Raw genomic sequence first — 139,512 nt, forward strand, 5'->3', positions numbered from 1 at the left:
TGCTCCCTAATGGGGCAGTTCGATGATGTCACTCATTCTGTGGCTGTGTGTGAACTTCCCGCCCGTTCAAGCCAGTGTGGACACCGGGGCTGGGCTCGGCCCACACCTGGCCCCTCAGACGCTGAGGGCAGCCCTCTCGGGAGGCCTCTGGACGGGGTCCAGACCCAGAGGCAGGCTCCCGGGAGCTCTGTGATCAGAGCAGACCCAGGAGGAGAAAGGGCCCGGGGGGGGGCCCAGGGCGCAGTCTCACCATCCTGGACAGGCCAACACCGCCGTCCGGGGTGCAGTTGGGGCACCTGGTGCGGACCCGGCCCAGGTCAGGGCGAGACCAGCAGGCCCTCCCCCTCCAGGGTGGCCAGAAGCCCCCGGCGTGGCTGACTTCCAGACCGACAGGAAAACCCCATCAGCACAAAGGCAAACTGAATGGGGATGTATTTTTAAACACTCATGTTTTGTTTGTTTCTCCTCTCACGTTTGGCTTTGAGTTTCTCTTTTCCACAATTCTAACACCATTGTTCGTGCATCCCCGGCACCTGCGGCCGCGAAGTTTTCGAGAACAATCACGTGGGGAAGTAATTTCACAGTCACAGAGTCTCGGGAAGGCCAGCTGGCAGCAGGGACAGAACAGAGCAAGGCTTAAAAATTACTCGAAAGGGGAAGAAAACCCTTGAAAGTTTCAGGCCCACCTTTCTGCCCCAGAAAGAAAACATCTATGTGCAGCGGTTTCGTCTGAAGCCCGTGCCCCGTCCCGAGAGCTCCCTCCTCCGCTCCACCTTGCGTGCCAACGTTGACTCAGAAAGCTTTCGCCTCAACCTCTAGAAGCAGAAACAAAACAAGTCCCCCCTCCCCGCCACATCCTCCAAGTATACATGAGGGATAAAATTACATTTGTACAAAAATAGATTTTTTTCTACCTTTCCCGATGCTTTAGACATCTCTTTTCTCTGTATGTATTTGTCATCCTCTCTAAGTGTGAGCTACGCATCCCGGCTAAGGCATTCTAAGGACTGGGAACGGCTAAACCTGTTTGCTCCAAAGCATCTTAAAATAGATGCATCTCCTTGCCACGAGATATCCATTCGAACCCGGATTTCACCAAAGGAGGGGTCCTTACGTACTTGCTTACATGAAGCAAATCTGTAGGAAAACGGGGGGTTGGGGGGGAGGAAAGTCTTGATTAAAAATAAACAGAAAACGCTGGTAACTGGTACGTGTGTGTGGATGGCAAGCAGGTCTGTGCACACAGGGTCTCTGTACAGCATGTACGTTGTACACCACACACCTGCGTGGGCAGGGACCGAATTCCGTGATGGGGACGACATCAGCTGATTACCCACTGGCTGCACGTTCCAGCCGGTGGAGGAAGCTCGGCATGGTCTCCGGCACTGGCCACCGGCCTGCCAGCCCGAATCCTTCCGGAACACGGCGAGTGTGGCGCCGTCTTCTCTCCCCCCCCTCCCCCCCCCGGGGGACGAGAGGGCCAGGGGCTGACCCGGGAGTCATCTGGGCGGACGTCCCCGGGCAGGCCAGCTTCCAAGGAGACGCCTGACGGGGGACGAGCCGGAGTCTGGCTTTGCCAACACCTTCCAAACCCGGGGCGTGGTCGTCTTCACTCCTCGGCCTCGGGAGGCCCATATGATGTCCGAGCAGGGAGGGGACGTGCACAGGATGGCTAACGAGCTGACGTTAGTGCTATCTTTAGAAAATTAAAGATTGTCCCACCAAAATAATAATAATAATAATAATTACAAAAAATCACCTTAGTTGAACCAGATTGGTAATACTACTGAAGGTCTGGTTAAATAAAAATCCTACCTCTCTACTGAGCAATGAGCCGTTTCCCCACCATCATCTTTCAAACAGCACTGCATGACAACATCGACGACAGCGGACCGAGGAGAAGATGAAAGGGCAGCCCCCAAGAGCCCGAGACGCTGCCGTGCCAGCGGGGCCACGGAAGGCTGAGTGGCGAGGGGCCAGGGAGTTTCCAGCTTTGGGAGGGGGTGGCCTGGGGACCTCGGTGCTTTACGGGCAGCCAGCCCACGAGGCCGGCCCCCAGCAAAGCGCCCCATCCTGGGTTTTTCCCACCGGAGCCACCACGTTCCCGAGGGGTCCAGGGCAGCGGGAGGGGGCTGGGCGTGGACAGGGTGCATCTGGCTGCAGAAGGCACCAGGGTGGCGGGCCGCGGGGTGGTCCACGTTCCCAGGGGGAGGGGGTCCCAGAGGGAGGCCCCTGAGGGTGCCGGCGTCCCTCTGCCTGACACAAGCGTGCCCCAAAGGCTGCCAAGACTTGCAGGCAGAGTCTGGGAAGAGGGACAACTAGGCAGGCGTGGGCTCGCCCCATCTCTGCCTCAGATGGTGGACGGGGCTGGGGGTGCCCGTGTGGCAGGGGACGCCTCGCCTGGGCCACCACGTTAAGGGCAGGCTGGGGTGCCAGAGAAAGGACGTGTCTGTGGAAGCTTCCACATCTTCTGTCCGGGTGCCTCACGCTTAGCTCGGGCCAAACCCCGGAGGGCGAAGAATGGACCCCCTCCTCCCTAGAGGCCTGGAGGCCGGCATCTCCCCTTCCAGCCCCAGGGGCACCCTTGCAGCACCCGGGGGAACAGACTCGGGGGGAGGGCATCCACAGCCCCCATGCCCACCCCCGCTCTGGGGCCTCTCTGGTGGGGAGCGGCGGGAAGAAGACAGGCACCGCAGAGCATCCCCTTCACGGGCTGAGAAGACAGGACTCTCCTCCCCAACCCCTACGCCCGGCCCCCCAGCCCCCCGGGCCGGTTCAGGCCCCCCCGACTGACAAACGCTGGGTCCATGGAGTGCGAGGCGCGCAAATGGAAAGTACTCGGACCAAGGGGAGGACATTACAGTGCAAAAGAGGCCAGTTCAACCTGAGAGGCCCTGACCCCGCCCCCGCCCCAGGGGCAGAGGGCCTGCCTGCCTGGGTTGGGTGAAAGGTTCAGGGGTGGGTGCAGGGCTGGGTGGGGTGCCCTCAACCAGAGCAGGTGTTGATGGAGCTCCCACAAAGGGCCCCATCAGCCAGCCAAGACAACAGCCGGGCTGGCTGTCCCCGAGGGGCATCCAGCCCCGGCCCAAGGGTGCTGGCACTCAACGTTTCCTGACCCCAAGAGTCCTCTGGACAGAACAGCCAGCGAAGGGGCCTCTCTACCCAGAGCGTTCCAGAATGGACCATCTGCCCCCTGCCCCGAGCCATGCGCCCACAAGTCCCTCCTTCAACGTGCACAGCTGCCCAAGGACCCTCTGGGGAAAGTGACTCTCCTCTCCTCCCGTCCCTGTGGGCCTCCTTGGTGATGACCTCTGCCCTTGAGAGGTCAGCAGAGCCCAGGTCGGCATGGCCCTCCAGTGCTTCCAGGAGGGCCAGAGACCATGCTAGCCCCGGGGCTAGGACTGGGGACTGGGGTCAGCCTTGGCCCTGGGCACAGACTGCAAGATTTGGGGGTGGGGTGGGGGTTGGTTACCCAGGACTGGACAGGACCATGTGGGACAAGAAGCTGAAACCAGGACGATGCAAAGAGAGAAATGAGGTGGGGTGGGGTGGGCAGGTGACTCCAGTCCCTGCAGCCTTGAGGTGGCCCCAAAACCCTGCACAGAGGTCAGCTTCTGTTCTGACTGGCTCGGGGACAAAGTTGAAAGTCATCTTTGGAAACAGGGGTTGCTCACCCTTCATTCTGAGGGGAGACAAGGCTGCTTGCCCCAGAGCCCCTCCCGTCTTCCCAGGGGGCAGGTGGAGTCTTTTGCAATGAAATGCCAACCCCCCCCCCACCTGTCCCCTCCTCCCGATTGTGGGTGAGGCCGGGCTGGCAGGTTGCCAGCACACACAGGAGGCAGAGGGATCCCTGCAAACAGAGGACCTCGCGACAACAAAACAGTGACGGAACAAAGCCACCCTCTGACCGCTGTAGCTCCGGGGGCGGGGGCCTGAGACCCCGTGAGCCGCCCGGGCTCCCCCGGGGCTCACACCAGTTCCTGCCACTCCGGCTGCCACACCAGCATGGCCACTGCCCGGTCCAGTCGAGTAGTACTGAAAATAACGAGGGTGGCAGCACATCTCAGGCTTAGCAGTGACAGGCCACGCCCCCAGGTCCAAACATCCAGGCAGAGGAGGGGCGGGGCAGGCTCGGCTGAGAAGAGCTGCTGGCAGCCGGGCGGAGCGGCCGGACCAGCGGGTGCGAAGAAACGGCCACGGGCCTAAGTCATTTGGTGCGGGGCTTCCAGCATCTCCATGAGGAAGGTGTCGATGGGCGTGTCCCCGATGAGTTTGAAGAAGAAGAGGTGTTCCAGGCACTTGAGGCCGATGGAGCGCAGGGCCGGCAGACGAAGCAGCAGCTTTGCAAACCTGCGGGACAGGAGCCACGTGAGGGGCGGGCGGGCCGTCCCCTCCCACCCTCCGTCCTGGCGCCCGGCGGCCCCCTGGGGAAGGGACCAGGCTCACAGCCCCATCCCCCTGAGGCTGTCACGGCAGGAGACCCCCAGGGTGGAGATCCAGGATGACGGTCCAGTGGCGAGACAGTGGCCGGGCTGGGGCAGGCTGAACAGGGTTTCGTGGGGAAGCTACGACACGTGAGCTTTCTCCAGTGCAAGAGGGAGCCACGGTAGGATTTTAAGCAGGAAGAAGGGCTCCGAGAAGAGATCTGAGTACCAGCAATGCCCCTGGCTGCAGGGGCGCCAAAGGTGGAGCCGCTCCTGAGCTGGGAGCAGGTCTGAGCACCAACAAGCCCTTCTCAGCAAGGACCAGCCTCCAGGGGGCCCCATGCCAGCGTCCAGCTTCCCCAGAAAGAGCTCGGCCAGAGGCACCTGATGCCCAGACAGGGCGGGTGGGAGAGAAGGCGGCTCCTCGGGCCGTGCCCACCCCCTGGAGAGTTTCTGGGGAGGACGCTGGGTGGGGGAGGAACACAGGAAGACTTTGGGAGCCTCTTGGAAAAGGGACACCAGGCTCCGTGGCCCGGCTGCCAAGGACAGTTGCCGTGGGGGGGTGACGGGGCCACGTGCCCCTCCAGTGACATCCACATCTGTCCCCCATGCCGTCCCCATCCCACGTGCTGCCTGGTCTCTCCACATGCCCCTCCAGGGGCCCCAGGGCCTCATTAATTATTAACAGTGTCTGTATTTCAGGGGGAAAAGCCCCGTGCTTGGCTGCAACACTACCCGCGTTTTAAAGGCAGAAACGCAGCTTAGAGGCTGGAACAGGGCCAGAGAACGAGCTGTTTTCTGCTGAGCTGGCGAGATGGGCTAGGGCGGGAAGCCAGGAAAAACAGGCGGGCCTGCCACCCCTCCTCTCATCCTCCTCCGGGAAGTTTCACTCTAAACCAAACCAGATGAGGCTGTGAGCAAGACAGTTAACCCTGTGTGGCCCGTGCGTGCCAGTCGGCGGGGCGGCCAGCGGGACAGGGAGGGGGTAGAATCAGGACAACAGACTTGGAGTGCTGTGAAGCCACTGATGCTTCCCCTTCCCCTGGACACCCACGGCACGCCCGGCACTGTGGACCCAGAAAGGAGACAATTCCAGCCCTTCCGGGGCCCACAGTCGGCCAGGAGAGACGGGCAGGTCTGCAGACCACGGCCATCTACTCTGCACACGCTTATAAACCACGTACTATGTGCTGGCGTCCTTCCCTGCTAGGGGTGAGCACGCCAGGCCCCTACCTCTAGCGGTTCCCTTTGGCAGGCGGAGGAAAGCACTGACTTCGTTCACGTGCTTTACAGCGACAAGCACCTACTGTGTGCCCGCGCTGGGCCCATCTTTTTGGTGGAGCTACAAGGAAGCGTGAGAGCGTGCCCGCTGAGGCCGGGAGAGCGCCTCAATCCCCCACTGCCCTGGGCGAAGGCAGGGTGTCGCCTTCTAATTCACAAGAGTGTCTGAAGGGCTGGTGGTGGGGTCCTGCCCTGGGCAGGGGGTCTGCAAAGAGACCCCGAGGTCCGTCCAGGCAGAGGCTGGGCCGAGGCTCACCTTCCTGGCTGCTCGGGGTACTTGTGTTTGCAGTACGCCTCCAGGGACGCGTAGACCTTCTCGCGAAGCGCCTCCACCTCGGCCGGGTTTGAGAGCCCCTTGGAGTCTGTGAGGGAGCAGGGGCCGCGGGTAAGAGCCCTGCCCGGGGAACCTGCCCCAGGGACCGAGAGCCCCGACTCAGACGAGGCTGCTCGAGCCCTGGCCCTGCCGCTTGCTTGCTGGCCACTTGACCTTGGGCCAGTCCCCTGACCTCCTGCCATTCAGCCCCATCTGTACAGTGGGATGGGCCTGCCCCCGGGGGCGGCTCCTGGTTACCAGGGCAACCGGGTGGACTCCAGAGGCCTCTGCTGCGTTGGGTCTCAGCCCCTTGGAGCCAGATGAAGGCTCCAAACCCTCTTGTACCTGAAAGAGCCAGACCCACGCTATGGGGGGCCCTGAAGCCATCCTGAGCCCTGGGACCCTGGCGGCAGGGGCCCAGTCTGGAAGGCTCTGCCTGTGGACGGAGATACCCGGGACCAGGGTCGCCCAAACCCCCAGGGCCCAGGGGTGAGGCTTAGAAGCACGGGCCGCCCCGGCTCATCTTCGTGAGCCGTCACAGGCCTCTCTCTGAGGCACCGAGAGCCCCCCGGCCGGGCAAAGCTTTGCTAATAAGCCCCCTGTGCTTTTTTTATCTCCTGAAGTTACCCAGCAAGCTGACAGTGGACGAGCCTCTCTCTCTCTCTCTCTCCCCACTGCCCCCGGACAGCAGCCACCACTGGGCATCTGGATTTGGGCTCACACAGCCCTGAGTCTGGCCCCAGCCAGGTCAGGCATGGTCCGTCCTAGTGGCTCAGAGGGCAGAGGTTAGAGCCTCCCTGCTGCTGGTCTGAAGCTGACGCAGCCTCCGGGGGCTCAGCCACGGAACAGGACTGCTGTCGGTTGGCCCGTGAGCCCCAGACCAGGGGGTCCCACACCGGCCCTGCCCTGGCTGGCTGATGTCCCAGTAGGAGCACTGCGGTCCAGTGTGAATGCCCTGGTGGCTCGGGGTCCTGGGCACCTTGGGAACATGCCAGGCTCCGCTGCAACTGGGCTCCCCCAGGCCCTGGGGCTCTGCCAGCTCTGGACATCTCCCTTCTGTCCCCAGCAACCCCACGCCTGGGCCCCAACAGGTGAACCAGAGCCAGGAGCCAAGCCACGCACGACTTCAATGGGGATCCCGCCAGGCAGGGCCGAGACACGTGGCTCAGCCTCCCATGCCGGCAGGGTCACGGGCTCGAGCACAAAGCTGGGGAACACACGTCCCTGGCAACGGGCTGTCCCCCACGAGCGGACTCCATCTCCACCCCAGCCCGGCCCTCAGCACTGGAGCCGGTGGAGGGCAAGGAGTCAGGGCCCGTGACCCCTAGGGCCGTCCCATCCTCCCACCGCCTGGTCAGCTCCCTGCACCTCCCCCTAGAAGCCCTCAGCAGCCCCAAGCCTGTCCCCGGTGTCCCCGTCCACCCCCCAAAACATCCGGGCTCCAGAACTCCGGCAGCAGAAGCGCGCGAAGAGGCCGTCTCCTCTGGAGCCCAGGATGCCGGTGCGAGTGGGGCCTCGCTTTGGACACAGCGCCCAAAGGCCCGGCCAGAGGCCTCACGGAACCGCAGAGGATGAGCTCGGCTGCGCAAGCCTTGCCCGACCTTCACGAGGGCCTTGGGAAGAAGGTGGCATGGCTGTGCCCCCATCGTAAGAGAGACACCGAGGCTCGGAGAAGGGGCAGGTCGCCGACGCTGCAGCGCCCGTGAGCAGTGGGGCTGGGCTGAGAGCCCGGGGACTCTAGTCCCCCAGGCGGGCTGACACCCAGGCCTGGACAGCAGGTGAAACGGCAGGAAGGCAGTACCGGGGTTGAAGAGGACGATGGCGCGCAGGCAGCCCAGCTCCGTCTTGTCCATCTGCATGTCCCGCATCTTGGACACCAGCTCCGTCAGCACCCTGCGGGGGAAGCAGGCAAATGCCGACGTCCCAAGTCAGACCACGACCCTCACAGGACCCGCCAGGAACCCCAAAGCGCTCGGGAGGCCCGCTGTGGGCCTGGAGGGCAGCTGAGAAGAGCCAGGAGACCGGGGGAGCTGCCCAGCCTGTCCCACCCCGCCCCGGGGGCGCCATGCCTCTTCCTCGAGAAGGTCTGCGAATGGGATTTTATCCTGGGGGGCCAGAGACTAAAGAGGAACCTCGTGACAGCCGGGGCGAGCCAAGGCCCCGCACGTCCAGGGCAAAGCCCACTGCCACACGTCCCCACGGGGATGCAGACCAGACACGGCGGCCTGAGCACCGCATTCCTGCCGCTCCCCGGAGTCCGCCCGCAGGAAGGCATTTCCCCAGCTCCTGGGCTTCCTGGCTCCTTCCTTGCAGCCGGAGCAGGTTCCGTCCCACTTCCCGACACCAGCCACTTATTACATTCCCATCACCGTCACCTCTCTAGCAGCTGGAACCACAGAACTGTCAGCTGGGTGCGTGACTGGGGCTGCACTTCTAAACATGCCCCCAGAGGGACGTGCTCTCCAAAGAAGCCGTCTGTGGGCAATAAACCCCGTGCTCCACGGCCCCTTTTGGTGGCACTTCTGTACACGAGCTCGTTAAAGGCCCTGAAACGTCCTGTGGCAAAGACACATCCCTACACTGTCTAAACACCAGTGCTTGCCCACAGTACGTGGTGCCCCTCTGTTCTCCCTGAGCTGTCCCACGGGGCAGCAGGGCTCCCACATTTATCCCCGGGGGGCTACAGGAGGGGCTTCTGCTGCTCCCCTCTAACTTCAAGGCTCCTGTACTCGGGGGCTCGCCTGGGACCCCTCCCACCACCATCCCCACCCCCCACGCCCTGCCACCCGCTCCTTCCCACTCACCACTCCTGTACCACGCCCCCCACACCCGAGGGACCCTAGGACGCCCCTCCCCAGCCCTTCCCACTCTGGCTGGCTGAGCTGACACCCAGGTCCCCAGGTCCCCAGGTCCTCCGGGCTCTTAGGCAAGGCCCAGAGACAGGAATGAGTAGCTCCTGTCCGCCCTGCCTGGTGTAGCACAGGTGGGCCATGATTCTGGAGGCACTTGAACGGAGCCCCCCGCCCACCACCCAGCACTGGCCCCCTGGCTGCGTGCCGAGGGGCAGAGAGCGGTGTCTCCACCGGGGACACGCCAGAAGCAGCGCTGAGATGCAGCCGGGCACCCGGGGACAGGGTGCGCGCGGGCTCACAGGCGCTGCGATGCTTTTAGTCTCAGCTCGTAAGAGTCTCCGCCGCACCCGACGTGACAGCGCCACGGAACAGCATCTACGGCACAGTCTCCCTTTGCATTAAAAATAGGGCAGCTTTCCTTCCCACGGGCAGGACTTGAAAACATACTTGGAGAAGAGTAAACCAGAAACGTCAGCTGCGGCTGTCGGGTGTCCCCGGAGGGATTTTAACCTCAGTCCTTGCACATCTCTGTATCTCCACAAGTATAACCCTCGTGAACAGGACAAAGGCCAAGCAGGTCAGGGCCGTGGGCTGGGCTGGGCCCCCACCTGTCAAAGATGGCGCCCACCCCCGCGCTGTGGGCGCTATTGCGGTGGACATGCAGCCCGGTGGCCAGGAGGATGCCGTCCTTCACGGCTATGGAGCGGTGGGAGAAGGAGGCGATGAGCAGCTCGTTCCAGCCTGCGGCGGGGAGAACACACGGTCACTGCTGTCTCCAGACCCCCGGGCCGCCCTGCCCCCGACCCCCGTTGGACCCCCCCAGAGGCAGCTCTCACCCTCCCAAGCCACGGTTCCCAAAGTGGGCTCCATGAAACCCCGAGCCCACGACCGTTCCACAGAAAGGAAGTTCCCAAGCATGGACGTTTGGGGGATGCCTCTACAGTGCGTGCAGTAAAGGCCCTGAGAAGTCCTGCACAGAGCATGTCCTGTAGCGTAGTTTAACCCAGGCTCCCCAACTAGGGTGCCAGGGAAGTCTCTCTCTGCAAGTGCCAGACACTTGTGCCACGGAGCACAAGGGAGCTCCCAGGACCCCCTCCAGGCGGCCCCGGAGCAGCTGCCGCCAGTCTGGCCCCCCACGGCAAACTCCCAGAGACTGACATTTTGTGGATGCCACAAAACAGTAAATTATTGAGCTGAAACAAGGTGTGTTTAGAGCCAAAGGCCAACTCGCCGCTCTGTCTACGTGAGGCCCTGGCGCACCCAGAGTAGGTGCAAGGGCTACAAAGAGGGATGGAAACGATTCTGTGAGCAAGTGTTTCAATGACCCTATGAACCGAACAGCATGAATCATCCCACAAGACTGTCACTAGTGACCGTCACAGCCACCACTCCTGAGTGCCCTGAAGGTTCTGGGCTGGTGGCTGCCAGTATCACAAGGATCATCCCATTGAATCCGGATTCAACCCTACAAAGCAAGTATTGGCCCCGTTTATTATACAGAGGAAAATTGAGGCCCGGGGAGAGGAAGGGGCTGCCTGGTCAGTGAATCAGAATGCCCTCCAACCCCTGGCCCCAGACTTTCCCAATCCCTACGGGTCTGACGGCTCTGGGTGTTGGGTTTTGTGCCCCGGAGTGAAAACTCCTTTGGGCACGGGCTCTCCCCGCCCCCAGGTTCAGCGCGAGGGACACCCCGCTGGCCAAACACCAGGGCCGAGGACCAGAGCTCTGCGAGGGGCCAGACCAGCCCCCCAGCGCCTGCCCTACCTGCCCCTCTGCGATCACTCTGCCTCTCTCCCTCCCATCCCCCACTGAGGCCCGCCCAGCCCCTTCCTACCTCTGACCCTGCTGCCACCTGTCCTCCTGCCCCAAGAGTGGGCCCAGTAGGCGCTGGGCTGGCCCGATGCTCCCGTGGCCCCCAGCACAGGCCCGGAGCACGCAGGTCAGCAGGGGAACACCGCAGGGCCCAGTGCGCATGTATGGACCGGTGGGGCGGGGCTCCCGCCCAGCACCTCCCAGCTGGCCTGTCCCTACTGTCTCTCTGGCAGGAGCTTTGCGCCAAGGACCCCAGTGTCCCAGCAGAAACCGGCTTCCACGCGGCAAGGCCGTCATGCCCACTTTCCAGATGAGAGAACGGCCTGGAGGGCGGGCGGCTGCCTCGTCGGGACTCCAAAGCTGCCGCTCCCATCCCCCGCCCCGCCCGCCCCCGGGCCCCAGGATCTCCCTCACCACCTGTTCGGCCGTGGGGTGTGTTCTGAGCACCGAGCGAGCTGTTTTTGCACCAGCTTCGCGCATCGCAAGCCCAGCCTGGGAAAGGGGCTGCGGCCTGAGTCGGGGGAGAAGGCAGAACACACAGACCCCCAAGGGCAGCCCTTGCTGGACATGCTCACCCCTCCCTCTCCACAGGTCCCCCAGACGGCCCGTCACCCCTCTGAAGGCCACCAGGAGAGACCCCAAACTGAATCCTTCCTTATGAGGGAGGGGAGGAAAACCCAGGCTGCGGTGGGCAGTGCTGGAGCAGAAGCCCCGGCCCGTGCCCCCTTCCCCTGCGGCCCCACACAGCAGCAGGAAGGCCGCGTCCCACCCGCGGGGCCCCAGAGCCCCCGCCCCTCTCCTGTCCACGCCTGCCCAGCCCCCGCCAGGCCCGGCCACTCACCTGCCCGCAGCAGGATGACCTGGTCGTCCAGGGGCAGCTCGGAGAAGTGCGGGATCCGCTTGGCCCACTCCACCAGGGTGAAGAGCTGTTTGTCAGCCGCTTGGCAGATGTTGGTGACAGGGTCATTGGGCTGGGGGAAGGGGCGCCGCGGTGAGCACCGAGCAGAGAACGCGGCCCCAGACCAGGCCCCGCCACACGCCTTACCCGGCAGCGGCGGCTCAGTAACGCCCCCAGTGACACCCACGTCCTATACCCCAGAACCTGCTAATGTGCCACCTTACCCGACAAAGGGAACTCTGCAGATGCGGCCGAGTTAAGGGTTTTGAGATGGGAGGTTACCCTGGAAGAAGTGGGTGGGCCCAGTGCCATCACGAGGGTCCCTACTGGAGGGGGGAGGAGGTCAGAGCAGAGAGAAGGCGTGAGGACGGAGGCCGAGGTCGAGGAGGGAAGACGCTGCCGGCCCCGAAGCCGGAGGAAGGGCCGGGAGCAGAGGAACGCGGGCAGCTCCGGAGCGGGGACAGGCCGGGCAGCAGCTTCTCCCCGAGAAGGGCCAGCCCTGCCGATGCCCTGACTTGGCCCAGGGACACTGAGCTCAGACGTCTGACCTCAAGAAGCATAAGATACTAAACTCTGTGCTGTCTTAGGCATTTGATGTGCGGTCACTTGTCCTAGCAGCCACAGGGAGGACACCGTGCTACGACCCACTCAGTCCCCACCGCAGCCCCGGGGGCTGGGGCCGGGTGACCCCGTGTCACAGGCCGGACTAAGGGGTGGCACACAGAGAGGGTACATCAGAGGCCCCTCCAGAAAGCTCTAGCCAGGAGGGGACGCCCCGGTCATTCTCAGAGACGAGGAAACCTGGGCGGTCTCAGTGGTACCCTGCTGCTCCCGGCTCCAGCCTGTGGGGCTCGGGTGGAGAACCCTCTGGGCCCGGAGACGGGGGGACCGAGGCCCGTGCACGGGATGTGGAAACCCCTCATTCCAGAAACCATGACGGTCAGGCAGCCACACGGGGGAGGCCCCCTCGGAAGAGCTTCCCCTGACAGAAACCATCCGCCCTCCAGTGACGTAGCCTAAACAACCCAGCCCCGTGAAGGGCCTGCTGAGGGCTCTCGTGGGAGGCCCGGTGACAAACCGGCACCGAGGCCACCAGGGTGGACAGAGCCAGGCGTGCAGAAAGGGGACCTGGGACCCCGGGAGAGGCGGCAGCCGGGGAGCGTGGCCAGTTGGTCCGCGGACCTCAGGGGGAAGGGGCAGACAGGCACCAGCCGCTGGGCGCCCCCGCCTCCACCTGCTCTGCAACAAACCTCCCAGGAGCGTCAGCCAGAAGTCCACACACTCGCTGGGCCCCGGACACCACGTGCCCAGGATACCCTGCGGGCATCGCCCACCCCATCACGTCTGATGGACAGCGGTAGCCACGGGCACTCACACGAGCGAAGAAACACCCAGCAGCTAGCGTGCCAGAGGCCGGGGCCAGGTTCTCGCCGGAGCCACTGCGGCCAGGCTGCACTCCCCGGGGACCGTGCTCCTTGCCCTTCCACGCCACAGGGCAGCCCCTCGAGGTGAGAGCGCAAGCCTGATGGTGGGGGGCATGGGGGAGCCATGCAGGGGGAAGCGGGGGGCGTGGGGAAGACCCGAGGAGAGCCCCAGGGGTCGGGCCTTCTCCCTGGGCACCGGCCAACAGCCCCCTCCGAGCCCTCAAGGGGCCCAAAGCAGGCCCGGGGCACAGGCCGTCACCCTGAGCCACTCCCGGGCAGGCCGGGGCCTTGTAGGTGAGCACAGTCACGCCTAGAGCTGGGGGCGACGTCTGCCTGCACAGTGGGTGCAGGACTAGGCCTGGGGGGCTGCCCTGGGGGAGGGGCCTCCAGCTCTGCCCTGCTCCGTCCCGCAGGGTGGTCTCCAGCGAGTACTTGACTTCTCCGAGCCTGGATTCCCGCTCAGAGACAAAACAGGCCTCGTTCAGCGGCAGTTTCTGGAGCTCCAGCCCGTGCCTGAGAGGACGGGACCTTCCCTGTCCTAGGAGGTGACAGCGGGATCCCCAGGCAGAGGCCCGAGGCTGCCGCAGGGCAGAGAGTTGTCGCCGGTGTCGAGAGAAGGGGCCTAACGAGCCGTCCCCAGAGGGGGGGACCCAGGCCAGCCCAGCGCAAGCTGCAACACGAGGGCAGACCCTCTGCCCGGCCGGCCCGCCTGCCTGTCCCCTAGATCCCCCTCCGCCTGCTCTGAATTCGTGGAGAGAGAAGACGGCAGATTTGTTTTCTTCCCAATAACGTCCTTACTTGACAAAATTAAAAGCTGGCAGCCCAGGACTTCTCTTTCGGGGTTTCGACTCAGTCGTGAAGCCCTCCCCACCCCGCACTGGGACCGGAGACGGGGCGTGGGGTCGGGCCGGACCACAGACCAGACGGACTGCTGAGTATCGCAGCCGACGGGAGTCATTCTACGAGAGGCCGAGAGGCGGCACGCCCAGGAGAGGGCCCGCCTTCCCTGGCACGCAGCCGAAGCGGGCGTCTCAGAGGGGCCGTGGTCCTGGGGCATCACAGTGCGGGGCAGCAGGGCGGCCTGCGACCCCCCACAGATGAGACGGGACCCTCACACTCGGAGATGGGGGTGGGGGCCACGTGAGAGCACCTACGGGCAGGGCAGGGTCCTGTGGAACAGCCTGATGGCAAGGATGGAGAATTAACCCACCGCACACGCTGCGGCGTGGCCCCCACGTGCTAGGGGCCGTGAAGAGTAACATCAGGGGCTCTGAGCCCACAGGACAGGGGCACCAGTGGGGTCAAGAGAGAAAGGGGCTCCGCGAGGAAGTGACACCTCTCTGAGGCTGAAGCCCGAGGAGGAACAGAGGGAGCGGCACACGCAAAGGCCCCGGGGTTGGGGATAGGGAGCTGGGCAGGTGTGTCCGGTGCCGTCCGGGCCACCGTGAGCCAGGGAGACCTCAGGGCAGGCCACAGGGCTGTGATCCCACCCTGACCACACACGGGAGACATAGACGTAGTCTGGACCTAACGCTGCCCGCAAACCTGGGGCAGACAAAGAACCCCTGAAACCCGGCTGGACGATGGGCCAGAGACAACACGAAGCTTGAAGGTTACCATCAAGTCCTGGGCTTTGAGAAGAACAACCAAAACCCCACCCACCCGACTGGGGACATTACAGAGGGGGTCTCCCTCCCAGGAGCGCGCCGGGGCCACAGTCCCCAGAGCAGGGCGGGTGTGCACTCACCGAGCTGGGGTTCAGCCCCACGTTTGCCTCCACGTACGTCTCGGTCTTGGGTTCGACGGCCAGCTCGGCCTCCAGGATCTTCTCCACCGGCATGTCCTCGTTGGCGCTGCTCGTGGACTCCACCTCGTTCTCAGCCCGGTCCTTGCCCCGCTGCCGTTCCTCCTGAACAGCTGAGGCACGGGGAGGCTTCCAGTCAGCCCGCAGCTCCCGCGGCAGCCCCTCCGCCGCCAGGGCCCGAGCAGCGCGCCCACAAGCTGGCCGGGGCCGGGGAGCAGGATGCTGCTGAGAGCCGGCCAGACTGCGGCCCCCTTCTCTGCCCCAAGCCTGGCCTCCTGGAGGCTGTGCGCTCTGAGAACAGAACACGCTGCCTCTCATTAATTCATTCACCCAGGACCCGCCCAGGGCCAGGGCAGATGGGACCCAGCTCTCAGGACACTGACAGTTCAACAGGGATCTCAACGTGGAGTGAGAAGGGCTTTGATGGGCTACGGACTGAGGCAAAGCCAGGAAGGCTTCCCGGAAAAAGTGACAATGAAATTGAAGGAACGGGAAAAATAGGGAGAGCAATTCAGGCAGGAGAGGTAGCGCGTGTCAAGGTCTAGAACCGGAGCACAAATGCTGCTGATGAAAGGGCCTCTCACGTCAGCGAGGGAGCAGAACGAGGGGTGCAACGGTGGGGAGCGTGGCCGAAACAGGGTCCAATGTGCCCCAGGAAAAGGATGGGGTGAGACGCAGATCTCTGAGAGTCCCTTTCTGCTGCGGGGAGGAGAGGGGCTGGAGGAGAGCACAAGCCGGGTCAAACCCAGGCTTGAGACGGGACAGCCCGGGCCGGCCGGGCAGGTGCGGGGGTCCAGCACGAGGGTAGAACCTGAGCAGACGCTGCAGTCGGGGCAGCCTAGTTTCTGGGAACCCAGGGAGAGAAGCTGATGGGAAGAGGCGGAGAGGGAACGGTTCATTCCAACACATCCCCGCGGAGACCCAGGTGGGAGGGAAGGCCGAGGGGACCAGGCACCCCACGGCTGGGCGTTCACAGACCCTCGACTTCACAGCCCGTGCAGCTCCAGCCGCCCTTTCCCAAGACGGGCCGAGACCTCCCCGAGGTCACCCAGCAGGCCCAAGGCGACGCTGAACCAGAGCCAGGCTGTGGACCCCACCCAGAGCCCCGCAAAGACACAAGAAGGCTCCCGGGGGCTTCTGCAGCGCCCTCTGCTGACCCTCACACCCCCACTTCCTCTGCTGGGGACACCAAGAGCCCTGGACCCAGGGAAAGGAGGCCTGGCGGGGTGGGAGAGGCTGCCCACACAGCACCAGCACGGGGGAGCCCCTGGGCGTATTGGGCCTGTGCCTCCCCAGGGACGCGCCAGATGCCACTAAGCGAGGGCCGCGGCACCAGGACGGGGCCCACCACCGCCGCCGGCCGCCCTCCCTTGGTCCTGCTCTGCTGAGCCAGAGCAGATGTCCAGACGTCCCCCGACACTCCCAGGGCGCCCACGGCCTCCTCAGGACCAGCTCCTCAGCCCCCACCCCACACAAGGCTTCCTGGGGCCCCTGGAGACCCCAAGGCAGAGCAGGAGCTTATGCGAGGCGACTTCCCGAGGGCTGCAGTGAAACTTCTCACACACTCCCAGCCCCACCGAGGGGAAGGCCCTGCACGCAGCCCCCAGCATGGAGCCTTCCGGAAGCCGGGAGGGTGCGGCCCCTCGGGGGACTACCCACGTGCCATCACCCCTCTGGGCCTCAGTCGAGGCTTACCGTCCCCTGCAGGAAGTCTGGACCGGGCAAAACACAGTGCCCTGTTCCCGCAGACGCCGCTGTCACGGGACTGCCCCCCACCCCGCGTACCTCCAGACCCACCTGCCTTGCCCAGCTCCGGGGCCCGAGCTCAGGGCTGCCTCACCCCGGGCCCTCTCACCCTTGGCCTCGGGTGGGTCTTGTAAACGCAGGGAACCAGCAGGAGGGAGGAGGGGGTCCGTGGCTCTGGTGCCCGCCCTGCCCGGCCACGGTTCTCAGCGGCCACTTCCTCCTCAGGCCACAGCTCTAGGGGCTCTGCCGGCCCACCCCCGCTCCGTCCTCCAAGCCTGGGGGTGTGAGGGCTCCCCTCTCTTGCTCCCTGGGGGTCCCCCGGGCCCGTGCGATTCTTGGAACACCGCCCACAGCTCTGCAATAGTCCACGTGGACCCCTCTCCAACACGCCGGCCCCGCCAACGACCATTCAGACCCTCTCCGGGCCGCGGGGCTCCCTGAGGGCCGGCCCTGCATCCTTCCCGCATCCACAAATGGCTATTTATGGATGGCCCCTGCCAGGGGCTGCGCTCTCCGAGACGCAAACGCTGACTCGAGTGAGAGATTTTCCATCCGTGTGGCGAGACTCGGGACAGAGGGCTGGCCCATGCTTCAGATCCACCAGCTGGGCCCTGGAGCCAGGCGGGAGTCAGAGCTTTTGCAAGCCTGGTGTTTCTGGAAAGTCTGACAGCCGGTGGGGCTGGGTGGGGAGCTCAAGCTGGCCGGCCTGGCTCTGGCCCCTTCCGACACAGCGGATGCTGGGCTGGAGCAGGGCACCTCCTCGTGTCGCCGTCTGCTACGAGGGGATGGGATCACAGACCAGAAGAGTGGACCCGGTGGGTGGCAGCCACACAGGCTGATCTGGACCAGCATCCGGAGTGATGGGGACCCTGGCAGGCCGGTGTCCCTGAGACCCTGAGGGTGGGGGTCCCCAGGGTCTGTCCTCCGAACAGAACCCTAAATCCTCAGAGCTGGGACACAGCTGAGAGGCACGTTTGAGCAGGTGGGGAAACAGGCCCAGAGCACCAAAGGGGTGCGGCTGAGCCCTCAGGAGAACAGGCGGCTTAAAGCTACAGGCTCTGGAATCAGACGCTGCTCTGCCCCAGCTGCTGTGTGGCCCCGGGCGAGTCCCTAGCCTCTCAGTGCCCCAGCTTCCCCGGCCACAGAGTGACGAGGTCGGCACCGGCCTCCAGGCTGGATCCGCAGGAGGCACCCTCGGGACACTTGCGGCTTCGTTCCCGCGCATGGCCCCCATGATGCGGCCCAGTTAAGGGGCTCTCCTCCCCTTCCAGACGGGACAGGGTGGCAGGTGGGGGTCCCTCAGCACTTGCCTCCTACGTGGGGGCGTCCGGAATTAATTAGCGAGCGCTCTGTGAAGCGCTCTGAAGCCATGAAGGGCTGGGCCGCTCTGAGCAGCATCGTTACAAATGTTATTGTTTTATTTAAACACGGGGGGTGGGGGGGGCAGGGGGAGGGGCTGGGGATTCATGCTTTGCCAGCTCGACCACCTCTTAGACGTGGCTGTGTTTGACTTATGTCCGCTGGCGCCGGGAAGCCTCGGGTGGGAGGCGTCGGCCAAGACAGGGCCTCGTTATCCTCCCAGCCCCGAGCCACGGGCAGAGGGGCCGGCACGGGGAGGGGACGCTGCCGGGAGGGCAGAGGAGGCCGGGCCCCCATGCCGGGGATCCCCAGGGAAGCCCCCGGGGCCGACCCTCCCCCAGCAGCCGAGCACACGCCTGGGAGGGACACTCAACGCCCAGCATAAGCGGGGTCCCCGGCGTCAGGAGACAGCTGGTGCCGGACGTCCCGGGGAGCAGCAGCCCACAGCCAGGGTGGGACCCCCGCCCCGTGACCTGCACAGTGCCCACTGCCGCCCTCCGGCTCCTGGGGCCGGGCAGGAAGCCGCGAGGTGGGAGGGGTGTCTGGGCGGGGTGGGGGTGGGGGGACCACAGGCCTGCCACCTCCTTTGCTTTGGCACCGCCGGCGGCTGGGCCCTTCCTCCATCCCCTGTATGGCCCCCGGGGCAGGCAGGGCTGCACTTCTCCAAGGGCTCTGGCCCGGCTGCCTCTTCTCAAGGCCGGCGGGGCATGTCCCTGTCAGAGGTCCCAGGGCTAGTTATGTCCCTCGAGCTCGGAGGACACATCCCTCCTTCCCTCAGGGGGCTCAACCCAGGACAAGCCGCCTGCACACAAGAATGATCACGTGCGACATACACGGGCACGCACACGGCTTCACACACACGCACACACGCTGCGGCCCCCACTCTCTGACCCCCCCAGCCGCCAGGCGCGGGGCTGGCACCCGCCACGTTCCCCCCAACAGGCCCTTCGGGGAGCCTGCCGACACCCCCATGCACCGCGTGGAAACTGAGGCTCGGAGAGTCAAGGCCACGCGCCCCACCTGCACAGGGAGGCGGGGGAACCAGCGCGGGCCTCTCCGCAGCCGCTGCGGGGCCACGCACGCGTCAGGCACTGCCGTTTCCACACCCCAGTCCCTCGGAGGCAGAGGACGGGGTGCAGGAAGGAAATGGGGAGAGGCCTTCCTCAGAGAGGAAGAAGGAAGCAGAGGCGGGGCAGCGGGTGACCCTCCAGCCTGCTGCTGTCAGGTCTCCCCCGTTCAGACGGGAGCACAGCCAGGCCCCCGAGCCCCGCAGCTGCACGCCCAGGGGACAGGCCCGGGCTCAGCCTGGGGAGGGCCGGCCCGCGGGGCAACTCCCACCTGGGCCCCACCAACCCCGGAATGCTGCGGAACGAGCCCCCAGGGGCTGCGTGTGTGCGCACGCCCCTGTCGTTGCCCGACACGAGACGCCGTGGGCCTGCCGCGTCCCTCCTTACCGGCGCGGGGGCAGGGTGCCCGTCGGCCCTCCCTGCGGTCGGCCGGTCCAGGGGCCAGCCCCAAGCCTGTGCCCCACCTGCCCCAGGGGTGTGATCACAAGCCTCTCCCAGGCGTCGTGCGGCACCGAGGCCGGTCAGCATGGCCGCCCGTGTGGGGCTGGCACCTAGGAGGGCTCAGGCCGGCCCTGGGGGCGGACAAGCCACATCCTGTGTGCTCCCGGCCAAGGCTGGGGTGGCACTCCAGGCCCCCGTCCCCCTGGGCCCCACTGTGCCCCAACTCGTGCTGCCACCAGCCCTGCCACCGCCAGGGAGCCCTCCTGGCGGGGGTCGCCCGAGGACAGCAGAGAGGAAGGAGGCTGCCTCAGGTCCAAGCCCCCTGCAGGGCCGGCACTGAGGCTGCGCCGGGTCCACCCGTCACTCCTCCCGAGAGTGAGGCAGTGGGCCGGGCCCCGCAGGCGACGGGAAGCACGACGACGGGCACTGCCACCCACGCCAGGACAGAGCCTCCTCCCGTGGCCCCAGGGCTCGCGGGCCGCAGGGCGGCCGGCGGCGGTGAGGAGAGTTTTATGTTGTGTTGGGAACAGGAGAGGGCGGTGTAGGAGGGTCCTGACCGCCTGCTTGTGACTTATAAATCCAGCAAGAGGCAAGGGGGTGGGGGTGGGGGGTCCTGATGGGATCAGGTATTTATCTGATGGCCCATAAATCAGGTGTGCCTCTGGATCGCGCCCAGCGCTCCAGATTTATGCACCAGACGAGAGATGGGCGGCGCGGCTCCGGCCCAGGCAGACGCGAGCAGCCCGGCCCCGCCAGTGTGGCCCTGAGACCTCCGCGAGCGCCCCTCCCCCCCACGCACCCCGTTTCTCTACCCGGGAGGTGCGGGAACAGCGTCACAGCACCACGGCTGAGAGTGTGTGCGACAAGGACAGGGCCCCCAAAGAGGCTCCGCACACGGCAGGCGCTCCTAACAGCCCCCGGTGAGCACAGGGTAGGGGTCAGACCCGGTGCCTCCCCAGCCCCGAGCCTGCAGCTCCACTGGGACAGGAGAGGGGTGTCATCCACTCTCCCCCAGGCCTTGGGGGAACAGGCAGCTGGGGTCTGCCCAAGGCTCATAGGTGGACAGGCTGAGGGGGCCTTCGGAGGGGGTCAGCGTTTCCGGGAAAGCCCTGGGGACCCGTGGACGGTCACTCTCTGGGGCCCCACAGTGCACCACATCCACTGAGTTTCTCGGCCTCGGCGTGCGCTGACCCCGGCAGCTGGGCACGGGGTCTGCCAAACACCCTTCCACTCTTCTGGCGTCAGCTGGACATCTGCCCACCCAAGCCTTGCCCGATGTCCACGGCTGGGCCAGGGGCCCACTCTGGGCTCCCACAGTGCCCTGGGCTTCCCCTAAGGCAGCACTGATCACACCTGGGGGGCCCTGCCTGGCTGTCCGACGGTCACTGTGAATGGACGGGTGCCCATGGCTTGCTGCTGTGTGCCCAGCGCCCGGCGTGGTACCAGGCACCAGGGGTGGCCAGCTCAGCAAGCGAGTGACCTCACTCTATACTGTGGTGCCCACAAGGGAGCCCCGAGCCGCAGCTGCATGTCAGGGCCCCACCTCCCCTCGGCACACTGGCACCTGCCCTCTGGCCAGGCTCCACATCTGGATGCAGTCTGATCTGCTGCCCACCACACGCTTGCCCCCTGCCCAAGTTTCCATCCTTCAGGAACCACGCTGCGCTCACCACCTCCAGGAAGTCCACCCTGACTACAAAGGGTGGCCAGAGGAACCGGGGCTGGGCACAGGCCTCCCCCAGCCAGGCACGTGCTTCCTCTGCCCTCTTGCTGGTCTAAAGGAATAGATCTGCACTGGAAGCCAGAGGCCCAGGCTCCAGCCCGACATGTGACCTTGGACAAGCCCTGGACCCTCTGGGCCTCAGCTTCTCCACCCACACAAAGAAGGGTGGGCCAAGGTCTCCATGGAACACGTACCCTGATCAGGAAGGCCCGGAGCCCAGGCCGGCCCCTCGCTCATGCTGAAGCCCAGGAGGCACCCCGCCCCTCACCAGCGGCTACCACCGAGCCCCAGCACATCACTGCACAGGCAGCCTCGCGGCCTCAAGGAGCAAATCCCGCGGGACCGCATGGCCCAGCTGAGGTTTCGGTTTCTCAGCAAGAACAAGTGGGGCTGAAGAGATAAACAAGTGAAAGGAGATGAAAACTGCAGTCCCCACGAGAGAACAGTCCTGGGTGGTGAGACGCCAGCCCAAGACCCTGACAGGAGCCGGTGGGAAGAAGGTGGAAAAACACAAGCCACGCGTGGACCATGGGAACAGCCGCAGCGGAGAAGGGATCCCAGACAGCGCCTCCTAAACCCACGAGGCCCCAGGCACGAGACACTCAAGCAGAGACGCAGACCAAAACTGCGAGAAGCCACCCAGAATACAGGAGCCACCAAACCTGCGCTGGACGGCAAAGGGCTACGAGGAGCCACCCTGGGCTCGGGCCCAGGTCTGGCTGGACAACTTGACAATCTCAGCGACCTCAGGGAAGCGGCCTTCCCTGCTACACGCCCCCACCCGCCCCTAATAAACGTCACAACCCAAGGCCGAGAGACCCGCAGCCCGAGTCCCTCTGCTGGGAGGACGTGGGGTCGCAAGGTACCCCGGCCAGATCTGTAGGAGGAAGCACAGCCCAGGGCCAGCTGGCATCCAGCAGGCTTGGGAATGTCCCGATGGTCTCTGGAGTTCCCTGCCCCACCCCCGACCCGGGTCTCCTCGACCAGCCCCTACTGAGCAGCAGGAACAAGGCTCCAGGACCCACACGCACGCCTCCCCGGGCTCACTCATTCAGCGCCCGCATCTCCCACCCCCAGCCTTGGCTCCCGCTGCTTCTGCCTCTGCCTCTCCCAGAGCCCAGGCACTCGGCCGGGCTCACTATGACCTTGAAGAGGCTCTGATCAATGTCTGTGCCCAGCGGGGCTGGGAGCCGCCAGCAGGCAGGACCGAGAGTGTCTCTTCCGTAATCCCAGAGCCTAGCACACGGCAGGTACCCAGGAAAGAGCCGGTAAGTGAGCTCACAGCCTCCGAAGATGTGCTGCCAACAGAGCAGCAGCCGCCGCCTCTGGAGGGAGTGAGCACCCCGTCATCAGAGGTATGCAAAGGAGGTCCGCGCAACCGCCAAGTCCAGAGCCACACCCTGTGCTCCGAGAAGGGAGAGGGCCAGCACCACCTACCTTCGCGTTTCATGCCCATGGCCAGGCACTTCTGGTAGCGGCAGTACTGGCACCGGTTCCGCTGCCGCTTGTCAATCAGGCAGTCTTTGTTGTCCCGGCAGGTGTAGGTCAGGTCCTTGCGCACCGTCCGCTTGAAGAAGCCCTTGCAGCCCTCGCAGCTGTACACCCCATAGTGCTTGCCTGCAGGTGGGGCGGCCGTGAGCAGCCTGCGGCCAACTGGCAGAAGGGGCTCGTCCCGCTGGAGTAAGGGAGCCAGCCTGGGAGCGCAGCAGGGCTGCATCCCGGCCCCGCCCAAGACCTGGACCCCGGCGTCCTCGCCGGCTCCGCGTCTGAGATGGCGGCCCGAGGAGGTCGGCCGTCCTGCCCCCGGGGCTGCCGGGCTCGGGAGTGGGACGTGAAGGGCCCTTCACCCGGGGCACAGCCCTGCTGCCCCCATGCCATCGTCACCACCACAGCTGCCTCGTCTCTGGAAGCCTCAAAGCCACGCTGCCGCTTACCATCTCCCGGACGTGGAAACACTAGAAGGTCCCGGGTGAGCGGCTCGGAGCTCCGAGCAGCCCCCTGTTGGCCGGGGGCCCTGCCGTCCCCACTGCGCCCTCGGCGGCTTACCTGAGGAGCGGTCCCCGCAGATAGCACAGATGTGCTTGGTGAAGGACGCCATGTTCCCTGAGGGGTGGGCCGGGACTTTGAGGACGCCGTTGAGGCCCAGCGGGGGCTTGATGTCCTCGCTGCTGCTGACGGGGTTCATGGGCGAGTTGAGCTGAGGGGGGGGAAGCCAGGGTCAGCCCTGGCAGGCTGCTGCTAGGCACCTGCTGCTGGGCCAGGAAGGTGCTACCACACACCCCCTTTACTGAGAGAGAAACTGAGGCTCGGAGAGGGGCCTTGCCCACCCCAAGCCACGCGGAGCGCAGGCGGGATGCCGGGCACTGCTTACTCAGCCAGGCCGGAGGAGGCCGTCCTGCCCTCAGGGCCCGACCCTCCCGCAGGACCCCAGGCTCGAAGGAGGACCCGCAATGCCCCTGCTCACACCCTCTGCCCCTCGCCCACCTAAATAAGAACTGCCTGCCATTCCTGGGCGCTCCCCCGACAGGACAGCGAGAGCGCTGGGACCCTCTGGTGAGGCAGGCGCTTTGGGGACTCCCAACCCATAGATGGGCACCGAAGCCTGGTCCCAGCAAGGAGGGAGGAGATCCAGGTTCCACCAGCAGGCCACACTGCCCCGGCCTCGGCAGGCAGGGTAGGGGTCTTGGATCGTGTGACCCAAGGAGAGAGGGAGGAGACAACATCCCTTACACACACACACACACACACACACACACACACACACACCCCTCCATCCCTCCCGCCATCCTGACACTGCTCCAGGAAGAAGGGTGGGAAACTCACCAGTCACCCTGGCAACAGCTGCTGCGGCTGCAATGACACAGCAGTTTTGGTTCCGCTGCGCCCACCCCAGCTCTCCCATCAGCGCCAAGGGCCCCGAGGTGCTTCCCGCCGCATCCTGCGCGCCACCCGGTCCCCACAGGCGCCAGGACGCCAGCTGGGCGGCCCCCCAGCACCCCGACTTCTGCAAACCCCTGACAAAGGCGGAAGTCAGGTCCTACGATGTCTCTGGATGGACAGCAGCTGCCACGCTGCCCCCTGGTAGCCCCAGGCTGGGCCCCTCCTGCACAAGGGAAGCTCACCCCCTTCCTTCCCCGTGGCCCCCAACCCCCTACTCCCATCCCCCTTTCTCACGGGACGGGAAGAGCCAGGTGCTCAAAGCACAAACCATCCCAAAGGCTGTTTCACACCAGCCCCAGCGCCGGCAGGGATTCTTCCAGCCCTGGACAGGTCTAGATTCTCCTGCTCAGGTGGGCTGTGGTTCTGTCAGGTCACGTAACCCCACGGGACTCGCGGGGGGCTGCAAGGAGGCCGGGAGGCCAGCCCCGGCCACCTGGGGCTGTCAAGATGCAGGAGGTGGGGCGAGAGGGCGTCCAGAGGACCCCACTGCACCCAAGAACACGTACCCCACACCTCCAACCGCCCCCGCAGGACCTGCAGGGTTCAGGAGCATCTCCCAGATGAGCCTCAACTAAGCAGGGGCGCCGACTGTTTGCTAAGGGCCACTATGCACGGCACCTGTCACGTGGAAAGCCCCTAGTGAGCAGGGAGAGCTGCCCTCCCCTTTCCAGAGTGGACACAGAGGTTCAGGGAGGTCAGGGGACCTGCAGAGAGCCCGTGGGTGCTAAGTGGCCGAGCAGGTGTGAGCTCAGGCCCCCGGGAGCCACAAGCGCTGAGGGACTCCCCGCATACTGCAGAAGGGACAACCGGGGCCCCAGGGGACGGGCCGGCCCAGAGCCGCTCGGTGATCCCATCCACCAGACCATCCACTGAGCATCCAGCCAGGCGCCCGAGGCCCCGAGGAGCACGCCCTGCCCAGCCTGCAGAGCTCGCCCACGGCCGTAGGCGGGACGGCCACAGCTCATCGTGGGATTCTGCCTCCTCTATTCCCTGTGTGACTGTAGGGAAATTATCTAATCGCTCTGGGCCTGACGCTCCTTGCGTAAAAACTGGAGAAAACTGAGTGCCTCCATCCCAGGGCTGCCATTGGGATAACGGAGCGATTCACGGGCAGCGCCAACAGCAGAGCTCATGAAGCCAGCCTGGGACGCAGCAGCCTCTGCATTAGCACTCGGGCTTCCGGGGGCCGCCGCTAGGCCAGCTGGGCCACGGACAATGGAAGGCGGCGTCCCAGGCAGAGGGTCCCCCCACCAACCCCGGAGCAGACGTCTGGAGGTGGGGAAACCAAAGGACTGTTGGGAAAAGGGCAGGAAATCCGTGCGGCCGGGAGTGGAGGTTCAGCAGGGGCCAGGGGCAGGCCTTGAGGGGCCACTGGGCGCGTGGGAGCAGCGGGCGCAGGCTGGAGGCTGGCACGAGGCCTCTTTCGGGCTGCGGGAGCCCGGCCGCGACTCCACGCGGCTCTGGATCCGCTAGGCGGCACCGAGGAGAGGAGCTCGGGCGTTTCCTCTTTCTGTGGTTGCTCAAACCATGCCGGGTGGGTAGGGGCCACCTGATCTCTCTCCCAGGCCCCCACGTGCCTGGTGGCGGGCTGATGGGCGCACTGCCCACCCACGGTACTTCCAAGCGCCTCCCCTAAGGAAACAAGCAGGCCGCAGCACCAGGGAAGCAGCTGCAGGCAGGATGGATGGAGCCGTCAGTCACGGTCAGTGTCGTGGCCAAGCTGGCTCCCAGGCCACACGCTGAGGGCATCCCTGCCCTCCCGGGCTCAGGCTTCCTTCCCGTGGGCACAGCAGTCAGCCCAGAGGCCCTGGGGAGCCCTAGGAGACCGTGCACGTGTGTGAAGATGTAGGCTGGTTGTAGCCCCATCCTCACCCTGGGCCTGGGGCCTCCACTTCCCTTCTCTGCCTCAACTGGTGGGTCCTGGCACGGCCGCCATGGCAAGGCTGAGGGGGACAGGGGTCGCCCTTCTCCCTCCCTAGCCCCAAGCTGGTGGGACTTGGACTGGTTCACAGCCCCCAGGACAGAGGCGCGGGGTGCCTTGTTCTGCCAGACACGCACACCTACCCACCGTGGGCTCCAAGCCCCCCCCCCCCGCACCTATGGGGGATGGCTCCCCTCCTGCACTCCGTCCCGTGTCCTAGGAGACCCGGGGCACCAACAGCCCCTTCTGGAGGCCAAAGACTCCCTGGCGTGCCCAGAATGGGGGTCCCATCCCATTTCCCCTTTCATATCCTTGGCAGGTATCTCAGTTCCCGCAGAGCCTACAGGACTTACTGAAATAACCACCCGGCTCCATCAGGGCCCCCCAGGCCTCCTCGCCGCCCCTCTCTTCCACGCCCACCGTGCCCTTCCTTCCCGGCCCATCACCTACGGTCAGGACAGGGTGGCAGGCCCTTGGCCCCGCTGGCCTCCGTCTGCCCATCAAGGCAGGTGGCGAACGCCATGAAGCACACGTGGCCTGCTGGACGCCCAGTCACAGAGGCCTCCCAGCCGTGGTGCCCACAGCGAGGACAGGCAGGGACCACGCAGGCCCTGCTCCAGGGAGGCTCGCCAGGCTGGTGAGGCCAGGAGACTGAGGCGCCCACACGTGCCAGGCCCTGTGGGCGGGCTCCGGGATGTGGTGGGGAATGCTCCCTGGGCTGATGGAGCCCCCGAACCCGGGCAGAGAGGCGGGGCAACCTGGCAACGGTACCTAAGGTCCGGCCTGGCCCTGCCCAGACCCACCCCCGCGCCGTTTCCATTTCCCTGCAGGGTGGGGTCGAGGAGGAGGCCCTCCCTGACAGCAGAAGTCAGAAAGCCTCACTGGTTCCAGCCCTGTGACTTTGCGGTTGTGGTTTTGAGGCAGGGTGTGGGGGCATGTCCCCCTCGAGCTCCACCCACACTTCCATGAATCTGGGGAACCCCAGGTTTCCAAGACAAACTGCTGAAGCCTAGAAGCTGAACTCAGGGCCCAGGGAAGGAGTTATGGGGGCAGGGGTGGAGGCAGGGGTCGGGGGGACTGAGGTCGCGCACGGGGCTCAGACCACGGCTAAGCGAACTGCGGCCTGCTCGACCTATGGAGGAACAGGCGGACGGCTGACCAGAAGGGCAGCCGTGAACGTCTGGGACACATGGGGTTTGTTCCCCACCCTCACCCCCTCCTAAGCTCCACTCCCGCCCTCACCCCCTCATCAGCCTCACGGGACCTGCGGCCCCTCGCTCACAAGCAACCTGCATTCAACAAGCACCCACCGTGTGCCAGGAACCTGGCTGTGTGCAAAGAACAACAGAGAACAGGTGGACGTGGCCCCAAACCGCCACTCGCCAGCACCGCCCACCCTTGCCCCCAGACGGGCTACCAGTGCCAGGGGGCACCGGCTCCCTCAAGGTTTGGGGGGCATCACTGCCACCCTCGGGCCCTGCCCCCGCACAGCCCTTGCTCCAGACTCCACAACCAGGCTCCTGCCGAACGCGTGTCCGCGGGGCGTGCAGGGCAGGCACCGGGCCCGGGGGCCAGCAAGGAGCCTCACGGGGCCCTCCCCGGGAGCCAGCAGGTGCCGCCTCTGTCCTGGTTCCCAGGGGACAGGGTGCAGGCCCAGCCCTCGTGTGCCCTCCCGTCGAGCAGCATCGTCAGGGTGTGGCGGCCATACGCTCACAAGAGCACGGCCGGGCCCAGGAAGGCAGCCAAGACCCCCGTGCCAACACCTCCGGCCTTCTGCCTGCTTCTGGTGACAGGTGACATGAGGGGCCACCTGAGGCCCGAGCTCCTCCGCACCCGTCCTCCAGGCACAAAGGGGCTAATGAGGTGGCCCCGGAAGAGCCAGCAAGACGCTCCACCCAGACCAGCTCTGGACAGGCCCAGCCGATGGAGCGGGGGAGGGCTGTCCTGCAGGCGGCGTGGCTCCGTGGACAGCGCGGAGCCCACGGGACACGCTGACACGACTAGCTGTGCAGCTCTGGGCCGTGGAGCCTGCACCCGAGTCCCTCTCTGGCCGCTGTCCTGCAACCCCGTGGAAACAGCTCCCAGAGCTTCCCCCACGGAGCCCTCCTCTAAGGGGGCCTCCCTCTACGGGGATGAGAGCTGGACCCAGACTTGAACGACGCTCAGAGCAAAGGGGGTCCCACCAATGTCCAAAAGGACAGTTTGAGCCCCAGAAAGAGGGAAGACCCCTGGGATTCAGCAGATCTCCCAGGCATCCAGTGAGAAATCCACCAGGAAACCCCCAGAGCCAGGAGAGGAGATGCCTAGCAGGGGTCCTGGGCACTCAGGACAGCTCTGCAGGGGTTCAGACGAGAAGCGCCCAGGGGAGGGTGGACCAGGCCTCGGGGGTCCCCAACGGCAAGAACTGGCTGAGTCAGGCCCACCAGGTGCCAGCAGCTTCCTGATCTGGACCCAACCCCGAAAGCCAGGCTGTTCAGAGGAGCGTCTGGGCAAACACGACCACAGAGACCACCAAGCCCGGCAGATGAGCCTCGGGCCTGGCACCCCCGAGGAGGCAGCGTCTGCCCGAGCCTGGGGGTCGGGGCAGGGAGCACCGAGACACCCCGTGTGGGGAAGGGTCCGGGCCTGGGCACAAGAAGGGCAGGCCAGGGGACGACGGGGCTCCAGGTAGGCGGCTTCAGCCTGAGGACCTAGGAGTCCCCACCCTACAGAGCTCCGAGTCCTAGGGGCAGGTCGCCCCCGCACTGGAGGGGGCCTCGCTGGGACAGAGGGCCGGCGAGGAAGCTTGGTCACTGACCCCCGAGGGCCACGGGCGCAGGAGTCGGCCAGACCTGAGCTCAAACCCAGGCGAAGGCTGCCTCTCTGACACTGTTTCCAGAGAGGAAAGGTAGAAGCGACAGCACCTGCCTCCCAGGGTCCACAGGACTATGCGGGTAAAGCCAGGCCCCGCCCCTCTGGTCCAGGCCCCGCCCCCGCACTTACCTGGGGGCTGCCGGTGCCGAAGCCCAGGGTGGGTGTGGTGGGCACGGACATGGAGTGGGGGCCCATGGGGGAGCTGATGACCGAGAAGGGCGGGCCCATGCCGTTGATGGGGGAGCTCAGGGTGCTGATGGGCGAGTGCAGCTGTCCCGGGGAGCCGAGCGAGGAGCCGATGCCGGGCCCCAGGGAGGGGTGCAGCGAGGGGGCGGCCATGGAGCCGCGCCCCGTGGGGGAGTTGAGGGAAGAGGAGTTCACCTGCGTGGAGAAGTCTGTAAGACAAGAAGCCACAGGAGGCCAGTCAGGAATCCACACCTGAGGGATATAGCCTGGCCCGCTACCCCTCAGGCCACAGCTACCACACCAGGCCGTGGAAGGGCAAGGGACCCCCACTGCAATCCTACGGCTCCCCAGCAACACGAGGCCAGGCCAGCCGTGCCCAGAGCTCCCCTCCAAGGCACCGGCCCCACCTGGCCCAACTTTAAGGTTCAGGCTGGGCCCCAGGCAGATGCAGGAAAAGCAGGCTGACAGCTGCTCAGATGCCTATCTGGGCAGGGAGGCCAGATGGCTGCCCCTGGAACCCTCAGCACCCCAGGCCTGTCCACCTGGAATGCCTGGTGGCCGGGAGTTGCCAGCCCCTCTGCCCATCTACTCCGGGGGTCAAGGTGAAAGTCTGGGGGTAATAAAAATAATGAAGGCTGACATTTTCAGAACACCCACTATGTAGCAGAAACGGTGCATGTCCTCAGTGGAGATGAACGCACGGAGTTAGGAGGTACACGGCGGTCCTATTATCCCATTTTACAGATGGGGAATTGAGGCCCTGTGTTTTTACGGCTGCCCACGGCAGGGCAGGCCCAGCATACAGCCTGGGCCTGCTCAGGTACCCCAGCGGCGGTGGCCAAGACAACAGGCCCCCAGGCCCCTCTACCTCATGGGGCCCCGAAGAATACAGCTTCCTGTGTGCCCAGGCCTGGTGGTGTGCAGCCTGAGGCAGGGGAGCTCCCAGGCAGGCCTGGTGGAGGGGGCCCAGGTGTGCACCAAGCCTGCAGACGGGCAACCCACAGAGGCTGCGGCAGTGAGAGGCCAGGACCTCCCACACACCAGCCTTTCGTGCCAGAGATTTCAAAGCCCCACCAGGCATTAATTGGGCCTCCCCTCCCTACCCTGAGGGCTCAACAAGAAGCTTCCCCAGGAAGGAGGCTCTCCGGGTGAATCCACTGCCCTGGGGCCTGAGCAGACCGTGGGGAACTCAGAGAGGCCCAAACAAGGCAGCAGGAGTCAGAGCTGCAGGCCACAGCTAGTCCAGTCCGGCCTCTGGCAGGGTGTCCTGAGCAAGCCACGCCCCCTCAGTGGGCCTCAGCCTTCCCATCCGCAAAATGGTCTCTCGGGCCCTTCCCGCCAGGCCTGCAGTGATCACACATGCTTCTGAGAAGTCGAGTGGGCCACGGGTGTGATCGGGCGGCCCCCGTCCACATACCCCCAAGTCGGGGGACGTGCCCTGCTTGCACCACCCAATAGCCACAGGAGAACTTCGCCTGCCTGAACCTCGGAGCGGCCGTGCCCCAAGCGGTCCCTGAGCGCCAGGCTTGTTTGTCTGTGCATCGCCCCCGAGTCCTCTCACCCACTTTGGTCACCGGTGCAAACTGAGTCTCGGGGACAGGCTGCAGGACACCGCTACCAACAGTCAGGGCCGGGTAGACCCGACTCAGGCCAGAGCTGAGCTTCCTCCAGGGCCTTGTGGACTTGTCCATGGAGGTGCTGGGTGGCGGCCAGCCCGTGGGGTGGGATGGTCCCCGCAGGAACATGGGAGGCTCTGCCAACCCTGGGGACCCCCTTCTCTGGGAGCACTTACCCATTTCCATCCTGTAACCCCCAGCCTGCTGGGTACCTCCTCCCTTGCCTGCCCTCTGAGGGAGGAGGGGCACGGGAAGGGGGCCTGGAATTCCCTGCCAGGGAGTGGGGGCCTGCCTGCCACTGCACCAGCAGAAGAGCCTCATCTGATCCGTCTGAAACCGTTGCCATTCACAGAACTGGAAATAAACCATTTCACTGAACTTGAAAATAAGAGCTTAAAATTCCAGAACCAGATGGCGGCACCTATTGGCAGAGATGGGTACTGCAAGCCAGCCCTATTAGTCATTAAGCTCCCTGCACCCACAAGGTCTGGCTGCACATCCTTGACCTCACTGAATGCTTGCGACCCTGTCCACCCACCTGGGACAGACAAGGAAACGGGCACAGGGAAGATGCAAAAGTTACCCAGGCACACGCCCCAAAACCTGCAGCTGCCCCTAGGCCGAGCAGCCACGGTTCTTTCTACCAGGCCCCTGGGACAACTGGAATGCCCATTTCACCTGGCCCTTGACCACCCCTGCATGAGGAACCCTGAGCCAGCTGGTCCCTGTCCAAGCCCACCCTGCAGGATGCAGGCTAGCGCTGGCCCCTCCCCTTTACTCAGTCCCGAGAAGCACACCTCCGACTTCAGGCGGGGAGGGCAAGGGAAGCAAGATGGACATTACTACATCCATTTTGCAGACACCTCCACCAGAGAGCACGGGGGGCAACTGCTGGGGCTCTCGATCGGACAGGGGTCCCAACCCCAGCAGCGCATCCAGAAGCCTGAGGGCCTGGCCACCCTAGGGAAGCAGCCCACTCTTCTCCCGAGCCTCTGGGAACGAGATGGGGGTCTGGGGCCAAGAGGGAGACAGCACTCCGGGATTCTCACAGCTTCCTCACCTCCACCCACTGCCCGGAAATCTTGGGGGGACTGGGGGGCTCTGAATGGGAGAAGAGGACAGGGTGGGGGACTTCTCGGGGGCTGCTCTCCTTAAGGGGCAGAGTGCAGCCGGGAGCGCCATGGGGCCTAGAGCCTGTCGGGGCCTCTGCTGCGGGCCGGCCACACCTGCGGGGTGTGGGGAGCCGGGCTTCCCGTTCACACAGCTGCAGAAGAGGCTCCCCAGGTCCACGCTGGGCCTATGGGGCCTGAGCTGCTTGATTATTTGTTTGTTTGTTGCTCCCTGGCAGGAAGGGGTGGGAGAGGCAAGAGAAAGCTTTGGCCGGAAGGGAGGAGGGAGGGAAGTGGCTCCTTAGACCGACAGCTACCAGGCTGCACCCCAAAGCTTCTGCAGCCCCTCAATTCTGGGAACCGTGAGGAGGGCAACAACGAGATGGAGGGAAACTGGGCAAGACAGGAGGAGCCGGGTACAGGGGGGCGGGGGGCCTCCGGTAAAAAGGGGGGGGCCAGGGGAAGGGGCACCAGCCTCCAGCCTCTGCGTGTGGCCCGTCTCCCAAATGCAAAGGTCGTGGCACGGTTCCTGAGCCCAGCCCCCATCCTCTGAGCCCCAGGGTCACGTGTACAGCAACTGCTCCAAACCAGGGACTGTGAGCCCCTGGGAGGGGCCACCCCGGCCAAGACCCACCTCAGCGACCCCCACTCTGGGCCCTTCCTGTTGACACAGAACATCCACAGCAGACACCTTCCCGGAGCCTGGGTGACAATGGGCAGCGGGTATTTTCTGGAGCCCTCTGGAGTCCGGCCAGAAAGGCGAACGTTAGGAGGAAAAGGGAAAAATGCCTAAACACCCCCTGCTCGCAGAGAGGCCCCGCCCTGCCCTCCACGTGCACGCAGGCTCTGCCTTTTCCGGGCCACTATCTGTCCCCACCCACTGATAAACAGTAGATGCGATAAGGCGCTATTCTTGAAGTCATACTTTGGACTCGCAGGGGACTTGTCACCAGCGGTCACCACATGCTTATCTGATCCTGGGCTGCAGGACACCAGGCTCAGGCCCAGACCCCACCCTGGGAGCTGCTGACACCCAGCTCTCCCCACCCAAGGGGGCGCACGGGGCCTTGGAGGGAGGGGCAAAACCCAACTGCCGAATCCTCCCCCCCCCACCGCCGCCCAAGAACCCGGGCCTCCCCAGGCCTGAACCCAGCACCTCACACTGCTTTACACCCTCCATGCCCCTGGGGACCAGCAGTAATCCGTGAGACTCAGGACTCCAGGGAAGGAGACCATGGCCCGGGAGCTCACAGGGACCTCCAACAAGAGACAGGCCCCCGTCCAGGCAGGAGGACATCCCAGCAGCCCCAACACAGGCAAAGGGACTTCAAAGAGCTAGCAGATTCAGTTCAGGAAGGCTTGCGTGGAAGAGGTGATGGACAGATCTCTCCCTTGGCACGAAAAGCGTTTCTGGCCAACTGACTCTAAAATGCAAATACCTGGAGGCCAGATAGGGAAGCCACGGAGCAGAGATGGAATGCCCTGGAATGCTCGGTGCCCAGAGCAGGAGAGCAGTAAACCCCTGGGCCCCCAGAGTATATGGGTGTGAAAAGTTACATTCAGCGAAGTTAAAATAAAGAATGTTCTCACGGTAACTGACGAGGGCACAGGCTGCTCCTTGAGGTAGTGAGTTCCCCGTCGCAGCTGTATGCAAGCAGAAACTACAGCCACCACTCAGGAGTGGCCAACCAGGTGGGCCCTGAGGGCCCTCGGAGAGAGGGAAGGGACATTCCCCGCCCCCCCACCCCCCGCCAACAGTCCTTAACTGCACGGGCTCCCTCCAGAATGCCCACCAGGACCCTCCTGCCCCCCGCCCCACCCCGGAACCCCCAGCAGGAAGCGGGGGAACCCCCACCAACTCCTTTCTGGTCTCTGCCAGACAGCCTGGGAAGGCGGGGGAGGTGGCAGGAAATACCAACCCCGCTGAGGCTGCCCGGCTGGGGCGGGGGTGAGCCCCTGGATCTGCAGCCCCTCTTCGGGAGCCCGGGAACCCCCGACTCTCAGAAAGGGGAGCTCAGGGCTCCTCCGCGGCCCTTCTGAACCTACAGGGCCGATCAGGGCAGGGTCCGGGCGGGCCACAGACCGGGGTCGAGAGCCCAGCCAAGCAGGAAGCCCAGCAGAGGGAGGGGAGGGACAGGCAGTCCAACCGAAGGAGCACGGGAAGGAGTTCCGTGGGGCTGGAGTGAGCGGGGACTTCAGAAGGGGCCCGTGCAGGACAGCACGGAGGTGGGAGAGGGGGCCAGGAGGGGAGAGGGGCACAAAGGGGGGAGGGGAGCCCCGAGGGTGCCAGCTCCCTACCCTGACAAGAACGAGCACAAATCCGCTCCCCCCCCCCACCGCCCCGAACCAAAACCCCACCACAGGGGTGCTGGAGGGCCCTCGGGAGCTTCCTGGGACGCCCGCCTCCAGACTCCACCTTCCGGAAGGACTGCTTCCCCTGCCGCCCAGGGGAGGGAGAAGTGGCAGCCCGCTGGGGACTGTGGTGGGACCGTGGCGGTCGGGGTTTGGGGGAGGCTCGGGGTGGTTGGTGCAGGGGAGGGTGGGGCAGGAGGCGTCCACAGGCTCCATGGGGTGAGGGGCCTTCAGGAACTGCGGCGGCAGGGGGTGGGGGACAGACGTGCCCCCGACAGGGCTGTGCCAGCCCTGGTGGGGAAATGCCCACCACTCAGGTTCCCCTTCTGTAAAATGGGTACGCTGACAGCAAAAGCTGCTGTGACAACCCACAGGATGGACCCCAGGAGCCCTTGCAGGGTAGGGCTCCAGCGCAGGCCATGTGCCTGCAGAGGGTGGACCTACCACCTCCAACCCCAGGGGGCGTGGCCAGCTCACTGCCTCTGGCCCAGTGTCAGTTTACAGCTCAGGTGGCCTAGCCTGAAATTTCAGCTCCTCTGGGGTCACCCTGCCCTTTCCCCAACGAATGCCCCCAGCCCCAAATCTCAGCCCCCGCTGAGGAGGACACAGGTCAGCTCAGCCCTTACACACGATCAGGAGAAACTCCCGCCTGCCTCCGCCTCTCCCCCAAGAGCCTGGGGCCTCAGAACAGGGTCAGATAGGGAGCCCACCGGGCAGGCAGCCTCAGGGGCCCCTACAGGAGGGACCCAGGCCCAGCAATCCGTCGGCCTGCAGGGACCATTACTCAGGTCCCAGCTCCACACCAGAGCCCAGGGTGGTGCAGACCTGCCCAGACCCCAGGGGAGAGAGGAGGAGGGGCAGGGTGAACCAAGGCATGCACCTCCTTCACCCCACCCCCCACCGCTCACAGACGCCCACTGGTCACCCGACAGGGGCTCCACCCCCTCCCCAGGCCGCATGGACAGCAGCAGCTGGCCTCTCCCAAGTACTGCTTCCTGGCACCGCCCTACCCAGCCCTCCGTGACACAGGCGGGGAGGCCCGAGGGGAAGGGGGTTAGGAGGGGGCAGGCAGAGTGGACGCCGAGGAACAGGCAGGACACTGCTGGGTGAGGGACAGCCACCACATCTCCAGCAACCTCAGGGCTGCTCAGGAGCCCAGAGTGACCGGGGGCTGCAGGCCCGGTGGACAGAGGCTCCAGCCACCATCATCACCACCTGAGGGACCCCTTGCCCTGCTCCCTGCACAGACAAAAGGCTGAAGCCCTAAGAGGTGGATGGTGACACTGAATGGCCTTTGCCACAGGTGACAAACGGATGATGTTTCGGGCTCTGATGGCCGTCCTGAGCCGGCCAGGGCTGGTGAGGGGCGGAAGGAGGAACGGGCAGTGGCGGCAGCCACCCTCACCCAGCACACTCGTACAGCCTGGGGGCACCGTGACCGGGCCGCTGTCAGGGAAGTGGGGAGCACAGTCGGGAGGAAAGGGGGGGCCAGGAGGGGCTCCGTGTGACCAGCCAGCCAGTGCCTGGGCCTGAAAGGTCCAGGAGAGAGCTGAGGGGTAATGGTGCCAACGCACTGGGCGCTAGGGCCAGGGTCTTGGCAGGAGGCTGCCCCCCCACGCCCACCCTCCAGAAGCTCACGGTCCAAGAGGGCTGCGGCCACAGCCCTCACACGAGGCCCAGCTCGACGGTCAACCAACGTGTCTCCACCGCTTGCCCCCGATTCCTGTGGTGGGCGCTACCACCACCCACCGGGCCAGTGGCACTCGGGCAGATGTCCGAGGGGGGTGATGCCTGGCGGTACCCTAGGCGTTGAGCAGCACCTGGGGTAGCACCGCTCCAACCACCACGGTCCAGAGGAGGGGTCTGAGTCCCAGAGCCGCGTCCACTCCCCTCCAACCACCACGGTCCAGAGGAGGGGTCTGAGTCCCAGAGCCGCGTCCACTCCCCTCCAACCACCACGGTCCAGAGGAGGGGTCTGAGTCCCAGAGCCGCGTCCACTCCCCTCCAACCACCACGGTCCAGAGGAGGGGTCTGAGTCCCAGAGCCGCGTCCACTCCCCTCCAACCACCACGGTCCAGAGGAGGGGTCTGAGTCCCAGAGCCGCGTCCACTCCCCTCCAACCACCACGGTCCAGAGGAGGGGTCTGAGTCCCAGAGCCGCGTCCACTCCCTAACTGTCCGCAGCTTACGGAAGCACGCTCGGGGAGAGGGGCTTGGGGGGTGCAGGGAACACCCTGGCCGGACCCCCAGGAGGTTGGGGCCGGACTCCTCCGGCCCAGCTCCCTGGCTGCGGCACGCGCCTGGTGCTACAGGAAGAAGCCGCTCACAGCTTCAGGGTGACGGGGACCGGGGCCTGCTGCTGGGACACCTCCCTCCTGGCTCCATCCTGCACCCTACACAAATGCCCCAAAGGCTGGCTCAGGAAAGGTCAACTCCCCACCTTCCCCGCCCCCTTCCCCATGACTGTAGGGCCTCCTGGACCTCGGGGCACGGCCGGTTTTTCAGGAGAAGCCAGGTGGCCACAGGCAGAGCCAGTCCCTGGCAGTCCTGTCCCCAGAGGCCTTGGGAGGCCTGGGGGTTGGGGGGGGTGTTCACGGTCAGGACTGGCAATGACAGCTGTGCCAACGTGACTCTGAGGCCCAACCCAGCGCCGGGCTGCCACTCGGGTACTGTTCCTCCACCCAACCAGCAGGGGGACCACCCCAGGGTGCAGGCCACAGAGCCACCCCCTGGGGCCCCCAAACACGAGGCCGGTCATTTGAGGAGAACTCCAAGGCGTCTGACTTTAAGGGGAGGTTTCCCCACTCTCCCCGCCCCAGAGGCGGCTGTGGGCCAAGCATTCACTAGCCTCACTGACTGGACCACCACCCAACCCAGGGTCCCAGAGGTGCGAAAGGCCAGCCCAGCTGGCACCAAGGAAGGAGTCGGGAGAACACGGTTGACAGGCAGTGCCCGGCTCAGCCCCATCCAGCAACACTCCCTCCAGCTGGTTCCAGAAAGGAGCCCCCCCCCGCCGCCAACCACAGGAGGGCTGCCGGGTGGAGGCAGCACAGGGCCACCCGCCCAGAAAGATGCCAAGGGACAGAGAGAGAGTCCCCAGAGCTGGTTTCCAACCCCGTGGCCAGAGGCCCTCGGCAGGCCAGCCTGCACCCCTGCAGGGCCGTCCCCTCCCCCGGGCATGGCAGGCAGACGACCCCGATCCACCGCCGGACCACTGGGCCATGCCTCCTATTCAGTGGCCTAACACGGGCTGCCCGGGGGAGAGGCTGGGGAGGGGTAGCAGCCGACCCCCAGGCCTGCTGGAATCCCCAGGGGGGAAGCACAGGCACAGAAAGGGGGGAGGGACAAGAAGGACGGGGCCACAGGGCAGCTGGGGAGCCAGCGGCAAGTGAACCTGTGTGTGATGCCGCGAGCACCGCGGCCTCTGCAAAATGGAGATCCCCAAACCCACGGCCTGCTGGCGGCCCCGTGGCTTGGGAACCCCCCCACCCCCCGCCCTGACCCCGCAGTGAAATCGGAGCCTCCAGAACACAGAGCTAGAGTCTAACAAGCAGCTCCTGTGTGGCTGCCCCGAGCCAGCGTTGATCACAGGGGCTCCGAAAAGCCTGGGGACGTGGGCATGGCTCCATCCCACCTGCAGAGGAGGAAGGGGCTCAGGGAGGGAGGGGCACTCCCCAAGCCAGAGCCGGAGTCAGCGGCCGGGGACCAGGACCCAGCTCTCCACCCTGATACTCCCAACACACTTCACTCTCACACAGAGCCCCCGCAGCCAGCCTGGGTGGCCGGCAGAGCTCCAGGCCGGACCCGGTGCCAGCAGGCACGCCCACCGTGGGGTCGAAGGGCACGGGGAGCTGGGAGCACGCTCACCTCTCCGGGGCCGGGCAGGGGCTCCCGGGTGCCGCAGCCTCCTGTCCAGGCAGCACCCCTGAACCGTCCCCAGCACCTCCAGGGCGCCGGCCCAGATGGCGGGTGGGGGGGCGCGGAGAGGGGGGGAAATTCCTGATGAAACCCCGCCTGCTCGACGGCAGCCTGGGTGGTGGGGGGCCCCGAGCCCGTGGGCTGGCTGAGGCAGTTTCTCTTCAACAGGAAAAGAGTGACGCTTGTTTCATTTTGAGCCGCGTCGCTCCGGCTGGCTCAGGGGCCCGCGGCCCGGCTCTGTCGTGGAACGCCTGTGCTTTCCACCCCCACTACAGCTGTTTTTCTCTCTAACTTTCTCGCAGCCCCTGCCGGCGTCGGGAACATGTTTGCAGACACTCAGGCCCAAGTTCGCCGGTGTCCCATCCACCTGTGCTGGAGTCGGGGGCCTCCGTGCCAGGTGGCCAACCTGTCCCAGTAGTGTGGAGCGGTCTGGGCCCGGCGTGGGCTGGGCTCTCCCGGGGCGTCCCCAATCCTCCCACTGCCCTCCGAGCATCGCCACTTCTCGGATGTGGGCACGGATGCTTGGCACCTCCAGCGTGTGGTAGCCCAGGACCCTGGAGGGCAGAGCGCCAGCCCAGCTCCCGAGCGGCTCACGCACGGCAGGCTCTCGGAGACCCCCGCTGCTGCGTGCCGAGAGCCCGGCCCCTCAGCGTCCTGCCCTGAGCAGAGGCTGACCCACACCGCGCTGGCTCAGCCAGGTCGCCAGGCTGGTGCCGTCGTGGGCGGAGGCACAGATGGCAGGGGCTCTGCAGACAGCAGACAGGACCTCACCCATGAGACAGACCAAGAACGGGACATCCGCCTGCTGGAGCGGGGCTTCCCCATCTCGGCCGCAGGAGGGGCACCTCCCACTCGGACCAGCACAGCAGCCCCAATCCCACCACTCCCGCAGCAGGGCCTGCAGCCTAGCCGGCTCTGCCCTGCTCTGGAGAGGCCCCCTCCTTCAAAGGGCAGCCTCCGGGGGCGGGGCGGGGCGGGGGGACCGGCCTCTGAACCCCCTTGGGCCATGTCGCCACTGTGCGGGTTCAGCTGGGGGCCCACGGGGCTGGCAGGATTGGTTCCCAAGCTGAGATGCGACTCTGCCACCCCTTGAGGACCTGCTGTGTGACGGGGTCTACCCTTCACCCCCGCCCCCAGGCCCCCAGCAAGTGCAGGGACAGGAGAGTGGGTTCGACTCTGCACCAGGAAACGGAGGCCCAGGAGGCCCTAGAACCTCCACCCCCGTCCTCACGAAGCACTGAACCGCGTCCCCAGATCTCCGACCTAAGGCCTCATTCCTGACACACCTTGCCGGGGCGGAGCGGCCAGGAGGCTGAGAACCTTCTCATCCCACGACAGGCGCTTTTCAGGGGCTGCTGCGGCAGCAGAGGGGACAAGCCAGCTGACCCCGCAGACGCGAGGGTGGACGTGTGACAGGCAGCATCCGTGCCCCATGACCCCCTGCCCTGAGAACCCAGATGGGGCCTCAGCAAGCACCCATGGCACCATCCAGCCCGGCCACCCAGCCCACAGGGCCTCCAGGCAGGAGGGGGATGGACAGACTGACAGTTGGAAAGTCTCTCCCTGGGCCCGGATGACCGTGACCTCCGTCCGCACAGCACCACCCCCCGGGAGTGACCCACCAGCCCCTTCGTACAGACGAGAGCCTCAAGCGGCCAAGCTCAGACCTGGCTGTGGCCAGGACACGGCCACTGGCTCTGCGTGCCCTTCCCATGGCCGCCTCCTGCACTGGTCACTTGGCAGTATGGCTACTGTCCACTCAGTCACCACCAGCACCTTCCATGGCTCCCCACCACAGGCCCCAAACTCCAAAGCCCGCCCCCCACCTGGTTCCGGCCACCTGGGGCCAGGGCCTCTGCCCTTGCACCGCCGCCTCAGTGCCCCTTCCAGGCCCTCTCGGCTTCACCAATGACCACAAGCAACCCCCGGGGGGGCCGAGGTCAGGGTCAATGCGGGGAGGGAATCTGGGAAAGTATGTTTCCACTGCCGGCTCCTGCCCTTGGGAATATATCTGCCGACAGCTTCCAGCAACTGTGAACCACGTGCGGTTTTGAACACAGGATGGGGGCTGGGGGCTGCCCACCGCGCGACCAGCCAGGTGACCGACATGCGCTCCCAGCGGCAGGGCCGTGTTGAGGGGCCCCAGTGACCAGACCTGTGCCCAGGGGTGCTGGAGCTTGGTGAGGCCCAGCTTGGAGGGATGGGGCAACACCAAGGCCTAGGGGGACACACCAGGCAGGCAGCAACCTCCAGCTCTCACGGCTGCCGGAGGGAGGGGGGTGCCCCTCAGCACGTGACAAGGAGAAGCGGGGACCCAGAACCATGCCTTCCAAAGCTCCAAACCCACCCCGATTCCCCAAACCCGCACGCCGTCCACAGAGCTGCCTGGGAAGCAGGGCTCAGTCCCTCCTGGGAACATACAGCCCGCTGGGACGTCTGGGGAGCCCTTAGCACCTGGCCCCGCGAGTGATCAGCTGTCGCCTACATCGTCAGAGAGAGGACAGTAAAGTACCACCTCGCTCTGTCAGAGGCCTTGAGTGCAACACCCACGCCTACCCAGACCCAGGAGGGCTGCAGGTCCAGGCACGGGAAGACCCCAGGTACTAAGAAAGCCAAATGCACGCGAAACAGCAACTCCAGAAACTAAAAGACTTCCCGCGTTTGGCTCAAGGAGACGCCCTTGCTCAGAGCCTACTGACTCTATGTTACCCGCTACGCTAACAGGCCTCCTTGGATGATTTCCCAGAGAAGGACGACTGGAAAAAGCGAAAAGTGGTAGCAAGAGATGCTATAGGTGGGAGACAATGGGAAAAAAAAAAATCAACCCGCCATCTATCAGCCAAGTAGGTGCATGTTCCACGCAGAGAAACCCAAAAATACCCTGCTCTCATTTCCTGTGTGTGGCCAGAATAACGGTCCCAATCCCCTGCAGGGAGATGGGCAGCATGCCCGGCAGGACACTCAGAACGCCCAGCCCAGCCGCCAAATGCCCACGATGACCCCTCGTCACACTCCCATGGGTTGCAACAACCAAAATGCGCCCCCCGTACACATACGCAGCTTCCAGCTGAGAACTCTGGAAAGAAGTCAACACGTTCCCCACTCTCCCTACGAGCACAGAGCCTGGCCTAACAGCCCGGGATGTTTTCTGTATGAACGTCATTTCAGATGATTTTAAATGTGCTGTCACATCAAGAGACGAACTGACCTGGAAAATTCTCTTTCCTGCGCTCAGTTTACAGACAAGGAAACCAAAACCAAGGGCTGAAGAGGCCCGTCCAGGGCCCCGTGTGTGGGGGTGCTCAGTCCTTGCCCTCGAGGAAGAGCTGCCGGAGGGGTGTGAACGCAGACCCCCACTCACGCCTCCGGAACAGGAAGGCACAGCCCCCGGTCCAAAACACGTGCCACAGAGCTCTTTGCTGCAGGAAGACGGGGCCTGTGAGAAACCTCGGGCTCAGAGACTCAGACCTGGAGTGAGCCTTCGCGGTCACTCAGGCAGGATGGGAGACACCGAGCCCAGGGCCGGCCCCAGGACACAAGCACACCCTGAGTGCCCGTCCCTGAAATCCTGACCGAGCAGAACGTGGGCAAGGCTTGTAAAGGGCAAGGTAGGGTGGGCAGCCCCCCAGTCAAGACGGCCCAGCGCCCCCGGCTGCAGTGTTCTCTCGTTTGGGGTCCCAACTCCAACACCAAGTGGTTCCCGGAGACGGCCCAGTGCAGCCTTGCCGGGCGTCCACACCTTCCGCACGGCGTCAGGAAGGCCAGGTCACGGCCCCCTCCAGGGAGATGCAGGCGAGGCACCGGAGACGTGGGGGGCTGAACGTTCACAAATCACAAAAGGCCTTTAAAACGCCTGGAAGAGCCGGGTAGTCCCGGCTCCCACCCCGGTTGCCACATCCTGCTGGAGGCCCTCCCCTGAACCTCCGCGTGGCCCTGGGAAAGTAACTTCACGTCTCTGGGCCTCGGCTTCCCCCAGAGCCTGGGCACAGGGGAACACGTCCTCCTAGGGGCGTCGGTGAAGGGTCAGTGAGTGACCCACACGAGCCCCGGCTCAGGGTGAGCATGAAGAAATGGAGCTCCTTGTAACCCAACGAAGGGAAGCGGCCCGTGAGCCGGGCCAGGAGGGGAATCAGGTGTCGGCCCCCCATCAGCACGATGGGGGAGACCGGGACCCGCTGGGATTCCAGCCTCTGGCCTCCCTGCAGGCCTCCTCCCTGACAAACCCCTCACCACAGGAGCCAGAGTCAAGACCCAGGGGCAAGCCGGGTCCAGGGCCATCTGTCCATCCCGGGCCGGCTCCGGGCAGCCCAAGCCCCGTGCGGCCTCATCGCAGGGTGCCTGTGGCTCCCAGAGCGGACGTTTCCCACACCAGACCCAGGAGGATGGTCCAGGTCCACCGCACCCTCCAACCAGACAAGTCCCCGCCATCCCCAGCCTCAGTTTCCTCATCTGAAAAGCCAGACCCCAAGAGGCCCTCCAGGGAGCCTCAAGGCAAGGAGAGGAAAAGAGCCAGCCCCTTTCCCTTCCCCACCCAAAAACCCGTTGGCCCAGACACCCAGGGCAGGCCAGAGCCCAGCAGCCCCGGTCTCGGGCCGGCGGCAAGAATCGGGACCCCGACCGGACGCGCCGAGCACAGCCGGGCACCTCACGTGCGCTGGGCAGCCGTGACCGGCCCTAGACAGGCACACTCTGCGCAGACACCCAGCACCGGCCCGGCTCTCCCCACCTGTCCCCCGCATCCCCCCGCCCCGGCGCGGTCCCCACGAGCACCGCACCCTACAGACGAGACACAGGCACCTCCCAGGCCATACCGCCCCCAGCGCCCCCCAAGCCCAGCCCTCACCTGCCGGCCACCTGAGGTCGCCCGCCCGCCAGGCCAGGCCACCTCCCGAAAGGCCAGAAGGTGCAGCCTCATGGCCAGGGCGGGCGAGAGGTCCCACCCCGGGGGCGGCCCCATCAGCCCCCGGCCCGCCGGCTCAGGGTCCCACGGCCTCTGGCGATGCCACACGGTAGACGAGCAAAGCAGCAGAAGCCGGCGAGGAAGGAGGCCCGGGAGGGCCAGCGTCTCCGCCAGGCAGCTGGGAGTCCACCGGAACCGCTGAGTTCCCCTTTCCCAGGGCCGCCCGGCCCACCACCCTCACCCAGACACCTGTGACCACAGGCGGCTCCCGCTGGCTGAAGCCAAGTGCTTCTCAGAGGAGAACAGGGACCCCAGCCTCGTCTCCTCCACCTGAGAGCAGTCCCGGCCCTCAGACGACGCGGTGCGTGGGACCCTCGCCCAGCCAGGGGCCCAGAAGAGGGAGAGGGCAAGGCCCAGACCGGAGTTCAAATCCACTCCTCCACTGCCAGCTGCGTGGCCGTGGGCAAGTCAGGAGACCTGGCCGAGCCCACTTCCCCAGCGGCAGGCTGGCGTGAGGGCGCGGGGATGGGGCACGACGGCTCCCCGACACGCTGCCAGCCGGCACACCCGGTCACGCTCATTCGCCCATATGTGCGGGCCTGGCGGGGGTGGGGGGTGGGCTGGAAGAAGCCCAAGCGGCACTCGTGGGGGCCACAGACCCCCGCCCACCCTCAGGTCCCCACCACGCCGCCCCCTGCTCCCTGACAGGAGCATCCTGTACCCTGACGCGCCAGCAGCGAAGGTCCCGCGGGAGGGACGACGGCGCAGGCCGAGCAGGGGAGAGGGGGCGGTGCAGCAGGGCCTTGACAGCCGCTGGGAGCCCCCCAGCCCGGGAAGCAGGGCCTGGACAGGACTAGACGAGCCCCGGGTGGGGGCTCGGCCTCAGAGCGGGTGTGCAGGAAGTACGGAAGGAAGGAAGGCTTCGTGGCCCCCGGCCACCCTCCAGCCACACAACGGGGTCATTCTCCCAGGGCACAGAATGCCTTTTGTAGCCCATCAGCCAGCAGCCCAGCCCAGGGCCGGCAGTGGAAGTGAGGGTGCGGGGGGCTATATCACACGGCCTTCAGCCCCGCTGCGCTCTGGCAGGCAAGCGGGGCATCCTCAGTCCCTGCCCCCCGGAGGCCTAAGGTCCAACCGACACTGTCCACATCAGGCTGCAGGGGCCGAGGCTGCCCGCACACGGCCTGCTCTGTGGCAGCTGGCGGCCAGGCCGGCCCCGGACAGAAGGCAGGCGGTGCCCTCACTTGAGCACATGGAAACCCTGCTGCCCACTCCAGGCCTGGCACTGGCCGTGGGGCAGGGTCGGGGCCCAGGCGGCCTCGCTCGTCCAGCAGGACTCCTACAGAAGGACCAGGGACTCCCGCCCACGCTGACCCGGCTGCCGGCCCAGCAGCAGCCCCCCTCCCCTGCCCCCCAGGCGTCTCCAGCGCACCCCACCATCATGCACCCATCCGCTCGCATGGCGCTCTCCACCTGAGACCCAACTTGCTGTGGGACCCGGGCAGGTCCCTTCCCTCCAGGGGGCCCACCCACCACCCACCCCGCCCTGACCAGAGAGGTCCACACTCACTGGAACCCACTAAAGTTTGGGGATCAAGGATGAAGAGGGAAATCCCCAGGGGTCACACTGCAGAGTGGCGGGTCCAGGACGCCCAGCTCCAGGGACGGAGATGGGACATCCTTTCCCATGTTATTTGTCTCAGGTTTCTGCCGTGTGCACGTGTGGTTTTCACGGTAATGACATAAACAGCCTCTGCGGAGGCCTGATTTTAGCAAGAGCCTGGCCAGACGGTCCCGAGGCTGCTGCCGCCCTCCTCCGTATTGGCCGGGATTCCTCATTCACTCCTCTTCACAGCTCCGGGCTCACTGCTTGCCTGGTTCAGGGCCCGGGACCACACCTGGCTAAGCTCACCCGATGGACGATGGACGGGGGCGTGGCGAGGGCCGGCCTGCAGCGAGGATCACAGCCCAGCCCCAGTCACAGAGGCAAGCCACGCCCACTCAGCTGTGGCTGGTGGTCTGCCGTGACCCCCAGCTCCTCCTCGGCTGGGGAGGTGCCTGTGAGGTCCTCTGGACCCTAGCCCCACTGACTCAGTTCACTTGCGCCCAACGAGCTCCACCACTTGAGCGCTACCGCACCGGGGCAGGAAAGGTGCTCAGCCCCACAGGTGGCAGGCGGGGTCTCCTCTCGAGTCAACAGAGACTTAATCCTGCCTCAGCAGCCAGTGCTGGGCCCAGGGCGCATCCTGGCCGGCAGCTGGCTCCCAGCCCACCACGCCCCCTCAGCCTCAGGCCCCCCGAACACCACCCCATGCCCGGATGGTGCCACCTCCTGTGCCGGTGCATCGCTGGCAGGAAGACCCAACCTCGGCGCCCTCAGAGAGAGTGCCGCTGACCAGGCGCTGGGCCTGTCCCACCAGCTGGGTGGCCTCAGGGGTGACGACGCAGCCTGGGCACGTGACCCACCTGTGTGGTGACAACTGGGGGCCCCCTCACAGGACTGGGTGCTCAGATGCCCCAAGCCCTGCCACCCAGCCTGGGTGTGCGTACACGAGCCACATCCACGTGGGCCCCGAGGCCCGCAAGTCTGCGCTGGGCACTGCCAGGTGCCTCCTGCCCCCCGGGGGTCTCACCAGCCAGGCCCTGCCCTGGGCTGGCCCAGCCAAAGGCGCTCAGACACTTAGCGAGCGCCCAGAACGCGCTAGGCGCTGAGCAGGGTCCCAAGCAGCAACCCGTGCTGCCTCCGGGTGGGCAGAAAAGGGGGGCCCGGGGGGGGCCCAGGGGGCTGAAGCATCTCACGCGCTCATCTCTTCCCGACCAGCGTTCAGCGACATCACGTCAGCGGCTTCAGGCTGGCCACGGCGGGAGTGTCTACCCCACAGAAAGTAGAGAAAAACCGCAGATCACACCCCCCGCCCCCCGAGCCACAGGGCTGCCCCCGTCCCACAGGGCTGCCCCCGTCCCAGCCCCAGCTTCCCCCCAGACGTAACAAGGGGGTCGGCGTGCGGCCTGAAAGGTCCCTCCCCTCGCCCCCAGCACCTCTCCATCCCAGAGACCTACTGTTCCTTCCAAGCACAGGGGCCCTGGTCCAGACCCCGCTTCTGGGCCTCCTGGACAGTCCAGCAACACCCAAGATGTTGGTCCAGGGGTTGCCCCTGGCAGACGGGCTCTGGGGCAGCCTGTCTCTCCCTCCAGCTGTCCTAGACCTGCCTCAGTGACTACCTCCTGGCCCCCAGGAGCGCCCCCACCAGGCCCCGCTGCGGCCCCCTGCCTTCCCCAGGCCTCACCCTCGCAGTCAAGGCACTGGAGGCTGGAGCCCAGGCCCTAGCCAGCAGCCCCGGAGCCCAGGCGAAAACAAAAACACACACACACACACACACACACACACACACACACACACACACACACACACACACCACCCAACCCTCAGCTTCCTTCCTCCCCAAGGCCGGCACGAGAGAACAGCAAGCAGGGGCCGGGGGGTGGGCGGAGGCACCAGCCCACATGGCTACGTTGAGCCCCCGGCGCTGCCCCCTGGCTCAGCCAGCGGCCCCCTCCCTCTCGTTCACATCCTGGTGGGGGGGGGGGCGGGGGGGGTGCTGGAGGGGCAGCACAGAGACCAAGGGCCACGCTGAGGCCACTGGGCCTGGGGCCGGGGGTGACGAGGGCTCCCTGGTAGGCGCACCAGGACTGCTTATGGCTCCACCTGCAGCCCCCTGCCCCCCACCAGGAGCACTTGATTCTTCCCGTTTTCCTACACCCAGGAGGCACCCACAGGGACGCCCAGGAAGTCAGGGGCTAGTCCGCCGTGAAGCCACCCCCTCAATGCCCTGAGCAGGGGCCCCACCCCTGCCGCTGACCGTTACACCTTGGAAAAACCCTGAATTCACCCAGGGGTCTCTATCGATCACTCCCACCAAGGCCAGCCCCACCTCCCTCTCTCAGAGGGGCCCTGGGGCCACCACGGCCAATCTGCCCCACAACGGTCTCGGTGCCCAGCCCAGCGTCCCCGGGAGGCTCCAGCTGGTGTGGCCATCAGCCCCTCTCAGCCCCAGCCCCGGCCCTCAGAGCAGCATGGTCATCCCCTCTGGGTCTTCCTGTCAGGGACACCTCCTCCAGGGAGCCCTCCTCACACCTGCTAGACAGAGTAGGAAGGTCTGGACAGAGCCCCAGCCCTGTAGATGCTAGCTCAGGTCCGAGCCCACCGCCCCAGAAGGCAGGTCTGCAGACAGGCCGGGTCCTCCTGGACACCAGCCCCAAGCCCGGGCTGGTCACCCCACCCCCGCCCCCAGGCATGCTGCCTCTTCAAAGCCTCTGCAACCTCTGCCCTGCTCCAGCCGCCCCGCCTCCCCCGGGACCTCAGTGCCCCAGCCCAGCCTGCAGGCCGCTCCCTCCCTGCAGCGGTGCCCACACCGGCCCTCAAGGGCAGGAGCCCTCCCGCTTTGCAGAAGCAGGAGCCGAGGCTCAGAGGGCACACAGGGCCCGGGTCACAGACCCGACCAGAGGCTCCGCCCGGCTCAGGCCCCGGCTCAGTCTGACTGCCCTGTGCGGTGGGCACCACGCCCCACAGCAGGGCCTCCACACGCCCACTGCCCTGGGGCTCTGCTGTCTCTGCCACAAGCGGGAGAGCGGGGTGCTGACCCTCAGGAGGAGGTGGGGCTGCTGCCGACCCTGGAACCCCTGCAGCTCTAAGCCCCCCGAACCCCGGGACTGGCGGCCCGGAAGCACCACAGAGGCCTGTACTCTGGCCTCTAACCCCCGAGACCCGGGGGGAGGGGTCTGCAGGCGTTCCGCGGGCCTCGGTGGCCAGCGTTATCCCCAGCCGGGCAGGAGGGCTGGGGTCTGGCCTGGAGGTGCCCTGGGACAGCGGCAGCTGCCCCTTCAAACTGAGCCCACTGCCATGCTTGCCCCCTGGACATCTAGGGACATCGACCCAGCCGACCCAGGGGCCTGGACTCCGTGCCCATCTGCCTCCCCACCTCCCCGTCCCCCTCCCCCGCAGCAGGTTCTCTGCCCACCTGGAAGGCAGGCACCTGGGCAGCGTCTGCCCCATGTGAGGCTTTGAGCTGGGCCGCAGGCAGGAGCCCCGCCCCCCGCTTCGCAGCCCAGGGAGGGGAGGCTGGGTCTCAGAGACCCCAACCCCAGATCTGGGCCTTGTCCCAGCTCCTCCAGGAGGCGCAGGCAGCCCCCGGCCCCCAGTCCCCCGGGCCAGGCCGGCAGCGTGCCCTGTCACGCCCGCCCACGGCCGGGCCCCCGCCGCCCCGGCTCCCAGGCTCCGTGTGACTCACAGGGCCGGCACGCCACCTCCGGCCCCTCCACAGGCGGCCGCCCTGAACACACACGCCACACTTGCCCAGACTTGATGCCGGCGGCCGGCGGGATGGGCCTGGGAACCCGGGAGGGTGCCGGCCAGGCACTGGGCCACCAAGGGGCCCTCAGGAGGGGCCCGGGTAGGTCACACTCAGGCGGGTGACCCAGGAACTGTAGCCCCTGCCGGGCTGGAGCCCGATCCCAAAGACCCCACAGGCCCCAGGGAGCGGTGCAGGGAAGGGCCTGGGAGCTGGGGCCCACACCCTCCTCGAGTCACCAGCCCAGAGGCCAGTGTGCCCACCGACCAGGGTGGGCGCTGAGGCCCCCAAACCCAGGCCCGGACCTCTGCCCTCCCCCTGTGAGGCTGAGCTTCACCCTAGGGGCCAGGTAGGCCAATGGGCCCTGGCACCCTACAGGCCACAGGCCTCTGGGTCTCAGGCTCTGGCCGGGGCCACACAGGGAAGCCCACCCCAGGGAGGGTCTCGGCCAGAGCGTTCAGGCCGGGCCCGAGGTCTCAGTCATCAATCAGGAGTGTCGTGTCACCTCCTGGAATCAGGGGGGCCGAGACGGGGTGACGGCCGGGAGGCTGAGGGCCTGCCAGCCGTCAGGGGAGCGTGGCAAACGCCTCTAAGAGGGCGGCCACACCGCAGCTATAAGGGCTGGAGCGGGCCTCCGACACAGAAGGGCCACCGCCCACCCACCATCCGGGGCGGGGCCCTCCTCAGGCTCCCCCGTTGTGCCGCCGCGGCCAGAGAGCAAGGGAGGCCCTGGCCCGGGAGTCCCCAGGAGCCCCCCGTGCTGGGCACCCGCCTTGAGGCAGTCTGTGCCCCCTTCAGTCCGCAGGCATGGACACCGCTCCCTCAGCAGCAGGAACCGGGAAGCCCAAAGGAAGTGGGGACAGACCCCCGGGGGCAGGGTGAACGGTGGCGGGGTCAGAAGGGGAAATAAAGGCCAAGGGCCCAGGAAGAGCACAGCAGGGACAAGGAGGTAGGACAGGGAACGGCAAACAGGTCCACTCCTGCTGCACGAGGCGGGAGCTGTGCCACTGGGCCAGCGACCGTCAGCGGCTACAGCTGCTATGACTGCTGGACGGACGTCAGCGGGGCCCACCCCCGCCGGAGGGAAGGCGAGGGGCGAGGGGCCCCACCGAGGCAGGGGCTGGCCTCTCTTCCGGGCACAGGATGGAGCAGGACAAGCCGACTCGAGGAAACGAAACAAAGTCACGGCCAAGGATGGCCTGGCTCCCCCCCTGCACTCGGTTCAAGGGGATTCACAAGGCAGCCGGGCGGGGCCCGGAGGGCCACCCGTGGGCAGGACGTCCACGGGATCCCGGAGGCAGATGGACACACGGTCAGGCTGCGGCACCTCTGGGGTCCAGAGCCCTCGGTGTGCGGGGGGAACCAGCCTCCCTCCACAAACCCGGCTCCAGGCTGCCCTCCGGAGCGGAGCAGGGCAAGCACGCGGGGGTCGGAGCGCCCCACCTCTGGCTGCAACGGAGCTCTCGACCGACGCTGGTGAACCACGTCTCAGCCAGCCGGGGAGACAGGGAGAGCTACACCTCACACCTGCCCCCGGGCACTGCCACGGTCTGGACGGGCATCAACAGCCCCACCCCCACCCCCGGGGACAGCTCCACGGGGACGGGGGGCCAGGGAAGCATCCTCGTTTCCCTGCAGGCCACCAGGAACGGGCCACCTCTTCTCCCTGCTCCACCCTCCAGAGACAGGAGTGTGTGGCCCCTCGGGGGACAAGAGTGAAACTGCTCGGGGGCTAGGACCTCGCCCCGGCCCAGGGACCTGCACACAACCATCACACGGCTTCCCTGCGTGGCCCCAGCCGATGGAGAGCACGCCTCTCTCCCCATGACGACGGCACCCGTCCCAGAATGCGCCCCTGAAGCAGGCCGGCGTGGCCTGGCACCCACGGTCCCCCTCTCCCCGGCCTCTTCCCGGAGCCCGCGCCCTCGGCCCCTCCCTGCCTTGCCCAGAAGGCTCGCGGCTGCCAGCTTCCTGCTGAGCTGCTTCTAATCCCCAAACGCAGTCAGTGGGAAACCTGCTCGGCACCCATGGCACCACCGTCCGCCGTGCAGCCCCCACCTGGGAGGGCAGGGTGTGGGGAGGGCCGTGGGCTTCGGCCCCCAGGGTGGCCGGGCGCCCACAGCCCCGCCCAGCACCCAGCCCCCAGCCACACAGGCACCTTCTCAGCACCTGCCACCTCCCCCGCCCGAGGGGACGGGACGGGTTCCCGGGACACGGGCTGGTCTGGGCAGCAGGGGTCCGTGACCCACGAAAACACACACACACACACACACACACACAGAGGACTAGAAAAAGGGAGAACTCAGACTCGCAGGTGAACACGATAAATCTCTGGAAGACAGGGGGGCTCCCCACTCCCCCAGATCCTGCACAGGCAGGCGATGGGGCGTGGGGACAGGGGCCGACACCCCACATCCCCCCGAGGCACATAACCCCCGGGCCTTCATCCGCCACCGGGCTCTGCGTGGTTAACAATAGGATGTGAAGCACCCAACCAGTGTGCAGGGCAACCCTGACACCCCTGGGCACAGCGCTGCCCCTGAACACATGCTCCCCCCCAGCCGTGGCAGCCCCGGGCCCGGCCTACAGAGGCCCAGCGACACACGTGGACGGGTTAACCGGCCACACACACGGTGAACTTGACGGTGAACTTGTCAAAGGCAGAGTCCTGCCTCCCGGGATGAAACAAAGAAACAGACGCACCCCCGGGCCAGGGCCGCGTGAAGAGCGGGTCCCGACAGCCCGTTCCCATGAAGTCTGAGGGGAGCAAAGTGAAAGAGGTGAGCCAGGGCTGACGGGGGCCAGCTCTCGCTCTGGGTGCCCTTGAACGTGGGCGATGCGTGCGTTTCACCGCGAGCACACTGTACCCCAGAGCCCAGGGCAAGCTCCAAACGGGGCCCGCCCCACGGCGGGGCTCGACGTGGGGAACCCTGCACCGCTCTGGGCCTCAACCCGACGGCCCTGGAGGGCGGGGACCCGGGCTACCCCCATTCTCACCTGCTCATTGCTCAGCGGGGTCACCAGGACAGGCCGCGACCCCTGCACTGGGGAACGGCCCACAGCGACAGCGGGAGGGTAGCCAGCTAGCCTACCAACAAACAACCCGACAGATGACCACCAGTGCCCGTGGAGAGCTGTGAGTGCCCACACCGCCTGGGGGCCCAAGGGAACAGGGGCGGGGCCCCCTGGGCCCACAGCTGGGAAGCAGCAAGCCTGGGGTTCTGTCCCCAACCAGGTCCCAGAGGCTGCGCAAAACTGGCCGGGTCCCTCCCCCAAGCGCCCCAAGGCCCACTGCTAAACGCCAGCCAGGCAGGGGCACTGCCAGCATTTCCTGAATGCCCAGTGCCCGGGAGCCCACACTGAGCACTTCAGAGTGTGTAGCTCATCCAGCTCTTTCAGAAATTCTACAAGCATCACTGTCTTTCTACAGAAGAAGTGAAGCTTGGAGACACAAAGTTCAACCTGCCCAAGGCCACCCAGCTGGGTCAGTGCAGGCGAGACAGGGGTCCAAGGCTGCCTGGGCACAAGGTGCGGGGCTGAGGGAGGTGAGCAGAGCGGGCCAGCAGGGGGACAGACAGCGGGCAATGGCGGGATCCTCCACGCCACAGGGCATGGAGACACCGAGACGGGTAGCACAGACGGCCGTGTGCACACACACACGCCCTGCTGGGGGCCCAGAAGCCCCTGAATCCCCCCACCTGGCAATGCCCTCAGGGGAGTTGGCAGTGCTCGAGGGTTGGGGGGCTGTGGCTGGCACAGGATTCTCCTGGGTGCTGGGTCCAGAGTCTCCAAGAAGCGGTTCTCTCCTCCACCGGCCATGGGAGGGCCTAACCCCCCACACCAAAGGCCTCCTTTTCCTCCACCAAAAGGAAGGGGGCGTCTCGCCTTGCCACTGGAGACCTCAGCTTTATAGACACTGAAAATCTGTATTTCATTTTTATTTAAAGCATAATAAACACCAAGATAGGCCGTTATCTGTCTACACGCGGAGGGAAAAGGCAGCCAGCAAGCTAACCTTGGGTGGGTGGGACTCAGTGGCTGGTTTTGACTTTCTTTGGTTTTGGTAACAGCGTTGCAGGGTGCTTGAGTTTTGTTTTCTCTTTTGGTGGGGGTGGGGGGGGGCAGGGGGAGGTAAAGGTTGCTTTACAGAATCTCAGCATTTCCCCCATCAGCCACGTGCACAAATTCTCCCACCAAAAGCGCTCTCCAGGCCAAACACGGATTTGATTTCCTCCGGAACCCCACCCGCCCCAGAGCCCTTCAAAGGTTCCCCCAGAGTGGGCTGGAAGGCGCCCTAAGAGGGCTGGGGGTCCCCCGCCCAGCCCCACACCTGCTCGTCGCCCCACCTGTGTTCTCGTCTATGAGACAGCTGACCAGCACCACTCGGGCCCGAGCTCTAATGTCAACCCATCCGAGCGGTCCCTGGGCTAACACTGAGATGAACTGGGGGTGACTCTGGGCCAGGGCCTGCCTGAAGCTTCTGCCAGCTACCTAGGACCAACCTGCCTCAGCATCCCAACCCCAGAGCTCCAGATTGGGCCGAGGCCCACCAGGAGACCCCTCAGCCTCCCCCCAAGAAGCTCACCCATCTCCCAGACCAGGACTGGGCCAGCTGAGTGCCCAGATGCCACTGTCATTCTGGAAGCAGGAAGGTCTCCTGGGCGCCCAGGCCAACGCAGGCCATGAGAGCCACCTCCCGCCCTCCTCCTCGCCAGACCTCGGCGCCCCTGGCCCTCCCCAATCTGAGCCTGCCCACTCTCCACCCACAGGCTTGGGAACCGAGTCATTTCCAGAAACACACCAGCTCTCTCACCTCTAGGTTTGGACAGGCTGCTTCCTGGGCCTGAAACTCCCCCTACACCTCTCCTGGCTCACTCCAACCCCGTTTAAACAACACCTCCTCCAGGAAGCCCTCCTGATTCTCCCAGCCAGGGCAGGGATGTCTTCTACTACATACCCTCAACAGGGCACTCACAACACCACAGGGTGTCCCCAGCCCACTAGTCTGAGACTGCCAAGGTCTGGGGCCTCCAAGGGTTGGAGCCACAACTGGTTCACCAGGCATCCCTGGGGCCTGGCCTGGGGCCTACACAGCAGGCACTGAATAAAGACCAAATGGACTGGGGATGAGAGGTGGGAAAGGGCCAATACAGGCTGCAGGATTCACCACAGTCCTTAAGAACCAGCTGAGCAAGCACCAAGTTCCAAGGAGGCCCTAAGGTGCTGACAAGCTGTGCAACCCCAAGAAGGCTGCACAACCCCTCTGAGCCTTTATCTCCTCTTCTACAAAGAGATGTCGCATAAGAAGAAAGCGGCCAGGAGGCAGCAGACGTGAACGAGTGACCACGAGGCTGGCCTGTCCTCATGCATCCCCACAGGTGGTGAACACAGGTGTCCCACAGCCCACAGATCTGGGTTCGAGTCCTGGCTGCTCAGCTCACAGCTCGGTGCGGGGCGGGGGGGGGGGGGGGGGCGCGGGCATCTGACCCAACCCCACTCGGTCTAAGCGTCCTCGTCCTCCGAAAGGGGACAGTGCCCTCGGCTTCGGCTCCCTTCACGTATCACGGAGCACCCCCTAGTGGGACGCCTACTCCCTCACTGCCCCCCACTGTGCTGGGGACAGGCAGATAGTCAAGGCCAGGCCCTGCCAGGGACAACCAGTCCAGAGCCAGAGGCCTTTTCCAGGAACCCAAAGGGCCCTGTCAGTCAGTGATGCAGCAGAAGGAAGGGTACTCTACCTTCCTGTCGGAGACTCCACTTGCCTCCCTCCAGCCATAACCTACAGTAGACTCCTACATCCCCGCAAACCACGCCCTGAGCTATCTGTGCACGGCTGGGGGATGGGACAGACCTGCATGCATGCCCACCATGAGGACAGTCACCCCAGCCAGAGGCCCAGGGAGGGCACCAGACTCACACAGGGGACCCCTGGCACCGGAGGCGCTGAGACCAGGGTCCAAGTCCAGCCCCACCTCCTCCTGACCAAGGACCACAGGAAGCAATGTCACCTCTCTGGGCGCCAACGTTCTCATCTGGAAAATGGGCGAATAAAATCTCCGGACACGGTTGTTTCAGGACGTAAATGGTGCAAGCTGAGCACGGTGCCTGGTGCACAGCAGGCAGGCAGCAACCACAGTTCCTGGGACACAGTAGGTACTCAGTAACCGAGAGCCACCTCGGGGGTCACCGCTCTTCCCGTTACTGTCACTCCCAGCCCCAGCGAAGGCGCTAAGTGTCACCGCCTGGAACCTGCGTGGTCCTCCCCACCAGACCACCGAAACTTCCACCTTACCAGCGCATGGGTCTCCCGACGCACCCTCTGTCCACAGGCCCCTGGCTCAGCGGCTGCCTCGCTGTGTGGCCCAAGCGCAGCCCCTCACCCTCTCTGAGCATCCACTTCCTCATCCATAAGAGGCTAGTCTCCAGGGCCCCTCCCCCGCCGACGGGCGCCGGGCAGACACCACGGTCAGGGGGAGGCCGGCCACAGGTTCCTAGAACCGCAGGCCCCACCCCGCAGGGGACCTGGCTGGGGTCTGCAGGAGCGCCGTGCTGGGAAGACGGTCCTGAGCCCCTCTCCTCTTCCTCTTAATCCAGAGAGCCAGATTCCAACCCTCAACCCGCTCCACACCCAAGCTGGCAGAGGTCTCTCAGGGATCAGAGAGGTTGCACAGCTCAGAATGGCAGGGCCAGGACCTGCCACTGGGGGAGGACTTTTCCATTACACCACCTCCTCCCAACTAGAGTGTGGCCTTCACTGGCCGCAGCCTAGACACCAGTTCCCTGCCTCCTGCTGTGTGCCCCCAGCAGGTCACTTGGCCTCTCTGAGCCCCAGTGTCCTCTCTGAACACTGAGCATAAGAACACCCACCCCAGGAGGTTGCAGGCAGGGCTCCACGAGCCCCGGAAGTCGAGGGCCTGGAGCACAGTGGATGATCAATGAACCTGCAGCCACCACGGTCACTGGCTGCCCACGCACAGGGCAGCCCCAGGCCCACTTCCCACCGCCTCCCCAAGGTGGGCTGTTCAGTAAAGGGCCCACACCCCCAGTCCAGGGCTGTCCACCGGAGGGCATGGGAGCCAGCACTCTTGGCCACCGCCCTCTGCCACCAGGCTGGTGTGTGTCCCCCCGCACCGGGCCAGCGGGACATCCTGGCCCGCCTCCTCCTCTCTCCGCCCCTCCCCTCCCTCCTGCCCAGGAGGCAGCATCGGCACAGACTCAGAGGCCTGGGTTCAAATCCTGCCCTCCACACCAAAGCCACCTGACTTCCGTAAAATGGGCAGGTCACAAGGATTACGTGGGCCCAGGGTAATGCCACCCTGCCCTGATGTCACGACCTCTGCCCCGCCCAGGTGGCGGTAGGGGAGGGGCGGTCTCTCCTCGTTTCCCCGGGGAGAAAACGGGGAACTGGGCACCCCAAGAGGGAGGCCCCGGCCAGGCCTGACACCCAGGCTCCTGACACGCGGTCCTGTGACAGCTGGCAGGATGTTGGGAAACGCATGGCACTTATTTCAACACCGCGGCCGCGTCAGCGACCAGTTTCGACACACAGCGGCGCCTGGGGAGGGCCGCGGCCCTCTCGTCCGCCTGCCTGGCCCGACCCAGATGCGGCCCTCGTCCTCAGGGGCGCACAAGACAGGCTGGGTCGTCTCGAAGGTGCAGAGGCCGGCCCCGCGGCCCCGGGCCACCACAGGCCTGCTCTGCCCCAAGCCTCCCGTGGCCCTGAGTTGGCCCAGCCCTCAGCGGACCCACCAGGGGCCAAGCTCGGGGAGATCACGTTCTAGAAAGAGAGAGCACCCCGGGGCCACTCCTCACCAGCCCCGGGAGGCACAGCCGAGTCAGGGAGGGTTCAGCCCGGCCCGCCCAGGCCTCACGGTCAGCGCACAGGTCCAGCCGAGCCAAGGGCCTGCACGCGGCCTGCATCCCTTGGCTGAATTTTAAGCAAAAACAAGAGGGGCCTGGGATGGCAGCTGCCACTCAAGGGCACCCCTGCTCCCCAAAAAATGGTCCCGCTGAGCCCCACCCACAGAAAGAAACTGAGGCCCAGTCAGGGCGAGGGACTCGCCCAAGGCCAAACCTGGAGGAGCGGGGGCAGCGGGGACCCAGCTCTGGCACCACACCTGGCTGCCCGCACTGGGCCAGGAGGACGGGAGGGTTTTAGTTGGGGTGGGGGGGTCTGAGTTTGAGTTGGGACAGGGTCCACCGTGGAGGTAAATCCCTCTCCGCGTGCCCTCTGCCGTACGTCCCTGGGAGGGAGGGGGCGTGCCCAGGGCCCCTCCAGCCGCTGACCCCCAGAGCCGGCCCAGGGCCCCCAGCGCCAGCCGCCCTCCCCCATCCCATCTTCAGCCCGGGGGGCTGAGGTTCCCGGCACAGCCGCCCTGGCCCCCGGCCCCCGAGAGACATCCAGGACCCGTCAGTGGAGGGGACGCTGCAGGGACCGCCACCTCCCACAGTGACTGCACCCCTCACCCAGCCACCCAGCCTGGCGGCCCCCCTGTCTCAGCAGCATCCTCTCTTAGGACGAGGGGCCCTGCCGTGGTCAGAGCTCCACTGGGTACACCGCCCACCAGGTCCTGCCGGGGCCGGCCCTCCCCAACCTGCAGACTTGCCACACCTGGGCCTCCACGCGCCCAGCACTCCTTCCCGGGTGCCCCCTGCCAGTGGCCAGCACAATGCCCAGCTGGCTCTCAGAGACAGCTCAGCGGTTACCAGGAAGGATGACGGGGCCACCACACCACGGTCTCTCTGAAATCCCGACAGGTTCGACACGGCCGGCGGCACCCAGAGAGACACAGAATTTCAAATGACTCTACCCCTTCCATCAGGTGGGGACCACACCAGGTGCTGCCCTAGACCTGGGCACGCAGCAGAGAACCCACGGGGGATGGAGTGCAAACCGGCACAGAAATAAGGCAGGTAATCAGGAGGCACCAGGTGGGGTCGCCCAGCCTGGACACAGTGGCAGGGCAAGGCCGGCAGGAGCAGGCCCCGAGGGAGGGGGCCCGGTGCTCCCAGCAGCGGGAGCCGCCAGCCAGAGGGGTCTCCTGCCGGGGGGAGGGCAGCCTGCCAGGGTCCAAACTCAGTCCCGAGGTCATCAAAACTCAGGCTCCCCCAGGGCCCACCGTGGATAGAAGTCACCCCACATGCCCTCTGAAGCCTCCGGAGACGCCCCCGACGGGCACAGACAGGTGGCTGTCCCCGCTGGCCCCACATCAGGAGACCAGGGGCCACACCTGGCTGCATCCCAGCATGTCAGGCAACAGGATCCCCTCCCCAGGTGCCCGGGAGCCCCAGCCCAGCACCCCGCTAGGTCTTCAGACCCAGCAGAGTCTGGAAGCCGGAGAGGGAAGAGGAGAGTGTTATCCATGGTGGGACGCAGCGCCTTGAACACCACGCTCGCCGCACGCGGAGACGCGTGTCTGTGCACGTACACGTGTGCGTGCGCGACTGAGTGTAAACAAGAGGGGTAAGGTCTCAGGCTAATGGGCCTTGCGCTGGGAGGAGGGGGCCTCGCCCCCGGCCCGCACCTCCTTTTCCACCTCTGAACCTCAAGGCTGCAGGGGACGGCAGGGCGGCTGTGCGACGGTGCCCGCCTGGCCGGAGAGGGAAAAGGACTTTCCGAGGTCACTTGGCCGAGAGGGACCCAGGCACCCCAGGCTGGACCTCAGAGCCAGGACCGTAACTCCCAAACCCGGTCAGCACCCGAGGGGCGAGGAGACCCTGGGCTGGGCTGGGGGTGTGGGGACCTCACAGGGACGGGGCGACAGGACCCCAGAGGCCCTCGTCCCTCACACCCACACACGCGTGTGCACCGCCCACGGAACGGAGCCCGATTTCACTCAAAAAGACAGCCAGCGCTCCGAACTCTCTGCCGTCTACCCCATCCAAGTACCGGGAGGTCCCCGAGGCAGGGGCCATCTGGCCCCGGGAGGGAAGCCCCAGGCCCTCGGGGCCGAACTCACCAGAGCCCTGGGATGGCCGGGGTGAGAGCTGCTCCCATCTTCCTGGAAGGGGCCTCACCTCCTCCTGGGAGCCTGGTCACGCCTCCGTCCAGCCCCCGACCGACCGTCTGCTGAGCCGGTGGGGGCACCGGGCACTGGGAGCCCGGACTGGACGGGGCCACATACCGGCGTGTCCTCCTTCACCGGGAAGAGGCCTCTGCAGGAACAGGGGCGCCTGGGGACAGGGCCCAGCGAGAGGTCTCAACTTAAGGCCTCTCCTCCACCTCCACCGCCCACCCCCATATCTTACACACGTGGTAAGCGGGGAAAGGAGCCTCCGTAACTGAAGGAGCGAGAACCAGGTGAGAAACGGGCTGGTGCTCCCCAGGCTGAGGGCCCGGGCCTCCTCCAACCCCGGACCCCGGGACTCAAGCCGAGGAAACTCCTGCCGCTGCCCCTCAGACGGTGGAAAGAGTCCCGGGAGACGGAGAAGACCCAGGCCTACGCCCGCTGCAGCTGAGCTCGGGCAGCCTGGGCCTGGAGCCCAGCGCTCATGCTGGCACCTCCACAGGGTGACCGAGCAGGGTTGTTTAATAACAAATTACAAAGAGCCGGCGGGGAGTGTCTTATCAGCAAGGATCTCCGGCAGGGCCGATCCCGTGGACTGATGTCAGGGAGCTCTGGGAATGACTGAGCTTAATTAGCAGTTCCTGTGCGATCAGCAAAAAGCACTGGCTGAGCCGGGGCCCGGGAACCAGCGTAGCCGCCAGAGCCGGGTCCCTGGGTGACGCCAGAACCAGAGGTGCCAACAGGTTGCCACGAGGCAGCACGGGCACTGCGGGCGCTAAGGCCATCTCTGCCCCTCAGTGGGCGCGTGGGCTCCCACAGGCCCACTGCACAGCTGGGCAAGTCGAGGCTCGGGAGACTGAACTCCAGGCAAACTCAAAGTCCAGGGCACACCTCGAAGGCCGGCCGAGAGAAGCCCACCACGCCCTCCCTGGCAGCCCGACAGCTTGGCAAAGGTTCACGTCCCGTCTATGAGCAGCTGGCTCCTTTACTGCTCTGTGCCACCTGCCACAGAGGCCCGAGACCACCACCCAGCCACCCCCTCCAGGGGCATGGAGGCAGGGGGCAGGCCTTGGTCCCAGGGCGCTGCATGGCCTTGAGCAAGGGATCCTCCGCTCCGGGCCTCAGTTCCCCACGTGTCCGTGGACGGCGTCTCCCGGCCCTTCAGACCCCAACACTGTTATTATCTCCAGGTGCAGCTTCTGGAAGCAAGAAGACCAGGCCAGGCTGGCCCGGCTCGGGACGAGGCCCAAGCCCACCGGTGGGGGACGCTTGATCCCCACCCTCCCACGCCAAGCCCTGCTGCGCTGGCCCCAGGCCGGCCTCACGCTGCCCGAGGATGCTCAGGGCTGGGGCAGCTGTGGCTGGTGCCGGGGAGGGGGCCGCTCCCTCGGACCTAGGAGCCCGCCGCAGCCGGGCGCTCTGTCATTGACACCAGAGGTAGTGAGTTCCAGAGGGGCCGGGGGAGCACGGGAGCAGCCCAGCCCTGCGCCCTGCTGAGGAAGCTGGAGCCGGCCGGAGATCACTGCGGATTCCTGAGCCCGTGCCAAGGCCCTGGGGCCCGGAGGGGCGGTGAGCCATGCAGCAGAGAGGAAGGCCCTCGCCCCCTCCCCATGCGTGCGGGGGCATGCGCAGGGGGCCACCCAGGCAGCTCCGACGCCGGAGAATCGCCCCCAGGACCGCAGTCCCTCCCTGGCCGCCTCCCCGCCGGGGCCTGGCGTCTCCCAGCCTCAGTCTTCCTGTGCGACCGGGCACAGCACGGCCCGCAAGGCCTGGCCTGAGAGATGCTGGCCAAGTGTCAACCCCACCCCCCAGAAAGGAAGGGGTGCAAGAAGCTGGCGCCAGACAAAAATCCTACAGTCTTAAGGCTCAGGCCAAGAGAGAGCCATGCTCCCAGGGGTAATTCGCCTGGCCCCCCGACCCCGACCCATCACCTCTGGGCTACCCACGGGCTCACACGGAGGGCCCAGCTTTATCAATGCTGCGCGTCTGTGTGTGTGCCTTTCCCCACCAGCCAAGCCCCCCAGCGTGGGACCCATGCCCCAAGTTGGGTCCTGATCCAGGCAAGATGAATGAACGGCGGGGTGAGTTCTGCCCAAAGCGTCTTCCCTTGCATCCATGGAGCGTGCCAACTGCCCCTCCCCAAGTCTGCCCAGCTCCTCGGAGCCACCCCCCACCCCCCGAGGCAGCCACCAAGGTCAGATGTAAAACCGGTCCATCCCAGGCCCACCGAGGGACAGCAGGGCCCCAGTCCCCGCACACAGCACAAGCCACTGGGCCCCCAGCGCCCCAAGCAAGGAAGAGCAGGGGGCCTGGCCACACACAGCACCAGGGCCTGCCACCCACGCCAAGGCCAGCGTGAGACCCAGAGATAGGCCAAAAACGCCCGGTCTCACACCACTACCGGGTGCAGCTGTGTGTCTCAGGGGCGGACACACCTGCCAAACCCCATTCGCAGGGGCAGGGTCGGCCCACACTCCAAGCGCACCCAGGGCCAGGACCCAGATGCCTCCTTGGTCACCCGCCCACCCCGGGGAAACAGCTGGTGGGGCAGAGGGGTTTCGGCCGGGCACCAGCAGGCCAGTGGCTGTGACCCTGAGTCTCCATCTCTTTGTCTGTAAAGCAGGAGTCCCCGAGAGGACCCTGAGAGATGGCACATGGGGTGGGGGGCTCTCCCGAGGCCCATGTGCAGCCAGCCACAATCGTCAGCAGCCCCTGGCCACGCACCCACCCCACCCCCACCAGGAGCTGTCAGCTCCCCACCTCCTCCCTTCCAGCACCCGGACCCCAGCTAGGCTGCCCACCCAAAACCTCACAGCCTTTACCACGAGACACGCCCCCACCAGATGCTGCGGGACTGCCCGCCCCCCACGGGGTGACCTCGGACGGGCACAACCCTCTCCAGCCTCAGTTTCCTCATCTGAGAGGGGAGGGGGCGGAAAGGAGAAAGGACCTGGAGATCCTCATGCAATGTTCAAAGGCCAGGGCCCACATCCCAGCTCGTGGACCTCCTGCCCTGCCGGGACACACGGGTTCCCACCTCACGGCTTCTGCACCCTGGTCTGGAAGGTCTGGGCAAGACGCCATGGACCTCGGAAACTCAGCTCAGCTCAAGACTTAGGGAGAAAGATCCATGACATCCCGCCGGTGGAAGAACCTAGAAAAGCAGGCTGGAGGAGGAGGGGGGCGGGGCAGAAGACCCGTCCGGGAGGGGGGTGCCCTAGCAGCCACGCCCACAGCGCAGGCTGCCGTCTTTCGGGGGGTGGGGGAGGTTGCCGTTCTTTTCTCTGGCTGTGAAGTTCAGTAAAGTCTCTTCCCCCCCAAACTGCTAAAGCAAGCGGAGGTGACAAAACATTCCTGCCTGAGGTTTCCGCAAAGGGCGCGACTGTGTTTACCCAAAACTCACGCCACCCGCGTCTGCCCGAAAGCCGGCGGCCTGGCCCTCCCACGCACATGCTGGCAGGTGGGCGCTTCCCCCGACGCGAGGAGGCCCAGCGGTCCCCCAGAACCCGGTGCTTTCACCGTCGGGAAGGTGCAGCGAGGGGCCGTCCTCCGAGGGCTGTGCTCAGGCGACGGCGGCTGCTGCCGTGCCAGCCGAGCGTGACCGTGCACTTAGTACCTGGCACGGCCCAGGACGCGGGCTCCTGGAGGTGTGCTCGCCGTGTCCCCTCTACACGACCCTCTCTGCCCACGTGCGCCGTCGGCGCCTGCCTAGAAACGCTGCCAGCAAGTCACAGAAACGGCGGAGACAGGCGCCCCTGCAGGGTGAGGGCCAAGGAGCACGCCAACAGGTCCCCAGCAGAGCTTTCTCCTTTCCGCTCCCTCCCCTCTCAGATGAGGTAACTGAGGCTGGAGAGGGTTATGCCCGCAGCATCTCGGGGCTCACCCCTGGCCCATTCGGGCTGGGCGCTTAGATGGGAAACCAGTAAGCCGTGAAATTAGCTGATCCTCTAAATGGACCCCCTTCCACCTCTCCCCTCCGGCAGGGAAGGGGGTGGGCAGACAAGGCCGGTGCCTCCTGGGCCCAAGGCTCGTCTCCCCAGGGGAGGGGACGCCGCCTCTGAGGCCGGCCCTGCTGCCACCAGGCTGTGCAGGAACAGGGAGCAGCGAGGCCTTGCTGCCCACACACCCACGGCCATCACTCACAGTACACCCATCACAAGACACGAAGACCCCCAGAAGGCTCCCTGCCACAGACAGAGCCCTGCAGGAAACGAGCGCCCAGCAGCCCCGGGAGGGTGACCATACCGTCCCAGACCTGTCAAAGGGAAGGGGGTGGGAGGCGGGGCGCCAGCTCTGCGGCCATCCCCGTCCTTCTCTGACTAAGGACAGCAAGCGTTCGCCCAGACCCGGCCTGGGAGCTGGGGAAGAACAGGATGGCTGCGTCGGAGGGCGCCTCGGGCCCGAGAAACATGGTGTGGGAGCCAGGCTCAGGCGGGGCGGGGTGGGGGGCGGGGAGGCAGGGCTTCTGGCGGAGGAGAAGACCCCTCCCCAACTCCTGCTTGGAGCCCCGACAGCCAGGCTTGGCCATCATCAAGAGCGTCCACCCCAGCCAGGAGCTGGCCACGAGAGACAAGTGGCTCAACACAGACTCTGAGGCTCACCCCTGGGGACCTCCGGTCTCTCCCGCTCGGGGAAACAACTCACGTGGCCCCAGGGCCCCCCACCCCAGGGAGAGAAGGCGGCCCGTCTCTGGGAGGCAGCTCTGCAACCTCGAATACCACTGTTTATTCTCTCAGAGCACCCGCGGTCGCGAGCGTTGCGCCGGGTGCTGGGTGCACAGTGGGGACACGGCCAGCTCCACTCCCGCCCTCTGGAAGCTCAGCCGGGCAAGGCTTGGGGAGACCCTGGACCAGCCACCAAAACACGCTGCCTGTGGCAGGAGGGAGAGACGTGGGGCTGCGGGAGCGTCCACGGGGACCACAGCGGGCGCGAGGGGTCCGGGAGACGCCCCGGCCCCGCACAGACCTCTGGCCCCCATACACGAGACGATCAGGAGCCACGGGGGGGCAGGTCGGGCAAGGAACACGCGGGGCCGGGGCGGGCGATAGCCCAGCGGCGATGGGGACGCTGAGGCACGAGCGGGGGTTGCCCCAAGCAGCAGGGACAAGCAGAGCCCACTTTCCAGAGCCACGTCCCTCCTGACCCCCTCGGGCAGTGGGACAACGTCCAGGAGAGGCAGTGCTGGCCAGGGGCGAGCTCGGGGCTGGGAGGGGGCCAGAGCTGGGGCACGTCGCCTGCACCTCCGTCACCTGCACCTTCTGGCCACGGCTGTCCCAGCCCCCCCTGGATGGACTCGGGCTGGAAAGAGCGAGAGGGACGGGGGGTGGGGGGCGTGGGTAGCAGGGGGTGATGCGAGGAGGGACCACGGGGCCCGAGGCGCCGGGACAGCTGGGCAGGTCCTGAAGTGGCCCACTGCACACAGTGGGTCGCAGGCCCGGATGGCGTCAGGGCCAGCGCGGGGACAGCCGCCCTGCCGCGAGGGAGGCCTCGGTCTCCCCACCCGTGACGTGAGCTCTCCAAGTTTCCTTCTGGCTCTGAGACCAGGTGCCAGGCCCAGAGAAAGCTCCAGTGTTAATTAGTTCACGAGCAAATTAGCAAATGGTCACCGCGTTACTCGGATGAGACAGATGTCAGGACGCATGGCAAAGTCAAGTCTGACACCGAAAGGCAGCTCGCTCCCATCAGATAAACTCCCAGCGGAGCCCGCAGAGGAGGCGCTGGCCTCACTGGGCTCAAAGGGAGCAGGGGGCGGAGCCAGGCACCGCGGGGGGGCACCTCACAAACCCTGCCAGGCCTCCTGGGTTCCCAGACCACCCGGAGGCGGCTCCCAGACCCCAGACCAGAGCAAAGATGGGGCTCAGCTGGGGCTCTCACAGCCCCGGGGGATGGGCCCCGGGCCCAGCCCAGGACCCAGCCCAGGACCCCTTCTCCCAGCCTGCCCAACAGCCCCATTCGGCGCCCGCCCAGCCTGCCCCCGCCTTGGTCCCCTGCGTCCACCATCCCCCAGGCGAAGTCCCAGGTCTCGGCCCAGCCCGGGGGCAGCCAGGGACCCCAGGCCTTGAATGGGGCTACTCCCTCCAGGACGCCCTGGCCAGAACTCCTCCCTGGGTGGTCCCGGATCCCGGGTTGCCCCCGGACAAGTCAGACCCTGGGACCGAAGCGGGGGCCCCTCTGCTGCTAAAGACCTTTCAACAGGCTTGGAAGCAGCGTCTGGACGAGGGGTGCCGGGCAGGGCGCGGCACCCACATCGTCCCCACCGCCTGTCCTCCAGACGAGGAGGCGGGCTCAGGGATGCCATCTCGAACCCGGCACTTCTGCAAGGCCACAGGGCACATCCGGCCTCACTGTCACAGCACGGTCCCGTGACCAGCACGGGTGGGAGCGGGGAAGGAACAGCTGCTTCCTGCCAGCTCGGCCCTAGCCCCGACCACACGGGAATCTGCAGCCCGTCACCGGCTCAGGCAGCAGCCGGACGCCGACCCCTCACCCCGCAGCCTGGGCAAGGCCACCGAGAGCAGCGCGTGACTCCCAGCCCGGGCCTGGGGACCCTGGGACCCCCCCCCACGCGCCCCCACCCCCCGGCCAGACAGTGAGAGCAGGGGCTTTAGGTAAGAGCCTGGGGGCTCCTGCCACCTCTGCCTCCTCGGGGGTTAAGTGGCCATGACAAAACCAGCCCGGATCACGGCTGAAGGACCGGAAGCGGCACTCGGCTCCGCCAGTCCCACCCCGGCTCAACCGCCTTGCCTGGCTCCTTGCCCCCTCTCCAGCCCGGGACCCCGGGAGGCCCCAGAACCTTCTGCCTGCCCTTGGTGGGGCGACAAGGAGCCTCAGTGCGTGAGCTCCTTCCCTTCACAGGCCAGGCCCACCAGAGCCCCCCGGGCTGCCCTGCCCAGCTAGACAGATGGCCTGAAGCAGCCCACGAGGGAAGTGGCCAGGAGGTGGGCCAGGGCACCAAGGGCTGTCACAGGACCTCCCAAACCACGGCTGTGTGTTTGGGGAGGGCGGGGGGTGGCCACAGTAGGGGCCGCCTGCCACCTGCCCCCGCCAGGGCCCCACCACGGCTGGTTCTGACCCCAGAGCCACAGGTACCTGCCCTCTCCTGGGATTCGGGCCACAAACGATTACTGGGTTTTTTATTACTTATTCAACAGAGTGAGTGACGGGTCCTTCTTAACCGATCTTCGGGAAAAATCAAGCCCAGGCCCACGGAGAGAGGGTGGGGGCCAGCCTCCTCCCCTGGGGTCCCACCCTCCCCAGCCCAGCACCCTCCAGACAGAGGCATACACAGTGTCCCCTGAGAGGGCGCAGAGCCCAGAGGAGAATGAGGACGACGATTTATGGAATTCATTTTCCACGGAGCTGGGGGGCTGGGGGCTGGGAGCTGGGCAGATGGGGGGCTGGGAGCTGGCGAGGCGCCGCAGGGCAGGAGCGCCAGAGAGCCAAGAGGGATGGAGAAGGAAAGGAAGTGAAGCCAGAAGAAAAAAGTGCCCGGGGAGGGGCAGCCTGGGGCAGCAGGCACCCCCCGCATGACTAACTAGCTGGTTACTGGCGAATAAGGAGCAGAGGTACCCTCCAAAACACGAGAGGCCCCAGGGCAGCCCCGACAAGGGAGCCCCATCAAAGCCGCCTGGGCTCTGCAGCCCTCCCAGGCTCTGTGTGGCCTCGGGCATCCACTGCTGGGCCTCAGTTTCCCCAGATGTTCCCTGAGACTGGTGGGTTTCAAATCCGGTTCTCAGGCACCCTCATTCAGGTGGGGCGGGGAAGTGGCCCAAAGGGAACACCTCACTCTCCTCGCCTGTCCCTACTGATAGCCTGGGAGACCCGACCCCCAAGGCCCCCCACTCTGCTGCAGACCCTGTTTCCTCCTGGGCCTCACGCCAACCTTCTCCTGCACCAGGAGGTGCTCAAACGCTCCCTGGACTGAACGGGCCCCTCTGCCTTGGAAAGGGGGAGGTGACACAAGGCTTAATGAAAATCCCCCCCAACATGGGGTATGAGCCTCTCGGCGATTCTAGCTTGGCCCACAAGGCTCCCCCGCACCCCTTCTTTCCTTCCGCTTTTCTAAGCTCTAGGGGATGCTGGGACACGCCCCCCCACCTTCCCTCCCTGAGCCCGCAGCAGTGAACTGTGAACTGCGGGGCTCCTGGCCCTCTGCCCTCACGCACAGCACGCTTTCACACACAGGCCAGGCTCAGACCTGCCGGCATTCCCAAGGCTGCCACCACCGCCTCGCGGAGACCCCAGCCCTGGCCCAGGCCTGCCCCAGAGCAGCTTGTGTCGGGCAGGGCCGAGCGGTCCTGCCCCATCCTGCTGACGACAGGGGCAGGGAGAGCCTGGGGGCAGCGCTGCTCTACTGAAACAGCACCAAAGGGAAGCCTGGAAACCCAGATTCCGGGAGAATTCTCGGGAACTGGGCCTTGTTAGCTTCCGCATACAACACGTCCAGGGTTCCCACAGGGTCAAGTCCAGACCCGGCACAGGCCCTCTGGGGCCAGCCCAGGCTCAGGCCTTGACTTCCCCGCAAGAACCCAGAAGTCCCCTTTCACCTCTGGGCCTTTGCAAATGCTGTTCGCCCATCCGTTCCGTTATCTAGACCTGCAGGTTGTTGCCTCTTCCAGGAAGCCTTCCCCCAAGCTCCACCCCAGCCCAGGTTGACGGAGGCCCTTTCACCCCGGACTACAGCTGCCCACGTCCTGCCCGTCGCCCCAACTAGACCCTGAGCCCTCGCCTTACCTCCCGCCTGGAAGTGGCCTCCTGCCCGGCTCACGGCTCATCAGGCCAGGACAGTCTCCAGGTGAGGACACCCAGCCTGGGCTGGGCAGAACTTGGCGGTCTGGGCTCTGACTGACCTGGGAAAGCAGTGACTGTCGGTTCCTTCCTTGGTCGGGGGCAGGGTGGCCAGCAGCAGCCCTCTCAGAAGTGGCACGCGGCCTCCCACGGGGACCCCTCTGAAGGACACAACCCTCGGGTGGGCAGGCGACCAGGGTCCGTCCACGAAAACGCACGCAGGGGTCGCACCTCACTCCCGCCGTGCGTCCCGAAGGATCCCCAGGCCACCCACGGCCCGTGCTCCCGCCGGCCTTCCCATGCTCCCGGGGCACCGTGGATAACTGCGGCCGCCCCCGGCCTCCTCCTCGGCCGTCGCTTCTCCCCGCTGCCCTCGGGCCTGCCACGAGCTGCCGCCACAGTCTCATCCCCTGGTAAGACAGGTCACAGGCTGCCAGGGCCACACTGGTCAACTTACAGAGAAAGCACGACTGACACCCCATTTTCCAGGAACGTGGGCTCCGCCCTGAGGGTGGCCCTGCTTATTTCTGAAACAGGCCCGCGTCCTGGGACGTTCTGGCTAACAGAAAGCCGACTGCTGCTTGGATGGAGCATTCCCTCCCTAAACGCCGCTCAGGACCGTGTCCACCACTGCATCCCCGGGCCTCAGGGGGCCTGGCGGGCGTGGGGTCGCCAGGGCCTCAGCGGCTCCCGCCCTCCCCTTGACCCAGCCGCCCCGGGCCTGGCACAACTCCTGTGGACAGACCCCCTCCTCCAACCCCACCCCCGGGCCCAGGAGGAAACCGAGGCGGGAAGGGCCTGATGTCACACAGCTGCAGGACAGGGGCTGAGGCGAGACCCAGCTCCGTGCAGGGCTCTCCCCGGCCCCGCAGAGCCCGCTTTTCCCCAGGACGGGGCCGGGGGAGCGGGGAGGAGGGTGCAGGCGTGTCCCGCAGCAGCCGACTCCGGCTGGTTTCCCCTCACGGGGAGCAGGTCCTCCACCAGGGACCAGATCCAAACCCGTCCAACTGCCCCGGACGACCCAGCGCCGGGCGACTATCCGCTCCAACGCGTTACGCAACCCGGCCCCCAGCGAGTGATTGCAACAGGCCGCTGGGCCGCAGATAAGCAGGCAGAGGTGCAGGGTGGGGGGGACTGGGGCGGATTTTTGCTTTGCTTTGTGTCTCGTTTCTGCTCCCCAGCCCGGCTCGGGCCCTGAGGCTGCTAGGTGGGGAAGGAGGCAGGTGAGGGGGCCCCGGGAGACACCCTCTATCAGGGTCCGGGCTGAGCAGGCCCCGGGCGAGGGGAGGCCTTTCCCGGCCGTGTGGGCACACGTGCCGCCGGCCGAGCTGTGACCCCCCCTCAGTAGGACCCTGATGAGAAAGTCCACCCTCCCCGTCTGAAGCCCAGAGGTGTCTGGTCCAAGAGTCACGAACAGGATCACCCCCGTGCGCCCGGCACGCAGGGCCGTCACTTGGGGGCAGGGAGGGCCCCACTCCCCCCCAGCCTCCTCTGTGCACAGGGTCCCCTCCCTCATCAGCAGGGCTGGGGGACGGGCTTGAAGAGGAGCCCGCCGTGGGGACCCTCGCGCCCTGTGGCCCGCCCACCCGCCAGGGATCTTTTCTCACGCCCAGATGGTGAGCCCAGCCCGAGGCCAGACCCGGGGACCCCAGACCCCGCCGCCATGTGCTCCGTCTTCCCAGCGTGAGCCAGGCCGTTCCCCCCCACCCTACAGAGATTCAGCGAGGCAGCACCTTATTCTCTCCATTTCAGTGATGAAGAAACCAAGGCTCGGAGTGCTTGAGTAACTTGTGGCCCCTGCTCCCCAGTGGGGGCACCCCCAAAAGCCTGGCGCTGTGCCGCCCACCCGGGGCCAGCCCCACAGGGCTGGGGCAGGGAAGCTGGGCGAGGGTGGGTCGGCCTCCCGAGAAGGCCCCTAGCCCGTCCCAGACCGCCTGGGGTGGCAGGGAAGGAGCAGAGGCCAGCAGGGTTCATGCTTCCCCGGCCACCAGGAAAAGGAGGCCTGGTCTGGGACAGCCTGAGCCTGGCTCCCACAGCGAGAGCTCTGGTGGGCCCCGCTCTGGCTCCCCGTGGGGACACAACCCTGCCTCCTCTCTTCGGAGGCATCCAGGTGCAGCAGCCATCCCAGACCTCGTCCCCCAAACCCGGCTGTGGTCAAACCACCCCCCCCAAGGGCTTATCTGACACCCTTAGGCTGACACCCTTATCTGACACCCTCACAGCCTCTGCTCCCCTGGGACCAGGGAGCCACAAAGCTTTCCAAAGAATGCAGACTCCAGGGCAGGGCAGAGCCAGGGCCCTGGGAGGAATTCCCCGCACAGCTGCAGGTTGCACAACGGGCCAGGTCTCTACCTGCCTCTGCAGTGTTGCAAGGACCCACCGCCCTTCAGGCTGGAGAACAGAGCGAGGGCAGAGGCCGGTGCTTCCCCCACCCTCAGGGGGGCGGGGTCCGGGCCTCCCAGACCTCGCAGCACTCAGCCCTGGCCACAGAGGACGCCTTGCAAACCTCTCTGCAGGTAGCCGCCACCCCATCCCTCCTCTCGGGCTCTGCTGGCCCCCGAACTCTGGGCCTGTGCCTCTCCCTTCCCACCCCACCCGAGAGGTGAGGCCCCAACAAGCGAAGATTAACCAAAACTGACAAGCAGTGATTCCCAAGGCTGTGGCTGAGCCACGAGCACCGTTCACCTTCCCAGCCTCCCGAGGGCAGATCAGGAAACTGAGACTGGGGCGGGGTGGGGGGAGGTGCCCGACATCTTCCTGACCCCAGATGACGGTCCGGCTGGTCTTCACCATCTGTCTTTCAGTTGCCAGGGCTCCCTGCCCCCTACAAGTCAGACTGGCCGCCTGGCCCAGCTGCGGAGCTCAGATGCCCAGACCGCCAGGCACCGCTCACCCTGACCCTGGGGACCCACAGCACAGAGCCTGGGACCTGGGCCTGCACTTCCCCAGGTGAGGATGGACTCCGGGGCAGAAAGAGGCAGAGGGGAGCCAGGCACAGGGAAGGGCTCCTGCCTGCAGGGAGGGGGTGGTCCGGCCCCAGCCCCACCCTGAACCCCAAAGGCCAACCTGGGCAGGAGAAAGGATGCACGGCCCTCCTGCAATCACGGGTCCCGGGCACTCCTGGAACAGACGCCCTGCTCACGCAGCTTCCTGAGAGCAGGGGAGCCAGTCTCTGGGGGGTCCCTCTGGCCCAAACACCCCACAACACTGAGGCAGGGTCCCCAACTACCAGTGGAGACTTGCTAGTGGCCTCAGTCCCTACATGCCCACGCCCATCGCCGGCCCTGGAAGGCCCACGGGCACTGGCAGGGAAGTCAGCGTGCAAAGGTCTGCGGGACGGGAGCCACGGATCAGAGACTCGGAATCATCACCTGGGAGTGAGGAGGGCCCGGGACATGGGGCCAGGTCTGACCCAGACCAACAACAGAGCTCCTTAAGATTTAAATCTCCTGGGAAGACACACACACACACACACACACACACACACACACACACACACACACACACACATGGAGTTACAGGAAGGATACTGGGGAGCACCTGGCCCAGATGATACCTGCACGTCAGTGTCACCCAGGGGCTGCTGAAAAGCCCCAGTGCCCAGGACCGGCCCCCAAGGCTGCTGATCTAATTGGTCCAGGGCGTGGCCTGGACACCGGCAGTTCTGAAGGCTCCCCTGCTTTCAAAGGAGGGCAAGGCAGGGAGGGTTCGGGTTAGGGTTAGGGCAGCCAGGGTGAGAAGCTCCGACCGGGTCACTGTGACAAATCCCTCAGGCCTTCTCCCGCCAGCCTGTTCAAGGAGGGGGGATGCAGGGTAACCGGCGGCGGCATCGGCGAACAATTCTGGAGGAGTGATGATGACCACGGACACGGCCTCGCCATTCAGCTCCTGGTGACAGAGCCCCATCCCAGTAGCCGCGGACGCCGGCAGGCCCAGGACGGCAACGGCGCGGCACACACCTCTCCTGCCCCTGGTCTCCCTGCTCGCCATCACTGCACCTCTCCGAGGCCCCAGAACTTCTCCCGCTGAGCCCCTGGCGGCCACGATCAGTCAGTCAGAGAGGCCTGCGGGCTGGGGCCTGCGGGCTGGGGCAGACCTGAGTCCCTGCTCCAGGGGCCTGGTGACCTCCGCTCCCCGAGACAGCACCTCTTGCTCTCCCAACCCCATTCCCTGCAGCACCTGTGGAACGCTGCCCCGAACTGCAGACACAGCTTTCTAAAAGCACCCTCAGCGTGGCTCGGAGATGTGTTTGGAGCCGTCCATGAGTCTTTCCAACATCACCAGGGAGACATCAGACATGCCAAGTCACAGATGGCTCGGCTCGCCAAACAGGTACACCTAGCCCTGGAAACAAACCACCTTCTAAAGGGACCGGAAGGCTTCAGGGAGGAATGGCCCCTTCCCTTCCCAAGGCCTGGTATCACTGCCCAGAGGGCACCTCAGCCCTCCTGCCCTGGGAAGGGGTTGGCGGGAGGGCAGGCGACCCGCTGGTCTGGAGTAGGAGGGCTGTATCCAGGCCACCACCTTCAGGAGGACCGGAAGGACACACTGGGGACACACAGGTTCCAAGAAGCTGACAGGGCATCACTTGGTAGAGTCTGAATTCTTTTGAACACAAGGGAAGGTTTGCTGAAACGGGGGAATGTCCAGGGCGGCCACGCGAAGGGAGACCAGCCTAACGCCCCGCGTGTACACACACGGCAGCCCGGGCCGCCAGATCCCCCTCCACTTCTGTCCACCAGGCCCAGGCCTCCCACACCCAGGGCTGTCAGAAATTCCACCTTCTGGGGACCTTCGTGAGTACAATTCCAGCAGCCTTTAAATCCGCCTAAGAAAATAAACATGCCCTCTCCCCAGCAGAGCCGGCTCAGGCCAGGGTCTGCCCTCGTCGCCTCGGGCCCCAGAATCCTGGCTGTGGGCCCACCCCTCCCCGCCACCAGTGCCAAAGGGGGATCCAACTCGGCAGACCCTGGAGGGCCCCGGCCAGTCCACTCACCCTCCCAGCCCACGCGCCCGGGGCCCAGCCCGACGGCACGGGGAGAACCCAGGGCGCGAACTGCCCTCTGCCTCCCCGGGTGCAACCAGTGCCCACGCTAGGAAGTGGGGGCCCCGTCCCCCAGGAGACAAGGAAGATGGGGGAGACCGCGCTGAGACCCGCTGCCCTGGGCCGGGGAAGATGAGCAGATGGGGCCGACGTGCCCAAGGCGCTGCAGCCCACGCAGCTCCCCCCGACCCCCGGGATGCGCAAATGGAGCGGGCACCTCGCTCTCCCAGAGGACCGTGCCCCTCTCTGCGCCCCATACAACGTGCAGGGGACGCTGAGGACCGACATGGAGCCACTCCCCGTGCTGGCCCCTCACTCGGCCCCTCAGTCGACCCCACGACACCCGCACCCTGACTCTGTTTCGCGGGGGAGACTGCCGCCGAGTCAGGAGGTAGCTGCAGGACGTGGCTGGGGCACACGGCCCCCAGCGCCCGCCGGCAGCCGGGGATCAGCGCCGGCCCCGCCAAAGGAAAACAAGGGAGGCCCAGCAGAGGGTGGCTGGAGGCTGGGTGGTCCAGACACTTAGCCTCGCACGGTCTGCTCTGGGCGCGCGGCCACCTCTGCCCGCTGCTGGGCAGAGGCGAGGTGGGGAGGGGCCGGGCGGTGCTGCCAAGCCCTGGGCCGCCCGTCTGTGGGCCCGGAGCGGGACCCCTGCGCCCTCCCTGGTGCCCGAGACGCACCCGCGGGCCCTGATGCACCCCAGGTGGGCCCTGGCGAGAGGCCACCAGGCCTGGCTGGATCCCCCAGCCCAACCCCGCTGGGGTGTCCAACCCTCCCGTCAGGAGTGGCAGGGTCCATCCACGTCTAGGCTGCCCCACGGCCCGGGAGGCCTGGGGGCGGCTCACCTGCCCCCCGCCTCGCCATGTTCCCATCACACACCTGGGCAGGCCCAAAGCGCACTGCAGCCCTGGGACCAGGCCCTCGATCCCTCGGCCCTCAAGCCCAGAACACTGTCCCCTGGCTGCACCCAAGCCCCTCACACATCACTCCTGGGACCCTCCTGCGGGGCCATCAGGGCTCCAACTCCCCACAAATCAGGCCTCCTGACCAACAGGAAGCCAGACCTCAGCCCCCCAGGCTCTCGCCGTCCTGACACACGTGTACACCTGCACACTTACACATGGGCACACAGAGACCAGAATCCACCCCCCCCACCCCGCCACATACAGACCAGAACGACGCCACCAACACACGCCAGCCACACACAGCCCGCCCCCAAGAGGCCGGGCCCACAGCCTCTGCGTGGCCGCCACAGACCTCCCCGAGGCCCCCGCGCACCCACTCTCACAGACCCCACCGGGCGCTGTTCACCTCTCATTTGATGCTTAAAAATTCATTCACGGCTCCAGATTGGCTATTACACCTCGGCTTTCATTAAAGAGGGCCGCAGAACGGCATTTTAAACAGCAGTGTCATTTTCTAATTGACAAGGCTCCATCATCAAAAAAAAAAATACTCAGACGGGTCTGAAACGGAGCCGGCGCCCCTCCTCCACCCTCTCGGAGCTAGGCGACGAAGGTTCAGCTTCAATTTTTAATCCGCTGATGAAATATTCACAGGCCAGGGAGGGGATCACGTTTCCCAAGAGTAGGATCCCTGGCCTCTCCAGGGGCTCCCCGAGCTGGGAGGACACCGAGTTTGGGGTGATGAGGTGAAGGCGGGGGCTGGACACCTGCCCGCCCCGCAGCCAGCACCCTGTCGCCGCCTGGGTCCACAGGCTCTCCCCACCCCTGCGCCCTGCCCCGGGTGCATCACAGACTCCACTGCTGGGGGGTTGGGGGCCTCCGGGGGGTGACTCCTTGGAGGGGGACACAGGGGCCCAAGGTCACCAGCAATGTCCCCCCAGGCCTCCTGGTCCCAGCCCTGCCACGTCTGGACCTCCAGTGCCAGTCCAACCTGCTCCAGGAGAACCAGCTCTGTCCCCAGCACTGTCGTTTCCTAAGCGAAACGTCAGAGGCCCAGCCCCCGACGCCAGCATTTCCTCATGCACCTCAAGGCTGCAAACGCTTCTCGTGATGGTTAAGTCGGCTGCCCCCCGCCTCCCCGTTTTACAGGCGGGGATACTAAAGCGGAGTGGAGAGGCCCTGGCCGCCCTCCCAGGGCGTCTGCCCACCCTCACCGAGGAGCGCAGGAACGGCCAGGTGAGAGAGGCGTGTGACACTCGGCCTCCGGCGGTGGCAGCACAGCCCCTGCCCCCTCACGGAGCACACAGTACAGATGAAGAGGCAGAGCCGGCGAGAGGGGCCCCAGGACGCAGCTCCCCGGAATGCGTCCCCGCGTGCAGCGGGGTGGGCGAGGACCCCGGCCCACCTCCTTCCCGCCTGCCTCCGAACAGAGGGTGAAAACATTCCAGATGAGCAGCCCCCTGGGTGGGAGGGGTGGTGAACCAGGCCGCCATGCCCGGCCGGGCACCGAGGGCAAGGTCCTTCAATTTCCTGTGCAGGCCACACGGTGAGCACGGCCAGAAGACACATCCGTGGGCCTGGCATCATCCATCCTGGGCAGTTGGCCGGCGGCCCGCGGTGCCCTCCGCAGGGGAAGACCCTGGACGGAAACTACGGGCCTCTGAGGAGGATGACCCCGCCACAGGCAGCCCCGCGGAACCCCCAGCTGCTGACCCGCCACCGTGGGCCTCTTCAGCACCAGCTGCGAGACCAGGATGGCCAGCCTCCTCTACAGATGCGGGAACTGAGGCTCAGAGGAGCCGGGGGTCTCTAACGCCAGTGGTGTGCTTGGCCCTCCACCCTGCAGTGCCAGCGCCCCCAGCGCTCTAGAAGGCCCATCCCCCCCACCTCCCCCTCCCTCCCCAACCCCTGCAGCACCGTGGCAGCTTCCACGCATCCTGCCCAGCGAGCCTGACACTGACCAGCTGCCCAGCCGGCCTGGACAGGTCGTTTAATCAAAGCCTGCGATCAGCACAGCCTCTCCTGAGATCACTGGGCAGATGCACCCGCCCAGCCATCTGGCGCAGCCACTCTTTCTGACCCTGGACCCGCGCGTACCCCAGACAGAGGCGTGAGTCCAGGGCCCGGGGAAGGGGGCCCAGCAGTGCAGGAGGGGGACAGTGTTACGGGCAGAACGCTGGTGTGTGCTGTCAGCCAGCCGCCAGCTGTGTCCCTGCCCGACCCCCCGAGCCAGCCGCACTGCCCGCCTCTGAGCAGCCGTCCTGGGTGGGCACGGCCCAGGAGCTCGGCCCTGGGGGACCATGTGCAGAGCTGTGATCGTTGGGTTTACACCCTAGATACACACTCAAAGCGAATATAGCCAAATTCTCAGACACGGAGATACAGACAGCCTCAGGGGGGACCGAAGACCCAAACAGCCCAGCCCACCCGCGCTCACCTAGACTCTGGTCCCCGTCCCCTAATGCTCCCTGCACATAATGAGCCCCAGGGACCGAGAGGCCTCGGGCCCCAGCCCACCCCCTGTGGCCACCACCCCCCCCCCCCCCGACCAGCTGCAGCAGCCGGACACCAAGAGACACGGCCCGCTCGGTCCCACAGACCCTGAGACATCAAACCTCATGTGGGCATCGGGCCACCCGTGGCCCCCAGGTCAGGTCCCAGCCCACCAGCACACAGCCCACCAGAGGAAGCTGCTTCTCCCTCACCCCTTCCCTAGCCAGGCTCCTCAACCCCGACACACCAGCCCCCAACTTCAGAGCCCCCCCCCGGGCAGACAGGCCAGTCCCTGTCTGCTCTCTCCTGCCCCATCAGGGATGCCCCCCACTCCCCACTCACCAAGCCCACCAAGCCCTCCACCCCGGCCGGGTCACCCCCTGCCCAGAGCTGCCCAAGCAGGCATCCGGGCAGGGCACCACAGGTGGGGGCAGGCAGCAGCCCCAGGCCCGGCCAACCCCCTCTCCCGGGAGAGCCTCCATGCGGGCCCTCCTGGGCTGGGGCAGCACTCAGGGGACCCCCATCCCCACCACGAGTCCAGGGGCAGTGCAGGTCCCTGCCTGGTGGCAGCGCGACACCAAACATCACCCACCACCTCAGCACAGGCACTCCCTTCACTGCCTGCGACACAACTGGGTCTCTGACACGCCTGCCCCTCCCCGGAGCCTCTCTGCCCACTGGCGCTACACCGCAGCTCCCACTGGTGCTGGGCGGAGCTGGAGTCCGGGGCGCCCCTGGAGGCCGGGGGGCCGGCGTTTGGGCACCAAGTTCAGAATTCTACTCTCACTCGGGGGCTGTGAGCCCCCCACCCAGGTCCCAGCTGCCCCCCGCCCCAGCATCCAGCATCCCTGGGAGGCATCCTGGTGGGACTGGACACCTGACAGCGGATGGACCCCAGGACAGGGCGAGGGTCTGGATGTGCAGGAGCGGCCCATCTCAGGAAGACAGGTGAGCACCGGGGTCAGGGGGTGTCCCACCGACAAGAAGGGATCAACAGTCCCCGATATCAGCACGGGCTCCCCAGCCATGACCAACGCGGACCTGCAGCAGGGCGCTCCCACGACCGCCCTGAGCTCAGAGAGCACCCTCACTCCCACGGGGAGCTCACTGCCGAGCGCCCACCCCTCCACGGATGCTGTGCTCCCCGCACCAGCAGACGCCGCTCTGACTGCCCTACCGCCTGTTCCCACCCTCAAGCCCCTGCTGATGCTGACCGAATGCTGTACCGAGAACATTCCACGCTCTGACCACAGGCCCCAGATTCCCAAGTCTCTCTCCCAAGACCGGACGTCAGCGTCCCCGGCTCTTCCAATCTCCACGCGGCCCTGTGTGGCCTCACTGAGCACTCGGGACTCCGGCCTCTTCCCCCGCCAAGCCCCCCACAAACAGCACCACCTCTCACCAAACCTCGCGGGCACCCCAATTCCCAGAGCCCCCAGCCCTGGCCTGCTGGGTGTGGCTTTAACTGCAGCCCAGACCCACCCACTTCCCCATCCCCACAGCCGCCACCTCCTCAGGGACTGAGGACCCCACCCCTGCCCCTGGGCCTGGTCTCACCAGCAGCCAGGGCTCCCCTCCCCTGTGGGACAGGCCCAGAGCCCCACTGGAGCCCACGTGGCTCTGCCTCTCCCGGCACTACCCCTGTCCCCCCTGACCACCATCCAACACCAGCCTCTGCGCTGACCTGCCCAGGTCAGGCTCACTCCCACCTCAGGGCCTTTGCACATGCTGCCCCGGCGGCTGCGAAAGCTCTTCCTTCCCGTCTCTGCCTGGCTGCCCCTTCTCGTCCTACAGCCTCACCTCACGCGTCATCCAAAGTACCCAGGACTCGGCCATTATCACCGCAGGCCCCGTGCTCCTCTGGACGTGGGGGTGTGGAGGTCAGAGGCGAGCCCGGCTCTGAGCAGCGAGGCCACAGAAGGCTCCTCCAGGGCCCTCCGGCTCAGCGGACGCACCGACACTGTGACGGCCACCCCCCGCCCCCCAGCTCCCCTCCATCCGGGCGGAGGGCGTGCTGTCTGCCCCTGGGACGATGGAGGCACCAGCCTCTGCTGGGGGGCGCAGACAAATGCAGGCTGACCACCCTGAGCCCGCAGTTAATCTTGGTCAACAGCGTGGCAGGGGGCGGGGTGTCCTCCACCCAGTGATTTGCATTTTTATTAAATCACACAGAAAACTTAGACACATTATTGCCTCCCTCAGCCTTTAACTCCTTCTCTGCCCTGCACCGCACACAGCCACTCCGCGGTCTGTCCCAGGGCGACACCCAGGCTCCCGCCCCACCGGCACCTGCCTGTCGCCCGGCCAGCGCCGGCCCCTGACCCTCCCCACAGCCAGCCAGGGCTGCTCTTCACTGTACAGGGCCCTCCCCCCCAGCACAGGGCCCTCCCCCCCAGCACAGGACCCTCCCCACCAGCACAGGACCCTCCCCACCAGCACAGGACCCTCCCCACCCCAGCACAGGGCCCTCCCCACCAGCACAAGACCCTCCCCACCAGTACAGGGCCCTCCCTCGCCAGCACAGGGCCCTCCACCCCCAGCACAGGGCCCTCCCCGCAGCACAGGACCCTACCCACCCCAGTACAGGGCCCTCCCCCGCCAGCACAGGGCCCTCCGCCCCCAGCACAGGGCCCTCCCCGCAGCACAGGACCCTACCCACCCCAGTACAGGGCCCTCCCCCCCCAGCACAGAGCCCTCCCCACCAGTACAGGGCCCTCCCCCCCCAGCACAGGGCCCTCCCCCCCCAGCACAGGGCCCTCCCCCCCAGCACAGGGCCCTACCCCCCCCAGCACAGGGCCCTCCCCCCCCAGCACAGGACCCTCCCCCCCCAGCACAGGGCCCTCCCCCCCAGCACAGGACCCTCCCCCCCCAGCACAGGGCCCTCCCCCCCCAGCACAGGGCCCTCCCCCCCCAGCACAGGACCCTACCCCCCCAGCACAGGACCCTACACCCCCCAGCACAGGGCCCTCCCCCCCCAGCACAGAGCCCTCCCCACCAGTACAGGGCCCTCCCCCCCCAGCACAGGGCCCTCCCCCCCAGCACAGGACCCTACCCCCCCCAGCACAGGGCCCTCCCCCCCCAGCACAGGGCCCTCCCCCCCCAGCACAGGGCCCTCCCCCCCCAGCACAGGACCCTCCCCCCCCAGCACAGGGCCCTCCCCCCCCAGCACAGGGCCCTCTCCCCCCAGCACAGGGCCCTCCCCCATAGCCAAGGTCCTCTCCCCCCAGCACAGGGCCCTCCCCCCCCAGCACAGGGCCCTCTCCCCCAGCACAGGGCCCTCCCCCCCCAGCACAGGGCCCTCTCCCCCAGCACAGGGCCCTCCCCCAGCACAGGGCCCTCCCCCCCCAGCACAGGGCCCTCTCCCCCAGCACAGGGCCCTCCCCCCCCAGCACAGGGCCCTCTCCCCCAGCACAGGGCCCTCCCCCAGCACAGGGCCCTCTCCCCCAGCACAGGGCCCTCCCCCCCAGCACAGGGCCCTCTCCCCCAGCACAGGGCCCTCCCCCAGCACAGGGCCCTCTCCCCCCAGCACAGGGCCCTCCCCCCCCAGCACAGGGCCCTCCCCCCCCAGCACAGGGCCCCCCCCCCCCAGCACAGGGCCCTCTCCCCCAGCACAGGGCCCTCTCCCCCAGCACAGGGCCCTCCCCCCCAGCACAGGGCCCTCTCCCCCAGCACAGGGCCCTCCCCCCCAGCACAGGGCCCTTCCCCCCCAGCACAGGGCCCTCTCCCCAGCACAGGGCCCTCCCCCCCCAGCACAGGGCCCTTCTCCCCCAGCACAGGGCCCTCTCCCCCAGCACAGGGCCCTCCCCCCCAGCACAGGGCCCTCTCCCCCAGCACAGGGCCCTCCCCCCCAGCACAGGGCCCTTCCCCCCCAGCACAGGGCCCTCTCCCCAGCACAGGGCCCTCCCCCCCCAGCACAGGGCCCTTCTCCCCCAGCACAGGGCCCTCCCCCCCCAGCACAGGGCCCTCCCCCCCAGCACAGGGCCCTCTCCCCCAGCACAGGGCCCTCCCCCATAGCCAAGGTCCTCTCCCAGGGCCCAGCTCTGGCCAGTGTAGCCAAGAGGCAGTGCCTCCCCCACCTCCCACAGCGGCCTTGAGTCAGGCAAAGCACCTCCCCCTCGGACCTGTTTTCCCCCCTGTGACATGGGGTCTCGCAGGCCCAGCTATGACCCCACCCTGACACCGTCCCAATGGGGAGGCCCCGAGACCTCCCACCACCCCAGGCTCCGCAAGCCTGCGGGGAGGCGGCAGGGGGCGGGGCAGCGGCAGTGGGGGCTCGTCCCTGGGCAGCCCAGCCCTGCCCCCAGCCGCCTTCTTCCTTCACCCCCTCCCCGCGCTGAAGGCCTGGGGAGGGGGCGCCAGGAGTTGGGCAGGTCCCACAGCCCCTGGGAACCCCGAAGCCCCAGCGCGCATGTCCCCGTCAGGGGACAGACAGGAGCCCTGCCAGCTAATCGCTTGCAGGATGCACAGGGCCTCAGGAGGAAAGAACAGGCTCGGGTGGCCAAGGGTGACAGTGGGCGGAACCAAGGCCACGGCAGCCCGGGGGTCCACGGGGGCGACACCCACGCGAGACCAGAAGGAGCAACAGTGGCTGCAGGGCGACCCGGGGAAGGGCACTCCGAGGCAGGAACAGCATGTGCAAAGGCTGTGAGCAGGGGAAGGGCTGGGAACATTCTAGCAACAGGAAGCAGATCGGTACAGCTGGTCCCCCGGGGGGAAGAAATGAGAGACAGGCCCGGGGCTGGGACTTCACCCCAAGGACCACGGCAGCGTGGGAGGGGCATAAAGACCACAGCGTGATGAGGGTCAAGTGCTTCAGAACGAGTGAGCAAAAAAGCACCTCCAGGAGACGCTGTGTGGCCCGACGCCATCACATCACTCTGGGTGTCACCCCCACGTGCCCCACCCCGACAAGCCGCCGCCCCCTACTGGCAACACGGTCCTTACAGGGCAGGTGGGAAAAAGACACCATCAGACGCACAAGGCACGGGGTCGTGGGTGTGGGGGAGGCCCTCCTAAGGGGGGCATCAAGGAGGGCTTCCCATAGGAAGGGGCGTCTGAGCACAGCCCGCCAAGCAGGTGCGGCACCACTGCCACCATCGCACCACGCAGTGCGCTCATCTGTGCCAGGAGTTGACCCAGATTTAGTCATGAATGAACCTGGCCGAGAGTCGAGTCTCTAATTACTTTTCACTTCCCCTCATCATGCATTATGCATTGACAGCCAGCGAGCAGGGAGAGGGGACAGGAGGTAAAGCACACAGCACAATTAATTTCAGCTCCAATTGTTCTCTCCCGCCTCGCCCGCCCGCCCTCCCCGCTGCGGGGGGAGAGCCTTTCCTAGCTGATGTTTCACAAATACCTTAAGGGGTCAAGCAGGCGACCGCCGGGGGTGGGGGGACACCAGAGCTGTTATCAGACGCTGGCACATCAGAGCAACAGAGACGCATCCCCACCAGACCCAAGCCCGTGGCCCTGGCCGCTGCCTGCGGGAGGCCACTGAGGCAGGGACAATGGCTTCTCGACCCCCAGGAGCCAACCCCCCTGGCTGGCCAGCTCCATTCTGGCCCCGGGCCATGGCTGGAAGGGCCCTGAGCCTACCAGGTGCCCCACCGCTGACGGCCCAGGGGACACGAAAATCCCATCTCCAGATTTGGCCCAAACTTTCAACATCCTTCCCAGCAGCCCCATTCCTTGGGCGGAACCTCAGGTTGCGCAAACATCAGCTCTGGGACCCCAGCGGGAGTAGGTACCCCCACCTGACAGGTAAGGAGACCGAGGCCTCTGCCCAAGGCCCTGTCAAGACTGGGCGCTCACCCGCTGGGGCGCATCCACTTCCATCTTCCAGGCAAAGAGGAACCACCAAATGCTCTACCGAGGCGGAGAGCCCTCCTGTTCAAGCAGCCTAGGCAACAGGCCCCGTGAATGGCAGACCCCGACTCTCCACACGGCCCAGAGCCCCAGGAGGCAGGCCCACCCTCCGTGGCTGGCATCGCTCCCCCGCTCGCCCCAACGCCACATCCACTGTCTGACCACGGGGCCAGCGCTGACGCTGACGAGGGCTCGAAGCCCACATCCGTCACCCCCTGCAGGGCGACGGGACAGCGGGCACTGTGGCTGTGGGGTGGAGAGGACCTAACCCCAGGGGAGCGTCCAGGAGGAGGCCTAATATATGCAGACACCTGGCAGAGCAGGAAGCTGGAGGGTGAAGGGGCAGCATGGCAGGACCCAGAGGAGGGAGCAGGCGTAGCTCCTGAGGACAAAGGGGCGCAGGGAGGGCAGAGGAGAGCAGGGCTAGGCGGCAGTGAGAACTTCATCCCGCGGGCACTGGGGAGCCACAGAGGGTGGTGCACCGGGGAAAGGGCAGTCCAGCAGGGCAGGGAGGTAGGCCAGGAGCCACGGCAGCAGTGGGCCCCGGAGCCCAAAGCTGGCTCCAGCCCCAACCCAATCTCCTGCCGGGAAGCCGGGCAGGAACCTAGGGCTCGACTTCCCACCTTCACAAAAGAAATCTGGGCCATGGGTGCCCCGGGTCGGGGCTTCTGTCGAGAGATCCGGTCTCCCCCGCCCTACAGCTGCTGAGTCAGAAGCCCGGGGCGGCGGCGGGGGTGGGGGAGACCCAAATCACACCCCCTTCCAGCAGCGCAGGCAGGCAGCTGAGCACGCTGGCGCCCAGCTCCCCCCACCCCCGGGCCAGACCGGAGCTCAGACGGCCAGCTCCCGGGCCCTCCCGGCCCCAGCACCCCCTCGCCGGGACGTAAGCCACAGCATCCTCACTTGTCAGCACCGGAAGGGACCCACTTGGGGCCGGGGACACGGAGGCCTGGGGCAGGACAGGGTGGACTCGTCCACGCTTGGCCAGATCCCCTCCTGGGGCACGGAGCAGGGACCCTCAGAAGGCAGGGACGTCGGGCGCAGGCCTGGGGACTGTTTCAAGGTGGGGTGGCCCTGGAAGCAGGCTGCTGGGACAAAGAATCGGAGCAGCGGCAGGGCGGGCCCGCCAGGCAGAGGGAACAGCAGGCGCGAAGGCTCAGAGGTGGGGGACACAGACGGCGCGGCCCAGCAGGGACCTCTCGGGGGCTCTGCTCCGCCAGTGGGGCCCCAGAGGGAGAAGACTGCCAGGTCTTCGAGGAGAGCTGACAGGCCCGAGCACCCCACTCTGGTGGGGCCACGAGGGCCGGCAATGGGCCCGTGAGTGTTGCAGGCAGGAGGGCAGAAGGGCAAGAGGGAGCCGGGGACGTCACGTCTGCTGACCGAGCCCCCGCCCGCACCCAGCTTTGGGGAGGAAACGCTCTTTCCCACAGTTTCGAAAGATCCTCTTTGCTTGAAGAAGCAAACCCGGAATCACACCGTTCCACGGCTTGGGGCCGTGCTCGCTGGGGCTGGGGCACTGGTCCCCCGAGCCCGCCCACCAGAGAGCCACCCACCCGAACACACTTCCCTGCCCAGGACATTAAGCAGGGAAAGGCCAGTGGGGACTGGACAAGGGGCTTAACCCCCCAAGTCCGCGTCAAGGCTGCACCTGGCAACGGCTCTCGCTTCCTGGCCCTGGGAGATCCCTGGGCCCCAGAAGGTTCTGGAACCAGCGGTCCCTGAAACCGCCCCTCCCAGGGAAACACTTCCTCCCAGGGGAGAACTCCCGCATCTCCCCCCATGGCCCAGCCCATCACTGGGTGCCGCAGAGCACTGAGGGGCAGCCCTTCACAGGCCCCCCAGCACCAGAGCAAGAAACTCCTCTCCCCGGCCTGCAGCTGCGACACTGAGGGTCAGGGAGGCCCCCAGCCACCGCTCTTCCCTGCTCCCCGGCGAGAACTAAAGTTCCGACCCTCCTGAAGTTCACCCTCACGACCACCCTAGGAGTAAGTGTCATCACCCCACTCCACAGATGACAAAGTCCAGGCTCAGAGAATGAGATGCTGCCCCAGGTCACACAGCTGCAAAGGGCTGAGCCGGGACCCGAACCTGGCACGTGAGTCCTCCCCCCGCAGCACGCCAGGGCCACCCAGCCCACACGTGGCTTCCCAGGCTCACAGAAGGAACCCCTCACCAGAGCACTGACAAGGCAGCCCCACCAGCCAGATGGCCCTCTGCCCGTGCCACCTCCCCAGGGCGGGGCAGGTAGAAATCCCATAATCTCTAGGGCCTCTCCAGGGAGGAAGTGCCCCCCCACCCCCGCCTGGGCCACGGGATTCGGTTTTCTGTCCTCTAATCAAGAGATTCCCCACAACCCTGGCAGCCACACGTGCACGCACCCCCAGACACCTCCAGGATCAGCCCAGCCACAGCACTCACGCCAGGAGGAGAGGCCACCTCGGCACAGGGCAACAGCCACGGCCGGGTCCGGCTGGGCCAGCCAGGGCGGGAAGGGCCAGGAGAGGGGCCGGACTGGCTCCTCCCTCAGCGCCCTCCACCGGCCCCTCAAGTCAGAATCCCAGACCTACCAGGTCCGTCTGGGCACTGCTGGGGCTGCCCATGCCAGCCTGGGAAGCCCGCCCAGCATCTAGGGGGTGGCAGAGGGTCCCAGGTACCAGTGGGGCTCAGCAGGCACAGGGTCCAGGATCAACCAGCCGCTTGGCACCTGCCTTACTGCCAACAGGTGGGGTGACGGGCACAGAGCGGGCACCTCGGCGCAGAGGAGGACGGGGCCGGGCCCCGGCCTTCCCACCGAGCGTGTGTCCTTTGTCCATCACCACTCACCTTGGCAGCCCTTCCTGACCCGCAGAGCCCTGTGTCCTCAGGTGCCAGCAGCACGCTGGGGTCTCACCCAGACTCACTGGTCCATGCTCTGACATGGACACTAAGAGTGCCGGTGAGATGGACCTGTCTGCGTGGAAAACATCTGCGTCCCACGTCCCCGTCCCGGCAAGCAGCCCCCCAACGTCAGGACCACGTGGGCCTTCTACTCTGACCTCACAGCCCCTCGCCAAGTGCTCAGGCCCGCAGCAGGTCCGGGATAAACCCTGCCTCTCGGCCATAATGGCTGGGCCAGTCCTGCCCAGCCCCTCCCCACTGACGGCCTGGGGCAGACAGCAAGATGCAGTGTTCCCAGCTCGGGCTCTGGGGCCCTGGCACCTGCGGGGCCTCGGCAGTGGCACCCTGGTTCTCTGCACCTCAAAATACACGGGGTTGGCGGCCCCACGCCCACAATCTGTGCTGGGCCTCTGAACCCGGGGCCTCACCTGCAAAGGGAGAGTGCAGTGGGCTGGCACCAGGCCACTTGGTGGACCGCAGCCCACCGGCCCTCCACCTGAACCCCAGCCCCACCCAGGCCTGGGAGCCACGGCGGGCCTGACCCCCAAGGTCAGGACCCCCAACCGCCAAATGCTAGCACAGGGCCCAGCCGTGCCCACGCAGGCAGGCGAGGGCCCCTCCGCCCCAGGCCGGGTCGTAAGCCCTTGGGGAGACGCCCCCAACCTGGGGTTTCCACGTCCCCCGCAGCCAGCAGCACCCATCACAGGAAGACCTTGCGGGGCCAGACCCTCCAACACCCCACCCCCACCCCGGCCCGGAGGCGGGCTTGGCACACCCCCCTTGGCACAGCTGGTCCCTCAGAGGGTCGGGCCTGGGCCGCGGCAGATACAGTCTGAATGAGGCCAAGCCCAGCCCTCCCCTCGGGGCACCCTGCCCGGCCAGTCAGAGGCAGAAACACTGAGTATTTATTTACCCTCATGTCCCTGACCCACCCCACCCAGCAGATACACCCACACCGTCACCCTTTCTCCTCTGTCATGAGGTTTCACCCCCAACCTCAACTTCCAGCGGAGAACCAGGCGAGAATGGGAGGAAACTGAGTCATGAGCTGGGGTACAGCCACTGCCACCACACACTCCCCACAGCTGGCCCCAGGGGGTGGAAAGGGGCCACCCTGCAGAACTCTATACCTGGGGAGAGAGTGAGCTCCCTGACACCGAGGGTGTGCAAGCCACGCTGCTGAACCGGGGTCTTGCACACACGCTTGGCTTCCCCAAGGCCCCAGGCCCGAGCCAGGAAGCCGGGTGTAGACTGGAGGGCGTGGGCCTATCTAACCCAGAGCTGCTAAAAAGAGCCAACGGGGAAGTAAAAATAGGAAATAAAAATAAAATTGCTCCAGCCAGCCCTGGTTGTTTGTGTAGGAAACACTGCATCTCCCGGCCCAGCAGGGCGGGCTCAGCTCTGGGCCCCTCCCGGACGAGGAATGTCTCTCCCCGCATCCCCCCTCCTCCCAGGACTTAAGCTGTGCACCCTGGGCAGGAAGGAAGTGCCTCCGAGAGGGATCCCGAGAGCCGGGTTCAAATCTCAGCTCTGACACTCATCAACTGTGGGACCCTGGGCAGGGAGCTGGGCCCCCTCCCAGGGCTGCAGACCCCCACCCTGCCCTGCCCGAGGCTCCGGCAACACCGGCCCACCACCTCCTCTGCCAGGTTCCCCTCCGGGACCCTCTCCATCTGCCCCGAGGTGGGCAGTCAGGAGATAAGAACACCAGACTACAGTGAGGACCAGACCTGGCCCTCCGCGCGGCTCAGAGCTCAAGTTCCGTATCCACACAATTAGAGGAAGTCTTCCTTCTCATCCTTTCCTGCTGGTCCTTTCCAGGGCTGGCATGAGGCTCATTCTCACTAAAGTGTGCATGACTGACCCCGGCTTCAAGACCGGCTCCTTCTCCCAGGGTGCAGAACCCCACAGAAGAGAAGGCACCCCGGCCAGAGGGCCAGGCTGCGGCTCACACATCCCACGCCCCACCCCGCCCCGCCCTTGGCAGGCCAGGACCCTCCACCACCCGCTTCATTCAGGGAGGCACTTGCTGGATCAGCGCTCATCGATTGGCCACGTCTGCCGAGGGCGCCGCTGAGAGGGCTCGGGAGAGCTGCAGGCCATTAGCGATGCTGTGCAGCCGGGCCCGGGGCAGTGGGGCACCAGCCGCGGACGAGCGCTTCCACCCACCGTGTACCTCTTCAGAGTACCCTTGTCGCTCCCGCGGCCCCTTCGGCCCCCACCACTGGGTCTGACATTCGTCTAACGCCTCGCCCAGGCCGGGGAACTGGGGTGAGCCCTGGGGGACCGGCTGGGGAGGTCTGGGGGTGACATGGCTGGTCTGATCCAACACCGGTCCAGTGACCCTGCCCGACCTCTGCGCCCCACGTGGTTCTGGTTCCAAGTCCCCAAGGAGGGTCTGGGGAGGATGGGGTCCCTGAGGGTGGGGGTTGGGGGCAGCACACGCCACTCCCAGTCCTGGCCTTGCTGCCCAGTCCCCTCCGGCCCACAGACCCTCTGAGCTGGCCAGAGAGCCCGAGCTGGGGGTTCCACGGGTGAGAGCACAGGACAAGAGAGCAGACCCTGGGCCCTCTGGCCTCCAGGTCCTGGGGGCCAAGCCCGAGGTCAGGGACGCCAGCAGCCCACCCAATATAGGCGCGCGGGCCAGCAGCCACCAAGCACCGAGCGAGGAGTCCAGACAGCCAGGGATACGACAGGAGTGACGACGGTCATTTCAGAAACCAGGCAGGGGGTGTGTGTGTGCGTGTGTGTGCAGGGCCAGCCACCAAGAGGGGCTGAGGGTCAGCAGTGGAGGGAGGTCCGGGGCAGGCCATCTCCAGAGCCCTAGAGGGATTCCCTGAGACCCCCAGGTCCCCACGAGGCCCGTTCACTCCCCCAAGGCCATGATCTGCCTGCCCCCTCCCCTCGCCCAGGGGCCCGGGCAGAGCGCAAGGCCTGGCCTCGATGCAGGACGGACATGACGGCCGAGGGGGTGGGGGGCCCCGGCTGCCCCTCCAATAACGAGCTCCATAGCTTATCAGCCACGTGCAGGACCAGCGCGGGCTCGGGAGCCATCCCCTCCCCCCTCCGGTAGCCGGCCATGAGAGCATCCCCGCTGCCCAACGAGGAGACACAATAACTGTCCACAAGCAGATACGTCTCAGCAAAGAGGTGCGGGCAGGGCGGCTGCTGCAGCCGGGAGACACACGCGGGGAGCACACCTCTCCCGAGACCTGCAGCCAGCGAGGGCACCGGGAGCTGCGACCTTGCCCCGTGGCCCTGGGACTTGGGGTGGGGAGGGTGCCAGCCGGGGTCGGAGGGGCAGCGCCTGGACTGGGGGGTGGTCAACCTAGAACCAGAGCTGCCCGCGGTCCTGCAGCCGGATCGCAGCCCGGCAGAGGAGGCCCTCTGAGCACCACGGCGTTTCCTTTTTATAAATCCCATCCCACGCCAGCCACGGGAGCCAGGAATAAGTCGGCAGGGATCCAACGCCCAGTGGCAGCCTGTCCCAGGCCGGCGGCTGTGCCCGCACGCCTGCCCACCCTTCCAGCCTGGGAGGGAAGCCCAGAGAGGCCTTGGACATCTCGGGCTGTGCTGTGCACTCTGCCTGCAGCATCTCCCGTACTCTCAGGCACCCAGGCTCCCATAAGCCCCGTCTACACCTGCGGAACTAAGCTGGGACCGCCAGCCAGGCCGTGGGAACGTAAGGCACGTGCTCCAGACTGCCCAGCTGCCTGGGCTCAGGTGTCAGGCTGCATCCTACACCAAGGTCCTGATTGCCCCCCCCAGACCTTCCTCTAGAGTTTTCCTCATCTGGTAAAAGGCACATCACCCTTCCTGTGCTCAGCCCAAAAGCCCCAGACCACTTCTGCCTCATTACCACTCCCCCGCCCTGCCCTCTGCCCCCCGCTTCTCACACAGCAGCAGAGCCTCCTACCAAGCACAGGCCAGACGCCACCCTCCCTGGCCCGGGACCCTCCAGTGGCTCCACCTCCCCGGGGCAGGGGTTCCATAGGCTTCTCCGTGCTCTCTGATTCCACCTCTACCCTTTCCCCTCACTGGCTCAGCTCCAGCCACACAGGTAGATTCAAGGAACTCTGAGTGGGAGGCCTCAGACGGACAACACTGACGTGCGGATCCGAGGACGCAGAAACTGACTTCTCCCAGGCAAACTCCTATGCATCCCTCACAACCCAATTCAGACAGCCCAGCCCACTGAACAGCAGGGCAAGCTGATGACCCTTCTCCTGTGCCTGCCCCGCTCCCAGTAGTCCTCCCAGCGCCACACTCACACCGTCCCCTCCCCCACAGTGAAAGCAGGCGTGACCACACTTGTCAACCACGAGTGACCTACCCTGATGCACATTATCAGCCCCACTTTACAGATAAGAAAACTGAGGCCCAGAGAGGTTTTAAAACTCTGGCCCAAGGTGACACAAGTGGTAGTGTGGCGGCGGTCCACGCCAGCCCCTATGACCCCAGGCACCACTCACCATCTTGGGGGCTGAGCCTCACCCAACGCTGCCTCCGCAGGGACCAGCAGGTCCAGGCGTCTGCAGACAGACAGCCGGTCAGACGGACAGAGGCATGAACAGACGGCTGGCAGGTGGGAGCTTTGCTCTGAACCTCTCGGCCAGGCTTTGATTTCTACCCTCTCGCCCCACCGGCCAAGTTTCAACAAGACGTACTGAGCAGCAGAGGAAGGAACCACGTCTCGACACAGGCAGTCATCTGGGGCTGAGGACCCCCCATGCTGCATCAGGGCGCTGAGTCCACGGGACACCCAGGTCCCGTCCAGCAACAGGTGGCAGCTGCATCTAAAGGACGCAGAGCAGGGGGGGGGGAGGCTCAGCCCTGGACGGGGACACCCACGGTTGCAACCCCGGCCTCAGGCTCCCCGAGGGCTTTCCAGCTGCCATCTGGGCCCAGAGATCCTCCAGGGCAGGGTCTCCATCGATGGCTCCAGGCTCTCCCTGCTACACGCCCAGGAATCAGCACCAGGGTAGACACACAGCAGGACTTCCCTCCCTTGAAAGTTGGGACGGACCCCCAGAAGAAGGGTGATTCAAACAATGATGCCTTTCAAAGTCACTTTGCAAGGGGTGGGCTCCCCCCCACCCCATGACGTTTCTCTAGTGGAGGGGGTGGGGGAGACATTTCCAGAAAGCACTAATTCAGTCAACAAACGCTTTCTGAGGCTGGTGCAGCGCCTGGTGCTGTGCGCTCGGCAGCCAACTAGACCTGAGAGCCAAGCCCATTGATGGGCAGGGGTGCTCGGCGGTCTCAGGCCCCGCGGGGAAAGAGCCGCGCCCGACTGGCGGTGTCTGCCAAGGGTCCCGGCCGCGAAGCAGCGGCATGCCAGCCCTGTACTTCCCACCTCCGACTCGGCCCAACATCCTTCCTTCCATTTCACAAATGAGGAAACCGAGATAAACAGGGAGGAAGTAACGTGCTCCAAGTCACCAAGTTCATGTGCCAGAGCCGGAAGGTTCGGGCCACCCATCCCCCGTCAGCGGTCTGCAGGGATCAGCCTCTTGGGGGCAGAGGCTGGCGCCCCGACCTTTGCCCAGGGAGACAGAACAGGGAAGGGGGAAGGCCCTGGCTCCCCTCCCTGCTGTCCGCACCCCTCCGGCTGGACCCAGGAAGGTGGCCACCAGTGCCGCCCCGCCCCACCCCAGGCTGTGGCCCACCTCACCACCGTCTGAGCTCAGAGTGGCCTGGCACTCACTGCCCAAGGCCCCCACCTCCTAGCCCTCCTCCTGACCTTGGTCCTGGGCAGAAAGTCCAGGAGCAGGGGCGGGGCGGGGGCAGCTCCGCCACCTCCTGTGGACTCTGGCCCCAGTAAGAGCCATTTTTCTCAATCCAGGCAAGGAGCGGGTGAATCGAGGAACCATCAGACAGCCCAGCACTCCTGCAGGAGGTTCCACGAGGTGGGGGCAGGGGCACTTCGGGGATGGACCAAGGGATGTGGGGACAGACAGGCGGGTGGGGAAAGGACCCCCAGCTACTCCACCCAGAGAGGGGCCCAACTCTGGCCACTACCCCCAGGAGCCAGAGCTCCGAGCTGGCGTAAGAACACAAGGTGGGCCAGCGTGGGCCACGCTCCAGACCAGGACATCCCAGGGCCCGGGAAGCAGAGGGGACATCGGGCCCGCAGACATCGGGCTCAGAGGGGCTGCCTGCCGCCAGGCTGGGGGTGGCCAGGTCGCGGCCAGGCCCACTCCCAGCCTTACCTCCTCCCAAGGTTAATCACTCCCAGAGCAGCTGACCACACCCCTCACGCTCACGTGGGTCCTCACCAGCACAGGCCGGTAAGCAGCCATCAAGGGGCCAGGTAGAGGAGCCTGGCCGTGCCGCTGGATCCTTCTGAAATCCTCCAGGGACAGCCCACCCAACAAACTCTTATTTATCCCGTAAAACCTAACTACAACATCACCTCCTCTTTGAAGCCTCCCTGACTTCCCCAGGCAATTTACAGGTGGAGCAACTGAGACCCAGAAAAGTAAATTTGCCAGCCCAGGGCCACACGGTCCCCAGCTCAGAGCTGGTACTCATTCATCACACCAGCACGCTTTGAACACAAGAAAGCCAGAAAGCAGAGTGAGCGGTGCCTGATGCGGAGGGAGAGGCTGGAGGGTCACGTGACACTGAGCAGAGGCCCGAGCTCCACACAGGGGCAAGGGGGGCCCGCGGAGAATTCCAGCTTGGGGACGTCAGGGCCCAAGGAGAGAAGGGGCCGGCCCGGCCTTGGGTGGTGGCTGGCGTGACAGCACCTGCAGCTCCCCTGCCCCCGCTCTGCCCAGCCCCCATCAGTAAGATTATTCCCCCCCGACATGCTGCTTTACCCCCAAACCGTCTCACCGTAACACTCCCAGGTGAAAGCCAGAGCTGGACCCGGCGGGACTGACCACACTCCCCACCGCAGCCGACTTCCTACCTCCCACAGCTCAGATCCTGTCCCCTCAACAGAGGGAGGGCACGGAGCCACTTCCTGAGGAGGGGATCCCCAGCTCTGTCACCCCAACTGCAAGGCCACCAGCTCAGGGGAACAGGGCCAAGGAAGGGAGGAGCAGAGGCCTCTGGTAGCCAGAGGGCCCCAGGGAAACCGAGGCCCGCGGGGAGAAGGGACCTGCCCGGGCACGCAGCGAGCTGCCCAGAGAGCCAACTGGACCGTCCACCCAACCCTGGGCTGGGCTGCAGCCCTGCAGGGGAGGGGCCCTCCTGCCGCCCGGAGGCGGGGGAGGGGTGACCACCAGCCTGCCCGGGGGGGCAAGACAAGGGGGTTCAGGGCACACCCCAAGAGCTCAACCATACAGGTCTCTCCTGGGAGCAGCAGGGACAGCCTCTGCTGAGGGCACCCCAAAGCTGCTCCCGATGAAGCTGGGTCACGGGGGTACACAGCCAGGGCACCTTGGGCACATCCTTCAAGCTCCCCAAGACTGAAGTCCTCATCCCCAAAATGTGGACACAACAGCCCCACCCCAGGGCCTGTCCACGTGGAGGGCACTCAGCCCAGGCCACCACCCTGCCACCGCGGCCCAATGCCGCCCCATGCCGGGCCCGGCCTCTGAGGGCCAAGCAGCCAGCAAGGTGGGTTCTCTGGACAGGAGGCCTGCATCTCCTGGAGAGCAGGGGCCGGGCTGGACCACCAGCCCCTCGCCAGGGCCCCAGGCGCATCCTCCATGGCGTGGGGTGAGCTGCCACTGACGGCAGTCGTGGGTCACCTCCACCCCACTCCTCAATCATGGGCGCTTTCCTGGACGGCTTGGAGCCCACCGTGAGCACTCCCTTGGCTGACCCTCCCGTGTCCCTACGAGGCTGCGTCGTCACCCCGCGTCCGAATGAGAAGCGGCGGAGCTGAACCAGGGCAGCCCGGCACCCCGTCCAGAACTGAGCCCAGCGCCCCGTACTCTACTCAGTCGGCTCACAAGCGAAAGACCACGCACAGCCTGGCGGGAAAAGCTCTCAGGCTGCCGGAGGACACGGCCCCGCAGACCGGAGGGAGGGGACCGGGACAGGGACCTCCACGGAGGGGCTCGGGGCCCGCCGCCCGACGGCGCCTCCTCCAGAGGGCCGGGCAGAGGGCCTGTGAGTGCAGCGACTCCGGCCACCTGGGCTGTCACCACCTGACCTCTGCCCGGGGCCAGTGTGGACACTTAAGCTAAATTGGTCAATTACGGGATACTTAGATCCCTCCCCGGGGCTCCCCAGCCTCCCTCGGTTCTGGGCCGCAGCACCAGGAAGCCAGCTGAATCAGTAACCTCATTACAGCCCAGCAGCCGCACCCGGGGCCGGCTTTGAACTCCGCGGGGTTTATCCATGACCACTGCAGGATTTACACACGGCTGGCCCGGGCCCAACTTGCTCTCCCCTCCCTCTCCTCCCCTCCGCGCAGGAGGCTCCAGGCTCAGGACGGCCGCGGCCTCTGCTGAGATCCATCACCACCGGCCCGGAATCCTGGGCACAGCCAGAGAAACCGAGGCACGGCGAGACACCACTGTTGCTCAGATGAGCCCATGGAGGCGCAGGGGTGCCGGGGCCAGGCTCTGGGTCACCGGGAAGCAGACCAAGGGCTCCTCTTTGTGTCCCCAGCCCCAACTGACAGCGCGCCCCACACCTGTCTCAGGAACTCGGGACCAAGGGCCAGCCGTGAACATCTCACGAGGAGGGACCCCAGGGCAACAACTCACACCGAGGCCCTCAGTGGCTCCAGCCCCACAAGGCCCCCCAACATCCCATTTCCCAGACCCAAGGTCAATCCCCACCCTGGTCCTCGAGTCCTTGCTCTGACCCCAGGAGGCCCGGTCGCCCTGCCCCGGCACAGACAGCCCATCCCCCAACTTTGGTGCTCTGGGCCCGACACGGCCTTCCGGGACTGGGCTCAGCCCTCTTGACTTCCAGACTGTTCCATCACCCTTCCCAGAGACCCCAGGCCCCCTCGCTGAAGCCACTAGCGCCCCAGGCCCTGGACCGTCTCAGATGATGTAATGGCGGGCCCATGGGGTGGAGAGCACGTCCCCAAGGACAGGCCAAGGGCCCACGGGCCAGAAGGGGAGAAGGGGGCAGGAGAAGAGCCAGGGCTGGGCAGGAGTTGGGGGGTGGGGGGGGTCCTCTCCCAGCCCCGTGCTCAGGGAGGTGAAGATCTCCAACCCAGTGGCCCAGCCTGACCCCCCCGCCAGGAAGCCACTTGGGGTCCCCGCCCCCAGTGCAGGCCGCTGTGCTGAGTTCCAGCCAGAGCCCACTCACAGGGGCACCTACCCCATCGGGCTCCAAGCCCGCCCAGGACCCTTCTCCTCCAGCCCAGCCTCTGCACATAGCTGGAGGCCTAATTCCGACCCCAGGGCCCCGGGGCCCCTCCTGGTCACCGTGTCAACCAGCCAGCTCTCACACAACACGGCCTCTCCTAGCTCCGGCCACACGGGCTGCTGGGCCCTGTCTCGGCTGACCCTCCACCCGGAGCGCCCCTCCCCCTGACCTGCCGCAGCCCTGCCTCTGCTTCAGAGTCCACGCCAGGACTGGCTCCCACAGGAAGCCCGGCCGCCCTCCCGCTCACAGCCAGCTCCGGCCCAGCCGGCGCTCGGCAGGTGCTCCCCGAGCGCCGTGGGGACTGAAGCCAGCCAGCAGGCCCGAGTCCTTCTAAGGAAAAGCGCGTTGAGACTCTATGATGGGAAGGCCAGGCCCGTGCGCGTGTCCGTACACGCGTATTTGTGTGCGCGCGCTCGTGGGAGTGGGTGCGTGAGCGCCCGTGCGCGCGTGTGCACGTGTGTTCGTACGTGTGCGTGTGTTCACAGCGGTGCACCTGTGTGCGTGTTGTGCGTGTACGCGTGGAGGCGTGCGGTCACGTACACGCGTGTGCGCTGCCCACAGGGAGTGCAGAGATAAGGGGACCAGGTGTGGCTGCCCTCGCCCAGTACCCCCACCAGGTCCCTCAGGAATCTGCTGCCAGACAGCTCTGCCCTGGCGGGGCGAGGACGGGGACCCCAGGCCACGGGCGTCTCGAGGCTGCGCCTCTAGCTGTCACCCAGCCCGTGGTTTTCCAGTCCATCAATAATACCCTCGACCCTGCGCCACCCCCAGCCGGGGACAATCCCGGAGGAGGTTCGGGGTCTCTACTCCCCAGAGGACCTTCGAGGGGTGAACAGGGACAGAACGGGGACAGACGGGGACAGCGAAGCTTCAACCTCCACCAAGTCTCGCAGAACAAAACGTTCCCTCACCTGAGGGCCCGACACGCATAACAGGGCTCCCGGGGAGCCAGGACGGGGCACAGACCCAGGCCCCGCCAGGAGAGCGGCTTCTGAAGAGGCCACCTGACGATCAGGAGGTCGGGGGACAGCGGCGCCACCCCAGGGACTGGTCCTGGCCCAGCTGGTGCTCAGGCCCCGCCACTGGGACACCAAGGTGCTGAGAGAAAGCAGGCAGGACCGTGCAGAGGCTCAGCGCGGCACAAAGACCGCGACGGACCTCACGTTTCCGTGGGCCCCGCGAGGCTGTCACGAGGTCCTCGCAACCGGGGCCCAGGGACACAGCAGGCGCCCAGGGAATGGAGCCATCATGTCCTCGGGTGGACGGCACAGTGCCCCGGACACGTCAGAAGAGATTTCGAGACATGGGACAGACGCGGGCCAAGGAGGCCCATCTGGCTTCTGGAGACCAAGGAAATGGGTCCCTGAGCGGCCGCCCCGTTCACTTGCTTCACTCACGCAGGGCCGCGGGTCCCAGGCGCGAGAGGACACACAGACGTAGGGACACAGGACAGACAGCGCCAGGCACAGGGCAGGCAGGGCCCAGCTGCGGGGCCTAGAGCGAGCGCGCGGCTGCAGCCGCCTGAGCGTGCGCACACCGCGTGTCCCCACTGTCCTCCGCGTCGGCCGGGCCAGGTTTACTGAGCCGCTTTCTGCTCCGCCACGCTCACTCGGCGGCTGAGCTAGACGACTGCTTTGTAACTCTAGGGTGCAATTTCTCCGTCTGTGAGGCACTGGGGCACGACTGCTCGGAACATCCCGCCCCAGGCTCGGTGGGCGCGCGAGCGAGGCCCTCGCCCCACCAGCTCCTGCGGGCCTCGGGGACGGTGCACAGAGCAGGGGCCGCGTCGGTGCTCGCTCCGCGCGGGAGACGAGGCCGGGGGCGGCCCTCCTCTCCAGCTGGGGCCCCGCAGCCCTGAGAGCAGCAGCCATGCCTCTGCTTTGTGCTCCTGTTTCAGCCTAACACTCGAGAACCGGGCCACTCACTGATCCAGGCAGGGGACACAGGGAGGCTCCGGCCACGGGCCTTGCCTTCGAAGAAGGGCCGTCAGGTAGACACGCCCCTGAAATAAGATGGGCTGCCCTTCCGCCAGCACCGTAGAAGGGCCAACACACGTGTCCATTTTACAGATGGACAGTTAAGGCTCCGAGAGCCCGGCAGGCAAGCCACACACACAGGCAGCAGGGACAGAGGACCCGATCCCCAGTGGCCTGACCACCAGCCCACAAGAGGACATGGTCCCCCAGGAAGGTGCAGCTCCCAGGGTCTGCTCCCCCTCTCCCCGGGAATGGCCGGGTCATTCGAGAGAGAGCAGGTAGGGGGAGCAAGTGACAAAGGGGCCTGAGGAGGAGAGGAAGGGAGAGTGAAGATGGAACTGCCCCTTGGAAAACGTAAGCAGTGCAGGCAGGGGCGGGGAGGGGCCCGGCCCTCTCCCCGCACCTTCCATAGCATCCAGGTAACAGACCTGCACCGTGCACGTCAGGGCAAAGGTATCTGATCCCCAAGCAGACCCCCAACCTCACCAGCCACCCAGGTTCTCAAGGGCCTGCACCCCTGCCCATCCCTAACCCTGCCTGTAGTCAGCTCCCATAGGAACAGACCCGTCGATGGGACACCTCAAGGCCCTGGCCACCAGAGCCAGCTAGACAAATTGTGACAAACTAGGGGTGGATGAAAAGGGAAGGTGGATCAGGTCTTGTCCTGAGCCAGTTCAGTGGCCTCTGCTCTGTCCTACGGACAGCAGCTGAGTCGGGCCCAGGAGCCCTCCTCTCCTAGAGGACGGGCCTTACTCGAGACCACTGCCTACCGTGGAAATACACCAACTGTGGAGAGAGCCCGGGCAAGCCAAGAAAATGAAAGTCCGGAGGCAGCTTCCACCGGCTCTGGGCAGGCGTTTGGGGCCTTCCCCCCGACCCCACACCACCTCCTGTGCAGCCACTGTCTGTCCCCCCTTGGCTCACCGAGGGGCCCCTCTCCTGATGCCAGAGCCCGTGGTACCCACACCCAGCCCCATTCTGTACCACACAGTAATCCCACCACCAGCCCCCAGAACGGGAGACAAGGACCACCAACCGAAACCCGCCCACAGAGGCACAGAGGGGGTGGGGCAGGGGCCGGGGAAAGGCAGGCAGAGGGCCTCCTGGAGGAGGCCCAGCTCCCCGCAGGCCCGGAAGGACAGGCACAGCTGGAAGAGCTGGTGGAGCTGGGATCAGGCCCCCAGCAGCTGCCCCGGGGCGAGCAGGGCTGCCCGCTCAAGTCTGCCAAACCCCAGCTCAGCGCTGCCCGCCCGCACGCCCTCCGTGGCTCCTCCTGGGGGTCCCCAGCTCGCCCCACCCATGTTCGGGCAGAGTGGGTCAGGGCTACACGCTGGGCCCAGGCACAGCAGACAGGCAACCGAGCCCAGGCAAGGATGCAGGCCAGCAAGGCCACGGCCACGGCCACACCCATCTGAGGGCTGTTTTTCTCACCCTGACACTTCCCCCGACAACAAACAGAGCCCCCTCCAGAGTTTACCAAAACAAACGCCCCAATAGTCAGCAGTGCCCAGGCCAAGACAGGACTGCCTCGCAGGCCGGACTCCAAGCCCAGCCTCCAAGCCCAGCCTCCAGAGAGACACATGACCCTGTTATTTCAGGAGGCCCCGGAATGTGCTCTATTTTGGGTCCCGAGGGCTCTGATGTTACCAGATGCCCCTTACCAGGGCTCCAAGCTCTCCCAGGTCCCCAAGAGCTGCCCAGAGGGTGACCAGTGGACCTCCTGCTCTGCTACTGCCCCCCACCCTTCCCCGGGCAAAGGGGCTACTAGCAGCCAGGGGTCTGGGGTCTGAGACCTTGGGACACTGCGGACTCAGCCTTCCAGTCCCACTGTCCATCCTGATGCCAGCGCACGTCTCCCCTCGACGGGCACGGGCACTGGTCCGCCCTGGGCAGTGGCAGCAGGGGCAGGGAGCAGGGGCTGCCTTGGGCACGTTCCTTGGCCTCCAGATCTGTACCTTGGGCTCATCCCCGCCCCGCCCCCACTGGAAGCCTCAGCAACTGGGAGACTCCCGGGCGGGTGACAGCAAGTACCCCAGCCCACCGAGCCCCAGGCGATGGGTGCTGGAAGGAGCAGGCCCTCTGCCCAAGGCCCCGAAAGCGGCCGGACAACCGTATGGGGCAACGCCACCTGCCCAGCAGCTCCAGGTCCGCCCTGGGTCGCCAGCCGCGCCTGGACAAGCCGGGCCTCCTGATACTGACCCCCAACGAGGGATTAGGCCGTGTTGACAAAAGGGCTTAGGCAAGTAGCCGCTTAAATGGACCTTCAACTCCACTGGACTTCAGAGCTGCTCACAAGCTTAGAAAAAAATAAAGTGTAATCAGAGCCCAGGGCTCTCCACTCAGGCCTGGGGCATGAGCTGCCTGGGAGGCCACAGGCTGAGTCAAGGAGAGAAGCTCCCCCAGCCAGCCAACTTGCAGCAGCGGGGGGGGGAGGGGGGCGGCGGGGCGCAGGGGAGGGGGGTGGGGGTGGGGGGTGTGGGGGGGAAGGGGGAAAGGTGCGGGGAGGAACACAACACCTACCCAGGTTCCTGGGGCACGACCTTTCCTCTTCACAGGAACTCCAGCACAGCGACCCTACAGCCTGGACCCTATGTGTGCTGACTCCCAGGACCCTCCCAGGATGTCAGACACTGGGACCTGTCCCGCTCCAGGTACCCAGCCATGGCCCTGCCTCATCGCGGGGGCCAGGAGGGGAGCAAAGGCAGAGCTGAGCGTTCTTGGTCCAGAGGGATGCTCTGTATGTGCACACACGTGTGCAAAGCTTTAACGGGGGACAGGAGAGGCTGTCGGCCTCCACGGGGCCCCGCCAGGCCCACGCCAGGCCCAGCAGTGGCAAGTCAAACAACTCAGCTTTCAATCCTGCTACACACACACACACACACACACACACACACACACGGTCACCATGGGCTGGGGGTTCAAATCCGAAATCCATCACTTTGTAGTCTGTGGCCTCAGTCGCTCTCAACCAGGTTTGTCATCTGCAAAATACGCATAAGCACCCACCCTGGGGGCTCTGGGGAGGAAGGAGGGTGCTCAGCCTGGTGCCTGCAGAGGTCTTCGCTGTACAGAGTCAGGGAAGGAGTCTTAGCTTTGACAAACTCGGAACCCTGCCCCTGTCACCCTGCCGTATGCCCCTCTGTGAGCCGGCGCCGAGTGGAGCGCTCAGACCCTCGCCCAGACATCCCGGGGAGGGGGGCCAGCTCCACGCGGCTCCCCTCCACCTCCCCGTCTCACCAAACATCCCTGCAGCTGTGCTGAGTTCTGGCAGCCAAGCCGGTGGCCAAACTGCACCCCGGGCTGCAGGAGGGTGGGCAGGCAGGAGGGGCAATAGACCGCGGGTTTCATTCATAATCAGCTGCTCTAATTTCCATTCAGCACAAATCCTTCACCCAGCCTGACAGCCTAGCTGCCGGCCCCACCACCAAATTAATATCCTTCCCGGGCTCATTTATAAAGTCTCCCCACCCCCTCCCCCCTTCCCGGCCTCTCACTGGCTCCCAAACCCTAGGGAGGACGACGGCTCGGGGCACCCGGCCATGCCCCCTCCTCCTCCTCCGTGGGTCCAGGCCTTGAACTGGAGAGCAGTCCGGGGCAGGGAAGCCACTGGGTGGGATGGCAGCGGGAGAACAGGAAAACCGGCCCTCCGTACCTCTAGGGTGTCCACCCCAAGTGCAGGGCCAGCTCCAGAGAACGCCCGGAGAACACTCTGGTGCGCCAGAGTGAGGGGCCCCATTTCTGGAATGGGGCCCCAGGTTTGATGTTCCCGGTCTTACGGCCCCTTGGCGACCCTGCCCACCCGCGCCCGGGCTGCTCTGGGGGAGGAGGAGTCCGGAGTGTTCCAGGGCCGGCGGCCTGCTGGACTCGGCAGCCCAGGCGGCGGCGCAGAGGCCGTCCCGATGCCAGGGCGGCTGAAGGCTAGGAGCGCACAAGTTGCGCCGCCCCGCTGGAGGTGGGCGCCCGGGCGGGGGTCGCGGGCCGCTGCCAGGAGGGGCCAGGAGCCCCCCGCTTCCAGCCGACCGGCTGCCCCTCCGGCCCCGCCGCCCGCCCGCTGCCCACTCCCGCTCCGCCACCAAGTCGTCGGCCCGGCGCGGGCCGGGGGGCCGCCAGCCGCCCTCGCCCCCTCCCAGCCCGGCCGGCCCGGGTAAAAGTTGCTCGGCCCACCCGCTCCCGCCCGGCGCCCCAACTCCGCGCGGGCAGGCTGGGGGCGCGGGGCTAGCCGGGGCCCCCGCGCGCGCCGGGAACGCGCCCCGCCGCCGCCGCCCCCGCCGCCGCCCGCGATCACTCACCGAGCGGCAGGAAATGTTTGGTGTCCATGTCTGCGGCGACCTCGCGGCGGGAGGCGGACGAGCGCGGCGGCCCCCGGCGCGGCCGGCCGGGCCCGGGCGGCGGGAGCCGGCGGCGGCGGCGGCGGCGGCGGCGCGCGGAGGCCGCGGCGCGGCGAGTTGTTGCAAAAGTCGCCCAACAATGTAAACTACTTGTGCTGCGCGCCGCCGCCGCGCGCCCGCGCCCGCGCCCCCGCCGCGCGCGCCCGCGCCCCGCTCCGACCGCTGCGGCGCCGGCGGGGGGGCGGCGGGGGGCCCGCGACGGGCGCGGACTCGGCGCAGCGCCGCCGCCCGTCCGGCCTGCGCGCCCGCCCGGCCCCGCCCGCCCGGAGCGCACCCCCCGCCGGTCCCCCCCGCCCGGCCGGAACGGACCGCCCCCTCCGCGCCCCCACCTCGTCAGCCCGGAGCGCGCCCCCCGCCCCCCCCCGCGCGCCGCCCGCCCAGCCGCCGAGTTGCGAGCGAGCAAGCAAGCGGTGCAAACTTGCAAGTTTCCCTCCACCAGGGGTTCCCCGGAGCCGCGCGGGGGCGGTGGGGGCGCAGGGGCGGGGGGGGGGGGGCGGTGGGGGCGGGGCGGGAGCAGTATTCCCTCCCCGGCCTGCCCCAAAAAAAACCACCCGGCGGAGCAGGCGGAGAGCCTGGCTGGAGCGACCGGCACGGCCGGGCCATTGTCTGGGCGGCCGCACAAAGCGGCCGGCCGCGCTGCGCGCCGACCCTGGCCGGCACGTGGGGAAACTGAGGCCCTGAGTGGCCGTGAGCCCGGACGCGGGAGCACAGGCTCGGCTCCGTCATCTGGGGAGTGTTTTATTTTCTGGAGCCCCCAGTCCGCCCCCGACTTTCACACTCAGGGCAAGCAGAGATCGAAGGGCACCCCGGCCCCGCCCCCACGGACCCTCCGCTGGCCCCCCGGGAAGGAGGGGCTCCCGTTTCTGCTGCCCTGTGGCCCTGGCTTCTGGGAGCCCTCTTTAAAGGCACCAGGCTGGGGACCAGCTGCCGGGAGTTGGGTGCTGACTTAGTGGCCGGTGGCTATTTTTACGCCTTGGACAGTTCTCTGCCCTGGCTTTTAAATTCATGACTTGTTTGTTTAAAAGCGAAAGGAAGGACGCCTGTCCCGACCGCTCGGGCTGCTGGAGTTGGGGCTTCGGTGTGAGTTACCTGCGCGGAGCCGAGCCTCCTGAGCGGGCGCAGGCCAGGCGCTGCCGTGCCGTCGCTGTGTCCGGCCGCCCAGCGCTGGGCCGCCCTCCTCACAGACCCCTGCTAGACCCATATTCCCAATGGTGACCCAGGCTCGTTGGGGTGGGGGTTTGGGCAGAGGGGCTTACCAAGGTCACATAGGCTGCACGTGGTGGCCCCCGGGCCAGGGGGCACTGATAGGGAGGTGATGACTGGATGGCCGTCACCGCTGCCCAGGGACAGCCACTGCCCTTCACAAGAGAGGGGGTCCTACTGCGGGGTGCACCACTGTGGCCTGTGTGACCTCAAGCCAGCCTCACCACCCTAACGGGCTTTAGTTTCCCCTCTGTGGAATGGGGGAGCAACGGGACCACCTCCTACTGGACAGCCGGGAGCTGGATCCCACCAAGGCCATTGAGACCCTTCCAGGAGGGAGGCCCTCGGGTCACTTGGAGCACCCTGAGGTGGGGCGCTGTGGGACAAGTGCTGGTGGGGGAGCCCTCCCTCCCCCAGCACAGGCCACGGTCCAGGCTTGTCCTGTCCCCTGGCTTCTGCTTGATCCGTACCCCATCCCCTCACAGAGAAAGCCCTGTCTTTGCTGGCTCCTGGGCCGCCGACCCATCTGCCCTCCCTCCAGCATCAGCCTGTGTGAGTGTGGTCTTCATCTGCCGTCACCACAACAAACGCACTCCCCCTTTCCCCCAGCACAGCCACCCGCTCCTACAACTGATTTCCTCCTGCCAGGGCTGGGGGCAGGCAAGCACCCAGGGAAAGGACGAGAGGGAGCAAACGGGTGCTGACACGTCTGGGGTGCGTGCCGCGTGCCAGCCCCAGTTCCCAGGCCTGTCTCCGTCACCTCTGGCGTGGCCCTAGCCACGTACAGCATCAGCGGCCCGTCTGAACCCCATCCTCCCGGACTGTCCCCCTGACCCGCATCAGACCTCGCCACTCCTGCCAGAGAAGAAGAGGCCAGATGCCCTCGCCACTCGGGGGCCCCACTGGGCACGAGGAGGAGAGCTCCAACAACCCGTGGGCAGTGGGCACTGCTAGCCCACCCAACTGATGAGGACAGCGAGGCTGGGAGAGGTGACACGACGGAACAGGTCATGCTGCAGTGAGGACGAAGCCAGCGTTTGAACCCAAGGCCTGTCCTGGGAACCTCTGGGCCACTGAGGGTGTGAGCCTGCACAGGCCCCCCGGGCCCCCCAGTGACCTGCGGTGCAGCACTGCCTTCCTGTCACATCCTGTGTGGACAGCCCGTCCGTGCTCTGCTGGATGAGGACGGGTCGGGGGTGTGCTTCCATCGCTGTGGATCAGTCGTTCGTTCAACAAACATCACTTAAGCCTTTACCAAGGGGCCAGACCCTGTGCTCAGGGAACTCACGTGGAGGTGTGGTCCCAGATGAACAGGCAAGGGCCGATCCCAGCTCTGCCTCTTACCGTACGTGTGGCCTGGCCAGGTCACTCCCTTCCCTGGGCCTCAGTCTCCTTATCTGGAAAGTGGGCATGGCCACCCCCTCCTGCTGAGTCATGGCGATGACTAAACAAGGTAATGCAGGAAGAGTCTGGGCCCGAGGAGGTTCGTGATAGTTACCGCCACTACTGTTATCACTATTATTATAAGACGGTGAATTAGGCCCTCTGGTAGCCCCGGCCCAGGGGGGAAATAAGACACATCCACCCTCCCCCAGCCCCTTCCCCCTTGCCCTGGAAAACTCGAGACTCCCTTTGGAACTGTTGGCACTTGGAGCCAGGGAGACACACACAGGCAAACTTCCATATGGGTTCCTCATGCCGGGCAAGGCACAGGCACCCAGATTGCCGAGGCTGCAAGAGGGGCCTCTGTTCCTAAGAGAGACCTACGAAGGTGTCCCCCAGCCCCAGCCTCGCCCAGGGCTCCAGGAGACCTCATGGACAGTGAAGGGAGCGTGGGGTCCAGAGCCACGCAGACCTGGCTCCAACCCATCCTCAGCGCCTACAGATGCCGAGCTGCTCTCAGCCTCCCCTTCCCATCTGCAGGGGTTCGGGAGTGGCAGTGGGCAGGGGTGTTCCAGGAGCCGGCTGGCTCGGAATGGGGAGAGGGGCAGACACCCGGGCTCCTTGACGGAAAATGTGTGTGCTGCTTGTTATTTCTATTTCACACTCCCCCCTCGAGCTGGGGCGCCTTGGTGCAAACGATCCCACAGGACACCGCCCGGGACAGTGGCTGCCCCATCTGGAGTCGCCAGGTCCGAGCTAACAGTGGAAAAAACCACCCCCAGCCTTCCTGCCATGTGCTCCTGCAGCCAAAACTATTTTTATAGTAATATCCATCTATTTACAACCTGGGATCTGAGAGGGTTTTGTTTTTTGTTTGGGGCTTTTTATCCCCTCCTGAAGGATGCTTTTTAAAGGTACTTTGGTTTTGTCCATGCGCCTGTCTCAGCTCAGTCTTGTAAACGGTCTCTGGAATCACTTGGTGAATAATATTTTTAAAGGCCGGTGTCTGCCAGGCTGGAGCCCCCAAGGCTGGCGTCTGGGTGGACGGCTCCCAGCAGTTGCGGGGGCACCTCAGCTGCTTCCGGTTCCTTCACCCAAGGGAGGGTCCGTGTGATCCCAAACTGGCAACCGGCAGGATCTCGCAGGGGGTTGGGGCCTTTGGCCCCCATCAGGCAGGGCAGGGGCTTAGGCACTCCAACCTGTCCCAAAGTCCCCCAGCCCGGAGGGCACTTTCTCACCGTCTCTGTGGCTCCTTTGGGGGCGACAGTCTCTATCCCTGGTGACAGATGACTCAAGCTAGGAGGTGGGGATGAAGCCCAGAGAGGCAAGGGCTCACCTGAGGTCACGTGGCGAGACAGATGGAGCTGCCCTGAATCCTGCCCTGTCTCTCCATCGTGTGGGGAAGTGCGGGAAAGCTACGTGTCCACCCTCAGCCTCTAGTCTGTCCTGCTTAGTAGGGAGAAGAGAAGGGATTGGGGCAAGGGGGAGGTGGAAACGCAGTGGAGGAGAGGACGCCTTCTGTGAAATGTCTGCTCCCATCAACAGGCAGCTACCAGCCCTGAAGGACAGCCAGCCCCACACACCCAGACCAGAAGAGGCCAGAGGAAGGTTAGGCTCTGTTTCAATGAGATGCACTGAAGGCAGCCAGCTTCCCTCCATCGTGTGCGAGCCTCTTTCCAAACCTCTGGGAGCTGGAAGGCAGTTTGAGCAAACCAGTTCATGTGAGACAGGCCTGAGGGGATAGGGGCTGCTGTGTGAACAAAGACCGGGATTTCGGGGCAGCTCCAGGCAAGAGCTGGTGGGATCCTTCCAGAGGCCTCCAACAAGATGCTCCCTCCAAACCCCAAGGCCACTTGGAAGGAGTCACAGATGACGGGGGAGGGGGGAAAGGAGGAGTGGGAGGCAGCTCGGGGGGTTAGAGTGTGCCAGGTGGTCCAGAGGGTTCCGAGCCAGCAGAGGAAGACACTGGTGTTTCCTGGGGACTCTTGGTGCCAAGTCTGCCACACACTGCCAGGCACCCTCTCCACCAACTCCACCCCAGCCCTGCAGACAGATTCCTGCTTCCCCATTTCACAGCTGGTGATACTGAGCCAGAGGGGAGCAGTGACCGGCTCCATGTCATGCAGCGGCTCCAGCACCGAAGTCAACAGATTCACAATAGAGGTTGATGGTCAGACCCCCTTAGGACAACCACCCACCTCAGCCTCTTGCCTTCACAGTGAACTGCCCCACCTCCCTGCTTCTCACTGGTGTGTGGATGGTGAGACCAGAGTCCAGAGAGAAGGGCCAGGCAGCCGACTTGGAAAACTGGGTGCTAGGGTGGGTACCAGGAGGAGGAAGCCTCACCTGGCTCAGCCACCAGTTCTCACATGGCCCTCTCTGAACCTCAGTCTCTTCTTCTATAAAATGGAAGAAAATAGCCAGCTGATCATGGAGCCTTTTTTATATGAAATGAGAACATCAACAGGGACATCAACGTTGCCATATACCAGGAGCTCAGGAGAAGGGCTCAGGCCAAGAGTCCCAGCCTGGGGTGCCGATTCCATCCTGGGCCTGGCTCTGAAGATGGCCTGCCCCTCCCTGGCTCCCCTCCATCATGCCCCTCTCCAGACACCGCAAGAAGATAACGTGTTTTACCGGGAGCATTTATTATCGACAACTGCTACATAAATCCCTCTCTGTATACATACATGTACATAAGAGGTGGATAAACAGAGCAGAGCCGCTGTACGCAATCTCACTGATGTAGTCAACTTGCCCCCAAAAAGATAACGGGAAATGATTCAGAATATTTATTTGGCAGACATGATATGAACCGTAATAGCCCGTTGGGATTAAAAATATCCTACGTCTCTGTCATCCACCAACGTGGTTTAAACATTGTACATGCGGCTACTGCGGAAACAGGGAGATGGGAGCGGATACTGAGAGCAGCCGTAAAGAGGAGTCCTTGTGCGTTGAGGAATGGGAAAGTAGCGGAGGAGTTTGCCCCGCGCTCCCTGTGCTTGCATCGAGAGAAACCTTCCCTGAAAACACGGGTCCGCCACCCCCGGGGCAGAGACTGCCCGGCACGCACTGCTCTGCAGCACTCGGCCAGCAGCGTCCCAGGAGGGCCTGGCCTGACTCCAGGCTGCAGCTCAGGGTCCGCTGAAGCCGCCACCCCCACAGAGGAGGCCCCAGAAGGCCCAGGACCCCTGCCTGCTGGGCCTGTCCTCAGCCTCCGTCCACCCAGCGTAGAGCAGAGCCCTGGCACCGCCCCCATCCCCCCACCCCATCAGGTCACTCCCAGCTTAGAGACCCTTTCCTGCTCCCCATTCCCCTCGGGATAAAGTCCAAGCTCCTAAGAAAACCAGCCAGGCCCACCCCCCGCCGAGTCATCTCCCTCCTGCCAGTGCCCGGCCTGCCCACAGGCCGCCCCCATCCCAGGCAGACTACAGCTCTGACCATCGTCGTCCACACCGGCCACTCTGCATTCCACTGGAAGGTGCAGCCCCAAGGCGGCCGCCGTAGGCAGGCGGCCGACCGCCCCGACACACGCCCCCGTCTGGCTGGGCCGTCTCTGTGCCCCACGACAGCCCGCACCCTCTCTATCCCTCCGTGAGGTCCCATTCCTTGCCATTCCCACCGGCCTGCAAGCTCGCCAAGGCTGGGGACCTGGGGATGGGACCACCGGCTCTCCGTTTCCCGACCCGGGACATCGTGGGAGCTCGAACTATTCACGGAGGGAGGGCGGGGAGGTGGGAGGATATGCTGTTTTCAGGGGCCAGGCTCCTACCATCGCGGCAGTAGCTCCTCTGCAAGCCTGGGGGTGGGCCCTCAGGATCCCTGTTTACATCTCCGTCCTTCTGCACTTAGAAAAACCACCTTTCCCTCCCAGGGCCTCGGTTTACCCATCAGTACAATGAGTCTCCGGTCCCTGGGTCGGGCATGTACCCTGAGCAAGGCTTTGAGAAGAACCCAAAGACTTAGCTCTGAGAAAATCTCCAGGGGGGTGTTTAACCCCCTCCACCGTTACCCACACCACGCCCCACCCCACCTGGTCCCACCCGCCTGCCCCCAGGCCCCAGAGCTCCCTTTGGAGGAGCCCCATCCCCAGGCCGATGATGACTATTGGCCTTTGTTTCTCCCGCTAACCGGGGTCCCTGCTCCCCAGAGGAGCCGCTTCTGAGCTGTCCTGAAAAAGAGGGGCTGTTCTGGAAATGTTGCCCAGGGCGAGAGCCCAGACCCACCTGCCTGCAGCTGGCCCAGGAAGGGGGACGTCACCTTCACAGGCAAGACGGACGGACAGGAAAGGTGAGCCCCGGGCCGGAGCGGCGCTGATGAGCGCGTTTCCCCGGCCACAGGCGCCGTCCTCCATCACCGCCTCAGGGAAGCCCACTCCTCCTGGGCCCCTGCCGTCCACGTTCCCCACCTCCTGCTTCCAGGCGGTACTAGCCACATGTGGGCACCCACTAGGCACCTCCACCAATACGTTGCCAGGACAGGGGTTTCTGCTTCGCCGTGGCAACCCGGGGGTCCTCCCAGCCTCACCCTAGAGCCCCGGACCCTGTGTGCAGTGGGCTGCCCTCCCCTTGCCCCCTCTCTGGTCACTCCGTCCTCATCTCTTCCAGGGATGTGAGCATCAGGGCTCCCACCTTCCCCGGGGTGATGGCGACGCAGGACGGGGGACAAAAACCAGGCAGTCAGGGGCCCCACGCATGGCCTGGACGGCTGCCCGGATCCAGTGGCTTCAAGTGGGCATAGCAGCAAGGCCCTTTCCTCCCAGGCCCCAGGGAGGGAGGCAGGGGTGAGACGGGGTCGAGGCCAACTGGGGCTCCGGAGCCTGCCCACTAGTCCCCCGCCCCTGAGGGGCCAGTCCAAGCCCCGAATCAGGAGGGAAGCCCCACTAAGGGAGGATGACGGGGCTGATCCTGTAGCGCCCAGGGTGGACCGAATGAGATCAAGTCACGAAGCCCCTCCTGGGCCTGGCCTGAGCGAGCAGGCAGGAGACCGCTTGGGTGACTGGGTCATCAAGCCCGGCCGGGCCCAGCCTCCATGGTCACTGTCAGGGTACATCTCACACCCATCACCCCCCAAGGCGCTCCACCCAGAATCCAGTCGAGCTCACCCAGGCTAGGTCCCAGCGTCACCCGGTTTAAGCCTTGTGGCCAGAAATTTCCAGATCGTCCTAGCATCTAGATGCGGGTCCCTGATATCGCAGGGCACCGTGCCTCTGGGTGGGGACAGGCCCATTTCAGCTGAGTCTGCCCACACCACGCTCACGGCTGGGGAGACGGCTGTGGCTCCGGCCCTTGGAGCTGAGCTGGTTAAGGGCTCCTCCCCTCGAGCAGTGCTCTGCTGCTTTGGCCCCTGGGTCTCAGATCTTAAGAAGCATATGCTTGGGAAGGCCCAGGGAAACTCCCAGCAGGCCCTTGGGGCTGCTCAGGGCTGGCTGGGAGGGCACAGGGACACCAGCAGAGGTGAGCTCTCGCCTTGCCAGCTGCACTCCTATCTCCCCTGGGCAGGGAGGGTGAGGCAGAACACCTGGGGAAGCTGCTGTCCCCACACAACACCACCCTCGCCTGTGTCAGGCTGTCCTGAGGAGCTGGCCGGCCAGGCTGGCCCCATGAACTCCTGGCACACGGCAGTCCAGCCGCTGGCCCTCTCGGCTCACCAGGTTCAGAGAAACATTAGCCGACCAGGACACTGTCACCCTGATAGCCTGACCGGTGTCACTTCCTAGGGTTCAGACTCAGGGAGGTGCCCTGGTCGGTTCAGCCTGTCTGCTGGCCGTCCTCTCCCCAACCTCAGTCTCGTCCTCTGCAACAGAAGCCTGCTGCCCCTCACCCCACTGGTGTGTGATCCCAGAGCTCTGTCCTGGGGATGACCCGGTCGCAGCCTCACCGGGAGCAGAGCGAGAGCCACGCCCGAATCTAAGCCGGCCGCTCCGCATCCTAAGGAAACGGACGCTCAGTGGGAGATTCAGCGACGGAAGATGAGGCCCGGCGGCAGCTGGGAAGGTGGGAAACAGCCTCAAGGGACCCTGACGATCGTCAGTCTGTTCAATAATAAGGGATCAGGGACTTCCCCGGCAGTCCAGTGGTTAAGACTCCACGCTTCCAATGCAGGGGGTGCGGGTTCAATCGGGGAGCTAAGATCCCACATGCCACACGGCTCAGCCACAAAACAAAAACAACGGTAATAAAGGATCAGCTCCGATAGAACACATGCGTGTGCTAAAAACAATACACTGCCAAGTGGGAAAAAAAATTCCAATTATAAACGCATCCACAAAACTCAGGAAAGAAGCCCCTCCTCCCGTTTGTTACTGGTGGGGAGTTCTAGCAATGGAGCCAGGAGCTTTGCACATCCTCCTTTATAATTTTCTTCGTTTCTCTGTAATGAGCCTTTATCACATTTAGAATCGGGGAAAAAAATAGGGTTAACAAAAGCCTGTCTGAATGCATCTGAAATCTGACTCTCGGTGCTGTAGCCAACCCCGGCTCAGCTCAAAGACGCAGCCCGCTCCCACCTCCCTGTGGACCCCTGTGACAGCCTCATGGGCCCTGGAAGCCAGTGGTCTTGTCTCCTCTCCATGCACGACTGCTCCCCCCAGCCTCCTCGTTGTGGGGGACTCCCAGCCCCCACCATCCTGCCACCCCCATCTCCGGGCAGCCTCTCCTCCATCGGCGTGGAGCCGGAAACACCCACGTCTACTTTGTACCGATAAGGATACGCTCTCACTCGCTCGATCAGCTACGGGGCTATTTATCTGATCTGCCCACCTTGTCACCGGGCCAGGTGAGATTAATAATACACTTAATTTCACAAGCACAGAAGGTTTCGTCTAAGTGGGCAAAATATTTGGACCACAGCATGACAAGTGAGATCATTTCGGTGGTTTTAAAGGCTGACGCAGAAGCCACTTGGCTTTTGTTCCTGGCTGTCTGTTGCCAATTCAGCTGAATGGCTGGCTTCATCCAAGACGTTCTGAGCTGCAGGACGGTGCTCTGGACCCTGGCACCCCGCAAATGCCACCGTCACTCTGCAGTGCCTCCTGGGAGTTAGCGGTCAAGGGTCTAAGGGGAGGGGGCAACGAGGAAGAGAACACCACAAGGTCCAGGACCCCCTCCCTCCATCTCCAGGTGACGCTGTGGTGTGACACACACCGAGCTGGACCAGACACTCACAGACCAGAGAAGGGACAGGACATAAGGCCAAGGAGAAAAAGGAGATGAGGGATCAGAGACAGCCAGAAAGGGCTCTGGGGCCCTCTGACCAGGTGTCAGGGCACGGCGCTCTGAGGTGCCTGGACATGGGGCCGGTGTCTGGCCAGGGGACATGAGAAGGCAAAGCCTCCTGCTGGGGAGGTCAGCCGGGTGGGTGGGGTGAGGGCAACTACGGGGGGGCAGGGGTGGGGGGCAGGATGCTCAGTGGGGAGCAGTGGCTCTGCCCCTGCAGGTCGGAGTGGCCCAGGTTTGGAAGGGCCTCCAACACCCAGCTAAAGTGCTGTGGAAACGGGGGTGTGGGACCCCCGGGAGGGTCCGAGCCCAGGGGACCCACCCTCAGGTGACAGTAAGCTAGGTGCTGCGTTCATTGAGGGCTTGCCCTGACGCTTTCATTCGTACACAGAGACAAACGCCATGATGGGTTCCGTTTTGCAAAGGAAACCAGCTCGAGATGCTGTGACTTGCTTTATATAGTGGCTGGCCTGGGGCACCTCCCAGAATGCGGTCCAGGATGGTCTGCAGCTGGAGCCTGGTTCCGAGAGGGCAAAGCTGGTCAGACCTGGCCGGAGGAGGAGGCTGAGGGCACTCCTGCAAGAACCCACCCCCAGCTCAGCCCAGGTCAGCTCAGCTGCGGGACCCCCGCTGCCCTGGGCTCAAAGAAGAGCCTGCGGCCTCGCCCTGCCCTGATCACCTTCCAGAGGACTAGAGAGAGAAGCTGTGCCAGGCAGGACTCGGGAAGCCCCCAGACCACTCTGATCCCCGGGAGGCCTTCTTTCCCTCCTCCCAATTTTACACATGGGACCCCGTGGCCCAGAAGAAGGCAGGGGCTCGCCCAAGGCCAGCTCCCAGACCTTCCAACCCTCAGGCGCTTCCGGCAAGCTCTGGAGCTGAGTGGGGCTTGGCCCTCCCTCTGGCCCCGCCCCCTCCAACGAGCAGCAGGGATTAGCGCCTTTCCGAGGTCCCTGCCGCCTGGCCTGAGCTCTTCATCATGCCCGCTGCCCCCGGGAGCGGCTTTGTCTAGACGCCACTTGACAGACGGAGCTGAGCAAAGGACTAACAGGATTTCTCAGCCCTGTCACTCCTGCCCTCGCCCCCTTCAGCCATCTGAAGACGAATTAGTGTTGCCTCTCCTCCCTCCATCAGACCACCAGCCCTGAGCTGCTCCCCACGCGGCTGCATTGTACGGTCAAGCTCAGAGCTTAGCCGGATTTCAGGCCTCTCTGAGCGGGATCCACAGGCCAAGGAGCCTGGACAGACTTGTGAGCTAGGCAGCCCTCTGCGCCCTTATTGGGGGCCCATGGGGTGGAGGTGCAGAGAGAGCTGGGCCTTCTAAGCGACCTGCGTTTGGATCCCTGCTCTGCCAGCTCATGAGTCCATGGAGCCCAAGCGAGCACCTTGGCTGCCCTGCTCCTGCTTCCCCCCGACTAAAGCAAGGGCCCCAGGACCTTCCAGGAAGGCCCTTGTAAGTGTCCGAGATGCAGCTTGCAGAGGGTCAGGCCCATAGTAGGTACACGGTACCTACTAAGTATCACTGCTGTGATTGGACCAATGACGCCTACAAAGGGTGCTAGTTAACTGAGCCTCGCGTCTCATTCTAGTGGACCCTCTAACAGACAGTGGGTTTGCTGGGTCCCATGAGGAAAGGTGCCCACAACACCGTAACGGCCCCCAGGGGCATCCAGGGTCTCTGTCTGGAGCTGCCAAGGAGTTCTGGGCAGGCGTCTGTGTCAGTATCTCCGACAAGGCTGCACAGGCTTCGACTGGCCCAGGGTGACGCCCTGCAGGGCCCTGATGGCTTCACCCCTCCCACGTGGAACCCACAAGGAGAGACATCTGGGTCTCAGTCACCCAAAGTCTCCGGGGCACTCCAGGGCAGGATAGGAGGACTTGTGGCATGTCCTGTGAGGCCTGGCAGACCTGGGGTCTGGCTGTGTGTCTTGGGCAAGTCACTTCTCTGAGCCTCAGTTTCCTCACCTGTAAAATAGGAACCAGCACCAACCCCACCCCCTTAAGGTGGTTACAGGGCCAAAGAGTGTGGCACAGTGCACGTACAGAGCAAACATTCAGTACATTTGCTTTAAGAAAATAAAATCAAACTTGACTGTGGGAAGAAGAAAAGGAAACTCCCAGAGACTCCCCAAATTATCCTCATGGCTGAGGAAGGAAGCCGGTTCTTTTCCCGTAAGCAGTGCACCCACACTTCCGAGCAACCCCACCCCCACCCCGCAACTGGCTGGCCTGCCGTCTTTCCTAGGGTCTTTTCAGGAAAAGGTGGCCCCGCTGAAGCAGAGGGCCCAGCTCCACCCCTGGCCAGCACTGCCAAGATTTTTATTAAATATTTGATATAAGATTTATCAAGAGGACACGGCACCACTTCCGCACTGAGAGCCCACCCAGCCCATCAGGGAAGGTCACAGCTCTGGGCAGCAGAGACACCTGTGTTGGATTTCCTGCTCCTTCAGAGATCAGCCCTGTGACTGGGAGCCTGGACAAGACCCCAGCATGTCTGAGCCTCCTTTCCATCTGTAAATGCGGCACAGACTCTGCCGGGGTGGCGGTGAGGAGATGGAAGCATGGTAAGCTGTGCTGCTGTCACAATTATCAGGCTTCAGACAACGACCCACAGCCTAGACAAGGAGGCAAGACAGATTTCTAAGTTCATAGAAAGATGGATAATGGCAGCCATGACATTGCCTTTATGCATGAAGTAACCGAGGTCCAGAAGGATGAATGGATGCTGGCACAAGACGGGTTGACCTCGGCCTGGAGCAGTGACACAAGAGGAGTGCAAGATGGACAGATGGCCTCAGGCAGAAGCCTGGCAGCATGGCTTTGGGGAGGAGACGGGTGATGAGGTCTGAGCTGGGTGGGGTGAATAGAGCCCTCGTGAGAATCCAGGAGATCCCCCGCCCTTTCCACAGCAGGCCAAAGAATTCACTGCTTCATAGGCCAGTTTCTGTCCTCATGCCCAGAAATGGAATCATAGGTGTGACTCCTGGATCCAGCCTGTTCTCTCCAAATATTGGGAATAACGTTGCAATCAAAAAATGACCCCACATATCAAAATCTGGGGGATGCAGCTAAAGCGGTTCTTAGAGGGAAAATTAGAGCTTTAAATCATTATATCAGAAAAGAAGAAAGATCTAAGACCAATGACCTAAGTTTTCACCTTAGGATAATTTAAAAAAAAAAAAAAAGAAGAGCAAACTAAATCCAAAGTAAGTAGAAGGAAGGATATAATAAAGGTAATAACAGAAATTCACGAAATAGAAACAAACCACAGAGAAAACTGACAAAGCCGAAACTGGGTCTTTGAAAATATCAACAGAATTGACAAACCTCTACTTAGAATGATCGAGAAAAAAGAGAGAGCACAAAAATCACCAGTATCAGAATGGAAAGGGAGTTATCACTACAGATCCTATAAATATTAATAAGAGAATTCTATATACAATTTTATACCAAAAAATATGACAATGTAGATGAAATGGACATATTTCTTGGAAAAGACAACTTACCAAAACTGACAGAAGGAATAGAAAATCTGATCAACCCTATAGCTATTAAAGAAAGTTAATTTATCAGAAATAATCTCAAAACTCTAGACCCAGATGGTTTCACTGATGAATTCTAGCAATCATTCAAATCTTATATCAAACATTTAATAAAAATATTTTTCAAAGATTTAATAAAATACCAAAATATTAACAAATTAAATCCAATCCAAAGTATTAAAAAAGGAATGATACCTTGTAAGATAATATCTCCTTGAGATAATATTTCAATCCCTGAGATTTATCTCAGGAATGCAATGTTGGTTTAACATTTGAAAGACAATAGGATTCACCATGTTAACAGATTAAAGGAGAAAAATCATATTATTTCAAAAGAAAATATGATTCTCTCAAGAGATTCAGAAAAAACATTTGACAAAATTCACTACCCATTCATTATAAAAACTCTCAGTAAACTAGGTATAGTAGGAAACTTCCTCAAACTGATCCAGGGAATCTACAATAGACCGGCTTATAGTCAACATCACTCTTAACAGTGAAAAACTGATGTGTTTCCCCGACACTGGGAACAAAGATGTTCTCTTGCTACTCCTATTCAACATTGCACTGGCCATCCTAGACATTGCTATAAGCCAAGATAAAAGAAATAAAAGACACAAATATCAGAAAAGAAGTAAAACTGTCCCTATTTGTGGACGATATGATTATTTATGTAGAAAATTCCAAGGAATGTACAAAACAACCACGAGAACCCATAAAGGAATTTAGCAAAGTCATAGGATACAAAGTGAGTGTAAAACATCTATTGTACACTTACATGTAAGCAGCAAACAACTGGAAAATAAAGTCTTAAAAATTCCACTTACAATAACACACAAAAAATAAAGTGCTTAAGAATAAAACTAACAACATTTGTCCAAGATCTCTATGTTGAAAAGCACAAAATAGTGTGAGGGAAATAGAAATAAAGATCTAAATAAATAGAAGGATGTACCATGTTCATGGATGGTAAGGCTGAATACTGGATAAGATGACAATTTCCCTACAATGATTTGACACAATTCCAATCAAAATTTCATCAAGCTTTCTGATAGAGGTTGACAACTAACCAGAGTCAGTGCACAGGGGCACCGGCACCTCTTCCCCTCCAGCCTGGGGACAGGAGGCAGCAGGAGTTGCAGCCGGGGCAGCCCACCTGCCAGCAGCTCCGACTCCGGCTCTCTCCTCCCTCTCTATTCCCCTTTCCCTCAGGGCAGCCTCAGTCAACCAGCCAGTGAATCCCCCAGAAACGGGGCCTGGCAGAAGGAAATGCCAGGCTATGGTCAGCATGGGACTGTGAGCTGCCTGGGTGGCATCCTCCAGCCAATCTTGTCCACCAGGGCTGCCCTGCCCTTGAGTGAACGTGCCTGTGGCCGCCGGTGGTACCCCGCCAGGGAGCTCTTGACTCGCACTGTTTGGGGCTCTTTCCAGGCACACAGGGCCTTCCTTTGGTGACGTTTTACAGCTCTGTGAACACCTGCCTTCCCCCTTGCTGAGAAGTTGGAGCCAAGCTGACTTTGCTCTTTGTCTGAAGTGGACCCCATAGCAGGGCAAGGTCCAGGCAGGGGGCTCAGGTCTGTGATGTCAAACCAAGCAGCCACCTGTAGGGGGATGTTCATTCAGGAAGTGGCTGAGAACCAGAGCCATCCAGTTCCAGCTAGCTATTGCTGCATTACACATTGCCCCCAAATCTAGTAGCTCACAGCATCTATTTTATTATATCTCAAGATTGTGTGGGCCAGGAATCCCACTGGGGTTCAACTGGGCAACCCTCCAGCTCCATGTGGCACTGGGTGGGTTCACTTGGTGTTATTTAGCTGACAACCAGGCTGGTCTGGACGGCTTTACTCTCAAGTCTGTCTCCTCACTGCATGACTAGAAGGCTGGGCTCAGCTGGGACTGTCACCCAGATCACCTCCACATGGCCTCTCCTGCAGGGTGTTCTCAGGGTAGCTAGACTGTGCATAGCTGAGGGCTCCCAGAATGTCCTAAGAGGTCTGGGAGTCAAGGAGGCTGCAAGACTTCATCTGACCTAGCCTTGGAAGTCACATGGCATCATTTCCTTGGAGTTCTATTGCTTAAGCAAGCCATAGAGCCAGCCCAGATTCAAGGGGAAAGGATTTGACGCCACCTCTCTGTGGGGGAGGGATCACTTTTGTAAGGACTCTCTGGTAAGGCTGTTTCCTTGGTGGGCTGTACAGTCAGCGCATGAGAAAGGTGTTTTATCATCTCCATCCCAGCATCATTGTCACCACCGTCATCTTCACCATCCTCATGGCCACCACCATCGTCATCTTTTTTACCATCATCACCATCATCACCACCATCACCACCATCACCAATCTTCCTCTTTACCATCATGACCATCAACCTGTACTTGCGCCTCTCTGAGGCTAAGGCTGTTAGAATCCCTACGGAACAGATGAAGAAACCCAGGCACAGGGCACCTTGCCCATGGTGACCCTGATAGACAGAAGTTCCCATGAAGTGTACACTTTTCAAGCACCTAAAGTCACGGAATTAAAAAAACAGCAGGTCACCAAGATGCAAGTTGGTCTGCACCACACCCTCTCACATGAGCTCCCTTTAAGCACTGGTGCCCCTAGTCTTCCCAGAGCTCTTACTGAGGTTAGCGCACACGTCCTCACCACAGCCTCGTGGGGGGGGGCTTTATCATCCCCAAACTAGAGTCAAGGAGATCGGGGCGCAGAGAGGCTCAGTCTCTTGTTTCCAACATTCTCTCTCTTCTTCTGCAGCTGCTTAAGCTCGGGAATAGAGCGGAAGCGGGTATGCCGGGCAGACATTGGCGGTTCTGTCTACGCTAATCAAGTTAATTGGATAATTGCCACTTCATGGTGTTTGGTGTTGACACAACCTTGAACTTGGCTTTTTTTACAGCCGGTTTCCTCTGAACCTCTCTAGGAGGCGCCTCTGGCTATGAATAGAGCCTCCTACTCTCCAGGCCAGGGACGCTGGGGGTCTCCTTTTCTAGCCGGTGGGGGCAGGGGAGGGACTGGCGGACAAGAAAGGCTAAATGACTGTCCGAGGTCACGGAGTGACCTGTGGACGAGGTGACAAGGGAAGCCCACGCCTGCCCACCGCCTCCGGCTCTGACAACTAAATCACCCCAAAGAGACGTGTGTGGTTTCATTTCTATTCCATCTGCAGGAGGGGGAAAAAAATCAATGTTTGCTAAATGAAGAAGAAAAAGATCGGCAGGCGGAAAATGTATTTTCAACTTTTCATAGCGTGTTACCGACAACGGCGAGTCCATGGAATACAGCAGGCCCACCTGCCGTGGGGCTGGGCTGTGATGCGGGGACATGTTCTCAGTGGCCAGGTGTCGGGGATGGCGGAGGACAATGGGAAGGGGCACAGACACCCCCGTCTGCCAAGCCTGGGGTGGCTGGCAGCCTCTGAGCGAGCCCTAGGTGGACGCCCCCGATGGGCAGAGAGGGGGGCCAGCTGGGCAAGTGGGACAAGGACCCCTCTGTAAGGGGGGCGGCAATCTGAGAAAGATGTGGTCCTTCTGCAAAGCCCAAGCCCCGCTCGGGCCACGAGACTCGACAAAGAAGGGCCAGGAGGACTTGGATGAGGTTTCCTCCAGCGGGAAGGACGCTGCCCACTCAGGTCCCCCACAGGCTCTGGAGACCTACACCAGGCACCTATCAGGGCAACCTGCACTGGCGAAGGTCTGCTCTCATTCATTCCTTGATTCTGGTGTCTATTTAGAAAGAAGCTGTTGAGTATCTCCCGAGTGGTGGGCACACTGCCCAGTGCTGGGGACACAACAGTGGCCAGGGCAGAGACTGGCCCTGTCAGTGGGGTTTCTGGTTTGGTAATTACAGTGATAGAGGATGGGCATTAGGAAAGGGCGGGGGAATGATGACCAAGGGCGGGGGGCACCAGGGCCGGGGGCGTAATCCAGCCAGGGGCCTCTGTGGAGGCTCCCAAGGAAGGGATGCAGCATGTCTCAGAGGAAGTGTGTTTCCAGCTGAAGGAGAGGGGCGAGGCCACAGAATGCACCAGGCTCCCCGGGTCCCGCTACGGGGAGAGGGGGTGGGGGAGAGAGGTGAGCCATGGGCTGGAGAGGTGGTGCCTGGGGTCCGCCTCTGCCCTCGCTAAGCCGGGAATCCTCCGCAGGGACGCAAACAGACACCCGTGTCAAGGTGGATCCAGACTCTGCAGGGGAGGAAGCACGCACAGCTTTCAGGCCTCTTGAAGAAAACAAATAAAAATTGCAAGTACAAAATTAGGTCCAGGGCCTCAGAAGCAGGCCCTGCAGGTGAGGGATGTAACAGTCACACTTCATCCGCCTCCTGGGAACTCCCCTATCCATCTAGAGATCTTCATCTCCTCCACGATTTCTCTTTAAAACCTGTTTCCTTTACGTTCCATTCTGTAACCCTCGCGACCGTAATCACAGGGCTTTACCTCAGGCTGCTCCATCCACCCCTTGCTGCCTGTCCGTCTCTTGGTTCCTTCATTTTTTATTTTATTTATTTATTTTTTCTTTTGCGGTTCGCAGGCCTCTCCCTGTCGTGGCCTCTCCCGTTGCGGAGCACAGGCTCCGGACGCGCAGGCGCAGCGGCCATGGCTCACGGGCCCAGCCGCTCTGCTTCATGTGGGATCTTCCCGGACCGGGGCACGAACCCGCGTCCCCTGCATCGGCAGGCGGACTCTCAACCACTGCGCCACCTGGGAAGCCCGGTTCCTTCATTTTGATTCGGCTCTCGGTGACCTGTGTTTTGTTGTTGTTGTGTGTGTGTGTACGTGTGAGCACGTGTGTACGCGTGTGTGTGCGTGCGTGCGTATGTGTGTGTGTGTGTGTGTTTTGGCCACACGGTGCAGCTTGCGGGATCCTAGTTCTCTGACCGGGGATTGAACCTGCGCCCTCGGCAGTGAAAGCGCGGTCCTAACCACTGAACTGCCAGGGAATTCCCTCTTCCATGGCTTTAGGTGCGCAATGAGTGTACATTTCCCGGGACCTGGCAGGTCTGCCAGTGTTCCCACCGGCTCCCCAGCCAGACGCCAGCTCAGCTCAGGAAGACTCAGGACCCTGGGACGTGCCTTCCTTGTCTTGATCAGACCTCGGTGTCACCTTGCAGAGCGGCAGGGTTTACAGGAAGAGCACCTGAAAGGAGTCAGGCCTGGGGAAGGCGTTTCGACCCAGTCTGAGGGGACAGATAACCGACAGTGAGACAGGCCAGAGCCGGCCGTGACCACAGCCCCTGGAGCCTTTGCTGGGGTCCTTCCCCACCCATGATGCAGAGAAAAGACATCTGGAAACTGTAGAGTGCAGGCCCACGTGCATATGTGTGAGATGTTGTCACATAATGCGGTCTGCCCCAGATGTGACTTCTGTCTGTACTGGTCCTTTGTGGTGTGAATTTCTAAGTTCTTTCCTTTTTAAACAAACAAACAAAAAAGTAATTCATTTGAGAAAGTCTGGAGAATGTAGAAAACTAAAGGATAACAGACAAAATAAAAATACCAATAATCCCAGCATGAAGAAGTAATCATTATGAATACTTTGCTTTTTTCCACCAGTCTTGTTTTCTGTGAATATACACATATACACATTTTTTTCACCTAGAGAGCATACTATATTTACCATTTTGTGCCCTCTTTTTTCTATTAAAATTATATAATGCACATTTTCCTGTCTCATTAGATACTCAAATTATCATTTAAAATGGTTACACTGGGGTCCAGCAGACCGATTTAGATTAATTTACTCAACTCTTCCTAGAAGTGAGGACCTCTGATGAATGTCCTTCTCCGTACATCTCTGTACATCTTGGGTTATTTCCGACTCCCTGCCCATGGGGCAAGGAGTCAGAGGAGTGCTCACTGCCAGGCTTGACACCTGCTACCAGATGGCCTTTGGTCCAGCCGTGGCCCTTGATCCAGCCATGCCCACACAGCCTGGTGATCCCAGGAAGGGACCGGCACCCACTTTTACTCAATTCTTGGCAACTTTTTTTGGTGTCCTCTTGGGGTGTGAATTTACGTTTCCTTTATGACCTGGGTATGTGAACACTGCCTCATGTTCTTATCGTCCACAATACTGATCGGAGCTCTGCTTCCCCTCCCAGAGACAGAACTTCCAGGAAGAGCAGACGCAGTTTGTCAGCTGTCCTTTGCCCATTTTCCTCTCCAGATGCCCATCAGTGGGGGGGCCTCTCATTGGTGCTCTCGAGCAAAGTAATTTGAGGAGTGCTTATAAAGGGGAGGATTTGCAAAGACGTGGGAAACTGCAAGAGGCAGGGTCCTACCTGGGCTGGAAGCAAGGACTGTCAACCACCCAAGGCTTGAAGGGGCAAGGGGGAGGGGGTGGTGACCTGAACCCGGAGGCAGAGTGGGCTTGGGGTGGGGGGCACCTGGCAGACACTGCTCTCCCGGAGAGAAATCAACGTCCTTACCATACCTGCTACCCTGCCTCTGAAGCTGGAGGGCAGCAAACTCTGGATTCCACCCGTATAAGGGTCAGCCTCTGAGAACACAGAGCCACGGGGAGATGAGAGAGGGTCCCCCAGGGGCCGAACTTCTCTTTTTTAAAAAATGTAATTTGGGACTTCCCTGGTGGCGCAGTGATTAAGAATCTGCCTGCCAATGCAGGGGACTCAGGTTTGAGCCCTGGTCCGGGAAGATCCCACATGCCACGGAGCAACTAAGCCCATGCGCCACAACTACTGAGCCTGCGCTCTAGAGCCCACGAGCCACAACTACTGAGACCGCGTGCCACAACTACTGAAGGCCGCACACCTAGAGCCCATGCTCCTCAACAAGAGAAGCCACCGCGAGGAGAAGCCCACACACCGCAATGAAGATCAGCCCACGCTTGCCACAACTAGAGAAAGCCTGTGCGCAGCAACAAAGATCCAATGCAGACAGAAATTAATTAATTAATACATTTTAATTTTATTTATTTATTTTTTGGCCACACCCTGCAGCCTGTGGGATCTTCGTTCCCCGACCAGGGGTCGAAACCGGGCCCCCGGTAGTGGAAGCGCAGAGTCCTAACCGCTGGACCGCCAGGGAATTCCCAGCATTTCTCATGGATTTGTGGACCCTCTCTACTATCGTGGCATCGGGCCCCCCCTCCAGCACCCAGCTTCGGTGGCATAATCCGCTTTCGTTTTCACTGTCCGGCCTTGGCCGCTGTGCACAGGACAGGATGCACGTGGGGGATGTTTTCACCATCAGTGCCCAGGTTTGCCAGCCTTCTTGCCTGCTAAAGAGACCGTGTCAGGCAGCTTTAAGAGTATCAGCTCAGCCGAGAGATCGTCCCAAGGCTTAGTACAGCAGGAGTAACCACGGTGGATTATCGTCGATTTATCTGGAGGGAGTAAAAGCCGCACACCACAGGGTCGAAGAAGCTGTGCACACCAAAACAGAAAGGTTTTGATTTTAAACGTAAACTTCACGAGCTCATGCGTGGTAGGCAGCCTCCAAATCGGCCCTAATGACCCCACCGCCTGGTGTCCACACCCTCGTGTGGTCCCCTCCCCTGATGAATAGAGGTGGCCTGTGTAACCAGTGGGACACTGTGGACACGATGGTGTGTGGCTTCTGAGGCCAGGTCCTAAGACATTTGGCTTCCACCCGGCTCTCTCTCAGACCACTGGCTCTGGGGGAAGCCGGCCACCCTGTCCTGAGGACGCTCAAGCAGCCCTGTGGAGAGGTCCGTTTGGGAGGAACCGAGGCCTCCTGCCAACAGCCAGCACCAACTTGCCAGTGATGTGTGCGAGCCCCTTGGAAGTGGACCTTTCAGTCCCAGTTAAGTCATGTCAGCCCAGTTGACATCTCGACTGCAACCTCTTGAGAGACTCCAAGTCAGACCAGTTTAGCAAAGCTGCTCCCAAATTCCAGATGCACAGAAACTGCGGGAGATCATAAATGGTTATTATGGTTTTAAACTGCTACATGTAGCGTTATTTCTTATACAGCAATAGATACAAGCACAGTATTTCACTGCAAACCTACAGAACAGTTTGAAATCAAGGGCTGGAGTCCAAATTCTGGGTCTCCATGTGAACCCGTTGGAAGCACCTAGCAACACAGGGGCTGCTGGAGCGGACCTTAGGGAAGAGAGTTCAAGGCTGAGGGTTTGGAGTTCAGAGCTCCCCATGGAGTCAGTGTTCCTCTCTGAGCCCGTCTCCCCGTGTGTAAAATGAAGGAGCTACGCTAAGAAACCCAGACCTTCTGAGATTCCGAGGTCAGCATGGACAGAGCCCATCCCACTCCTGACACCTGCCTCACTTCCTTGAGCAGAGCCTGGGCTGTACCTGTGCCCCGATTCCAGAAGCACCAGAAACAGGACCCGCTCTGCTACTTGTTTGGCCAGAGAAGAGGGCATTGCCCCTAGCCAGCCAGAGCTCCCCCAAATGGCTTTGTGTGTGTGTGTGTGTGTGTGGTGTATTTTTTAAATTGAGATATAATTCACAAACCGTAAAAGTCACTCTTTTAAAGTGTACAACTCGGTGATTTTTAGTATTTTCACAGAACTGTACCATCATCATCACTAATTCCATAAGGTTTTCATCACTCTAGAAAGAAACACTGCACCATCTAGCCGTCACTCCCGTTACCACCCAGCCCACCCCCCCAGCCCCTGGCAACCACTTTTTTACTGTCTCTGTGGATTTACCTATTCTGGACATTTCATATAAGTAGGATCATACAACATGTGCCATTTGCATGTGGCCTCTTTCATTTAGCGTAAGGTTTCTGAAGTTCACTCACATCGTAGCATGTGTCAGAACTCCCTTTTTATGGCTGAGTAATATTCCATTGTATGGATGAACACGTGGGATGAACACGTGGTTAGCCGATGGGCATGTGGGCTGTTTCCATCTCTTGGCTGTTGTGAATAGAGCTACCCTCACCCCCCCAGGAAGCAGAAACCAGCCAAGGAAGCTGACAAGCAATTCTCTCATTACGGGAAGCGTCAATCCCTTCATCTACATTTTAAGGTCAATTTGTGAATCGATCTCTGGGAGGGAACCTGTGGCTTTGGCTTTCCAAAAGCACTTTCTGTACCTGAGCGAAGTGGGGGCTGGCCCGAGACCTGAGCCCCCAGTTCCAAGCTCCGTTCCCCTGATGCTCTAAGGCTCAGCCTGGGCCTCGGTCTCCCCGTGAGGTCAGGGGTCAGGGAGGACCCTCGCCAAGACAAAGCTACTCCCGACTTTGCCACTCAACCCTGACCCCCGCGCCCAGAGGCCCAGAGGCCCAGTCTCCTCCTCTGTGAAGCGGGGACACTGCCACCCACCTGCTAGGACTGTGGGAGAGGTCAGAGGCCGTGCTGGAGAACACGTGACCGTGAGTGAGGGGGTTTACAGAGAGGAAGTGAGAACGTGGGCTGATAAGGACCAGCGGTGAGTGAGGAACAAATCACGCCGTGAGTAAGCTATCGAACAGATGACAGAAAGAACAGATGTTCCTTTGGGGGTGTTGGACGGGGGTCCTTCCAGCCAGGCCAGTTGCTCTCCCACACCAGGGCTGGACACAGGGCTGCCTCCCCTGGGCCCACACATGGCCTGGCTGACTGCTGGGAGAGGAGGGAGGAGGGAGCAGATTAGAGCTAGGGCGAGGCTGGGGGCCCGGCCCCTGAGAGGCCCAGACTGGGTCCCCAGGAGACCCCAGGAGCAGAGGGGCTCCAGGGCAGGGATGGGCACCCTGTCTTCAGCCCTCAAGGCTCACGCCTCCTCTTGGTGCCCAGTCCTGGCTCCAGGCAGGAGTGCCAGGGCCACAGGGCTGGCGGGTAGGCAGGCCCCCGCTCCCAGGGCTCGGGGCCATCCATCTTGGTCTGACCCTATTAAAATACATTATAAAGGGAAGAAAAGGGTGGGCCAGAGGGTGAAGGGGAGGAAAATGATGCTGCGTCAGGCCTTTGTTTGTTCCTCCCCCAGGACCCGGAGCAGAGAAGATAAAAGGGGGCCTGGGGCTTTGTTCTCAGGGGCTGGGGGCAGCCAAGCTCAGTGGGGGGACTCTTTGGGAAGAAGAGAGGCCAGTGGGACGCACCGTCTCGGGCCTGCCCCTCCTGTGCTGGCTTTCGTACCCTCGGACACCACAGCTGCCTCGCACCCAGATGCATGCCAGCGCCGCCACCGCCCACCCCACCCCCCACCCCCCACCCCACCGCCCCGACCCAGCAGCTCCAGCTCCGGTCCTGCAGACCTGGGGCAGAGAGGCGGGCTCCAGCTGCACCTGGAGTGCAGGAAAACCATCCTGGGTCTTGCAAAGATGGAGCTTTGGAACTTTCCAGCTCCTGAAGCTGGTTCCCAGCTCCAGCTGGGGGCCCTGAAGAGCCCACAGGGGAATAGTAAGAAGCCACGCACGGGTGGGCCCTGCCTCTGAGATGAGACCCTGGGCAGCTGACCCAAGAGTGTGGGCCATGTAGGCGGCCCAGGCTTTCATCCTGGTGCTGGGAAAGGGACAGGGCCACCCGGAAGCAGATGCTTCCCTGATGCCCGTGGGCACTCCCTCCGCCAGGCCCCGCTGAGAAGCCAAACCCCACAGCTTCCTGGGGGCACCTGCTGAGAGCCAGGACGGGCGACGCCTCTTCCCAGGGTGATAGCTTTGATCCTTGACATCCTGAAGTCCTAACCCTCAGGATCTCAGAATGTGGCCTGATGTGAAATAGGGTCACTGCAGATGTCATCAGAGTGAGGGCACGCGGAAGCGGGTGGGGCCCGTCAGCGATGAACGGTGTCCTTACGAGGAGGGCGCGGTGTGGAGACAGAGACCCGCACGGGAAGGCAGAGGCAGAGACTGGAGGGGGTGCGGCTGTGAGCCCAGGAACGCCAAGGCCACCAGAAGTGGGGACAGCCACTCCTGGCAGAAGACATGGGATCCCTTCCTGTTCCAATGCCCTAAGAAGGTGTTTGCACAGCAGGGCGGGGGCCGCGGCTCTTGGGTTTGGGAAAATGATGCCCTGATCCAGTTAAAGAACCCAGGGTGGCTTTGCTGGCCGTGAACGTGGCCGGAACACTGTATCAGAGTCAGAAAGCCCGGAGGCCGGAGGCAAGCGGGCCCTGTGATTCCCTATTCTTGTCCCTTCTTGGCGCGCTGGGGACTCACCACCTCCAGGTCTGAGGCCGAGGGTCTTGAGCACGTCGCATCCACGTGCCGGGCCTCCCAGGCCACACACTGGGAGCGGCACAGCTCGACAGAGGCGAGGGCCGAAGCACACCATTCACGGCCGATAACTCGGCCCGGTCAGCTAGCTGTGCCCAGCCCTCCTGCCCGGGGCACACACATGGGCCCACAGATATGCTGCCACAGTGCCAACCTGCACTGACTCACCATGTGAGCTTCTCCAAGCAGAGGCCGGGGCCCCAGCCGGAGACTCCTCCCATATTTATGACGTGCATTCCCTGGGATGAACAGTCCACAGTGCAGACCTGGCCCTCACAGCCCTCACACTCTGGGAGGAGGGATGTGGGGTCACACCTGCTGTGTTAGGGGCTGTAAGAGTTCAGAGCAGGGACCCTAACCAGCCCGAGGAACCAGGGCAGGCTTCCTAGAGGAGGTGTTGGTCAGGCCAGCAGGGAAGGGTGTCCCAGGCACAGGGCACAGCCTGTGCAAAGGGCTGGAGAAGACACATCCCATCATGAGCATGTGTAGCCACGAGGTAGAGGTGGAGGTAGGCACAGGAGGGGCGTGGCCGGCTCCCACAGGGCCTGTCAGTCACGTGGCCCAATCAGGGCACTGGGGAGCCACAGAAGGCTTTGGGGGAGAGGAGGAGGGTCGGTGGTGTGAACATCCGGAAAATGCTCCGGATGCGACGTGGGGGCAGGTGTGCAGGCAGGGAGCCCCTCAGGGGTGCACATGCCACCACGGGGGGCACCCAGGACCAGGCCTGGGGGTGGGTGTGGTGTGAGGTGGGGTAGAACAGGAAGAACACTTTGCACCTCTGGCTGTGTCTGCTCCACTTGTTTTCTGGAAGGACTCTGCCCCCTCCCCACGCCTGGTAGCAGGCTGGTTCCCGGCTGGCACCTTGCGAGGGGTTGGGATTTCCATCTACACCTTCCCTGCTGGTCTGTGCCATGAGTTCATCTCCTCCCAGGCGCCGGGGCCAGGGACCCACCGGGTGTCCACAAAAGCAGGGTCGGTGGAGCCCCCCAAATGTTCCTCATCAGAGAGTCGTATGTGTGGTTGTACGGGGCAGGCAGGGGCGCATTTGGTGCATGTTGGGGGGTCAGCACCGGGGAGAAAGGGTACAGAAAGGCAGAGGGTTTTGTTTCACTGGAGAGAGAAATGCAGGCAGATGCATTAAGATGAATGTGATCGCCACTTTTCTGTGTCCGCTTGCCTGGGCCATGGGGGTCCCAGAAACTTGGTCACACGTCATCCTGGCTGTTTCTGTGAAGGCATTTCTGGACGAGGTTAACATCTGACTTCTTGCACTTAACAAAGCCGATTGCCCTCCCCAGAGTGGGTGGGCCTCATCTAATCAGCCGAAGGGCTGCCTAGAACAAAAAGACAGGCCTTCCCTGAGTAAGAGTGGACTCTCCAGTGACTGCCTTCAGACGGTCTGCACCGTTGGCTCTCCCCCTGCCAGCCCACACTGCCCATCTGGACCTGCCATCACGGCAGAAGCCAACTCCCTATAATAAATGTTTTTCTGTATCAGTACCCACCCTCCCCGTTCTGTCTCTCCAGAGGACGCTGATGGATAACACGAGGCTCCCACCCAGGCTGGCTGGGACAGAAGCAGCTCTGCAGACCCAAGGGATGGCCAGCACCCTCTTCCCATGGCCTTCAGATACCGGCCTCCAGAAGCAAGGGAAGCGGGGGTGGGTCTCAGCTGGTGGGAGCAGGGCTTAGGCACTGCTGTCAAGACTCCAGCTCCTTCCTGGGAGAACAAACAGGGGTTTTTGTTTGTTGTTGTTGTTTGGGACCCCAGAACCTCTGGGATCACACTGGTAACCAGCTGAATTTCTGCCATTATCACAAAGACCCGCGAGGTGGCCTGTGCCCTAAATTGGGGAGAGGGGGTGGGACCTGTGCTTTGATCATGTCCGGAAGAGGCAGCGTGTAGAACACAGACCCAGTAGGAGGGTGTTCCGGGCACCATATTGGAAAGGGCGCCAGGCAGGGTCCCCGCTGGCAGTCCCAAGAGAGAGGGATTTGTCCAGCCTGTGATCCCCAGGCCAAGCTGGTCTTTTATTCCCCCTCATCGTGAGGGCGCAGGCGGGAGGTGCTTCCCCAGCCCATTTCCCTCCCAGCTGACACTCACCCCCCTACATCAGGGATGCCTTTCCTGGAAAGAATCGCCTCTAAGGTGGGTCAGTTCAGACAGTGAATGGGAGCGTCAAGCCACCACCCGACCCGGCACACAGCAGGCTCGGGACCCACGGCCGCTCTGTCTCTCACACCCAGGTCCAACCCGCCTGGTCCACGCGGCCTGGGCTTCCAAGGAGAGGTCCCGGGGACAGTTGAGGCTGGCCACCGGGCGAGGCCCCACATCCCCACCGGGGCCAGCAGGGCGGCCACTGTCTTTGTTCCATAAATTGAGCTTCTGTGCAAGATTCATTTGAAGATTCACACCTGCAGCTTAAACCACTGGCTTGGGTACACAGAGGCTCGGGGCGTGGACACGTCCCCTTTCCGGTGATGGTCACGGAGTGAGGAATGGAGCAGGGTCTCCATCTTGCAGGGTCAGGTCCTCAGGGATCAGGTGTCTGTGAAAACTATCCCCAGAGAATCACCCGGAAGCTCCACTTGCAGCCAGGGCTAGGGTTCCAGAGGTTGCCCCGAGCTCGTCAGGAACAGGACAGATCGAATAAACGTCTTTCGGAAGCCTCACCGCCTCTGGGAGACCGGGCGTGTTTGTCAAGCGTCTCTTGTTCACTCAGCTCGATTTCACTGTAGTCCTATCTTCCCAGGGCTGGGGAGACAAAGGTGATGAGACAGCGAGTTTACCGTCGGGGGCTGGGGAGGTGGGGAGGAGAGACCGCCCTACACTGCCCTTCCCGTCTGGAATGATTTCATTGCTCCTGTGACTGACCCGGGCCCGGAGGGAACAGGCAGCCGGACGGTCTGTGCAGGGAAGCAAACCGCAGCACTCCTGCCCCGGCCTCCCTGGTCCGGGGGTGGGGGCTCGGGGATGGGACACGTGTAACTCCAGGCAGGAGGTGAGACCCCGGGCAGGGGCAGCGTCCATGTGAGCCACAGGTAGTGTCACTGTCTGGGCGAGCCCGACTCTCCCACCGGCTTTCCAGGACAGAGGGTCCGTGGGAAGGACCTCAGCCCATCTCTCCCGCTAGCCCTAGTGGACTCGCTGCATGGAGCAAAGCTGACGTGGAAATCGGGGTGACTCGCCAGACGCCCCACGCCCAAGACGGCCTCAGTCATCCCGCGTGAGCGGCAACTGCGGGCGGTTCCAGGCTGCCCCAAATCCCCGCACGCCAGCCAGGGAAAGGCCCGACCGAGCCCTGCTGGCAAGTCGGCGGCCCCTCCCCCAAGATGCTCTGGAGTGCAGACTGCTCAGCTGGCCGAAATGGACATTCCTCATCTCCCAGCACTTACTGTCATTTGTATGTTTCTCCCCAGAAACGGAGATTTGGACATGAAGGTGGTTCGTGACACCCGAGTTTCTGTGCGTGTGTGAACAGACACATCCGTTTCCCCTTAGGACTGGGAGAAGGCCGGGGGCCCGAGGGTGCCACCTGAACCAGCAGATCTGACGGAAGCAGCCCCCGATGCGGGGCTGAGCCCGGGGTCCTCCCACTAGCGGCCGGCGGCGGTGCCAGATCTGCAGTCTGGTGGCCTCTGCTCCTTCCTGTGGCATGGGAGGCCCCCGAGACCTGGCCCCACCCCTCACCGCGCCTGCAGGGCCCCCTGTACCCGCCTTTGCCTACCGTGCCCCCTCTGCTGGGAGTGCCCCTTGCTCTGGGTCTCCCCACCATCCTTCCAGACTTAGCCCGAACATCACCCCCTCCCCAACTGGTCCCTCCTCCGCCTCCCACCCGGGTCTCCTGTATGGACCCTGACACATATATTCATAACCATCTCTTCCCACCTGGCTGTGGACAAATGCTGGAAGAATCTCAATGTTATCACAAAATTCTCACCCCAATATGAACTAACGGGCTCGACTTCAGTTCAGACATAAGGAAAAGGACACGTCCACGCGCACACAAGCCACCAGCAACCCAGCACCTACTAAGTGCTGCGGGCACCCGGGGCCCGGCACAGAGCAGGGACCACGGCTATGGATGAGCACATACCTGGGAGTCCCACAGCCACCAGTCACCTCCCTGGTCTGGCTGTGTGACCTCCCCAGGCCTGGCTCACAACACGCCCCTCTTGAGTGGGAATGGACGCAGGACAGAGGTGACAAGGAGCCCTGCCCTCCCTAAAGGGACAAGACTCTTGTTGAGATGTGGCAGAAGGGGGGTCAGATGATGGTCTAGAGCCTGGAGACAACCTGGACCAGCCCCAGGAGCCCCGGGAGACAGGGGCCAGCAGGGCCAGTGGGGCAGTGTGGGCGGGCTTCCCAGAGGAGCCTGGGGGTCGATGGTGACACCTGGGAGGGGGGCTCTGGCTCAGGAGAGAACACAGGGAGAAACAAGCCCCGATCTCAGACATGCTTGTCCACTGACTCATTCCCTCACTCACTCAGCCTGCAGTGGCTGGGCCTAGAGCAGTGCACTGGGAACCCCCGGGAACAGCACGGACAACACCTACGCTAAGTGGGAAAGAGGGAGACAGGGATCCAGGTGGTGACAGGTGCAGATGCTGGAATGCAGGCTGGGGTCCAGGAGGGCGCAGGGGGGCTCACCTTTGTCCCCCATCTCTCCTCACATTCAAGTTTGAGGATGTGGGTCATTTCGCTCACGGGACGGAGCTGCATATCCAAGAGCTCAGGCTGAGCAGGGAAAGGATGCCCCAGACCTCCTCCAACCTCTGGGGGCCCCCAGACCCCAACAGGCCCGTCCTGGGCTCTACGGGGAAGGGCTGCCAGGGGTGGGGGGCATGCAGCAAAGCCCCCATCCAAAGTGTGAGCGTTCTGCCCTTGGCCCCAGGCCCGCTCTGCCTGGAGCCCGGCGTCACAGAGGAGGGAAGGAGGTGGCCCACACCGGCCGTGGCTTCCTGTGTGCCCGCCCCCAGCCTCGAGAGGGAGGGGTGGCAGCCTTCATTGATTTAATTTTCCTCCTCAAGGACTTCCCTGGTGGTCCAGTGGTTAAGACACCACGCTCCCAATGCGGGGGGTGGGTGGGGGGGTGGGGGCTGGGTTCGATCCCTGGTCAGGGAACTAGATCCCGCATGCCACGACTGAAGAGCCCACACAGGGCAACGAAGATCCCGCGTTGCCACAGCTAAGACCTGGCACTGCCAAATAAATAAATAAAGTGATCAACTATTTAAAAAAAAAATTCTTCTTCGAATATGCCCTAAGCAATCTGGAATTTCAGGAGCAATTCACAACAGCGATGGAGAGGGCATCTCAGGTACAGCTGTTTGATTCCCAGTAGCCTGGACAAGGCAACCTGTAGATTGAGACACAGACGCCTGGGTCCCGATGGAAACACGACCACACCTGTCACGAGATGCCCTGTGACATGGATGACGTCGCCTCCACCGACACCAATGTGCTCATTCAGGCAAAAGGCATTTGTCATGGTGGTGGGCCTGGGCTGCCCCAGGTAACCTCCCTGAGTGCCCCCTCCCCCATATGCGGGAGCCCCGGGCTTAGCGTCGGGAAGGAACACCCTGGAGGTCCCCTTCGCTCTCCTCCGGGGAGCACCTTGGAGGCCCTGGGAGCCTCCACCTGGCTGCTGTAACAGAGCTCGCTGGGCCTGGTTGCTGACCCTCTCCCTGGCCTCCGGCACCGGGGGTGGGGCCACTGAGGCCCTGAGATGCAAAGCAAGTTGCCCAAAGTCCCACAGCCCGGATTTAAACCCAGCCCGTCTGTTTCTGGAGCCGGGGCTCTGAAAGGCTGTGCTCACTGTTGCTGCCTCTCCTGGGGGCAGGGTTGGTGGGGTCTCTGGTCTTGGTGCCTCTGGTATCAGTGCTCTGCCAGCCCCGCCCCCACTAGTGTGCCATGGAGCAGGCTGGGGGGCACTTCCGGGCGCAGGCACTGAGCGCCCTGGCGCACCAGGAGCAAACTGAGCAGGGGGAGACAGGGGCCTCGACGCCTTCTCGGGCAGGGCCTTGATTTACTCCCCGGCAAAGGGCCGTGGTGGACCAATGGGGGCGCTGTGGGCTGCCAGCCCTCCTTGAGGGGCTGGGGAGGCAGCCGCCAGCCCCCTGGGTACCCCGATTTTGTCCGTGTCTCTGTGCACCCTGCACTGGTGGCCGGAGCAGAGAGGGAGCCTCCCTGGTGACTCCAGGCCATTCCGAGGCCACATCTGGGGCCACATCCCCAGCAAGAGGCTGACGCCCAGGAGGACCCCCGGTGGAGCCGGGACCCTTGAGGTTGGCCCCAGCATCTTCACGACAGCACAGGGATGGCCGGGCCACCGGAGCCGTACTGGAACAGAGCGGGCAGGAACTGCACCAATAACCAGCGGTCCCCAGAGACGCAGCACGGCTGCACCGGGCCCACACGCAAGCACACCCGGGGAAATCCACGCACTCACACGTGTCTGCACACCTGCAGGCAAGGAGCCCACCCATGACCACATGCTTGTGTGCTGTGGTGTTAGTATGATGGGTCCACGCGACTGGGCCACGCGGTATCCAGGTATCTGGCTAAACATGACTCGGGGCGTGTCTGGGAAGGTGTTTCTGGCGAGATCAGCAGGTGGATCGGTGGACTTTGTAAAGCAGATTGCCGTCCCCAGTGTGGGTGGCCTCATCCAATCTGCTGAGGGCTTGAATAGAACAAAAAGGCTGAGAAAGGGGGAACCAGCTCTCTCTGCGGGCAGCTTGAGGTGGGACGCGGTCTCCTCCAGCCCTCGGACCCACCTCCCACCACCAGCTCTTCGGTTCTCAGGCCTTTGGACTCAGACTGGAATTTACACCACCGGCTGGCAGACAGGAGACGGTGGGACTTCTTGGCCTCCATGACCTCGTGAGCCAATTCCTCACGGTAAATCCCTCTACACACGCGCACGCGCTGTTGGCACTGCTGGATCTTTTGCTCTGGAAGACCGTAACACGCTGCCCCACACGCCACCCTTGCGCCCTGTGTGTACAGCCATAAACGATGACGCAGGCTCTGTGCGCTGAGGACTCTGCGTGTCTCCACGTAGGGGCTTGACTCCATCTCCATGAATCCTCACGGCAAGTGTGTCACATCAGCTCTGCCATCGTCACCGTCTTCAGACGAGAGGACTGAGGCACGGACATAGCCGGTGGTGAATGACAGACAGGTCTGGGGTCCCCTGTCCAGCTCAGAGCTGTGCCTCAGACCCCCTCAAGCACCCGTGAGGACAGCACCCGCAGATACCGGCTGAAAAGGCACGTTAGTACAGGCTCCTGGGTACCCCAGGCTCAGTCGGGGGACACAGGCCCACGTGCACCCACAGGCCCGTGTACGCCCCCCAGGATGCTCACACCCACAGGATGCACCCGCAGTCTCCCACGAGCCTGGCGTGCACAGCCACAGCAGTGCAGAGTCACGTCCACACCCTCCCTCCCCTCCCCGCCGCACAGCGGTGTCCAGCCCCTACCGGGAACTGCGCAGAAGACAGGGGCCCACCCCGCCCCCTCCCCGTCCCCAAAGCAGTGACCAGACGTGCTCGGCTCCTGTCCGTGCGATGACTCAGAGGCCAGCAGCCAGTCAGTGAAACGGCGTTCATTCTGCCGGGGTCACCCCTGGCGCTTCCATCAGAAGGCAGACCGGTGCAGCATGCCCAGCAGCCTTCGGGCGAAGGTGAAGGAGGGGGTCCAACCCAGACCCCATCACTCGCAGCTGGGAGAGGCGGTGCCAGGACAGCCCCTCGGGCCTCCAGCCCAGGACCCTAGACAGCTCCCCTCTCCGGGTGGCGATGGTCCCCCAAGCCCCAGCTTATGTAATGAGGGCAAAGGAGCTCCCAGAGCAGCCCCACCCCGTGGGGCCCAGAGAGGGTCAGGAGAGCCCCCCGGGGTCTGAGTCACGCTGCAACCATTAGGGAATGGCGTGGGGACCATACTCTCCAACCCAAATACCCCCTCCAATTTGCCCTGTGTCTTGCCAAGTGTAGAGAATACTTACTGTTTGTTGAATGAACCATCGTCACATAACTGATAACAGTATTAACGGCACATGCCTGGACAGGAGAGCCGCCCTCTAGAGCAGACATCGGAGCCCGCCTGCCTGACTCGAACCCTGCCTCTGCCGCCTAGCAGCTGTGTGGCCTTGTGGTGTCGCATCCCCGTGCCCCCATTTCCACGTTTGTACCCTGGGGCCAGTCAATGGACCGTGGAAAGGTCTGCTGGAGGACGGTCACCCAGTCAGGGTGAGAGCTCCACGTGGCTCATCCCCGCCCCGGCGCACCCCAGCCTCACCCCACACTCCAGATGAGGAGCCCAAGGCCCAGGAAAACCATTCACCAAGGACCCAGGCGAGGCCGCTCTGCTCTCTCACATCCCAGGACCCGAATTCGCCCTGGGCTAGGAAGAGGAGCCCCGGGGCTTCAGCGGAAACTCCGGAGTACCGGGATTGTGGTAGCTCCTGGGACAAAATTTCTCAAATCAAAGCCATTCCAGAAAAACCCACAGGCTATGTTTGCCCTCAGAAAGGTGATTAATGGTAGGATTTCGCTCTCTGAACGGAACTTGTCCCGTGTCGGCTGGTACTCACGGGAGGCCCAGCTGCCCGCTCTGCACAGCCGGCTCAGTGCCGCCCCGTTCCGGGCCGCGGAGAAGCCATCTGAGCGCCCCTCCCTGCCCGAAGACCGGCCGCCCTCTGGCTCCTGGAATACGACACCCTGCATCCCAGGGCCAGGCTGTGGTCAGTGGCGGCCGAGTTACGGCGATTCAGTTGCCTACTTCGGGGGTCAGGCTCTGGCATGGCCTCTCTGCCCCAGAGCCTGGCTGAAGCCAGTTTGCCCTCCTGGGTTTGCCTGGGCAACACCGGGCAGACCCTTGATCACCCTGACCCACCCTGCCCCACCCCCGGCCCTGGCCCCACGCCAAGACCCTGGTGACTCTGATTCTCAGACACGAGAAACCCCCTTTGTCTGGCCCGCCTGGCAGAGGGGGAGGGGACAGCTGTGGCTTCCTCTGGGGTGGGGGAGGGCTTGGCTACATTAATTCCGGGGGCTGGGCATGCCCCCCCAGGCCCGCCTCGAGCCCAGGTGCATGACTGTCACCAAGATAAAAGCAACATAATTAAGTTCCAATCAGCGGAGTGATTTGTTATCATAATGTAATATTTCCCTCCAGCCCCTGGGCCCACAGATCTGTCTCCGTCAGGCCTACCCCGGTGGGGGTCCCCGTGTGCGTGGGCTCCAGGCTTTCCTGCCACCCAGGGCCCAGCTGCTGCAGGAGTGACAGCATCGATGTCCACACCGCCTGCCCCCTCTCGGCCACACACATCCCTCCCCCAACTCCAAGCTGCTGAGGTGATAATGAAGTCATTTTTCTAAGGAATGTTCACCTGGAAGACAGCCCCGTCCGTCTGCAGACCAGTTAATGGAGCTGGAAGGCAGGCCCAGGGGAGAGGGCAGGCGGGCAAGGTGGCGGCAAGGCGAGCGGGCGAGGACGGTGAGTGTGCTGCGAGCTGCCGCCCTGGGGGCTGATTGATGTGGGAGCTCCTCGGAGCCAAGGCACTGCCGCTGCCTCTGCCCTGGCTGGATGCAGCCACTGTGTCGGAAAGAAGAAATCCGAGAGACAGGCAGGGTCCCCCAGCAGCCAAGCCCACCTGGCCTCCGGCGAGGAGGTCGGTGGCGAGAGCTCCAGCTGTAGCCTCCCGGGCCCAGGAGATGCCCAGCCGCCTCCAGAAAGGACCCTGGTGTCACCGTGCCACCCGACCCCGAGATGCTCCAGCCTGCCATGCCTGACAGGGTCTTGCCACCAGCACCACAAACCTCTGGGAAGATCTGGACGTTTCCCTCACTCTCCTCTTTGTATACACTCGTCGTTCAGTCCCGTGGTGGCCAGGAGCCTGGCTGGGGGCCTCGGCTCCGCAGGTACCCTCAGGGCCGTTGTGCCGCCTGATGCCTCAGTTTCCCCATCTGAGAACTGAGCATGCTGAGGGGACCTGGGCTGTAGGCGTGATGAGCACAGAGGCCCTGGACATAGCGCCCGGTGCAAAGGAGAGGCTCGGGGCTCTTATTATGATGTGAGTGGAAGAGAACCGGGCAGGAATAATCCACAAGGTAGCCCGACCACTGGAGGCCGGGGTGGGGAGGGGCCTCCGGGGAGTCTGTTTACGCCTTTCTGTTTTTCTGTGGCTTCCACATTTGCTAAAACGGGTCTGTTGACTTTCACGGGGGAAGCATGGGCTGTGTGTGGCCGGGAGCCCGGCGTGCGGGCAGCCGCAGCGGCTGGCGGGTGGGCCCGACCTGGGAGGTGGCGCGGCGACGGCTCCAAGCACAGAAGGTGTCTGTCTGTGCGGACGTCGTTGGCGTGTGTCCTGGCCCCGCAGCCCGCTGGCCGCTGTCTTCCCGTCGTGGACAGCAGGGACTGTCTGTCGGGGAGACGGTACCACCCTTAATGGCAGCTCCGCTGTGCCAGGCGTGGGGACCTGCACTGCACACGCTGTCTCCTTACACGCTGTCTCCTTACACGATCTCACACCCTCGCTCCTCAGAAAGCACTGTGCCCACGTCAAGGGCAAAGGAGCACCATGAAGGGCCTGTTTTCTGTTCTTCCCCTGTGATTCCCCCCACGCCCCGGGGGCAGGTGCATAACCGCATTTCACAGGGAAAGAAAATGAGGCCCAGAGAGGCTGAGTAACTTCCAAAGTCACACAGCTCCAAGGGACAGAGCCGGGATTCAGACCCGAGTGGGAGGCTTAGAGCCATTCACTCAGGCTCCGAGGGCGCACAGAGGGGTCCGTGACCGTGGGTTCACAGGGAGTCCGAGCCCTTCGCTGGCAGAGCCGTTTGGGGACGGGGGACGGACACTGGGGCCCAAGGAGAGCTGATGAGACCCGACGACTGAGGGCCCAGGGAGACCACCCAGACCAAGGGGGGCTGCAGCCTGGTCAGGCAGGCCCGGAGCTGGGCATGGCAGCGGGAGGGAGGACCTGACGAGGACGGGCCAGGCCCCGCTGAGTAGCAGCAGAGGGACAGAAATGGGAGATGCCCTCCCCAGCGGACACCCCTTGAGAAATGCAGGAGGGAAGGACCCTACAGCTGTGACTGTTAGGGCAGGGATGCCCGAGCCCAGGCTGGAGGTGTCTGGAGGCCCGAGGGCAGGCTGCACCTCTCTTAGGGAAAAGCTGTCCCACGGTGGGGTGGCGGGGAGGGACTGTCCAGGCTGTGCTTTGATGGGGAGGGGTCCCAGAGCCCTGCACCTGCTTGTGAAAGATGGAGGTTTCCAACCCGTCTCCAACCAAGACCCACTGGCAACAAATCACTGGACGTGGGTCCCTGGAACCTGGGATTGCCGAGGCCCAGGGGTTTGAGCACCTCTACCTAGTGCCCGGAGAGCAGTGACTGGGTAGGGCTGGGCCTCCGCTCAGGGCCTGGAGCCTTTGGGGCGGAGCACAGAGCTCCCTGGGGCCAGCTGGCTCTGAGTGCCCTGTGAGTGATGCCGGCCAGGTGGGGAAGGGCCAGCAGAGAATGAGTCTGAGCTGCTCTCCTCCAGGTGCTCTGTTGGTACCCACAGGCTGGGATGCTGGCAGATTTGGGCTTCAGTCACTGTTTTAATAATAACACGGCTGGGATGGCCAGGCCAGTCTCCTGTGCCAACTGCAATCAGCTGATCTTTGTTGCACAGGGTGGGCCAGGAGCCAGGCTCAGTGGGAGAAGGAGCCCTGCTCGATTAGTCATGTCTGCCACAGGTACAAGATAAGGGCCTGGCAACTAGGCGCCTGGGTTTGCTGTCCTTCCAGAGATGAGATCCTATCACAGAGCGGCCCTCTATCCTGCTGATATGCAACCCGGGCATGGACGCAGGTCTCTCCCTCCCCCAGATGTTGCCTTGCATACACTCTTAGTGCTGCCCAAGGCTTCCGTGACACATCCTACTGCACATCTACCAGCCACCTATCCATCTGTCCATCCGTCCACCTGTCCATCTAGCTCTAGCTGAGGCCTGTGGAGGCAAAGGCATTGGACGGGGAGGGATGACCTTCCAGACGTGGCCTGCCTCTGGGTAGCACACACGCACCAGGGGAGCTGGCAAGTACCCCAGGTGGCCCAGCCGGAGCTCTGCTCCACAAGGGCCTGTGGACCCCATGTCTGTGAGGCGGGTCTGGGGGAGGCACGGGCTGGCGTGGCCACTGCACTTCCTGGGGGACAGTACAGCAGGTGGGAACGGGGAGGTGCGGACAGACAAGGGAAATGGAGTGGACAACCGGGGGAGGACACGAGGACACCGTATGTGCAGAAGGGGTCCTGGTGTGGAGCGCTGACCTCCAGTCAGACCAACTTGGGTCAAATTCGACTCCGTCCTACCACCTCCACGTGGTTGTTGAAACTCTCAGCCTCAGTTTCTGCATCTTTGAAATGGGGATGCTGGTCCTCGCCTCGGTGAGGTCATGAGCATTTAAAGTGCCGGGCACGCACACTGCACACGCCGGTGGCAGCCCTCGCTCCCAGGACGGGCTCATCCATGGCAAGAGGCCGCAGCTCGGCAGCTTGGGCGCCTGCCAGCTTCTCCCGGCAGGCGTCCTGCCAGCTCCTGGTGCGTAAGAGAACGTGTCAGGGAGAGGGAAATAATGTGATCAGGAGGGGGAAGAAGCAGCTGGTACCACGACGGTCCCAGCAACGCTATTCACACAGCAGGCGGAGAGCTGGCGGCTCCAGGTGCCAACAAGGGGAGCGGAGAGGCCAGCGGCCGGGATACAGCCGCGCAGCCCTGTGGCCCACAGCGCGCAGAGCGGGCAGTGGAGGCTGGGACCGGGCAGGACAGGGTGGGTGGGCCTGCCTGCCACCACGTCACGCTGCCCGAGCCTGGTGGGCCGAGGGCACAGGCAGAGGGAGCCCACAGCGGGGAGAATGGCTGGGGGTCTCCCGCGCCCCGGGGCCCTGGCTCCGCTGCTGCCCCCAACAGAGCAGAGAAGGGGCTTTGGAGTCACACATGGGGATTAAAAGCAGCCGGTCGTTACCGGTGGGGTCAACGCAGGGCAGCGCCTCTGCCTTCCTCACCTCTCGATGGGGTAGCAGCGGTTCTGCTAAACCTGAGGATGGGGCCTGGCCCTCACCTGGGTGCTGGGCATTCAGGAAGGCAGAGGGGACTCCTTGTGGCCCCCGGAAAGGTGGACTGCCAGGCACCCTCCCGTGAAAGGTGCCCTGCACTCCTGGAAATGGGGCCCCCATACCTTTCCCCCCAGCCTCGCCCGCTGAGTCCTGCAGACCTGTGGCACACTGGCGCCTGAGGGGCAGAGGGGGCTGGCAGGTGGGTGGGAGGGACCTCAGGTGGTCCCCTCCCTTGTCTCTGCATCCCCTCCCTTCCCTGATTAGCAACTGTTTGAATCTGCCCTTTGGAACTCAGGGAAGGTCATGGAGGCCGAAGTCTATTCCCTACAAACAAGAAATGGGGGACTCAGAAAGGCTTTTGTGCCCAGGAGCCCCACAGGGTCCTGCTCGCTTTTACCATGAACTCCAGGTCAGGGAGACAAAGTCGTGCTCAGCACTTGGGGAAGGCTTGGATTCGCAGGGCCCACACAACACGTGACACCCCTGAGTCCCCAGGGGGCTTGGCTCCCCTGCACACTGGCGCCTGAGGGGGCTGGCAGGACTCCGCACTCCCAGCCCAGGCCCCAGCCATGGCTGTGGGGGACCCCTGCAGAAGGGACTCCGGCCGGTGGGGAGATTCAGGAGCCTGGTGGGTGGAGGGGAGGCACGCTGCAGGCCTGGGCAGGAGCCCCAGGCCTCCCCCACTGGCTAGGGGCGGCTCCGCCTCAGGGCCTGCGCCCTTGTGGGGAGCAGGGGCCTTGGAGGGGCAGGGAGGCCTCTGTGCACCGCAACCTTGAGCAATCCAGGGGTGCTCGGGAACATCGGCCGAGTGCCAGGCCGCGGTCCCCTGTGCCACCGAGCCCGGGCCGCTGGAAGGATGTTCACACTTGGAGAGATGCCTGACCAGGTGGGACAGACAGCTGCCCCGGGATCCTTCAAGAAGTATCGTGGCCATGTTCCTCTAGGACCGGACACTTGATAAAGCCCTTTTTTGGTCATCATTTTATTTGGTACACAGTCATCATGTTTTTACAAATTTCACAAGTAGGGAAGCCCAGGCTGGGCGAATTCTGGCAAAGTTAGCATTTAAACGCAGGTCTCCACGCCCGTAGCTCCTGGATGGCGAAGTCCACGAGGGGAGGGATCCTCAGCCTGCTCCCCCGTCCACGTGCCCACGACCAGCGCTCTGCCTGGCCTGCTCTCAGCGCCCCACCCCCCCGGCCACGTGGGCTCTTCCCTCCCTCCGCTGGTCTGGGCCGCTCTGGGCTCGGGCGCTGTGGACCTGGAGCGGCTGCCCCGGAACTCACGAGCAGAGCTGAGCACGTACGACCATTTTCTCGGATGAATTATAATTTTCCTTCATTTCCTCTTCAAAACACACTAATTAAACGGACATTGTGGAGACAGCCAATTGAAATTCACAGAAGCATCCTGTCTCTATAGAAGCTATTTCTTTAGAGCCAATCGTGTGCATTGTGTAACCTGTGCCCGGAGGCACGCACGTGCCCACACGTGCACACACACGTGCCCACACTCACGTGCGGGTGCAGACACCTAGCCTCACCTGAACGGTGTGCTGTCGTGTCCAGCGCCAGGACCGTTCGGTTGAATTTCGTCTGTTTCCCATGTTTGCCGTGGTAACTAGGACACAAATAGCCTTAGAACGTTCTTTCCTCCTGCAGCTGCCCGGCGCCCGTGCTGGAGGGGTCCAGGGGGCAGACTGACTCACGAGATGCCACCTGCCGTGTCGGAGCCCCCTTCCCCTGGCTGGCCGCTCCCACAGAGGACACCATCTCCTTCAAGCCCCCATCTCCCCTTCACCTGAGCCCACCCAGAGGCTTCTGGAGCCGGCCTGGAGACGGTGGAGGCCTCGACCAGCCCGGTGACACCTGACCCCAGTCTTCAGGGTGACAGGCCAGTGGCTCCATGACTGACAGGGAAATCTCAGCCTTCCAAAAACCCTGGAGGGGTCCCGGGCCTTGGGGTAACTAGGGGCTCCCCTGGGGGCATCACTCTCC

General features: G+C 64.0%; 1 protein-coding gene across 3 annotated transcripts; it reads right to left on the reverse strand.

Moving 5' to 3' along the window:
• Window positions 1-4,199: 4,199 nt before the first annotated feature.
• RXRA (retinoid X receptor alpha) lies at window positions 4,200-99,983 on the reverse strand. 3 transcript variants are annotated; one of them, XM_065879836.1, is made up of 10 exons: window positions 99,818-99,983; window positions 28,988-29,253; window positions 23,191-23,341; window positions 22,582-22,761; window positions 14,752-14,921; window positions 11,524-11,653; window positions 9,479-9,611; window positions 7,820-7,911; window positions 5,962-6,067; window positions 4,200-4,350 (listed from the first exon to the last, which is right to left on the reverse strand). In XM_065879836.1, the coding sequence occupies exons 1-10, from the start codon at window positions 99,843-99,845 to the stop codon at window positions 4,203-4,205; spliced, it is 1,404 nt and encodes a 467-aa protein (XP_065735908.1). In that variant the 5' UTR covers window positions 99,846-99,983; the 3' UTR covers window positions 4,200-4,202. The 3 variants fall into 3 exon arrangements, with proteins under 3 accessions (XP_065735908.1, XP_065735907.1, XP_065735909.1); XM_065879835.1 differs by lacking the exon at window positions 99,818-99,983 and having other exon boundaries at window positions 28,988-29,242; XM_065879837.1 differs by lacking the exon at window positions 99,818-99,983 and having other exon boundaries at window positions 4,203-4,350; window positions 23,191-23,382; window positions 29,031-29,110.
• Between the last annotated feature and the right edge of the window lie 39,529 nt (window positions 99,984-139,512).

Source organism: Phocoena phocoena, chromosome 6, assembly GCF_963924675.1.
Source record: "Phocoena phocoena chromosome 6, mPhoPho1.1, whole genome shotgun sequence".
In the NCBI taxonomy this organism is placed as follows: Eukaryota; Metazoa; Chordata; class Mammalia; order Artiodactyla; family Phocoenidae; genus Phocoena; species Phocoena phocoena.

Bases quoted from the DNA above. Each gene is read 5' to 3' on its own strand.
- RXRA (XM_065879836.1), bottom strand. From the start codon at position 99,845: ATGGACACCAAACATTTCCTGCCGCTCG. The intron at 14,922-22,581 runs GTAGGTGGTGCT...CCCGTGCCTCAG, and splicing joins CATGGGCATGAAACGCGAAG to CTGTTCAGGAGGAACGGCAG. The intron at 11,654-14,751 runs GTGAGTGCACAC...CCCTTCCCCCAG, and splicing joins TGGGGCTGAACCCCAGCTCG to CCCAATGACCCTGTCACCAA.